The sequence below is a fragment of the Urocitellus parryii genome, chromosome 1 (assembly GCF_045843805.1).
Source record: "Urocitellus parryii isolate mUroPar1 chromosome 1, mUroPar1.hap1, whole genome shotgun sequence".
Classification (NCBI taxonomy): domain Eukaryota; kingdom Metazoa; phylum Chordata; class Mammalia; order Rodentia; family Sciuridae; genus Urocitellus; species Urocitellus parryii.
In genome coordinates this window covers 279014069-279155888 of record NC_135531.1, presented here as the reverse complement: position 1 = coordinate 279155888, position 141820 = coordinate 279014069, and the positions used below count along the sequence as shown (strand labels likewise).

Genomic DNA, 141820 nt, shown 5'->3' with positions numbered 1-141820 from the left:
GACGGCACCCGATGGTCATTCTGCTGTTGATGTTTGGAGGAGCCCCTGCCAGCTAGTGAAGTGATTCTGAACTACACTGCTTCATGATGGGGCGTCCCTCTGCAATGCTGGACCCTGAGTGCTTGGGCCAGGGCCCACGTCCCCATCTCTTGTGTGGGAAGTGCTGTGGGTATCACCCAACGACAGCTTCCCATTCTGCTAAGAGAAAGGGAGGGGCCTTCAGAGGCTGCGGCTCCTCTGGAAGCTCACGCTGCCCTCCCCTCCAGGACACCCCAAGGACTGAGCCCCTCTATCTCAGCATCTGCAGTGTCTCGCTGGCCTTTCTTACCTTCCCTGTCCCCACGTCAGTCTCCTTCAGAGTCAGCAACAGTAGCCTAACATTTTAATAAACTGGAACATTTGACCCAGTGTTCCTACAAACCTGAGTCAACTTACATAAGGTCAACTATAAAAGAAATCGGTGGCAACAGGTCCCCCTACGCTCCTGGGGCTTGGGGCAAGGGCTCAAAGAGTTCAAGGGTTCATGCGTGATACAGATGTACTATATAGACAGATATTTGAAAGATATGAATCAAGTTCACAGACTAGTAAACATGTTTTATGATTCTATCCTGAAACACCTCAGAGCAACAAAGACTGAGCTATAAATGTAAACCTGTTGTATCAAGGGACGGATAGCTGTGGATACCTAAGTTAATCATCGCTGTGTGTGCCTAAGAGGCCTGTGGACAGGTTAAGCTGTTTGACCAAATCACTAAATAGCAACGAACACAATTCATGGCATACATTACCCAAACAGTTTGTCTTTTCTTTATTTTAACAAAAACACTACTTAAGTTGTTACAATTACTATGTTTATAAAATTTGCATTCTGTTGATAGCCATGACAAGTTGGACCTTCTTGAGTCATTTTTTATTAAAAAGTTGCCTGCTAGAGCCTAGCCATTGGAATCATCAACAAAAGTCTTAGAGGGACACTGAGCTGCAGAAATGCATCAGGAATTTACATAATTCGTTCAAACATTATAATATTGCTGAGATAAAGACATTTTCAGTGTAGCATAAAATAATACAAATGTTTTAATTTTACCATTTAAATTACAAACACTCACATGATTTTCACAATCCCTTAAAGCAGTATCAAGATTCATAGAGAAACATGAAGGACTGGCTTTAGCCTCACATGTGGCCTTTCTAGAGCGTCATATACTCACGGGTAAAAGCAGCACCCAAGATGATTCAACACTGGAAATGTTCTGAGACACCAGGCCAGAGTTCCGAGCCTCTGTTCATTTGTGGATGTTTCCGGAATCACAGGCAGGAAGAGGATGCTGGGCACTTCTGGGCAAAACCACTTGATGTGAGAACCCATCCCATCTGTGCTGCCTGCCAGGAGGAATCGAGGAGGGAATCCTTTTGTCTTCTTGAAGTGCTCACCAGCTCTCTGGTGGTTACAGGTGCCTCAGATGGTTTGGGGATATGCCACCTCAGGTCTGGGGAGCAGAGACCAGGGAGAAGCATTTCTCTGGACTTGTGTTGTTGTGTTTACTGGAGCAGATGTATAGTGCTGGGCAGGCTCAGAGCCCAGTGGGAAAAGCTCATGCGTGCTCAGTACATTTATTGGAGGGGGGTTATGATAATTTCGAGCCTCTGAAGTTGGGGACCCAGGATGGGTTGCTCTTGCCTACATCAAAGACAACCAAGTGGTAGTGCAGCTTGGGACCTAGAGAGGGGTGAAGGTGGCCTTCTGCCTGTGCACAGAAACCCTGCAAAGTATTGGGCCATGGGCCAGCAGGTGGCGCTCACTCTCTGACCAAAGACTGCACCTTCCCACCAAGACCCAGGTAACTTCCATGGGGGCCCCGGACATGGGGTGCCTGGGGCAGCAATCTTGGCGGGGCATGGGGTGGAGAAGCGGGGCTACCATGCACATGATCCAGCTGTGTAAATCCCACAGACCTCACCTCCGAGAGGCTGCATCAGCTCCCCATGTAACTCTGAAGAGCTACCCCAAGAGGGGCGCACCAGACACCCATCAAACTCCAGAGGCCTACGACAAGCTGCTCCAGAGACGGGGATGGGGTGGGAGAGTCCCAGCGTGATCCCAGGGTCTGGGAAGGTCTCCCTCTGCGGTCCTTTGAAAGACAAAATTCACAACTTCCATTGTAATTGGAAGTCAGTGCTGCTTATGGGACTGGGGCTGGGTCTGGAGTTTCAAGTCCAGGTCAGAAAGGCACCTCTTCTGAAAGGACGGTCCTTATAGCTTCTCTCCTTCATGCCCAGTTGCTGGCAAGTAGTGACACCTGTGATGGTTTGGATCTGGAAAGACCCCATAGTCATGTGTGTTAAAGTCTTGATCTCCAACACAGCGGTATACACAGGTGAGATTCTGGGAAGTGACTGGATCATGAGTGCTCTAATCCCATCAGTGGATTAATCCAGTTAAGGGTCCATACCTGAATGGGTTATTGGCTGGACACTAGTTGGAGGCAGTGAGTCTTTGGAGCTGTGCCCTAGGACTATATCCTGTCCCTGGCCCCTTTCTCTTACCTCTCTGCTTTCTGGCTGCCAAAAGGTGAGCAGCTTTGCTCCATCGTAACCTTCCACCATGATGTACTGCCTCTCCACAGTCCAGCAATGGATTCAGCCGACCATGACTAAATCCCAAATCTAAGCCAAAGTTTTCATTTAAGTTGATTTTATCAAGTATTTTATCCAAGTGATGAAAAGCTCACATGTTGTTATTTTTTTAAAAAAAATTATTTTTTGCAAGTGTGCTACCACTGAGCCCCAGCCCCAGCCCTCCCATCACAGGCGCTGTGATGCCTTGTCGGTTGATCTTATAACTGAGACGGCTATTAAGTAACAGGCAGGTAGTGTATACAGAATGGATACACTGCACAAAGGGATGATCCATATCCCTGACAAGATGTGGTGGGTGTAAGATTTCATCACACTGTTCAGAACAGGGGGCAACTTGAAGTTTATGAATTGTTCATTTTTGGAATTTTCTATTTCATATTTTCAGACCTCAACTTTCCAAGGGAAACTAAAACCTCAGAAAGCAAAACTGTGGATGAGGGAAGGGAGAGCTACTGTACTATCACCCCATTCTACATGAGTCACTCAGGCTTAAGGACTTGGTGAAATGGCCGGGGCAGAATTGGAACTCAGACCCAAAGCGCATCCTCTTAACAACCTAGTGATTCTCTTGAACCCGGGTAGGAGAACCAGGGAGAGGGAGTAACAACAGCCGCAAACCCATGTGCATAAAAGGCTGAGGTTGGGAGAACCACACCAGCCCCCCACCCTGCCTCCCCTCCTTAAATAAACTCCAGCCTGAACTAGGGACAGCTAGAAATGACATGTGCTCGGCAGATGTCATTTGTGAAGTCTCCCGCAGCCCTTCCACCCTGCGCCCCCTACTCCAGTCCTCACCCCTCCCCAGAAGCGTTGTAGAAGTTCTGTCGTCTCCCAGATCCCGCGGGTGGGTGACCTGAGTCTAGAGCCACAGGCTGGACGCACACGCAGGCTGCCTCCTGGCAGGGAGTTGCCTATCCAGGGTCCCCTTCTCTGGATGGACGCGGGCTCACTGCACCCCTGCCCTTATTTAGAAGCACTGATCCGTGCAGCACGCCCCGGTGCCGGCTCTGTCTGCCACTGAGGACCAGAGAGGCAGCTGAAGCCAGGCCCCTGAGCGGCTGTTTAGAGAACTCCCTGATGAGATCATCTCTTGTCTATCAGTCCAGGGTGAAAAAGGAAAACAGAAGAACAGGGGGTGGGGGACAGAGAAGACGGGCTCAGGGCAGGTTCTCTGGTTCCGTAACTTTCTGTTCAAGAAAAAGGGCTCCAGGAGTCTCTGGAAGAAGCAACATGTCACAAAGAGGATTCAGCCTTTGGCTCCCCCGGGAATGTGAATGCAGGTGGCAATGTCCCCAAGGACCCCCTCTGACTCCCGCTGCGTGGAGACCAAGGCTCCTGTCAGAGCAGCCTGCCTGTCCCCGGGAAGTTCCAGCACCCTCGAGTTCTGTGGGCCCTTCTTAGAGGACCCTGGGTCTCTGTCCCCAGGGAGGCTGAGAACAGACAGCAGTTCCTCACCTGCAGGTGGCTCCTGCCCGGGTCTCCTGGGAGTGTGGCTCTTCAAAGCAGGTACGTGTTTCTAGAGCTGAGAATGAAGTCCCTCGGTGCAAAAGCAGTGCAGCCTCCGGGGATGGGGAGTGGAGAAGAAAGACACTACCCTGACCCTGGACCATGAGAGCTCCCGGGAGCTGGGGGCCTCGGGACCTCACCAGCTCCGCCAACCCCACGTTTTCTTCACCAAGGGACCCGTGACCATGGCCCTCTGTTAACAAACCTCCACTTACAGCCTGTTCTTATTGAGCAATAATTGCTTCTCCATGTTTAATTGCACAGCTAAGGGTCGGGGCTAACCAGTCTTCGGACAGAGATGATGGATTCCAGCTGACAGCAATGGCGGCCTTCCACTAAGCCATCCCACCCGGGACGCTGCCCAGGTCCCCCTCACCCTCTGTGTGGGTGAGAGCCCTGCACAGGTCCCCACCTGCTCCCCACCACGGTGGCTCTCTGTGGTCCGCTCCCCCCTGTCATGCCCCACCATGGGCCACACTACTCCTGCTGGCTGCCTGGAACTCCAGGATAGCCCCCGAGGGTGACGTGGCTACGTGGCCTGGAGAAGAGCACAGGGCTTCTTGAGCTCTCAGTGAGTGACGTCGTGAAGGCCACACCCCGGTTGCCAGTCCCACTGTAGCACCAGGGACGCTGGCCCTGCCTGTGTGGCAGGCCGAATGTCTGGAGACCACTGTTCAAAATAGAACATCCTTCACCCTGGATGCTAAGAATAACTATTCCCACAAGCCATAAAAAAATCAAAGAAAGAAAGAAAGAAAAAAGAGTTTCTGCATCACGGAGTTGGTTATGGGCTCTCCTTTTCTCCTCCTAAGACGGTCTCTGGGCTGTGCGCTTGCCTAGCGCTTGGGGCCGTGGGTTGTTCCGTCTCCAGCACATAAAAAGGCAGGGATGATAACCAATCTCCTCCTTTAGGAGAGCACCCCCCACAGCAGGGCAGGCCCACCCGCACTGCCATTCCCTGTGTGTGAGCTGTGTACCTACCGCACCCTGGATCTCCCCACTGCAGAACCTCTCCTTGGGCCTCTCTCCGACCCCTCTTGTCTCCTGTGCTCCTTAGCAACCACAAGAACACACACAGATACACACACACATATCTGTACACATACACTGCACATGCACGTACACACATGCTCGGATACCACATGTATGCACACACACGTGCCAACACACAGGTACACACATGTGCCAACACATACAGGCACAGACCTGATGCATGCACACCCATCCACAGATGCAGGCACACACTCACACAAGTACACACATGTGTTTATACACACTCGTGCAGAGATCCACATACATCCACAACACAGCCTCATTCACATTCTCACGTGCACGAGCACACACGCGTGCCTGTCCTCACAACCTCCGTGGAAGGCCAGCACCTCTCAGAGACGGCCCAGGAGTCCTTCTCAGGCTGCATCACGACATGGCATCTCCCCTCTGTGCACTGTGGCCAGTCCATGCCTGCAGATCTGCCAGCCTGAGGTCCATGCCCTGCCCACCTGACCACAGCCCCTTCCCACTCACCGCCCTCAGCTACATTTGTTCTTCGCTGTGTTCTGGTGCCTACCGCGTGGGTAAAACATTAATGAGTGTCTCCAAGCTCATAAGGAAGACAAGGCAGGACCACCCCCTGCATTGAATAGATGGGAAGAGAGCTGGGGAGAGGGGCAAGCAGTCCCAGCCCCTAGCATGAGGACACCAGTGCTCCTCCTTTCAAATGATTCTCTCAGGTTTCTTAAGTTCTAATCCAACAGCAGCGACCTTCTCTGCTACAAAAGATGCATCCAATCTTGTATTGCTCTTAATGAGCTAAATCATAGTGATTTTCCTGATTTCTATGGTTTTTTCCTAAGACTATGTAACAAATCGGCACCAACTCAGTGGCTTAAAGCAACACAGATTTATCGTCTTTCAGTTGCTGTGAGTTGGGGTCCTGGGCAGGTCAGCGGGGACCTCTGCTCCGTCTCACCAGGCTGAATTCAGGGTGTTCCTGTAGGGGCTGCAGTTCTGAGGCTCCAGGTTCTCCCCCAAGTTCATGAGGCCGTAGGCAGAACCCTGCACCCGTAGCTGGGCTGAGCTCCTGTTTCTCCCTCTCAATGGGGCCCACTCAGTTCCTAGAGGACTTTCTCGTCCAGCCACACTGCACCTTAGAACACCGTGGCTCAGTGCACAGCCCTGGGGCTGGTTTTCCAGACAGTGGGCTGCTCTTGGCATCTCGTGTGACGACTCCCTCCTCCTTCCAGGTCCCACGCAGGGGAGTGGGGTGATGCCAGGTGTCTGCCCAGGGCAGATCTCCGGCACCTTGGAATTCTGCCTGAAGCTCTGTTCATTTTCAGGGACATTTCACTGGAATTCCTTTTAGCTCAATCTCTTCTGTGATTTCTGAGAAAAATTTTTGCACACAAACTCATTAAGACCTCCAAGTTGACCTTTAGATACTTCACAGCTACTTAGCAATATTTCATCTGGACATGACGCAGGTTCCTCTTTGAACCTGGCTTTACTCTCCACCGGAGTGGCATGCTCGGAATGTGAACTCAGTTTATAGCATCCACCTCCGCAGCTGCCCAGCACCGGCAGGGATACGGCTCCAGGTTCTCAGAGCTGTTATTTTAAAAACCCTCTTCCAAATACATCGGCCGGCCTGTTCCACTGTCCAGGGAAGCTCTGCGCTCACCGGCTTGCTCCTCGGGGCCCTTCTGCTGGCTCACCTTTGGCCTCTTTCAGTGGTGGATTCCCTGGGGGAGGAGAGGGATGGCTTAGAATCAAAGAGTTACTAGAAGCTTCTTTGTCCACTTTGATGTTTGGAAAATTCCATGATTAAAGAATAGAAAGTTCTTTTGTTTCTATAGCTCTTCTTTCATGACACATCCCCAGGAGGCCAAATGGTGGGACTAAGTCAACAAATTCCAAGTCTAGGAAGCAGATGCTTGGGCCTGCTTGTTTATGCAGCACAAGCACAGGTGGCATGGTGACAGGCTTCTACAAGAGGGGACAGCCTTCTCTAAGAGAGCTGTGCACAGAGGGGAAACAACGTCCCCTTCCCTCACGCTGCTCCCTGGCTTAGATGCTTGATTCTGGCTGTAGGTTCTTTCTGCTGCTCAAGTGTCTCTCATGTGACCCTCAGCAGAGGACCCACTTGTGAGGCGAGCCTCCAGAGAGAGTTCAGGTGACCCGTGACCTCAATCTGCCGTCTGCGTCGACCTTTGTGTCTCTAGGAGGAAGTGGGGCTTCCCCGCTGCAGGAAATGGCTTTTCACACGTTGTTATTCTACCGCAAATGATCTCCAGATATTTTTATCAGCCTAATAAATAAGATTTTAGACAGCTTAAAGGGATTGCAAGGAACCACTGAGAGCAATCCCTAAGAGCATGCTTTTTGTTTGCAGAGATCTGGATTTGTAATAAAATGAAACTCTGATTCTCTGCATGCTTAGGGATTTGATGCTTTGGTTAATTTAATTTTCTGGACACATGAAAGTTAATCCAAGTGTTCATTTCAGCCCCTGTTGTTGAAAATCTCTGTAAAATGTGATGGCTAGAAAACAGAGACTCTGAAAAGGAAAATGTGGTCAATTCTACTGGTTTTTAGACTGAATGTGAGAACCTCAGGATTTGGTGGTACATTTTGGGGTGACTGCCCAGCTCAGGTTGACTCTGTAAGCTGCCTTTTACGTGCAGGGGAGTTCCGGCCTTGCACCTGGCCCCAAGAGAGCTGTGGAAGTGGGGACGGTTCCCTGGGAAAAAAGCAAGAGGCCAGATTCTCTGGTGGCTGGAATTACAACACATGGATTAGAAGCTGGGGGCAGGAGCTTTCTACCTACCATATGGACTAAGGAACTGGCCTTAAGGGTGTGGAGGGAAGAGAAATCAAAATGGAGAGGCACTGGCTCAGAGTCAGGAGGACACCGCTCACCAGATGTCAGACGTGCAGCAGCTGAGCCTTCTAGCTGGGCTGCAGGCATGCCCACTGGACTTGAACTGACCACTGAAACGTTGTTCACCTCATTGATCTGTGCAAGGGACCCCTTCCCCAGAGCCTGGTGGGACACCCAGCCCTTCTTATGCACAGCTCTACTTCCGAGGAATCACCAAAGGCAGCTGCCATTTTGGAAAGTCTCAGAGCACATTTTCAAGATTGTTGGAATCTGCGTTTTCTTGGATCACAGTCCAAATTATCCTCCAAGATAGTTCTCTTTGTTCTCCACGAGGTTGATTGTATTCTAGTGGAATACAAGAGACTGAAGGATGGAGGCTGAGCTGCCCAGGTGCCCAGTGGCCACCAGCCCAGCCCCTCCTGAGGCCTGGGTGCATTTCTGCCATGACATCAGCGGGTCTCCTCTGCCCTCTCCTTGCTGAGTGCCCGGCTCCAGCCTGCTGGCTTCACTACCTGCACAGCCAGAGGAATGCACGCCTCCGGGCTGGGCGTCACCTGAGCAGCAGCCTCCCGGCTCCCACCCTGTGGTGTTCCCAGTCTGCAGGTCTCCTGTCCTGAAACGGGTCCCTCCGCTCTGCAGCCCGTGGATGGCATGAGTCCCTCCTCCCTCCCTCTGGCCCAGCCAGCTTATTCTTCAAAAAGACAAACTTTGGGCTTGAGAACACGGGCACTGACACACACAGCGTCCCCAGGAGGGGGCCTTGGGAAGAAGGCAGAGTTTGGGGCCACCCCAGGCCCTGGCAGCCGGAGCCACGGGAGCTGGGACAGGCCAGAACCTTCTGGGCTGTAAGAGAATCAGCTCCCGCTGCTTCCCGCCATCCGGGTGGTGGCCCCGCGGTTACGGCAGCCCCAGGAAAGGGGGCTCACTTATTCAGACTCTGACTGTCAGCCTCTGTGAAATGACTGTGTGGCGTTTAGTCCTGTGTGATTTTGTCACATGTGCATGCGTGTGACCAGCACAGTGAAGACACGCAGCAACGCGTCACTAGGATCCCGCGGGCACCTCCTCCGCAGCCACAGCCCCTTCTGGTCCTTCACCCCAAGCTCTGCTGACCACTCATCTCCTCCCCGTCTCCATAGCTCTGTCATCCCGGGAAGGCCACCTGAGAGCCACCTCGGCACGTGGCCTTCGAGGTGGGCTCTTTGCGCCATCCCTGGCGATCCAAGCCGCTGTCTGTGTTTGCAGCTCGCCACTTTTGACCCTACAGTGTGGAGGTTCCCAGGTTGTAGCCCCTCCCGGGGGGAATATTTTAGTTGTCCCCAGTTTTTGACCACTATAAATAAACCTACGGGGGAGCGCTGGCTGGGACAGGGCTGAACCCATGTGTGGCTCTGTAGAAAAGCCTGGGGCTTTTCCAAGGTGACTCAGTGCTGCTTCACCAGCCACCAGCCCTGTGTGAGCCCTGCAGGTCCTTGTCCCCTGGGGGCCCTCGGTGTGGTCCTCTTTTCTTACTTGGGACACCCTGATGGCTGTGGCCTCCTATCTGGGCATGTTCTGCCTTCTCATGTCATCTGTGCTATGTTCCACATGACATTCTCCCCTGGAAGATATCTGCTCAGCCTTTCCTGCATTTTCTAGTTGGATTGTTTGTTCTTTGGCTAATAAGTCTTGAGAGTTCTTAGATTCTAGAGGCAGCCCTTTGTCAGACACAAAGTTTGCAAGTATTCTCTCCCAGTCTGTAGCTGGTTTTTTCAATCGCCTAATAGAGTCTTTCAAAGAGAAAACTGTTTGATTTTTTTTTTTTTTTTTGTACTAGGGATTGAACCCAGGGGCACTTAACCCCTGAGCCCTATTCCCAGCCCTTTTTATTTTTTATTTTGAGGCAGAATTTCACTAAGTTGCTTAAGGCCTCACTAAATTGTGGAGGCTGACCTTAAACTTGCCATCCTCTTGCCTCAGCCTCCTGAGTCTCTGGGATAACAGCTGTGTGCCACTGCACCCAGCAAAAGTCTTTGATTTTGATAAGATCCAGTGGATCCATCTTCCCTTTTCTGGATCTTACTTTGAGCATCAAGTCTAAGACCTCTCTGCCTCATCCTAGGCCCCTAAGATTTTCTCCTCTTCTTTATCTAAAAGTTTATAGTTTTACATTTGAGTCCGAGATCTAGGTGAGCTCATCGTCTGCGGTGTGAGGTTTAGGTAAAGGTTAGAGGTTTTGGTCTGTGGATGCCCACAAGTGCCCTGCAGACTTTGAGTAATTGATTCCACAACTCCATGGGCCTGTGCTTTGCCTTGTTTTTGCATTTTACTTCCCCAGGAAGCCTGTGCTTGGGGGTTGGGGTGAGTAGGCAGATGGGGGCCACGGCATTCTGGGTTCAAATAACTCAACTAACTCAGCATTTTAACCTCAGCTGCTGCCGTGAGGACAGAGGGAAGGTGTGATCCAGGAACTGCTCTGTAACCAGAAAGGCCCCAAGCAGGCGCAGATGGCTGTGAATACAACCATCCTGTGCCAGTAGCAATGGAACGGGACCTGCAGGTGTTTATGAGTCCAGTGTATTATAGACCATGTGGCTCCTGGACAGATTTCAGTCCACCTTTACCCATGTAGGAATTCATTCATTTCCGGTTTAAAAAAAAAAATCTGTCTATTCACCATCCATCCATCTATCAAATAAATCAGCATTTATGGATGAAACATTTTATTTATGTTTTTAAAAATATTTTTTCTTTAATCGTAGATGGACACAGTACATTTTACTTTTTATTCATTTTTACGTGGTGCTGAGGAGTGCACCCAGTGTCTCACGCATGCCAATCACGCACTCTACCCCTGAGCCACAAACCCAGCCCCCGTTTTATTGCAAGTATTCTCTCCCAGTTTGCCAAGGTTTTATTTTGTTTATGTGTAAAGTGAAAATAAAAGTGAGAAGAGACACAGGTAGCAAAATAAAAGTATAGCTAGAAACAAAAATAATTGGAAATGAGGTCTGTCTTGATAATTTCTATAACAATAATTCTTCTTCCGGAACCCCAGATCCTAGCTTCAGGGTGAGCTTCCCTGGAGGGCAGCTGAATTGTCACCCTTTAACATGCCCCTGGGGAACCTGACCTGGGTGAATGCTCCCAGCTCAATTCTGGTTTCCAAAAACCTGTTTTTACTGCCCCCACAGTAGTTCTGTCTTTCAAGGACAGCACAGGTCAACTAGATCCACAGTGACAGATGTATAACCTGAGGCTGATTTGTGTGTCGTTAATGGGAGGGTGATTGTGATGGGAGGGGATGGTGTGACGGGGACTGGGGGCGGGGCATTCCCCTCCTGAAGACTGGCTTCCAGAGCACCCGATGCACAAAGAGGCTGAGAGCAGGACGCTCCTCTGGGCTTAGGTAACACAAGTGCAGTCCACCGTGGGGCGTGTGCCCAGGGTGCTGGCTGGAGGAGGTCTCGGAGGCCAGCTTTCTGCACCCGCGGGGCGCCTGAGCTGCACGGCATTTGCACCTGGGTTTCCCCACCTGCCCGCAGTCCCCACCTGGCCTAATGCAGCTGACTTTCTGCTGAGGACTCTGCCCCCTTCTCTCTGCCTCCCCATCCCCCGGCCAGCTGGCATCTGATGTGCCCCAATCTCCTCACCCCCGTCTTGGGGCCCCTGAGTTTGCCGCTTCAGCAGCTGAGTGCAGGGCGTGGGTTCACCGCCTGGTGCCCCAGGCTCTTGGAGACCCGGTGTTTGGCCGCGGACTCTCACGTGGGCTCCCGTCAATGTCGGCATCGGCTTTCTGAAATGAGAAAACACGGCTTGGGAGGGAGAAAGTTGTATTTCTTTTTAATAACAGTATTTTGCTTTTTAATTGAAAAAATAAAAGTGGTTCCTCCAAATACCTCGACCTGAGCTCATCAGCAAAAAGGGGAGCAGGGCTAGGGTTGGGGCTCAGTGATAGAGGCTCACCTAGCTTGCACGAGGCACCGGGTTGGATCCTCAGCACCACATGAATGTAAAATAAAGACACTGTGTCCACCTGAAACAGAATAAACATTAAAAAAAAGCCAGGGGGGTGGGGTGCTGTGAATGGCACTGGGCCCTGACCGAGCCAGCCTCCCGTGACGGCCAGTGTGCCCCCTGCAGGGACTTTTCCCTGCTTAGGTCGGGTCACGCTGGTGTCCAGCAGCTGAAGAATACCTGCCATTACCCCCAGATCCCAGCGGGTCTTGGAGGGCCTCCAGCTGTAAGAGTGCCCGTCGGGTGGCCGACACCCTCTGCCAAGGGCAGCCCCGCTCCAGCCCGGCTGTGATCGCATCTGCAGAGAAGGAGGCAACTTCGACTCTTGTACAAACTTGAACTTCGCTCGGTGCTCATGGTCACCTCAAAGTGTAGGTGACCATGTCCATCCTGGGTGAGACACCAAGGGACCAGGGCTTTAGAAACTGCCACCAGTGTGGCTCTGGAGCGGGCCAGACCTTCTGTCTCTGGGGCCAGCCTCCTTGGGTGGGGCAGCTCCACACAGCCGGTCCCTGACCTTGAGGCAGGGAAGCAACCTTGGCAAACATCATGTGGGCTTGAAGGCCCTGCTGTGGGCCGTGAGTGGGAGCAGGCAGGGCTGGGGACAGGGTGCTCTGCACAGCAGGCATTGTTGACCTTGTGAAACCTGCTTGGCTGGCTGCATCTCCGTGCTCAGCGTTTGCCTCTCTTGTGCCAACTCAGAGTCCCAAGAAAGTGAAAATAAACCGTGTGAGGACTTAAACAGACCCAGGTTTTCTGCCAGTGCTGCAGGAGAGGCCTCTGCCGACCACCTCGTGGAGAATGGGCAGCTGCTCCTGGGCTGGTCCTCGTGGCCCGGCAGACCCTCCAGCTCCTGGTGGACTGCAAGCACTTTCCTGTGTGAGTGGCACAGCTGCACCAGCACTTGTCCCAACAACCTGGTAACTGATGCGCCTGGCTGTCTGGCTTCCATGACAGGAAAGGATTCTGAGAAGTACGCTTTCCACAGTTCTGCAGCTGGGCTTAAAAGCCGGAGGCATTATGTGGCAAGACAAAGTCCAGCTCAGAGACTCTCCGGAAGTCCGAGTGAGTTCTTTCTGGGCAGGGTGAGGTACATACCAGGTCTTGGTCCTCCCTTCTTGGCCACTGTGTTCCTGAGCATGGGCCTTGGGCTCCTAGGGCCGGGCTAGGACCCTGGAACCCCAGGCAGCTCAGGCCAGCCAGGGACTGGCTGTCCTTGACACACCCCAGGGAGGCCCAGCAGGGAGCAGACCCCAGCATGCAGAAGCACCTGGCTCCCACCTGGGGAGACTGAGTCAGGGAAGGAGAGACAAGGTTCCGACCACCCTGAATGTCCACACTGGACTTCTAAAATGTGAAGGAAAGTTGAAACAACAGGGCACCACACCTGCGGTCTCATTAACAAGGTGCTTCTTTTGCTCTCCCTCTACAAGTCATGATATTGGCCTGCACGTGCAGTACCCAGTTAATACATGCCACATTTGTGTTATTAATACCAAGCTGGTCTACCCACATACTATCATAATACACTCGCACATCAGTACATATGCATGAGTGCAGGAATGTTTACATATTTTATAGCCTATATAAACTTTACAATGTACAAATATAACATAATTATATAAAATAAACACATATATTATACTCATGTATATGTATGTATGCATATGTTATATGTCATATATATGCATGTACATTATGTGTGCATATAATTGGCTTTACATACATGTATTTATAGATCATATGTTTTGCCTTATTTACCTGAGTGTACATACACACTCTCCTGAGCAATTGGAATGTTGAAACTATTTGGAAGTTGCAGGTATCCTAATATGGCTTTTAAATGCCATAAATAAGAACATTTTTAATATACTCATCATGTCACTATTCCCCATAAGAAATTCACCTTTTGTATAATACTATTATTTTATATTCAGTCCATGTTCAAGGCCCACTACTTTGTTCATGAGTGGTTTTTTTTTGGGGGGGTACCAGGGATTGAACTCAGGGGCACTCGACTACTGGGCCACCTCCCCAGCCCTATTTTGTATTTTATTGGAGACAGGGCCTCACTGAGGTGCTTAGGGCCTCACTTTTGCTGAGGCTGGCTTTGAACTCACGATCTTCCTGCCTCAGCCCCCCAGCTGCTGGGATTACAAGCGCGCGCCACGGGCCTGGCTCATTCATGGTGTCTGAACTCCAGGACCCAGTCAGGATCATGAACTGGGTCAGCAGCTGGGCTCTCACCCTCTCCAATCCCAGCAGCCCTCCTGCGCTCACTCTGGCTTCCCTCCCTCCCTCCCTTCCTTCTTTCTTCCATTCTCTGTGTGTGTGTGTGAGTGTGTGTGTGTGAGTGTCTATGTGTGTGTATATGAGTGTGTGTGTGTCTATGGGTGTGTGAGTGTGAGTGTCTATGTGTGTGTATATGAGTGTGTGCGTGTCTATGGGTGTGTGAGTGTGAATGTGTGTGTGTATATGGGTGTGTGAGTGTGAGTGTGTGTGTGTGAGTGTGTGTGTGTCTATGTGTGTGTATATGAGTGTGTGTGTGTCTATGGGTGTGTGAGTGTGAGTGTCTATGTGTGTGTATATGAGTGTGTGTGTGTCTATGGGTGTGTGAGTGTGAGTGTGTGTGTGTTTGTCTATGTGTGTGTGTGTGAGTGTGTGTGTGTGAGTGTCTATGGGTGTGTGAGTGTGAGTGTGTGTGTGTGAGTGTCTATGTGTGTGTATATGAGTGTGCGTGTGTCTATGGGTGTGTGAGTGTGAGTGTGTGTGTGAGTGTCTATGTGTGTGTATATGAGTGTGCGTGTGTCTATGGGTGTGTGAGTGTGAGTGTGTGTGTGTGTGAGTGTCTATGTGTGTATATGAGTGTGTGTGTCTATGGGTGTGTGAGTGTGAGTGTGAGTGTGTGTGTGTGAGTGTCTATGGGTGTGTGAGTGTGAGTGTGTGTGTGTCTATGGGTGTGTGAGTGTGTGTGAGTGTGTGTGTGTGTGAGTGTCTATGGGTGTGTGAGTGTGTGAGTGTGTGTGTGTGAGTGTCTATGGGTGTGTGAGTGTGTGAGTGTGTGTGTGTGTGAGTGTCTATGGGTGTGTGAGTGTGTGAGTGTGTGTGTGTGTGAGTGTCTATGGGTGTGTGAGTGTCTATGGGTGTGTGAGTGTGTGAGTGTGTGTGTGTGTGAGTGTCTATGGGTGTGTGAGTGTGTGAGTGTGTGTGTGTGTGTGTCTATGGGTGTGTGAGTGTGTGTGTGTGTGTCTATGGGTGTGTGAGTGTGTGAGTGTGTGTGTGTGTGAGTGTCTATGGGTGTGTGAGTGTGAGTGTGTGTGTGAGTGTCTATGGGTGTGTGAGTGTGTGTGTGTGTGAGTGTCTATGGGTGTGTGAGTGTGTGTGTGTGTGAGTGTCTATGGGTGTGTGAGTGTGTGAGTGTGTGTGTGAATGTCTATGGGTGTGTGAGTGTGAGTGTCTATGGGTGTGTGAGTGTGTGAGTGTGTGTGTGTGTGTGTGAGTGTCTATGGGTGTGTGAGTGTGTGTGTGTGTGTCTATGGGTGTGTGAGTGTGTGAGTGTGAGTGTGTGTGTGTGTCTGTGGGTGTGTGAGTGTGTGAGTGTATGTGTGTGTGTGTGAGTGTCTGTGGGTGTGTGAGTGTGTGAGTGTATGTGTGTGTGTGTGTGTGAGTGTCTGTGGGTGTTTTGGTTCTGGGGATTGGACCCAGTTAAGGTTAAGGGGTGCTTATCCACAGAGCTAACTTGTTTAGTGCCTCCCTAAGTTGCAGAGGCCGGCTTGAACTCGCCATCCGCCTGCCTCAGGCTCCCGAGCTGCTGGGATCCCAGGCGTGCCCACTGCGCCCAGCTAGCTTGCTCTTTCACAGGTAATGTTCACCAAGGGCCCAGGCTGGGCTCCCGTTTTCCCCGCGTGTCCCGTGATTGGCGGGGCTGTCGCACTGTTTCCTGGGGCTAGACTTAGGGGTAAGCAGTTCCAGCAGGGGCTCCTGTGGGAGATGCTGTGTGTGGATCAGCCCATCCCAGCCAGAGGCGCCCAAGAGCCTGCCCATTATTGATGGTCTTGTGCCACCTCTTATAAATGCACACTGCCCCCCCGGGAACCCCCCTGTAGGGTCGTTCTGAAGATCCCCATCACTGTTTAGTAGTTTGGGGGTCTATGAATACACTCACATCACCCCCGATTTGGCCCATGGAGGCTCTTCAAGGCAGCCTTTCCCACGTGCCCCTGTCCTTGGGCTCGGCTTCTTTCTGAGGTTGTGAGGAGCCTCAGGCGGATCCTGCAGCCCCCTGCTCTGGGCCTGGGGTCCTCTCCCTCTGGTGGAGATTGGTGTTTAGAAACCAACTCTGGGCACCAGGTGTGCTCACTGCTGTGGGGCCTCAGTGCTTCCTTCCCTTTCCAATGGGAGGAGATCGGAAGCAGATTTAGCAAACAAAGGTCCTGAGTTCAGCTGGTGCTGAGGATGCAGCTCAGTGGGGAGCAGGCCCAGTGTGCTCAAGCCCCTGGGTTCAATCCCACACCGAAAAAACAACCATGAGTCTATGCCATGATGTCCTTACCTGCATTCCAGCTCAGCAGGTTCCTCTCACACCCCAACCAACAGCAGGTCACTCTCTCCCGTGGCCAGAGCTGGCGTTCCTACGTCCACCTGGTTCTCATCGCCTGGCCCTACTATAGATGCGAAGTGGTTTTATGACGACTACGCTGCTGAACACAAAGCTATTAAGTACCTGGCAACACCACTGAGTCCTGAAACATCACAGTAGGGTGGACTTCTCACAAGGTACTTGCATCGCTCTGCTGCAGTGTGGAGATGCTGTCAATCTGACGTACAGTTAGGTCATCCATCCGTTTCTGCTCACAGTCAAAATAAAGCAAATAAATATCCCTCAAAAGGTGTAAAAAAAAATAGAAGGGTTACTCTGTAGGGAATATGTGCCAAACTCCATGACAACAGGAAATATGACTTACTTAGAGAATTAAAATGTAAATTTTATTTCAATTAAGGAGATGTCATTGCTCCAAGACGTAGGTGACACAAAATTGGCTGGACTCAGAGGATATTAACATTTTGATTTTCTGACACTGCTGTTTTGAGCAGTCTTCAGGAAGCTAGAGAGATTTCTTCAACGTTCACACAATAAAGGCAATGAGGAGCCCCAAATAGGATTATGGATCCACTAAGGAAAGGAAAATATTTCCCACGAACACAAAAGCACCTGGTGATTTCAATAGATCAAAATAAAATAAATCCCTGTCTTAGTCCAATTTGTGTTGCTTTAACAAAATTCCCAGGGCTCGGAACTTTATACCAAAAAGAGATTTATTTGGCTTATGGTTCAGGAGACTCAAGAGCATGGTGCTGGCCTCTCATGGGCTCTGGCGAGGGCCTGGTGGCAATGGCAGGAGTGCCTTTGGAAAGGGACCAGGGAAGATGCACAGCTTCGTTATAACAACCCTTCTCTCAGAACTAATCCACTCCCGGGAGACCTGACCCATCCCAGGAGACAGAGCTAATCCAGTCACGAGACCCGGTGACCAGGAGACGCAGCTGGCAGTACAGGAGCCTTCCAGGGGATCCACCATGTCCAAATCATGACCACCCGGTATCCCCACTAGGACTTGCAGGGCAGTTTTCGGCAGGTGGGAAGGGCAGGGGTGACTGGGGAGAGCCGCAGCAAGACAGCCTGCAGGTGTCAGGGTCCGGCCAACGTCGGAGGAAGAGACCACCAAGAGACCGACTCATGCAACAGCAAAAGGGGGTTTATTGAGGATCCAATCCAGCGCGCTGGGGCTCCAGGCTCACTCAAGACGGGAGAGCGGCCAAGAGCCCCGAGCAGGGGTTGAGCAGTGCTTAAGTACACTTTTTTAGGGAGGGCAGGGGCTTTACATAGTCATGGTCCCCCTTAACAAATCATCATACACCTCGGGAAAATCAAACAACGATTCCCAAACATGATTAGTCCATTCATTGGCGGGAACAGGTCAGGCGGGAGTGATAGGTCAGTCCTAAGGAGGGGGGTACATTCAAACTGATTGGTTTGGGCCCTGAATGCCTACGTGCCAAACTGCACAGGGTCCAGGTTATTTAACAACTCAATGGTCAGTACCGGGCGTTGTCTTAACGGCCTCAGGAATTTCAGGTTCTGTGTGCAGTTCAGAAACTTTACAATACCTAGTCCTTACATTTTAACTCAGGCTTGGCAGCTTAGAAACTTTACCCTTTCACAGGGGGCGTGGGGTCGGTCACTCCTGTGGCCTAGCTGGCCCCGCACGGTCTCTCCTGACGGAGAACATGGTGGGCTTTGACTTAGAATGGCTCTGACCCCGAGTTTGACGGCTCGGCTGCTGCTGTAAATCCCTATTTTCCCCAACACAAGATGCTAATTAGCATTTTGATTCTTCTGTGACTCACAAATCCCAGAGTTTTAAAACATTGTGTGATTTCTTTGACTGTGATTCAAATAACGGTGGTGACCTCCCCCGGAGTGACTGCCGTTCAGTTTTATCTGAATGAAACTGAAACATCAGATGTGAGCGGAAGACACTCGTGCACCTGCAGGGACAGCCCAGCCCTGGTGTCCGGGAGCCGCCCAGGTTCCCTGAGCGGCTGTTTAACTTCACCTAGCCAGAGCCCGTTCACCATCCCGTTCCCCTGGAGACCATTGATGAGATTTCAAAACACTTCAAAACAATGGGACCTAGGCTCCGGGGAGGTTTCCCGGTTGCTGAGGAAACCATCTCTTTTGGCTGCCGAGTGGAGGCAATGGAGACTCCTACGCCTGGCGCAAGGCGGATGGTGAGGACCAGCCCAGCCCAGAGCAGGATCCAGGTGCTCCTGTTCCTCGCCCCTGGATTTTGTGCACCACCCAAGTGTGACTCCCTGCCAGGACCAGAGGGCTGGCACCCGGCACCTCGACCTCCAGGCCGCGCCTGGCTCTCGGCTCTCCCTCTCTCTGTTTCTTGCTGTTATCCAGGTCATCGATGGCAGCCCAGCCTGCAGCTCAGGGTCCCACCCTCCCCTTTTGTCCCTGCCCACTGCCCTGACTGAGGGGGAAGGCGTGAGACGGGAGGCCGGGAGGGAGTGAAAACCTGCCCTGGAGCCCTGCAGATCCACCTCACTGAAGGGCCAGGTGCTCCTGGGGCCTGCTCCTCCCGCCTCCTCAGGGTGGAAGCAGGTGCAGCTCTGGAGGAGGGTGTCTCCTAGGTGACAGCCGCAGGCGGTGGGGGCAGGACTGAAGAGCTGTCCCAGGGGCCAGGGCGGGGACTGGTGTGGGGTGTGCAGAGAGGACCGTGTGTGGGGCCCTGGCCCTGAATGCAGGAATGAGCCCGGGCGGAGCTCTGAGTCAGAGAAGTGCAGCCCCCGGCAGAGGCCCCGCAGGGAGAAGGGGTGTCCAGGAGGGTCCTCCAGGGAAGGGCCTTAGTGTAGCCCAGGGCGGGTGGCCTCTGCACAGACTCCACCCCTTAAGGAATGGACGCAGACTCCAGAGAGTGAACTGCACGTCCAACTCAGCTTCACGAGCTGCTTCAGGGTTGGACGACTCCTGCTTCCTCTCTAAGTGGCAGAGAGGGTGGAGGGAGCACAAGGATCCTCATTGCCTCTGGGAGGCTGGACCACTGGGCACAGGAGGAGGACAGGAGCCACCAGCCCCTGGAGGAGCAGGGGCAGCAGGGGGCATTCCCTCAGGAAGAGCAGGAGTTGGGGTGCCAAGAGGGCGGGGCAGTCGCTGGGGACAGGGATGGCGGGGGACGTGGGGGTGGAGGTTCTGAACAAAGCCTCAGATAATATTTCTGGCTTCTTAAAATGAGGAGGAAAGACGCCCCTCCCCAGGAGCTGTGTGCGGGAGTCAGCTGCCCTGGGCCCTGAGCTGCCGGGGTCCAGGCAGGCTCTGCCTGTCCCTCTGCTGAAGGCCGTGGCTGCTCAATGTGCCTTCTTGGAAGAAGCCAGGCCCTTCCTTCTCCCAGGAGCCAGGGGATAAAGCTGGAGTCTGAAGAAATGCAGAGTGGGGCTGGGCTGGGCTGGGTGTGGAAGATGGGCTGGTGGGGGGGGTCTCAGGCCACCACCTGGCACTCCCGTTCCTCTACTTGAGGGGACGCTGTGCGAGGCCAAGCAGCTGGGATGAGCCTCCACAGTGGACAGCTGTGCTCCTTGGCACAGGAGGAAGATTTGCTCCCAAGAGGGCAGCTTGTGGGACATGAGGTCGGGTTCCTTCCAGCCTCCTCCCAGTGCCAGTCCGAGGTCCCCTCTCCGCCGAGTCAATTTTTTTCTAGCTGTTAGATCATTTCCATCAGCCATTCACTCAGGAAAAACAGTACAGAACCCCTTGGGACCCCGGTCACTCTCTGGCCGCTGCTGTCCCTCCCTCTGTCCTTCCCAGCTCAGCTCTTGGAAAAGCAGATCCCGCCTGCTCTCTCCGCCTCCCTCCTCCTGGGCTCCAAGCAGCAGAGCTAGCAACTGTGTTCCAGCTACTTACGGCTCCAGCACAGAATCCCCCAAAACCTAGGGGAGGAACCCAACCACCGTCTTATCATGGTCATGGATCATGTGGGCCAGGAGTTTGGGCAGGGGACATCCGGGGCGGCTGGTCTGTTCCACTGCGCCAAAGGATTGAATGATGGAAGTTTCTAGAAGCTTCTTCTCTTGTATCTAGTGCCTGGGCTGGGCTGCCTCAAGTCTGAGCTCAGCTGGACTGCTGACCAGGGTACCCCACATGGCCTCCTCGTGCAGCTTGGGCTTCTTGGGAGCACGGTGGCTTCAGAGGAAGGGGACACTCAGGTGCAGTCAGGCCTTCGGGGGCAGATGGTGCCATGAGTGAGGCAGAACCACGTGGTTGCTTTCGTCCTGGCTTCAAAGTCACATGGTGTGGCTTTGGCTGGACTCCACGGTGGGAGCTGTCAGTCCATCCAGATTCAAGGAGAATGTGTGTCAAATGCGCAGCTGGGGGGGGGTGGAGGCTGATTTTCAAATACCAGGGATTTGTAAAGGTCCACATTGCGAGTCCCGGGGGAGCCCGGGGAAGGCAGGTGGGACTAGTGAGGGTCCAACCTGCAGAGCTCTGAGGACTTGGTGCCCATAGTCAGTTCCACAGGACACAACAGCTGGACCCAGCACTTAGTGCTCTGGCTCGTGTCCTGGAAGCTTGGTCCCCCGTGTGGCTGTGCACAGAGCTCCGGAATGCCATGTCCCTTCCTGCTCCTGCACCTTGTTGTGACACAGTCAAAGGGGCCCTTATCAGAGGCAAAACAGATCCTCATCTAGGACTTCCAGCTTTCAATCTTATGAACTAAGTAAGCCCCTTTTCTTTATAAAGTACTTAGCCTCAGGTATTTTGTTATAGCAATAGAAAATGAGCTAATATGCGCATATTATTCAGATGCAAACTTGTGAAGTGACTCCTGGCTCATTTTCCTCAAAGGTCCTCACTAATTTTGCCCCTGGGCATGGAAACCCCTTCCTGGAATGGTACAAACCCATTCTAGTAAGAAAGAAGAGTACCTTTGCCAATGATGGTAAAACAGTGTTTGGGTGCTGGGGTGCACTGACTGTTCAGTGGGAGAGAAGAACACGGCCTGGGGAGTTGGCAGGGGTGTGCTGAGTGAGGCAGGAGGTGGCTGGGGCGAGGAGCAGGCCAGGAGCTGGCAGTCTCATAATTGTGAACATAGGCACAAATATCTCTCAAAATGTTTAAAATAAATTAAAACATCCTATGAAATGAGTACCTTCTTCACTGTGCTGGCTTTTAAGGGGCACAGTTTTCCCTTGGGGGCCTTTCTGGGACCCAGGGCTGGAGTCGGGGACAGAATTTCTTCTTCTCAGCCCCTGGTCTTGCATCATTTCCGGTGCTCCTGCCGTGAAAGTTCACATGTGACTGCTTCTGTGGTCACGGACCAAGCGAGGCTCCCTCCCAAGGCCACTCACCACCGGACAGTGAGAAAAGCCTCTTCAAGTTGGCTGCTGATAAAACCTGTGAAAAACATGCCCGGCTCCAGCCTTGCCCTCCATCTCCACCTCCCGGAGGGAAGCGGAGCACCTGCCTGTCAAGTCCTCTCAGTCCCTGGGACCAGGAGCCACAGGGCAGCAGTAGCCTGGAGCTGCTCATCTGTCCTTCCTGCAGGATGCCCAGGACCAGCCTTCTTCAGGAGAGAGGGCCCCAGCTTCTGGAACAGGCTTTTAGAGTTTTCTTTTTCCTCCCTCCCTCCCTCTCTCCCTTCCTCCCCTCTCTCTCTCCCTTCCTCCCCTCTCTCTCTCCCTTCCTCCCCTCTCTCTCTCCCTTCCTCCCCTCTCTCTCTCCCTCCCTCCCTCCCTCCCTCTCTCTCTCCCTTCCTCCCCTCTCTCTCTCCCTCCCTCCCTCCCTTCCTTCCTCCCTTCCTCCTCCTCCTCTCTCTCTCTCCCTCCCTCCCTCTCTCCCTTCCTCCCTTCCTCCTCTCTCTCTCTCTCCCTCCCTCCCTCCCTCCCTCTCTCCCTTCCTTCCTCCCTCTCTCCCTCCCTCCCTCCCTCCCTTCCTTCCTCCTCCCTCCTCCCCTCCCCCTCTCTCCCTCCCTCTCTCTCTCTCCCTCCCTTCCTCCCTCACTCCCTCCCTCCTCCCCTCCCCCCTCTCCTCCCTCCCTCTCCCTCCCTTCCTTCTTCCTTTCTTCCCCTGGCAGTGCTGGGGATTGAACACAGGCCTATTGTCTCCTTTTCTCTATGCCATTTATTTATTTATTTATTTATTCTGGTACTGGGGATTGAACCAGAGGGGCTTAACCACGGAGCCACACCCCAGCCCTTTTTATATTTTATTTTAAGACAGGGGCTTGCTAAGTTGCTTAGGGCCTTGCTAAGTTGCTGAGGCTGGCTTTGAACTTGGGATGTTAAAAGGGTAAAGTTTCTAAGCTGCAAAGCCTGAGTTAAAAAGTAAAGGACTAGGTATTGTAAAGTTTCTGAACTGCACACAGAACCTGAAATTCCTGAGGCAGTTAAGACAATGCCCGGTACTGACCATTTAGTTGTTTAATAACCTAGGACCCTGTGTAGCTTGGCACGTAGGCATTCAGGGCCCAAACCAATCAGTTTGAATGTGTACCCCGCTTAGGAGTGACCAATCACCCCGCCCGCCCTGTTCCCGCCAATGAATGTGCTAATCATGTATGAGAGTTGTTGTTCAATTTTCCCGCGCCTCATGACTGTTCTGATGTATGCAAAGCCCCCGCCCTCCCCAAAAAGTGTACTTAAGCACTGCTTGACCTCTGCTCTGGGCTGCTCTCCCTTCTTGAGTGAGCACGGAGCCCCAGCATGCTGGATTGGATCCTCAATAAATCCCCTTTTGCTGATTGCATGAGCCAGTCTTTTGGTGGTCTCTTCCTCCGACGTTCGCGGGACCCTTACACTGTCTGAGCCTCCCCCAGGGTGCTGGGGTCATAGGTGTGGGCCACCACACCTGGCCAATCTTTTCTTTTTTCTTTTAAAGTCTGTTGGAAAAACTGTCCGTCTGGTGGCGTGCCATCTTAGCTCTCTGAAAGTACCTCATTGCTCTACGCTGATCTTTTGGCAGGGCCAGGGCATAGCTGGCTGGACTTCCCTGAGCCCATCCTAGTTCAGAGAGATGGGACATGTCTCTGTGGCTGTCTGAACGGCCACCCCATGACCCCACCATGGGTACATTTGCTGCAAGACCTTGGGGCTCCCTGGGAGATGACCCACCCCAAGAGCAGGAGGAGCAGAGGACCCCTGGCGAGTGAGGCCGCTTGGAGGGGAGGCCACCCGAGTCAGTCTGTCCACAGACTGCCCTTGAAGACCCACCTGTGTCCCAGGAAGAGGGCAGAACTGCGGAGGTGGGTCAGAACACGCTTCCTGTCCTCCCTCCCTCCCCTGACCACAGTGGGGGTGGGTGCGCAGTCCGGGGCCCTGCAGCAGGTCCCTCGTGGGGACTGAAGTGACTCTCCCGCAGCCCTGGTGGCTTTCCGATGTTGACCTTGGTGGCAGATTCCTCAGCAGGAGCCAGAACAGGGCCAGGCGTCTCATGCCTCCATGCAGCCCGGCCTGTGGGCCAATCCTGGAGCCGTGCCTGGGTTTCTGCACCAAACAGTCAGACCTGGATGGGCAGAGGAGCCAAGGAGCAGGCGGAGACCAGGTGCCGCAGGGAGCCAGCCGCAGGCCAGAGGAGCCCGCGCAGGCAACAGCTGCCCGGAACATTCACCAAGTAAAAACCCAAACCAAAGCCTCTGGCCCGGGCTGGCCAGGATGTTTGGAGTCCTAACTCTAAGGAGAGCTACACCCGCAGGTGAGGGCTCCTGCAAAGCCACCCGTGGAAGGGCCAGGCCGGCGGCCACTCGCCCCCATCCTCTCTCAACATCAAGCCGAGGTTTGAATGTGGTGTGTCCGAGGGTCCATTGCAGTGGAAGGTGTGGTCCCAGGTGGCCTGATCCCAGGATGGCATGGTTGGGAGGTGCCCGAGCCTTCTGGGTGGGCTGGGGCACGAGGGGTTTATAGTGACCCCTAGGGTGGTCCTCACGCCCCTGCTCATCTTCCCTTCCTCCGCACCTGCTGGGGTGGGACCACGGCTTCTCTGCCCACTCCTGCCATGAAGCGCTGCCATCTGGTGCCCACACAGGGGACAAGTACAGGGACTTCCAATCGTGGATTCTGAACCTCCAAATCTGTGAGCTAGACAGGCCCCTCGAGGTGACTAACGCAGTCAGCAGAGGGGAGGGACCCTGTGTCTCCACCACCCCCCTGGGACGTCACAGCACCCCCTGTGGAGCAGCACTGTCCATAGACTCCAGATCTGTCTGCCCACCAGGGGACACAGGGGACAGAACCACCACAGGACCCCTGACCTTTCAACCCGCCAAATCCCAAAGTGAGCCCACAACTGGGAATGTCTCCAACAGGCAGTCGGCATGGGAAACGCAGAGCGGGCCAGACTGCTGAGACCACAGGAGGATGGAGACTAGGGAGCTGACAGCAGGGGACAGGCAAAGGAACCAGAGCCACACTGTAGGGACAATCAGGGAAAAACAGAGAGAGCTGTCATCAGATAAAACTAAGGAGTCATCGCTGGCCTCCTGGTGACATAGGGTGTTGTGAGTGCTTAAACTTTAATCCCTGACTTGTTAGAAATACAGACTGGAATGTGAGCAAAATGACATGTTTTAAACACACACAGACACACACACACACACACACACACACACGTGCATGCACACAGAGTTTAAGAAAGACAACTCAAAGAACAAAATGTGGGTAATGGGGTAGCTGATGGCACTTGCGGTTCATTCTATCATTCCTGTACTTTCATGTATGACTGGGGAGCACATGGAGAGAAGTGGCTTTCGAGAGCAAAAAGATGGTTCCATTTGAGCACATCTGATTCTAAATGCCTTTGAGTCTTCCAAACAGCAAGGAAACCCACTGCACACTCACTCTGATGGCTACAATCAAGAAGTCAGATCATAACAAGTGCTGGCGAAGATGTGGAAAAGTCGTGACCCTGTGCACAGGGCGGTGTGCAGACAGGTGGGGAAGCAAGTGGTGCAGGGTGGTGGAGGCAGCATGGGGCGTCCTCGGAACCCAAGAACAGAATCGCCGTGGAGCCAGCCACCCTGCCAGGGAAAGAAAATGCAAAAGAAACCAGGTCTCCAGGTACACTCTCACACCCACGCTCATCCCAGCCCTCTCCACAGTATCCACAAGGTAGAAGCCACTGATGGTGGTGGATAAATAAAACTCGGGGTATCCCATCAACGAAGATCATCAACCTTGGGAAGGAGTGAGAGGTGGGTCTTGAACACACCACGCAGCGTGAAAAAAGTCAGTCACAAAAGACCACGTGTGCTGGGATCCCTGGACTTTGCTCTGGAGACGGAAAGGACACTGGTGGTTGGCTAGGGGTGGGCAGAGAGTGGGAGGGTGGAGTGTGGTAGATAAAACTGTTCTCAGGTTGATGGTACAGAGGCTCGCACGTATTCCAGAATGTTTTCCACTGCGTCTGTACTTTGATGGGTGGATTGTACCATAAGTGAACTAAAAACAAACAAACAGAAAACTTTTAAAATACATAATATTAACGTACCAAAAACATCCATGGAAATCCAGGATTGGACTGAGCGTGACCCCGATGTTGGTGGAGCTCACGAGGACTTTCTTCATCCCATCTACCTCTTTGGAGACACGAGACTCTCTTAATGTGCACACGCTTTCTGATGCATTTTAGTGAAATTAAATGTAAATTGCTCACTGTTTCCATAATTCATTATGTGCAGCCTCAATTACATAATGAATGACTCAGGTTGCTGTTCGGGCTGCTGGTGGCAGTGCTAACAAACAGCAGCTGCCAGACATTGGACAGGCAACAGCCTTCAACAGAAGTGTCCATCGCCCACATTCTGCCCAGCACATGCTTTAGAGAAACCTCGCTCTTCACAGCCCATGTGGACAAGCCAATGTGCCACAGGTGTCTGCCCTTTCCGGACACATGTGCAGGCATGTCACACACATATGAGGGGACTGAACCAAGGGATGGGAGCTGGGGGAAGCTGCCACCATCAGATCTTCTTCCCCAAGATTTGTGGCCACAAAGTCTGAATCATCAGCTGCCTGGGGTGAGGTAGGAATGTCCTACTGACTTGGAGGCTGGGCCCACTGGAAGGTGAACGAGTGGACGGGCAGTGTGGGTTCTGCAGGGAGGAAGGAGAGTGAGGGGGCAGTGGGCCACAGTGGACTCACGCTGCCTTGGTTCCTGGTGGCTTTCCAGTTCTGGGAGAGTCCTTCCAGAGTCGTGGCAGTGTCCTTGCACTTAGCCAGCATAAGATGCCGTGTGTCCATGAACATTGTAAACCCCTTTCTGGTTTTTTTTTTTTTTTTTTTTTTTATAATGTTTATTTATTTATTTATATTTTTTGGTACTAGAGCTTTAACCCGGGGGTGTTTTACTACTGACTACATCCCCAGCCCTTTTTACTTAATCTAAATTTGAGACAGGGTCCCACTAAGTTGCTAGCTTGCTGGGGCTGGCCTCAAGCTTGATCTTCCAGCCTCCACCTCCTGAGTTGCTGAGATTCCAGGCATGGCCCTGTGCCTGCTGGTAAACCTCTCTTGACAAAGCACTTGAATGGGCTTCTCTCTCAAACCCAGTGGATTCTGTAATGATGTGTTTCGTCTTTGTCCTCAGTTCCTGGTGAAGCTCCTAAGACCCTTGGGAATCTCTGGAGCAATGGGAGTGCCTCCTGCATGCTCATGGGATGTCTCCTGGCTGGCAGCCCCTCCATAGCTTCCGGATGGGAACTGACCACAAGAAAGATCAAGGCAGGATTAGAGTTGGGACTTCCAGCCCCACCCCAAATCTCCTGGGAGGGAGAAAGACTGAAGATGGAGGTGATCAGCAATGGTCAGTGATTTAATAAAAATGCCTGTAACACGAAGCTTCCACTAGAGGAAAGTTCAGGTGGCTGGTGCCTGGAGGCTCCCGAGGGGGCTGCACCCTGAGAAAGCAGGGGGTCTCTGAGCCCCTTCCAACATCCTTGTCCTATGCATCTCTCCACAGCGTCCTTTGTAATGTCCTCTGTGATAAACAAGTGAACTGCACTCTGCAAGTGCCCTAAAAATTTAATTTAGCCTGAGGAGAGGGTTGTGAGAGCCCCAATTTATAGGCAGTAAGTCAGAAGCACAGACCACAAACCACACTTGCCATTGGTGGAGACTGACCCTCACCTTCTGGGGTCTGACACTATCTCCATGTAGATAGCAGGGGAACTGAGTTGAGTTTGAGGATGCGGGGTGGTGCTCTTACAGAGCTCGTTACTGGTGGGGAGAAATCCCTACCCATTTTAGTGCCCAGAGGTCACAAAAATATTCTGTGTTGGTGTGTTAGTGGGGAGATGGTGGGACGAACTGTCTTTCCCCCCGTGACTCGTGGTTGATAAGGATGTGCTGATGGTGTAGCTAACACATTTCAAGCTGACTGTGTTTGGTGTATAAGCCACATACAGGACACATACAGGACACCGTAGGGAATAGGGTGAGAATGAAAGAAGGCACAGAACAGCAGCCTCACTACCCAGCACCCCATTCCTAGGTGTTCCCTCGCACAGAGATGTAGGTGTTCGTCCACACAAAGTCTTACCCGTGAGCCACCCTCGCATGGTGACCTCCCAAATATCAATCATCAGGTCAGCAGACAAACTGTAGCACACCCCAGAAGAAGGATGCTACTCGTTAATGGAAAGAGGGAGAAGTACCAATTCGTACAGCAACACAGGTGACCCAGAAACTGTGCTGTGTTGAGGAGAAGTTGATGAGTGGTTGCCTGGGTTTGGAGCAGGGGAATGAGATCAATTATAAATAGCCAAATGGACCCTTTTGGGAGCAATGAAATTATTTGGCTTCTTGAATATGTGGCAGTGTACATGGCAGATAGTGTTGAAAGAGGTTGTACTCTTCAAAGGACCCATGAAATTATCCTTCGATGAAGTTAATTTAGTAAGAAAGAAGGAAATGACAAAATTATCATACATGGTATAAAAATTCTTAGGATGTATTTTTGGGTTCTTCATAGTCTTTGGAGCTGTGATATTATTTCTTATGTGAAAATACCTAGATTTATTTATTATTTTTAGATTTATCCCTGGATATTTTATGTTCTTTGTGTACTATAAATAGGATTAGTTTTTAATTTTTCAATTGTTTGCTGCTATATATGAGGCTAGTGTCTTTTTTGCAAGTTAAACTAATATCTTATGACCTTATTAACCCACTTATTAGTTCTAATAATTGCTTTATAGGTTCCCTGAGATTTTCTGTGTAAAGAACTATATCCTTTGCAAATAGGAGCAGTTTTATTTTTTTCTTTCTGACTTTTATACATTTTGTTTATTTTTCTTGCCTTATTGCAATGACTAGAATTTCCAGCTTGATGTTAAATATAAGAGGTGGAAGCAAGCCTCTTTGCCTCATTCTCCATTCCAGGGGAACAATTCAGTCCTTTATTACTAAGTGTATTTGTCGTGAGCTTTCACATATGCTTTTATGGACTTGAGGAACTTCCCCACTATTCTTACTTCTCTGAGACTTTTTTAACATGAATGAACATAAATTTATCAAATGCTTTTTTGTATTTATTTAAATCATCCCTCATTTTGTAAATAAGGCAAATTGTACTGATAGATTTCCCAATGTTCAAGCAATCTTGTATTCTTGACATCACTTTCACTGGCTGGCGGACTTCTTATTTTTGTTCCATGGCAACTACTTTCTCAGACAGCGTTTAAGAATTTCTTATCACCAGTGTTCAGGAATTTTGTAGCGGTAGATAGATGGATAGATACAGATGCAGATGTCGATGTAGACACGTGGAAGTAGGTGTGATTTTCATATTTCTTGCGATTGGGACTCACCTGAGTTTCTCGGATCTGAGAGCTTTGGCAAATCTGAGGATATTTCAGCCTAATTTCCCCACTTTCCTACCCCTTCTCTCCCACCCTTCTGCTAGGACTCTGCACGTACAACCCCAGTTGGTATTGTCCTATAGATCACTAAAATTGTCCCCCTCCCTGTCCCCCAGTCATTTTTTCTGTCTGGTCTCAATTAGGAAGTTGCTACAGCAGTCTCTTTAGGTGTACTATCTTTTCTTTCCTCATTTCTACCTGCTTGGAAACCCATCTCGTGGATTTTTTAATTTCATAAACTGATTTTCCAGCTCTAGTGCTTCTGTTCAGTTCTGCTCCATTTCCCTCTTCCTCGTGTTCCTCTTTCCCTTGGAAACCTTAAGCATGGTCACAGCTTTCTTGGCTGCTGTAACAGACCCAGTGGTGGCTTCAAACAGCAGACATGGGCTTCAGCAGCTCTGGGGGCTGAGGGCTCCGAGGTCAAGGCCCCGGCAGATGGAGTCTGGGGTCTGGGGCCTGGGTCTCAGACAGACGTCCTCTTGCAGTAAGCTCACATGGCAGAGGGTGCTGGGTGCCCTCCGCCTCTTCTTAACCAACTCTGCTCATGGGAGTTCTGCCCTCAGAACCCACCCACCTCACCAAGGCCTCAGCATACAAATGCCAACACATTTGGGGTCAGGGTTCAATATATTATTTGGAGGGGGACATCAACATTTAGTCTATGATGAGCACATTCTAATAACTATTTTAAAGCCCTTCTCTGATAAATCCATCATTTCTGCATCTCCACGTCTGCCTTTCTGGTTTTCCTATGACTGACTTTTCTCCTGGGTTATGTGTCACAGTTTCTCACGTCCTCACGGGTCAGGTTGATTTTGATTGGCTGTGGGACGTACTGATTATGATTACATTGCTGAGTGGCTCGAGTCTGTCTTCCTCTAGGTAGTGATTCAGCTTTCTGTGGCAGGCAGTTAAAGTTATTTTTGAATGAGATTGATCTTGTTGAGGCTTGTTCCATTTTTCAGGGCAGGGGTAGAGCCGACGTTGCTGTTGGCCTGGTTTTGTCCAGTGACTGAGGCGTGACTTTCCTGAGTTCTTTTCTGAACGCCCCCTGTACTCGGCACGGTCTTTACACTTGACTGGTTGGAACTGTGTGAGCTCTAGAAATTGTCCCGCTGACAGGTCCCCACTTCTTTGCCTGCCCTTGGCAGGTTGATCCTGTGCTGAGTAGCACAGAGTGACCCCCGTCTTGAAGAAATTCAAGGACACCTCTCTCCCCCACCCCCAGTACAGGCACTGCACGTGCTAGGCAAGTGTTCTACCACTGAGCTACTTCCCCAGCCCATTGAAAATTTATTTTGAGGGCTGGGGATGTGGCTCAAGTGGTAGCGCGCTCGCCCGGGTTCGATCCTCAGCACCACATACCAAAAAAGATGTTGTGTCCGCCGAGAACTAAAAAATAAATATTAAAAATTCTCTCTAAAAAAAAAAAAGAAAGAAAATTTATTTTGAGACAGGGTCTTGCTAAGTTACCTGGGCTGGCCTCAAACTTGTCATCCTCCTGCCTCAGCCTCCCAACCAGGTGGAATTACAGGGGTGTGCCATCAAGTCTGGCTCCTCGGACACCTTGTGAGGAGCAATTTTCCTTTGAGCTCAGCCCACTTGTAAACTGCGCTGTGACCTCAGTTCACTCATCTCCTGGAATCCCAGTCTCTGCTCTCACTAACTGGCTCTCTGTGGTCGCCTGACTCCGTCTCTTGGGGAAAAGACGGCAGCCTCCATTTCTCCACATGTCCCCTTCGCTCGGTGACTTCGATGACAGCCCCAATGTCTGAAAGCTGTTTCATGGTTTTTTCCCAGTTTTCCACCTGCTTCGTCGGGCAGGCAAGTTCAGTAGGACCACAGCTGGCGTCCAGAAGCAAGAGTCCAACTTTCCCCCAAAGACACGGGGGAAAGAAATGTTCCACCCGTTTAAAAGTCTCTACTAAATGAACCAAAAGAGAAGCAAAGTCCTGATGCAAACTGAATCGGTGTTTTTCATCCAGCAGGAGGGACACCTAAGGAATATGTGACTGTCACTCGTCCTACTGTGCTGGTTCTCTCTGCAGGAAGGAAAAACAGAGAAAAGCAAAGCTACAAGAGGCCTGAGGACTTCGGGAGGAACGTGGTCCTAGGGTGGGCCTGAGCAGGGAGCAGTCAGAAGTGGGGTCCTTGGGGTAGCAAAGCCACCAGGGCAGAAAGCGTGACCTTCTGCCCACGCGGGATGTGTCTGTCCACAGCCACAGGCACCGTCTTCCCCGGGGAGTGCAGAGAGTTTCAGATACTGAATGGGTACTTGGCTGGACAGGAGCTGGTCTGAAACCACTGATATCAAGAGTGTTCATTCAAAACCAATGAGGGCAGGAGACAAGGATGTCGGGCGGCGGGGAGTTAGGTCCCCAGACATGGCCCTGTAGGAAACTCCCTCAGCCATGGGACCAGCACAGGGCAGCTCCCCTGGGTCCTGGGGTAGTGGCTGGTGCAGCTGGGACAGGTCCATCTTCCAGGGGGGAATAGGGTGCGTCCTGGTGGAGGCTGTGCCCCGCTCCTCACTGACTTCCAGGGTGACTCAGAAAATCAGCCTCCTTATGTGATGCTCAGGCTCCGTCCTCTGGTGAGGTGTTGGCTCTTCCCCCTTCATTCAACTCTGCATCGGTATCTATGTAACTCGGGAAGAAAAGAGGCAATGGGCATGGTCTGTTGAGAGCCAATACAGGAAACGCAGTTAGTTCTCCCGTGGACTGGGCTCCTGTCTCCACGGCAGCCTTTTGCTTTGACAAGGTTGGGCTGTGAAGCCACAGGTAATGAAATCAGCGCTGGCACCTGCAGGAGAGTCTCAGGGCCTCACCGTGAGTCGGGTCTTGGGTAGGAGATGGTTTTATTAAATATGGCACAGTTTTGTCCCTTTAAGCAACTCTAAGCACAGTTGGGGACACTGCTCAGAAGGGACATTAAGAAAAGTGAAGGGCATTTGCAGGTAAATGGATGGAGTTGGAGAAGGTGATGCTAAGTGAAGTTAGCCAATCCCCAAAACCCAAATGCTGAATGATTTCTCTGATGTAAGGAGGCTGATTCATAGTGGGGTTGGTGGGGGGAGCATGGGAGGAGGAGATAACTCTAGACAGGGCCGAGGGGAGGGAGGGGAAGGGAGGGGGCAGGGGGTAGGAAAGGTGGTGGAATGAGACGGACATCATTACCCTAAGGGCATGTATGAAGACACGAATGGTGTGAATATACTTTGTATACAACCAGAGAGATGAAAATCTGTGCTCTCTGTGTGTCCTATGAATTGAAATGCACTCTGCAGTCATATGTAACTAATTAGAATTAAAAATTTAAAAAAAAGAAAGGCGAATGGGCAGCGAGGAGCCAGCTGAATCATCCAAAGCACCAGCACTGGCCACGGCCAGCTGTTTGCATTTGGATACAATCAGAAAAACACCCAGTTCCCAGCCCAGGCAGGGCAGGGAGAACCCGGATGGGCCAGCCCAGATCCTCCCGGCCCCGCCTGCTCCCGCACACTTAGCAGTCTCCCCTGACCCTGGGGCTGGCCACCAGGGACACCATGGTGAGCAGAGCCAGACTGGGCCCCACCCAGAGCCCCAGGGAAGCTGGCAGCAGGGAAGCAGCTGTGGCAAAGGTGGGGACGTCAGGTGAGGTAAATTCTCTGGAAAAAAAGAGCCAGTGGCCTGCGGGGGCTTCCCAGTGGAGCTGACCCCGGCCAGGGATGGGCATCACCCTAGGGAAGCTGGAGGAGGAGGATGCCCGGGGGGGGGGGCATTTCCTGGGAGAACCCCACCCTGCACCTCTGGGAGGGCTCAGGGAGTGAGGGCAGCTCCTGGGGTGCCTTCCCAGCTCTCAGAGGCGACCCGTCATTCCTCGCAGAGGCCCTGCTGAGAGCCAGGCTGACCGACTGTCCTGGGGCCTCCTGGGTCCATTCTGGTAACACGCAAGCTGCTGCTTCTCAGGCCAGGGCCGGCCAGACCTCCAGGATGTGCCCGTGGCTGACGGCAGGACAGCACCAGGCCCCTGACATTTCTTATTGGACATCTCTTTAATATTTATGCAGCTCCCCCAGGGACCTTTGGAAGATTCACAAGCTGCTTCGATGTCGTCTAAAGGATGGAGCTGCGGGAAACAGACCACTTTTCAGATCTTTCAGAGCGGTGATAACAAAGGATATTCATTTTAAGGAAACCTGGATTTCAATTTATCCTCAGAACTTTAAAGAAAGGACCCACAATTCCCAGAATCAGAGCTTCCGAAACACTTCCTGGTTTTTCCTTTGCGTGGATACAAAATAAAAATCAAAGCTACTTTGGATGATGTAAAAAATGCCATCTGTGTGACCATGAGAGAGCAGCGTGATCCAGAGCCATCCTGGAGACTTTTAACCCAAGCTGAGCGCGGGCTCGCGTGGTCAGAGCTTTCTCTTTTTGGAGACTAAGGAAATTCTCCTCTTCTTGGACTGTGGGTAATAACTTCTCTCTCCGTGCGCTAAACGCAGTCTAGACGGTGTCCACCATGCTTGGGACGGCCATTCTGTTGTGAGAAGAAGAGGGCGACAAGGGAAGGCTGTCCTCGACAGTAGTGTCTCTTTAAAATATGAGGTTTTCAAATCAATGCTTCTGGAGTCCATGTAGAGATGGCAGAGGATGTTCAAGGGGGAGAGAGCTTTTACTTTTATATTTTATATATATATTATATACTTTTATGTTGGAGCTTTGCTATGCACTCGTGAGTTCTTGGCCTCTGGAGAAACATCATGCTGTACAAACACAAGGCAGCCTGCAGGTTCCCAGGGGCCTGGGGCTGTTTGCAGGGGGTGACCGGAGCGGGTGATCCCAGGAGGCTGGCTGTGTCACAGCGGGAGGCGCCGTCCCTTAGAGTTCCCAGACAGCTGGGCAGGAATGAGAAGTGGGTTTCGCCTTCTCAGACTTGACTTCTATGCTCAGGGAGACCTGCTACTGTGACGTGGGCACTCCTCCTACCTTGCAGGCCTGTGGACCCCGGCCCCAGACTCTCCCCGACTCTGCCCACTGCTCCTTGGAACGGCCCAGCTGGCGAGCATGCTCCTACCCTGCCCGCCACCAGGCCTCAGTGTCCGCCGCAGCTGGGAAGTGCATCCCTGGGGTCCTGGTGGCTTCCAGCAGAAGGGCTCAGAGAAAAGACACCTGTTTTCTTCATAGTGAGGAAGGGCATCAGAGGCCTGCCTCGGGCCGGGCTGGGGACTTGTCGACAGCAGAGGTGGGCCGTGACAGTCCGCGCCCAGAGTGGAAGTGACTCAGGCCCGCTTGGTTACTTCATTTCTTCTTTTCTTGCACTCAGTTTTATTAAAGTGCATTTTGCTTCCATCAGGATCCTTCACGAAGTCCCGGCTGTCCTGTGCCTGTGTCAGCCTGAGACCTGAAGAAGGAAGCATCAAGTCACGGCTCTCATTCTGGATTCCAGGAGCCTGGGTGCAGCCAGGGGTGGTAACTCGGGCTGCACTCTCACAAGGCAGGTATTGGGCCAGTTTTAGGCCCAATTGATCCTCTGATCCACGCTCCAGCTCTGGAGAAGGCAGACTCAGGCGGGGCCCACAGTCTCTGCTGGCCCCTGTCCTTCCACACTAAAGGAGTCCCTGCCGTTTAGGGTGACTTTCAGTCAACCAGAGGCCCTCCCCACCAGCCCAGGCTTTCTGTAACCGGGGGTGGGGGGGGGTGGGGGGGTGGGGGGGGGTGGCACGTGCTGCATTCCCGCCCGACCACGTGCAGGGGACTCTGGGCAGTGCTACGGAGGCAGAGTCCCTGCTGCCTTTGTAAAGAGAGACTCGGTTGGCAGTTCCACGACATTTACTCTTCTCCTCCTCCTCCTTCTTTCCCCTCCTTCCTCCTTCCTCCTTATTTTTTGGTATCAGGGATTGAACCCAAGTGCACTCAGCCACTGAACCACACCCCCAGCCCTTTTTATATTTATTTAGAGACAGGGTCTTGTTAAGTTGCTTAGGGCCTCACTTTTGCTAAGGCTGGCTTTGAACTTGTGATCCTCCTGCTTCAGCCTCCTGAGCTGCTGGGATCACAAGCGTGCACCACCTTTGCCTTTCTTCCTACCTGTAAAGTGGACCCAATGCCCAGAGGTGCTGTAGCCACCTCAAGTGTGGATCAAAGCCAGACTCTATGGACAACCTGTTAGGTGTGAAGAATAAGCCCCTTCCACCACAGAGGGCTGGGTGAGGTTCCTGGTGCACCCCACCAACGCAGTCCTGCAGCCTGGTGCGACCATGTGTCACAGATAAGAACTGCATAAGAGTCATGGGCCGCCTGTCAATGCAGCCAGTTTTGACCTGGGGACCAGTGGCCTCCCACCTGACTGGGCGTGGCTGCTGGCTCACCCAAGAACTAAGCTTGGAATGCTAGTTTTTTCTATCCAGGTCATTTCCCCAGCACCTTGGCTGGTGGTTAGCTTTTATGCATCATGAACCTGTGTAAGAATTAACTAAAAGCCTTGGATACCCTCCTTATAAGCTAATCAGGCCAAAATTAACAAAATATCTGTGCACCATTCTGAGGGTTTCAAAGACTCCTAACCTCCCCGTGGGCCCTGGCTGGAAAAAAAATCTTGCTCTAAACACACACAATCAATTTTGATTATCTGACTACATATGCCCACTTTGTTGATTAACAGCATGTAAATTAGGTACTTGTTTGATTTTTAATTTTGCAAATTGGGGTATTCGTTCTGTTCCTTGGGTGCTTACAGCCAGTTCCAAATTGCTCCCATTTCATAAATTATGATCTATAGCAAAAAATATGGAATGATGAAAATGATGTTGGCTCAGAGTAAGAGACTAAACAGCACGACAGAAACTGGGCCCTTGAAATCCTGATCTCTGGGCCCCTGGACCGAGCTTCTCATTCTGGAAGTGCTGCATGGGCCAGAGAGCTGACGGGTGCCACACGCCTGTACTCAGTGTGCTCTCTGCCCTGCTGACTTGGAGACCCCTGCACATGGTGACGGGATCTGCTTCTCCTCTTAGTAGCAGCATTCCATTGTGTAAATGTGCCCACGTATATATGTGCTGCAGCTGCTTATTAGACCGTCCTGAGATTGACAGAGGTTTATGTTGTCGCAAATTTTAAAACTCCTGTTGCTCCCTAGGACTCTGTCCCAACTCCATGCAGCTCCTGGGGTGTCAGAGAGAATACAAACCAACTGCCTCTGCTTGGTGAAAGAGAATTAAAACCACTAGACTTTGGCAAACCCTGCTCTACCTACCTTCACTAAAACATCCAAAGTCCAATATCATGATTTTTTTATATTTGCCATTTTTAATTATGCAAGTAGCCATTTCCTTGTCATGCTGGGGTTTCTGACTCACAGAAAGCATCACCTGGGTAGGGTAGGAAAGGGGCACAGCAAGGACCTGGGAGCCAGGCTGCCCGAGGGTGGATGTCAACTCACACTTGCTAGCTGTGTGAGCTTGGGAAAGTTCTTAGCCTCTCTGTGCTTCCCTTCCTGATCTGTAAAATGAGGATAGTAAATGTGCCTACTTCATACCACATTGTCAAGATCAAATGAGGAAAAATCTCTGAAGTGTCAGGACTCTGTGGGCCAAGGATGTGTCTAGGCGTCTTTTTAGTCTGGGTGCCTAGGAATAAATTTGGGTGGGGAGCTGCCCCTGCAGGAGTGCTGCTGCCCCAGGCAAGGAGCCAGGCCTGCCTCAGAGCTCACCTGGATCCAGGGGGCAGAGGCAGGCACACACCCCTCCTGGAGCCCACAGAGACTGTGCGGGTGCCCAGGAGGCCCTCTGCACAGCCTGGGGAGGACCAGCACAAACCACAGGGAACCAGGCCTCTGCCCACACGGTGCCTCCACGGAGATAGCAGCCCATTCCCCAATTCACAGCTGCGGAAGAGCGGCAGATGTCCCCCTGGTGGGCACAGGCTGTCCTGCTGGGACTTCCTGCTAAAGGACTGCAAAGCACAGCCTGAGGCAGCGGAGGTGGCTCTGTTGCTAGGTGCAGAGGGCGGGACTGTTGCTAGGTGCAGAGGGCGGGACTGTTGCTAGGTGCAGAGGGCGGGACTGTTGCTAGGTGCAGAGGGCGGGACTGTTGCTAGGTGCAGAGGGCGGGTCTGTTGCTAGGCACTGGAGGCGGGACTGTTGCTAGGCGCTGGAGGCCTGCTAATCCCTCTCACTGGGCAGCCCAGGAGTCCAGCCACCTGTTTGTGTGGGAGAAGACTCCCTGAAAACAATGGCTGGGTTTGAATGAAAGTTCAGCAGGAAGCGACTGCAAACAGGGACAGGGATGGAAGGCAGGAGGCTCAGAGCCCGAGAGCTGTCTGCAGGGCTGCAGGTGAAACAGGAGCCACACTCCAGGACCCACAGCCCGCCCCTGTGCAGGAGAGGAAGTCTACAACCTGAGCTTGTCCTCCCACGCTGGGGCTCCTAGGAGTCCAAGAAGGCTTGCCGACAGGCTGATTCCCGAGCCCACAGCACCCAAGTCAGCAGGCTGGAGAGCCTGGGCCATCGGACGCTCCTCCTGGTGGCTCTTATTCAGGTGGCCCAGGGACTGCACGTGAAGAAAGAAGCAAGCCGACGGTCGGATTCCTAGGCTGGTGTCCAGGGCGGCTCCTCCCAGAGCCGAGGGCAAAATTATATGGGAGCCCAAGATAAAAATCATATTCCATTCACCAGAGCTCTGTTTAGACCTGATTGGTCTGCAAAATGCCCAAGTAAGACAGAACAGCGCCCACTTACATGGTGAAGAAACCACATGGACAAGCTGCTTTCTTTGGAGAGAAATGTGAGTTCAATGCAGAGCAGAGCCTTATCTTTGAGGGAGAGAGATCTGCTGACTACACCAAGGGACTCCAGTGACATTCAGGGCAGAATTGGAATGTCACAAACATGGGTATGGATCTCAAGCACGAGACACAGGCGCTCTTGTTTGGACAGTGTGAGGCCCCTGTGCATGGCACAGTGCTGCCAGTTGCCAGAACCTCTGTGTGTTTTACACAAACCTAATATTTGAAAGGTGAGGGCCAGCTCTGGGTCCTGAGGCGTGCACCCACCTCCAGGGCCTGGGGGACTCTCTAACTAGGTCATGGGCCAGAGCCTCTCCACACACAGGCATTACCTTTCCTGTCTAATTTCCTAACTCATCATCATGTGGAAAAGTGATAATTAAGAATAAAGGTGGTGTTCAAAATGCCCTGCAGAACCGCAATCTGATTTTCCTAAGAGGTTTTTAATGCCCAGTTCTATCCTGAGGAATTCACTGGCAGCACAAAGAATCCCCCACCCCCAGCAGCCTCTACATACATGCACAGGGCTGCGTCAGTGTGGTTCAGGCTGCTAGGCCGACGTCAGTGTGGAGTCTACTATCAACTCCTTTTTGTGCTCAGAGGTTCCAACCAGGCTCAGAGTCACAAATGAAAGTGAGGCGATTCTCTAGGTCTTTCCTCTCTCAGGAAGGCAGGAGCTCTGCAGTTGCCAGGCAACCACCCGCCCCGACTCCTACCTCTTGCTGGGCTCGGGTGTCAGGGCCACTGTCCAGGGAGGACCTGGACGCCAGCTCACTGGAGGCTGCAGGTGATGGCGAGGCACCCAGGACTGCTGATCACACCTCAGGGGGGTGATCTACACCTTGGGTGTGAGCTGATTTGCACTTGGAGTGCAGAAAAAAAGTGTGGGTGTGTGAAAAACAGAACAAGAACTTGTCATCCCAAAGTGTGAGTTCCAGCTGAGCCAAACACGTAATATCATGGTGGCAAGAGCAGCAGACACAGAACTTTCTAGAAACTTCCTACTCTTCAACACAAAACTTGCACTTGTTGAAGAAAATAAAGAGTAGTGCCAGTGAAGCCAGGATTAGACAGGCAGTCGGTAGGTGGGTAAACCGAGTCGGGTCAGATCAAGGAGGCCAATCTGAGCGAGTCTGGGAAGTTGGAGAGGGAGTCCTTCCTCCACCCTCCCTACAGGGAGTTATAAAGTTATTGATTAATGTGTCCTGGGCTGCTCTATCCGGTCCTTACCTGTTCCATCTGCTTCTCACCTTTTGGCCATCCCACCCAGCAACTCCTGGTCAGGAACGCAGGAAGGAGAAGAGAGGGAAGAGGGCAGGAGAACAAGGGATGCCTAGGACACTAAAGACAGAACACCTCGCCTCCGGGGACACCAGGACACCAGCTATGACCCCTCCTCCCTCCGGAGAAGTCTGTCTGCCTTTTTAAATAAACCTTGCTCTACATGCCTGCCTCCGCGTGCTTCTCTAAGGTCACACTTCAACACGGGGGAGCAGCACTTGTCCCTGGTAGCCCGCGGTGTCACAGGTGCACAGAAAGCCATCCAGGCACTAACACCCTGAGTGGTTCTGTCATCCATCCCGGGACTGACTGGCGGTTTGCGTCCACTCGTTGAGGTCCCCCTTGCCTGGGTCTCACAAGCAAGCACTCTGCTGTGAGACAGACCTGGATTCTGTCCATGGTGAGGGCTGAGGTTATGGGGAGTCAAAGGACGGGGTCTTCATGGGGAGGGGGGAGACCCCCAGAGGAGCCTGGCTTTCAGAGCTGAACCCTGAAGAGGTCAGCATGATCAAGGTCAAGGTCAAGGTGCTGACTACATGCAGCGGCAGTTGGCCAAGGCTGGTTCTCCACAAAAGGGGTTTAGGATAGGTTCATGGGGTAGTTTGCCAAAGCCCCTTGCCCAGTGCTATGCCTCTAGGAAGTGTCCAGAATTGTCCTGATGAGAAAGGTTCTGTGGCCCAGGGACAAACTGCCACAGCCATGTGTCCCAGTGATGCCTTAGCAGGGCCAGGAGCTTGCACCCACGACCTTGTGGCCCTACAAGGTGAATGCTTCTGGCAACTTCCCCACGTCCTTCTGCAGGCTGCGACCTCCCTGGGGAGAGCTGGTCACACCTCTGCCAGGGAAGCTCCCAGTTTGCGCTTCAAGGGCTCCAGACATGGGAAGCAGGTTTCAAGACGCAGAGCAGCCTGAGGACAGAGGAAGACCCTCACAGGGAGGAGGGGTGCAGTGGAAATGCAGAGCCCTGGGAACAGGCGGGCATACCTTGAATCCCTCCCATGACTCACAACCCTTGAAAGTGGCATGGGTGTGTGCCTGCAGCCAGCCTTCTACTGTGCCACGGAGGGCGTTAGAACAACGGGCAGCGCGGTATGATCAGTCACCCAAACGAAGACCAAGTGGAGGCTGTCTCCGATCAGGAAGGAGATCTGCCTACGCCTGGCTCAGGGGGAGCCTCGGGGGTGTCCTTGTGCAGATGAGTCAGGCTGCAGGTGGGCAATGGGCACTCTTTGGTCTGCTCCCGCCAGGGGGCCGCCAAAGGCAAGGGGACACACAGGGTGTGAGCTGATATTTGAGGAGGATGCTGTGGTGGCTGTGGGGATGGGCTGGAAGAACACTATGGGGAGGGGCGGTGGCTGGGCTGGCACAGCCACCGTGAGGGAGAGGAGCACAGGAGGCTGGAGCAGAAGTCAAAGCGCAATGTGGCGCACGGAGGTGAGCAGCCTGGTGATGCGGTCCAGTTCCCAGCATCTCCTGCCTCTCTCTGCATCTCTGCGGCGCTGACCTCAGGTCTGACGTCTCGGCTCCACCTGCAGTAGTCCTTTACCGAGCCAACCCTAGACCCCCACCCTCCACCCTCCTCTGTAGCCTCATCTTACATGGCTCTTCTAACCACGGCCGCTAACCCTGCTCTCCCCACCGCCAGGCAAAGCTGTCCATCCACCAAGTCTCCATGTTCTCAGGTGACCAGCCACCTGCCCAGCTGGCCACTGCTCTCCTGCCCAATTCAATGTTGATTCGCCTCCCATCTCCCATATCCTGCCCTTCTCTTTCTGTTCCTGGACCTCTTCAGACCAACTCAGGGCTGCCTCTGGGACCCCCAAAGCCTCCCCACCTCACCTTGAGCAGACTCAAGGATCCTGAGTCGGACACTGAAGGCTATTTACCCCTGGCCCAGCTTCTCATCTGTTTAGTCTGTTTGGGTTGCTATGACAAAATGCCTGAGACAGGGAAATTTATAAAGAACAAAACCTCTCAAGTTCTGGAGGCTGGGAAGTTTAAGTCGAGGCAGCAGCAGGTTCAGGGTCTGGTCAGGGCCACTCTCTGCTCTCAAGATGGCGCCTTGTTGCTGCTTACACCAGAGGGCTGAATGTCATGTGAAGCCATCGCTCTGTGAAGCCTCCTTGGAGGCCCTTGGTCTCCCTCCGCACTCACAGGGGAGGGCCCCTTAAGACCTGGCGTCTCTTAACACCATCACATCAGCCCTGAAGCTCCACGTTCAAGCTGTAGCTCCTCCCACCTTAGCCCCCCACCCCACCCCCGCCTTGCTCCAACTTCCCTGAGCTACGGCTGCCCTGAGGGGCTGGTTCTAGGACCCCTCGCCTCAGTAACGAACGCACTTAGAGCACCTCACACCCAGCAGCTGGAGCACCCTGTCCGCAGCACCCTGCGCGTCTGGCACCTGGCTTTCCTTCCCATTCAGGCATTTTCTAACTTCCCTCACGACTCTTTGGACTCATGATTTAAAGTGTGTGATTTCCAAGTATTGGGGGATTTTCCAGAAATCCTTTAGTACAGGATCTGAGGGGTATGCATGGGGATTGATCCAGGACCCCCCAGATTCCAAGATCCCAGGGGCTTAATCCCATCTATAGAGTGGCGTGTCTGCACATAACCTTGGCATATCTCCTGGGGTGCGTTAGACCATCTCCAGATCCCGCTCCAAAGGACGTGGATGCTCTGTGAACGAGCAGTCCTGACGGCGTATGGACAGGAACAATGACAAGGAGTAACCGCGCACCTTCTCGGGGCAGATGGGACTTTTCCTCCATGTACCAACCCCCCACCCTGTGCTGGGGATTGAACCCTGGGCCTCAAGCATGACGGTCAGGCGCTCCAGCACTGACCACATCCCCAGCCCTTCCAGATACTTCCTTTATATGGTGAGTTGAACCGTGGACTGGGACCTGCGGGTCAGAGGCCCTCCAGGGTCACCCTGCTCCTCTGGCCCTGGGGTCCTTGTAAGCCACCTCTTTCCCCACAGCACGTACCTTTACCTGACCTCACACCTACTATGAATCTGATTTTTAACGCTGTTCCCTGGCATGTGGCCCCGTGGGCTCCCATGGGCCACGGCAGGCGCCCTCCCCTTGCCTGGCCGCTCGGCGGACATTGGTGGACCTTGCTTGTGCTCCCGTGTTTGCTCTGGGCCTGACGGTCGCAAATGCATAAACGCTGGCAGCCGGGAACTGGCCCTTTCTTCCCTGGATGCCCCTTGGACGCTCCACCTGCCCAGGAGGGCCATCGGTTAACACAGGCCGAGGAGCAGTGTCTGCCCCCTCCCCCAGCTTCGTCTGGTGGCGTGGCGTGGGCAGACTTTCCCTGCTCCCCAAAGTGAAGAATTCGTCCCCGTCCGCAGTCAGTACACGACTGTGAGCCACACAGGTATTCTTAAAGGAAGTAAACAAATTAAAATGGAAAATTAAGCAACATGACTTAAGATGCTTAAAAACCCATCCACAGCCCATGAGGTCCTTCTGTCTCCTCCATTAGGAAGAAAATTAAATCAGAAAACCAAATCTTTAAGAAACCCCCGTTGCCAGTGAGGAGCACAGAACACTGACCCAGCGACTCTGAAACGATGTGCCAGCAGGCCGGGGTGGCTCGTGTCCCTCGGAGGAGACCTTTCTTTTTCACAGCAACAAGGGTGAAAGGACTTCTTTACTCTCATCGACCTCTAGCCGAACATGAGCATTTCCTGGGAGATGCAGGAGCCTCCAGAGAACTTGACCCTGCAGACCTGTGTTCTCGGGGAGGCGGGGCCCACGGCTAGCCTGCTCACGTTGCACCAGGAAGCCCCGTTACTGCAGCACAATTAGAAAAAGAATCTTTGGTAACTGTGTAAATAAGACGGCTCTCCTTTGTTCACCCGGGTTTTATTTTATGCATTTACATAATTCTGAGGCGCTGTTGCCTTTCTCAAATGTCCCAAGGGCTCCACAGCAGGGTTAGGTAGCTTCATTTCAATCTATTTTGCATAAAACTGGACTAAACTGAAAACATTCCCCTTGTGCCAAAAAATGACGTATTAAGAAACGTCGTGTCTGGTGTGTACTTCACGGAGCTCCCTCCCTGCGACGGCCCTCAGACCTCCCAGAATCCAGGCTGTTCCGATTCATTGGTGGAAACCTCTGCACTTATTTTCCATGTTGGTGGTAAACACAGCATGAAGCCCACAGCCCGAGCCATTTCACTCTCGAAACTCATTTCTGTCACAGTGAGGACCAATTCTCTCCTGCGGCATGTGCTCCTGGGACTCAGAGATGAGCCGTCATCAAAGGGCTCATGTGTGGTGACGTTGGCAGGGACAGGAGAGGGCCACAGGCTGGGCACAGGAGGTGGGTGTTGGGACACTGCGGCAGGGAGGGCAAAGGGAGAAAGAAGAGGTCTTAGGAATGGCTGCGGGACCTGGTGGCCGCTGGAGGAGAGGGGACTTGGGTACAGGCCCACATCTGATTGCTACTGCAGCTGTCGATACTCAGCAGGTGCTGGCCGCTGCAAAATAAATGACTTGGCACGTGCTCTGACTTCACCGGGAAAGATCAAGGTGAGAATCTATCAGGGACACAATCTTCCCTCCACAAACCAGAGAACAAATCTTTTCAACCAAGTCTTTCCCCTGAATATTTGGTCCTAAAGAGCCCCTACAAATTCCATCACTTGTATTTATGATTATCGGCGTCAAGATCAGCATCAACAGACTGCAGAGTCTGACGGAGTTCCTTGGGCCAAGAGAGAGAGAGGGTGCGACCCAGATGTGTTGGAAGCCTGAACCCCGAGACCTGCAGCTGTTCCCACCCTCAGGACCCAGGTCTCTGCAGATGCAGTCAAGTGAAGACAGTCTGGGTTTGGACTTCTGGCCTCCAGAACCAAGAAAGAATGCATTTCTGGTTCCCCTAAGCTCCCTTTCTTACCAGCTTCATGCAAGTTATGAGACCACACGGAAGTGTGTCCTTAACTGTAAAATGTGTGTGAGGACACGTAGGAGCTGGTACCTCTGGCGATAGCTTCCTGCTACTATAACAAAAATCCAGAAATGATGATAATTTACAGAGAAAAGGTTTTTATTTATTTATTGCCCCAGTTTTTGGTGGTTTTAGTCCTTAATTGATGGGCTCTGCTGCTTTTGGGCAGCACAGCACAACATAGCAGGGGGCACATGGCAAAGGAGGCCCATCTACCTCGTGGCCCAGAGATGTCCAATAGGGGAGGAAACCAGTGTGTCCCACAATCCCCTCCAGGGTATGCCCCAACAGCCTCACCTCCTCTCCCTGGGCCCCACCTCTCAAAGGCTCCTCCTCCTCCCAATTCTGCCACTCTGGGGACCCAGTCCTTACCACGTGGGCCTTTGGGATGCTGCAGATCCAACTTCAGCAGCTGGAATCAGGCTATGTACAGGAGAGCGCCGAGCTCCAGGGCTTCTGCTCCTGTGCCGAGCCCTCCGTGGGGGCGCTCCGGCCCGCTCCCTGCCCCAGGCATCCTGTGTCAACGCCGCTTCTTGTGCCGTACCCTGACCTGCTCTCCCCACGTCTGTCTTGGTCCAGCTGGTGCCCACCCCAGCTTGGACCCTGGGTTGAAGTCATTCTCAAAGGCTTTCCATACAGCACCCGCCCTCCCCTGACCTCCAGGAGAGGCCCTGTGCCTGTTCTTCTCCCCAGCAGCGCAGCACTTCTGGGGTGGGGGCTCTGAGCCCGCTGCAGTGAACACCCCCAGGACTGAGCACCCCCAGGCGATGCCTGGCACACACAGGGACAGCCAGCCAGCCCTGCGGTTCACCTAAGGAGCTGGGGGCTGCCACCTCCAGGGACATGGGCCAAGAACAAGGCACGACTCCAACTTGTCTCCTGGTGACACAGACTCCCTGTCAGTGTGGGGCAGTGACCTGTTTCGAGAGCAGTACAATTAACAGTGGGAAAACAGGGCTCCCCCTCCAGCCGTCACTGCCATGGGGGCTCAGGGGAGGGGCCGTCAGTCTGCACAGGTGCACAAGTAGACTGTGCTTTTGTTTTACTTAAAGTTCCACTGGATGGGGACAGAACACACACACACACACACTTAACAGGTTAAAATATCCAAATAAAATTTACTGCAACTTTTGTAGAATTTGATTTGTGCTACAAGACACGTTGCATAGGAAACTATTTAAAGCCCCTGAGGAAAAATACCCATGGTTTAAGGTGCAACTGGTTTGTCGTCTTTGGGGAAAAGGTGAGAGATGATCTCTGGGCAGATGAGGGTGAGGAGCACGGAGGAAGGACGTAAGGTCATCTGTGCGATGATGGGGGACTCATGTGGCTTTATTCTTGCAGCATGAAGTATGGAGTGCTTGTATTTCTGTCGGTTGGTCTTGAGTGCCGCCATCAGTGGTGCGTGACAGTGTTCCAGCCGAACAGGGGATTACACGTCCATTAACTAAGTAACATGTGTCAGGAAAGTGCGAGGCTCGGCGTCCCCCAGGTGGACGCCCTGACTGGGGCCATAACTCTGGGACCCACCAGCATTAGTCCTGCCTCTCGCTCCTTCCTAGGGGCTGCAGCTACCAGGTGGCGGCGGGATTCCACCCAGCACAACCCAAGCTCCTGACTGTGTGTGGGAAAATGTTCAACCCGCCTGGACGGTCTGGACCTTGTGCCCAAACTGTTTTTATCGACATGATGCATTTCAGAGGAGACGCGGGTGCACCGGGAGGGGAGAAGTGTTCGACGTAGACAAAATGAAATGTGGAGTCTGGCAGCTGTCACCTCTGCACCCGGTGCACAGCACCACCTGGGAGGTGACCTGGGTCTCTGGGAGCATGGAGCCTCCTGGCTCTGGTCGGGTGGTGAGTCTTTCTGTCTACCCCGGGGCTGCAGAGCACCTGTGCCCCCAAGGGACACACCACATGATGGTCAAGAGCTGCAGGACCTCCTCACGTCCAGTGGCACGTTCTTTTGAATGACTCATTGCACACAGGCAGGGGCCACAGGAATGTCACCTTCCAGCTGCTCTCTAAGCTATTGGTGGACACATCTCAAGGGCATACTGTGGGGAGTAACTGCCCACCCACCGAAGCCCACAGAGACTGCCATGCTCTGTGGATGGTCACTGACTATAGCAAGAGGCAAAGGCAGAGGGCCACAGAAATGTTGGTGGAGTGGCCGCAGGTGGGGAGCACGGGTGGGCTGTCCACTCACTGAAGACCCACCCTGCCGCCCGACTGGCCTGCGTGTGTGGGGGCAGGAAGTGAGAAGGAGCCCACAGAGCCGTCCCTCCCTGTTGGGGTGGAGACGCGGGCTGGGAAGCAGAAGCACCCACGGCCTTTAAATACCTATATACATCTGTAACATAATTTAAAAAGTGTTTCGACAACATAAAAACCTCAACAGCATCTGCCCCTACTAGGATTTTTTTAATCTTTATAGTCCATTAAAAAATTAGATCCCACCTTTCTCAGGTTCCTTCCCTGGTCTTTTTTAAAAAAGTGATTTGAATTTAATTCACACTTACACAAATAGAAAGCTATTTGATTGGCAACAACCTGCAGTAGAAAGCCCCCTGGCTGTCCCTGGACGCAGAGAAGGGCAGAGTGTCCCTGTCCCCAGCCTGGGGCTGGGTGGCGACCCCCTCCGTGGGAGCAGCCTTCCCGCTCCCCACCGCCCCTGGTGACAGCACAGGGCCCTGCGCTCGCAGCCTTGTGCCCAGGGCGCCTGTTCAGATGACCAGGTCATCGTGGTCAGCGGGGCTGAAGGCGGCTGCGCGCAGGATGTCCAGCGAGTTCACCAGGATCAGCGTCCCCGTGAGGTGCTTCCAGCGCTTGGTGATGGGGTTTTTCATCTTGTCCAGGCCTAGGTGCAGTTCCTGGATGACATCGCGGTAGCTGTCCCCGATCTGGTGGCTCCAGGTAAGCAAGAAGTCATAGGCAGGTTTCCACATGGCCTGGGAGATGGAGTCCCAGAGAGCAAAAGCAGGGAAAGGAGAGACAGGTTAGGGGGGGTGTGGGGGTCAGTGCAGCTGCCTCAGTCCCTAGACACCCAGCAGGGGTGAGAGGAGTCCGCGGAGAAACGCGCAGAGGAGGGCGGCATCTGCCCGGCCCGTTTCTGCGGGAGGCCTCCCCCAGACGACCCCAGGACACCCCGACTGCTTCTGCTCTGCGGGCCAGGCTCGGGCGTGGCTCACCTGGTGCCACGGCCACACCTGCCACTACCGCACCCAGGGTCCTGGGAGCCCAGTCACCGGGGAGCCGGGCCTCGCTCACCTCACTGTCCACCACCCCATTCCTGTCGCGGTGGGGAGACTCGTAAGCGTCCATCTGTTGCTTGGAGACCTTGGCCAGCTTCTCAGCCAGCTCCCGCCAGCGCTGCGCCACCTCCACGGCTGTGGTCAGGAGCACAAAGTCCTGGATGAGCCTGACCACCAGGCCCTGGCAGTCCATCTTCAGTAAGGCCTGGGGAGCGAGAGGCACAGCGTGAGGGGGACAGAGTCGGGCCTGGCTTCACGGTGAATGCCCAGGTGGAGGGGTGCTGTCACCCGCAGCTCTGAGGTTGTGGAAATCCCCTGGCCCCATGAGCACTGCGGGCTCCCAGCAGGGACGGGACAGTGTGCAGGGTGGTCAGGGCTGGACACCATTTCCCTCCAAGGTTCAGGTCCCAGAGCCTCAGAAAGGGATCTTACTGGGAAACGGGCTTTGCAGCTAAGATGAGGTCCGTGTGGACTGGGGGCCACCATGACCAAGTCCTTAGGATAAGAGGCCGCCCTTTGAAGTAGGTGCCAACTCTGCCCCATGGGGCAGCTCACACGGGGGACAGTGAATGGGCTTCCAGAGCCCGGAAGGTGAGAGTCACACTGGCCTCCAGCTGCTGGGGTGTGGCCCAGACACCAGGGTCTTGTTTTACAGACAAGCCACAGACACGCCTGCCCCCTCCTGTGTCCTGTCCAGGCCCCACAGCTGGGGGCGCAGAGTGGAGGCAGGTCCAGGCCTCCTGGGGCTCAGGCCACTGGCCCTTCCAGCTCTGGGGCACCAGGTGACATCAGGAATTGAGCCAATAAAACCCTGGTCCGCACGGGTTACGGTTCATTTCAACTACCGACGATTTCAGAAAGTGGTCGATATCCATTTGAACTTTGATACATTAGAACTAAATTGTTTTAAGAAAATAAAATGTTTACTAGGCGTAGAAAGAGGAAAAGATCGTCTAAGCGTCTGTGCTCGTGTGAGTGGGGGTGGGTGTGTGCAGGGCTGCTGGGCGCCAGGGGACCACGAGGCCGACGCGTGGCTACCAGGTGTTCCCATTCAGCTGCTCGCACCACACCAGATGCGGGTGCCTCACGTTCCAGGTAGCGAGACAAGTCAAAGTCACCTGCTTAGGAGTCGAGCTACTCCTGGCCCAGGCAAGCGGAGCCAGTCTACTCTCTGGCCAGCTCTGGAAAGGAGATGCCACCAGCCCAGCGTTAGCTCGGTTGGTTACCAGGCTGCCCACAGGGTCGGGGGCCACGTCTGAGCAAGGGACACGGTTCACAGCAGGAAGCTCCACTCTGGGACCCCAGCCCTGAGACTTCCTCTTCATTTTTCCCACACACAGGTGAGCCAGAAAACACCCAGTGAGACCACACAATGCCGACGTCACGGGAATGGTGTTAGTTTGTGGGAACTATGATTTAAGTCGGGGTAAGCAAACTCCACCTCGCTTTGTGGGCCACAGGCTGTTGTGACTTCTCTGCAGACAGGGCCCGAGGCTGCTCTAGATGCAGGCAGACAAAGGGCCCAGTGGGAAGACACTCCCAGGAGCAGGCGGCCGAGGCCTCCGCACCAGCCTGGTCAGAGGCTTTAGGAAGCACAGGGAGGGGCCCTTTGGGTTTGCTGTCCGGCTGCTCCACCGGCCTCTGTCCCCAAGATGCCCGAGCTCTGGGAGAGAGGCCCTCCTCACCCACCATGGTGGCTGACGGCCCGCTGGCCCTCCCTCCTGGACTAACAGCGCAGTCAGCAGTGTGGCCGCCCCAGGCCTCCTGGAGGGGACCCTCATGTGCCTGGCTAAGGCACAGTCTCTGGGGACTGCTCCTCTGCAGGATAAGGTGGGCTTCCCGACTCACAGGCACCCCCAGCCCTCTACGGCCCCTCCCCTCTAGCTTTCCAGTGTCTGGGGGACACCTCAGTCCCTGCTCCGCTCTGCATCCCTCCTGAGTGTGCGTCCTGCAGTAACGCCTTCCCCTTCTCTCTCACAGGAGAGTCGTCTCCAGGGCACCCACGACGCCCCGTTCATCTCCCACAGCTGGACGAGGCAGCCACCAGCTACGGCCTAGGGCACCAAGACAGAGCTTCCCGTCATGGCTGGTCGGGGGCCAAGAAAGGCCAGGGCGGCAGGGCCCTCACCCCCGACCACCAGGAGTGAAGTGAGAGGGGAAAAGCCGCCTCAGGCGCCGGCAGGAGCCTGCCAGGGTCAAGGGGCAGGGATGCTCCTGGACTCAAAAGCTGCGGGGGACCAGGAGCAGATCTCGTCACGTCCCCACCGTCTCCCCTTCGACACGGACCCCTCCCAGGGCCCACAGGTGACAGGGAGAACACTCACCACCCAAGGGGCTCCACCCTGGCCCCCGGCCCCTGATTCCATGACCTCAGCCCCTCCTTGCCAAGCCGCAGGACCGCAGCCCCGCTCCACGGCTCTCGGCCTGCCTGGCCCTGCCCAGGCTGTGACGGCAAGCTGACCGCCTTCCCGTGGCCACCCCAGCCTCAGGCCCCACTGGCCTCTCATCTCCTCGCCTTCACCTGTCCTGGGCTCCCACAGAAGTTCAGGCCAAGATTGTCTCACAGGAAAGCCCAGGGTCCTGGAGAGCCCAGCAGCAGGCGGTGACGTCCAGTGGGGCCCGAGCCCACACCCATTCCTGGCTCTGCACGAAGCTGTGGCCAAGACCCCTCACCACCCCTGGGTGGCCCCAGCCCACCTCAACGACACTCTGACTTCTCAGATCTTCAAACACACGGTGCCCACGTCAGGGCCTGCCCAGCCAGAGACCCTCCCAGGCCTTCTCCACCCCAGGGCTCCAGGGCTGTCCACCCTGGTGCCACTCCCCCAGCATCATCCCCCTTCCATCAACAAGGCCTGGGTTGTCATCAGGGTTGGGTCTCATCCTCTGCCATTTTGGCAGCTGGGTGGCCAGGATGGTGGTGGGGGAGGACAGGCCTTGCAGGCCTAGGGGCAGGAAGAGTTGGTAGCCATGAAGAGGTGGACAACCCTGGCTGGTGGCACCTTCTTCTTCCCTGTGTGGCAACCTCTTTTCCTAGGTCACTGAGACACCACTTACTAAGCCAGGGATCCCAGTGACCACACAGAAGGCATCTTGAAGACGGGAAGCAGGTGGGGGTCGACTGGAACTCCTGGGAGCAGGACTATGGCTGGAGGAGCCCGACTCGCCAGGGATCAGAAGCCTGGGCAATGCCGCCCGCTGCCAGTGCCCGGAGAAGCCAGCCGTGGCTCTGGGACCGCGGCCAACATTTCTGGCTCCAGGGTGGTGGCTGTGCCAGGCAATGGTGGGAGGGCACTGCAAGGTCAGTTTCACTCGATTGGAGAGACTCACCTTGCCTCAGCAAAAGTAAGACAAGGTCAAGATGGCCTCCCGTCCTTGGGCAGAGGAGGGTGGAGGGGGCTCAGAGGCACACAAAACCCCCAACCCTCCCGACCAACTCAAGGAGACAGAAATCCTCTCCAAAGTCACCAATGGAATATAACAAGTTTGGTCATTTAAGTAACTGGAACTGAGCATAAAAGCCACCCTGTCACTGTCCTCAGTGGGAACTGTGTGCCATCTGTCTCTCACCTCTGCCCACTCACGTTCCTCAGCAAAGAACAATCAATATCGTTTATGTTCTATGAAGGCACCTAATTCCACAATCAGCAGGAACACAGCCTCAGGGATCTCCTGGGGAGCACAGCAGAGCCAGGTGCAGCCACAGAGACCTGGACCTCAAAGTCTGCATGTTTTCCAACATGACCAACTATGAGGTCAAGGCCAGCAGGCAGGCCCGAGTGGTGAGAGGGTTCCAGTGAAGCTGGGCAAGGTGAGCCACCTCCTTCCCCATCACCTGCCAGAGCCCCGGTGAGCTCTTGGACTTCATGCTGTGCCTGGTGCCCACAAGCTCCGGGTCTGCTTTACAGGTGGACGGGGGTGTGCTGCAGGGCAGAGGGGCAGCAGCTGGAGAGAGCACTGCGCTACCCCTGGGGGTGAGCCACCCAAGTCCCACAGAGGTTCCCTGCTGCCTCCACTCACTAACCAGCCTCGGCTTCCTTCCAATGAAGCCACTGCCACCACTGCCCAGGACCTCCTGGCTGTCCAGGCTGCCCTTCTAACTGCCCGTCTCCCTCCCGGCAACCTCCGAGGTTGGCCCCATGCTCTGCACCCTGCAGTACTGTGGGCCTCTGTCCAGGGTCTCCTCCCATGCCGCTGCCTACCAGGCTGCCACACATGCTCTCTGCAGACAGAGGCCCGTGGCTCCAAGGGGGCAGCTAGATGTGGGGGGGCGTGACCCTTGGGTGCTCAGGTAGGTCAGTTCAGGTGCACCTGCCGTGTGTGGAGATGCACTGCAGAGGGCAGGTGTGGGGCGAAGGCAGAGAGTGGGAGAGTGGCAGCGAGGCTGGCACCGGGAGCGGCTCCTACTAGGACAGGGGGTGGGAGGGCTGCTGGATCAGCAGGAACTGGGAGAGGACCCGCAAGGTCACGACTGCTTCCCACAGAGGGACAGGTCCCCCCCTACAGGATGCAGCTGAATCCACTTCTGTCACATAGAGAGCTCAGGGGACAATGTCCATCCCAGGGACAACCAGGGAGCCAAGGGTGACTACCAGAGTCAGGGGTGGGGTCCTGTAGGGAGCGGAATTGGGAAGCCCGGGCCACTGGAGGACTTGCAAACAGCTCTGGAAGCGCCTCCAGGTGGTCTGTGGTCAGCGCCCATCCACAATGTGACCTGTCCCCCGTTCATTCCTTAGAACTTGGGATTGATGGAGGGGTGAGGTTTCAGGTGATCAATCGGAGGTGATCCCTGAAACTTAAAAACTCAGGACTCTCCCCGTGGTCTGCTGTGTGTGCTGGCCAAGCAAAGGCTGAACCCACCCCCAATCTAAGGCACCCAGGAAAGGGAGGAGGGAGAGCAGTGGAGGGGGAGCAGGAGGAGACAGGGTGAGAATCACCCGGACAAACCGGGCGGTGGAGAGGGGTCCTGGCCACTGCTGAGCCACACCCCCCACAGGGACCTGTTCCCAAGTGGCCCAGGGGTGCCGAGCACAGGCCCTGCGCCCGCACCCCACCGGCTCCATTCCAAGACCCCCAAGGAGCCACGAAGGCAGTGGGGACACAGACCCAGGTGGTCTCCTCCTGGGCAGCTCTGGACCCAGCCCAGCCACAGATCTGCCCCAGGGACGCCATCCCAGAGTGGCCGTGGGGTGGAGAGGGGCCCGCTCCCGCCACATACTCACCATCACGAGCTCCTTCTGGAAGGACTTGCGGTCTTTGTTCTCGGGGTTGTTACAGTCTTCCTTCAGCTTCTCCAGGACACAGGCCACACGCTCGGGCTCACTGTCCAGCTCCGCCCGGCAGAAGAAGGTGAGCGGCAGGCTCCCGTAGCCCAGGGCGTCTGCGAAGGAGCGCCAGCTGCTGATGTTCTCCATGAGCAGGGTCCGCACCGAGGCGTAGATGTAGGTGAGGAACTTGCAGGGCCGGAGGATCTGCTCCAGCAGCACCGAGGTGCTCAGCTCGGGGCCCGAGAGCAGGCTGGGCCTGGCCCTCCCGACCACCAGCACGTTCTTGGCGTGCACCAGGCCCACCTTGCCCTGGTAGTAGCCGATGTACCACTCCTTGGTCCATAGCTGCCCCTTCAGCCGGATGCGCTCCTCGCTCAGCAGCGCCACCGTGTCCCCCTTCTTGTACTCCAGCAGGTAGTGGTTCTTGCTCTGCCTCACCACCGTCTTGAGCAGCTTGCCGAACTTGAGGCTGGACACGGGCCGGTCCTGAAACGTCGGGTACTTGGTGGTGGCTGCAAACGGGGACAGGATGATCTTCCCCACCTCGTTCTTCTTGAGAAACCGCCTCTGCCCGGACGGCTTGATGGCACTCTTGGGTGGAGGCTGTGGCGTCTGGATGCAGAACTGGGTCAGGAGGGCCTCCTGGTCATCCTTCACCTGCACCCGCAGCGTGAAGTCCGAGAGCTCGCCAGGGCTCTGGCAGGTGATGGGGAAGACGAGGCGGCTCACCTTGCCCAGCTTCACCTGGAAGCCTCTCACCACTCGGGCCTGCTCGCTGGCCTTGACCTCGTAGTTGGTCATGTTGGAAAACATGCAGACTTTGAGGTCCTGGGGCCTGGACAGGAGGAACTGGTGCTTTCCCCATAGATGCAGAGCCACGGGGGCAGGGCTGGGGGCCTGCCGGGTGACCTCGCTCACCAGGAGCATCTTGGGGGCGCAGTCGTGCCCGAAAATGGTCACTACCGTCTTGAAGGAGGGGTGGATGTGTTTGGGACCGTAGAGACCCACGGTGACCTTCTTATGGATGAAGTCCCACACGGTGGAAGGGTAGAGAATGTTTGGGCCGTGGGCCACAATGGCCAGGTACATGCAGGGCTCCAGGTTGTCCAGCTGCACCTGGACGGTGTCCCCATGGCTGTAGGTGAGTGGGATGGGCAGGTACGGCCCTTCCTTCAAGTCGCTCCTCAGACACTGGAGACCTACTGTGCTTTTGCTAAAGATGTCGTTTTTCACCTCAGCAGAGACCTTCATCTCTAAGATGAGGAAGGTGTTCACCTCCAGGTTGCTGAGCTTGACCTCCAGCACGGGGCTGATGCTGCTGGACTTGTCGCTGTTGAGCTCCAGCGGGGGGTCCAGCAGGGCTCTCATGGAGATCTGCTGCGTCTCCCCAGGGGCGACGTGGCCCTCGGGCACGTGGATGCTGATGCTGGTGTCTGGGAGCTGCACGGCACCCCCAGAACTATCCAGCTTGTATACAATGTTCGTCTCCACGGCTTGTGTCTGGCCCCAGCCTGGGCTCTGGCCGAGCAGATCCAAGTCGTGGCAAGACCGGGCCAGCTTCCGGTGGTTCAGCCACGCAGTCCTAAAGTCCTCCCGGCTCTGAAATTGCTCGGGAGCAGGGGATTTCAAACCTGTGAAAAAACTCGACGTGGTGGGCGCATCTGACTTGGCTTGCAGGACGGAGAGCTCGGACAGGCTGTAGGATCGCTTGCTTCTAAAGAAGGGGTTGTCCCGTTTGACCGGCTGCTCAGCGTGGAGTCCATGGGTGGCCGGGAGCTCGTCGAAGATGTTGCCGGTGCTGTTGGTGGTGGCAGAGCTGGATTCAGTGAAGGAGGATGTTCCGGTATCAAACAGCAGCAGGTCCACGGTGCTTCTGGGAGTCAGCTCGTCCAAGCCGGGCATCACCGGCACGTTCCCGTTCAGGAAAGGGTTTGTTTGGACCCCACTCCAAAAAGGGTTATTACTGTGCGCTTTGCCGGACCCCTTCTGGTCGTCTGTCCACCCCCCGAGCAGATCCAGCTCCGTGGCTGCCTCATCCGGGCTGTCTGGAAGATTGTCTATCATGCCGCTGTCGCTCAAGGTGGAGTTCCGGTAGTTCAAGGGCTGCACGTAGGAGGAGGGGATGTAGCCCATCTCGGTGGTGTTGTGTGCGTACCACCACTCCCCGCCCGACGTGTCCAGGACGTAGAGGTGGTCGCCCTTGGAGAACTTCAAGGTGGTGAAGTTGGTGGGGCAGTAGTCCTTGATGGCGATCACTTCCTTGGCGTTTCCAAAAGGGGTGGGGGTATCGGCCAGCAAGGCACTGGGAGAAGGCACTGCACAGACACGAGAGAGACGTGAGGCAGGAGAAAACACGTGGAAAAAGGCCGATGTGCGAAGGGGGAAGGCCTACAGGGGAGACCACGGCCCGGAGCACACAGAACCCACTCTATACAGCAGGGCAGGGGGTGCAGGCGAGTTTGGGGGACACGCAAATGGTTTTTAGGGAACGCCAACGAGGCGGGAGAACGTCCAGTGGCCTGGGCCAGTGCTGGGTCCTGTGGAATGCCATCGGCTGTCCGTGTTCTCTGTGGGACCGAGACAGAGGACAGCACTGTGTGACAGAGGCCCAATGGGTGTGTGGACAGGGGAAGGCACGGGGCGGGGCGTGGGGAGCCGTGGGGTGTCGAGGGCGGGCCTGCGGCTTTACAGCTTCCCCAGCTACAGCTGTGGGGCGCAGTCCCCGCCTCTTTCATTGCTGCCAACCACAGCGTATGGAACCCCTGGGGTTCAGCCCACGGCTCCCCAACCCCAGCTCCTGGGAACATCTTGTGGGGCCTTCCCACTCCCGTCCCCAAGGGCATCCTCATCTCCAGGCCCAGGGACGGCTCCCACAGGCCCGGCCGCCCGTCCACCCGGAGCCCACACCTTGTCCCACCGCGTCCCTCCACACTCCGTGGCGCCCTCACAGACAGACACCTCTGGGTCCGAGCTTTCACGTGGGTCTTCTCCCCAGGAAGGTTCCGTGTGCTCTGCACCTGTCACAGGCCTCAGCAGGGAAGGGAGAGGAGAGGCCCTCTCTGACACTTGGACATTCTGTTTGGGGATGTCCCCGGCCCTAGCAGGGCCAGACCCTGGCTCCTGGATCAAGGTGTGGGCCCAAGGCCAAGTCAGAATTGTCCCTGGCTGGGCCCTTCTGCTGCGGGGTCACAGCAGCAGATCTGCACCAAGTGGGGGCTGGAGCGAGAGGAAGACGGCAGGGAAGGGGGCAGGAAGCCCGCTTTCCCGGGGAGGCCTGAAGCAGACCAACAGGACAGAGGCACCACTAACTCCGAGGTAGCGCGGTTCTGCGGGACCTGGGAGTCTTCAGATTAGACCCAAAGACCCGCAGTTACAAGTGGGTGAGCAGACACCGCCGCAGCCGCGCAGAGGCAGGCGCACCAGAGCCGCGGAGCCCAGAGAGCCAGCGGCCTGTCCGCAGACCCTTCCTGGCCCCTCGGCTGTACTCCTTTCCCCTTGTGGAGGGAGCACCCTAAATCCTTCCACCCAGCAAGGTCAGGGTGGTACCTTCCCAGCTGGCAGGGGGCTCTGGCTCCTCTGACCCCCGCCAGGGAAGAGGAATTCTAGTTTCTCCCCGCTCCTTGAAAGAGGAAGAGCACGAGAGATGGGAGGGCAGGAGGTCAGACAGTCTGTGCTTCCTGTTGAGGTATCATTTTCTAAGCCCCAAGAATGGCTTTGAGGGAACAGGGAGTTGGGTCAGGCTGAGGTCAGTGGACTTCTGTGACCAGCAGCCTCTCTCCTGTTCCTGTGGCTGGTCATGGTCTCCGGCCACACAGACCATACTATTTCCTCGACACATCCACTGGAAATAAAAATGAAAATCAAATGAGACTTGCATAAAGCTCGCCAGCCTTTAAAATCCTGTTACAGTCCCTCCAAAGTTATAGCCTCATTATTGTTCCTCTGGAGTAATTAATTCCCCTACAGTAATATCTCCAGTATTAAAAAAAAAAAACCAAAGCAATTACGCATGCGTTGTGCATAGCCTAACGCGTATCAACGCGAATTATCATGTTAGTTTTGCCAGACTGAAGAATGAGATGGCTTTACTTAAAATCCCAAGCACTCTCCTCGGAAGAGAAGCACAACACACTTGGCCCAAGGATCAGACGTAGCCGAGGGGAAGGACCCTCCTCCCGTGGAGACCCCACGGAGGTGGGCTGTGGTGGGACTCTCTGTATGTGGCCTCCATCAGTCACTGCCAAGGGGCACCCGAGGACCCATCCCATCCAGTGCCAGAAATCCCTGTCGAATCCCATTTAATGAAGTCTGGGGAGCGTACCCATATGCACAGTTACCTCGATTTTAATACCCAAACTTCCCTGAGCGTTACAGTTTGGTGCACCCAGTGATACATTTACTATCCTCTGCCCAGAGGGGAGAAGACTTCCCGGCAGGGATCCTGGCTGCAGGGTGCACTCCCCTGGAAGTCTGCACCTGGATGGTGCGTGGGCAGCTGCCGGCCAGCCCTGGCCGTCAGACTCCAGAGGGTCTCACGTGGGTGGAGGTCTGAGGTCCTATCTGACCTAATTCTCGGCTGCCTTCTCCACCACTGAACTGGCCCTGCTCCTGCTCAGGATTATCATCATTATTTTAAAACACTGGGCTCTGTACGCTGGTTACTTTAAGGCCCATAGCCCCCAAGTTAGGCTCCACTCTCCAGCTTTAAACCTGCCTGTTTGGCTATAAAATAAGAAAACAATGCCCGTGATCAGGCTGAGAAGTGAATGGCTTGGTTGTTTATGGTGACCCGCTTGAACCCTGCTGCCGACCACCCTGGCGGTTCCAGGTGCTGCTCTTATTCAAAGTGATGCTCGGGGCAGCAAGTGTAAAGCAGGGACAGGACGAGGGAGGCGCTAGGGATGTGGTGGAGGGCAGCTGCCAATCAACGGGCAAGCAGCCAGGCTGCTGCGGACGCAGGGTGGGGGCACACATGCATCTGGAGGACTGTGGGAAAGTCCCTCCTGCCCAGCCGTGCTCCGGGAGGACCTGGGTGATCAACTGCGTCAACTACTCAGAAGGTCAAAGCCTGTGACAATACAGCCACAGCTGCAGCTGCCAGGGCACCAGGGAGCACGCGACCCTGGACGTGGCCTAGGGTGGTTGCCGAGGAAGCCGGAAGTCTCCAAAGTGTCTCAAGATCGGGGTCCTCCTCAACCCAACCCGATGAGGCCATCCGCCAGCGAGCCCGGTGACCGGACCCTGTGGCCACCTTCTCGACACGGGGTCACATGATCCAACGTGGCTGGCCGGCTGGCTCTGTAAAGCTGAACCAGCACCCAGGCATGTCCACCTGGTCACCCTGTCTATGTCTGCTTTCACTGATTGGCTGTGGCAGAGAGCTGGAGGCCAGGGTGGGACTAAAATAAAGGACAGACCCTGCGAGGACAGGTCTCCTCCCTGCCCCAGGCCACCTCCTTCTCTTCTGGTGGTTCCCAATATTTCACCTACTTACAACACCCTCCTTTCCCTAGATGTCAGAACCACCAAGCTTCTTACTGTCACCAATACTGTCACCAAGAGAAGAGACATGTGGACAAAGGAGGGGTCCCATCAAAACCGCCTCCCCACACCAAACACCCAGACCAGGGGCCGCCGTTGCAGGGAGGAATTTGTAACAGGATGCAGAGCTGCAGTTCAGCTGAGCGTGAAGCCGGTGCCTGTTGGGTAGAGGGGCCCTTGGGTCTGAGGCATCGGCAGCCCCAGTCCTCTCCTCCGTGGCTGACCAGGGCTCACCTTTGACATCATTAAAGCTGGTCTCTGAAAACCCCTCACTCAGGTCGATCAGGGTCCCCTCCGACTTGCACCGAGGGAGGCCACTGGAGTTGGCTGCTCGGATCCGCTGGGCCGCCATCTGGAAACCCTGGGCCAGGGGTCCACTATGGGCACATGTCTCTTCCTCTGCTTCCTGGAGCAGCCACGGTGCTTCTGTCTCAAGCAACCCAGCTGCGCAGCGGCAACTCGGCAGCGTGCTTCTTCCTGAAAGAACAGGAGGAAGAAAGTTCCCTTGAGCAAGAGCAGCATGGCTTCGAGGGTCCTCTCAGGGGAGGGGGGAACACCCCAGGCCCTTCCATGAGAGGCCGTTTCTCTTCTCCTGGCCCGGGAGCCCAGCGGCCTGCACTGTGCCCACTTTGTGCCATCTCCTCAGCCCGCTGGGCATGCGGCCACTCCTCCCGGGGCACAATGGCGCTTGTGAGATGTGCCCCAGCACCTGGTCCGCCCATTCAGCAGTCAAAAGACGACACAGGACCGTGCAGGCCACGCTGCCAGATCCAGGGCTCTGGAAAGCACAGATGGCCTCGTCTGTCCTGAGGGCAGCTGGTCCCCTGGGAGGAGCAGTGTGGGTGACCTGGCACCTGGGCAGCACTGAGCGGGCAGCGCAGCTGCTCTCAGGGCCTGGAGGGGTGCTCCCTGCCACATCCCCAGCCCCGGGCCCCAAATGAACGTGGGAAGCACAGTGGCCACGGGGATCTGCAGCGTGGCACGTGCACGTGAAACCAGGGGCGTTTACTGACCCTTGTGCTGCTACCAGGCAGGGACGGGGCTCTGTGGGAGGTGTCTGCCCTCGTGAGACAGGGACACAACCGGGAGAGGGTCTGGACACAAAGAAGGTGGCTGGTGGCTTGTGACACCGGCAGCTGACAGAGGGCAACTTTCACCCCACGTGGCCCCAGGTTCCCTCTGCCAAGGTGGCCACTCAGGAGCACCCGAACAACGCGGGTGTGCCTCGGGGACACGCAGGCCCCGGCGCACCTCTGCAAGAGAAGAGCGGCTTGCATGGCAGCCTGTGGCTCTGGTATGCTGTGTACCCTGCTGAGCTTCCGCCCCATCTGTGACCTGGGGCACAACAGCACCGACAGAGCAGGTCTGTGTGAAGATCGAACAGGGTGATCCACGTGAGCCAGGTGCAGGGACAGGGAGCAGCGTCTCCGCGATCGTCACCTCTGTCACCACCGCTAGCCCCAGTGGCTGAGAGACCAGCCCTCAGCAGCTCCGGTGAGGCTTCCCGGTAATTGCAAGACCCCAGAAGGACGAACTCCGGCACCAAAAGCTCTCCAGGAGGGAGAGGGTCGTGCGGAGAACTGCAGGCAGCCCCCGAGCTCTGGGGCTGGAGCTCCGTGCTCTCTGTACGAGAGGACTCCAACCTGGTGCTGGCACAGGGACAGGTCCCGGAGCAGGGGCAGCCTCCTGGTGGGGGCCAGAGGCTGCCCAGGAGGTGCAAGCTGGCATCTGGTGGGCCAGCAGGGAGGGATGGAGCTGGGTGAGCTGGGCTGGCTCCTCCCCGCGGTGGAGAAGCCACTGGCGCTGCTTAGAAAGGCGACTTGGCGCTAAGTTAGAACCGCGCTGACTTCTTTCAAAGGGCCACGGTGAGGGAGGGGCCAGGAGAGCTACTGGATGACCCCCTTCCCTCCGAGTCCCGGACGGGGACGGCGTCACCCCGGAGTGGGGCACCTCTGGGTGGGCCAGCCTTGTCCAGGCAGGTGAGCCAAGGGAGAGCGGGTCCTGCTGGGCCCAGGGGCAGGCACTGTCCCATAAGCACTGGGGACGCACGTGGAGGTCAGCAGAGCCACCTAGGATCAACCCGAGGAGGGACCAGAATTTTGGATTCCCTCTCACCACCACGAATGTGGCCTGGGGCAAAGGCCAGGCCTCAGGGGTGGGCAGGCACAGAGACCACCACTGTGCTCCCTGGAGGGGAATCAGGACTCTGTCACGGGCAGGGGCTGGATCTGTTGCCCCGAGTCAGTGCTGAGACAGAAGAGCAGTGCTGGCAGGTAGGCAGGGCCCTGCAGTCCTCCAAGGGATCGGCGGCACCCACAGAAGCTGGTGCCTGGGGCCTTAAGCCATCCTCTCCTGCCCTTGGCTGGAGAAGAGCCAGGTGCTGAGGCTGCATTCACAGCACCGACGCTGGCCTCAATGCACCCGTTCACACACAGCCCTCCTCCCACCCGTGGCCATGTGTCCTGCGGGCCTCAGGGCTGTGTCCCCGGAATGACAGCTTTTTCTCCAGGGCGGGTAGCAGACTGCCCTGGGACAGGGTCCTGACACTACCTCCAAGCAAGGGCAGGACACTCAACTCCTAAACAGCAAAGAAAGAGGCAGCCAGCCGCAGTGTGGAAGAGGCCTTGTGTCCTCAGAGACCTTCCCTGACCATAGGAGCAAGGCGGGGGTCAAAGGTGAAGCTGGGCACATCCTCAAACCCCAGCCAGGTGCAGGTGGAGAAGCCCACCCAGCAGCCCCCGGCCTCCCTGGTGGTGGAGTCCTCCAGCCTCTCCTGCTCCTCAGGCTCCTGGTGCCCGCCTGCTGACCTTCTCCCAGCTCGGGGCTCACCTCTCCTTCCCGCCAACCATCCCTTTCCGCCTCTGGTTGCTCAAAGCTGTCCTCTGAGGTCATGCCACTCCCCTGCACAAAACCCTCCAGAGGCTGCCCACATCTTTACAAAGCCAGGCTCTGCGGGGCCTGTGTGCTCCTGCCTGCCCTCCTGCCTGCCCTCCTGCCTGCCCTCCTGCCTGCCCTCCGGTGCGTCTGAGGCTTCCCTCCGCCACACACCCCACCCAAGCTCCGCCCTGCCCTGCCATTGCCAAGGTTGGCCACATGGGCCCTGGACCAGCCCAACCCCCATGGGCTTCCAGGAAACCCAGGGCCTCTCCCCCTCCTCCCAGCTCTGCGAGTCCCGTGACTCACGATGCTGCCCCTGTGAGCAGAGGCTCCGGGCCACTAAGCGCCACACCCAGCTTCAGTAGGAGCACCGGAAGGCTTGCTAACCTGTCTGCCCTATATGGAGACGTGTGTGTGTGTGTGTGTGTGTGTGTGTGAAAATGTCTGCAACACAGCACTTTCTAACATCAGGAAGGCAACATGAAGAGGCACTTAGCACCTGCCCTCCGGAACTCGTGCCAGGAGTGAGCAGGCGTGTGACCAGAACAACCCCAGGAGCCGCGAGCTGACGCCAGGGCAGTCTGGGCCCCTCGAGGCACAGGCAGACCCGGCTGGGCTCCAACAGGCTGGGCTCCAACAGGCTGAACCACAGCCAAAAGGGTGGCTTGAGTTTCCAGGGCGCAAACCAGATCCTGGGGCTGGTCCCAAAGCTCCTCCCCCAGCCCGCCTCCTGTCACTGGCACCTCCTGCAACCAGCCCAGAAGCCAGAGTTCTCGCCTGGTCACACACACCCTGACTGCCCGACCGTCAGCATGACCTCCACCTGTCCCCTCTGAGCACCTGCACCCCGGCTTTGGCCTCGATCAGTCATCTGCTCCTTCCTGCGCCCAGCTCTGTGCTCTCCTCAATCAGTGGTCTCCGCCAGGCCCCGCCCCCACCAGGACTCCTGAGCTCTCCAGGCCCCATGTGGCTGCTCCTGCAGTCTCTGCCCCGCTCCGCCTGGCTCTGTGCTGTCCCTGCAGGCCCCAGCCCCCAAGCCCGTCCACTCCAGGTCCTCTGCACAGGCTCTTCCTGCAGCTGGGAAGGCCCTGCCCAGACATTCTCCAAACCCCATCGCTCATCACACAGGGCCCTGCTGAAATGTGCGGGCCCCAGAGCACCCTCACCCCACCTTTTTCCTGGCTTACCACCTCTAGGGTGCTGTCTCTGGCCCATTTCCCCAGGAACCCAAGCCTATGAGACCCAGGACTGTGCGCCTCGGTTCCTGCCCTGTGTGCAGCTGGGGCTTAGACACAGGGAATGAGTCTAAGCACAGAGAGCAGCGGTGCAGAGGCTCTTCGGTGGCTACCCTGGGGTGATGTGCAGGCACCCGACGGCTGATGCGGGTTGCCACACCGCAGGCTGAACCCAGGAACCCTCCTGTTCTTGAAATCTAGGCTGCGTTTCTAAAACACCAACAGGGTTCACGTCCCTGGGTGGCCTGGCTCTACAGGCCTGGTGCTTACTTCTCCTGGAACCTGCGGCCACACGGCCTACTCTTGGTCAGCGCGGCCATCGTGGGTCTCAAGGCCCCGAGGATAGCAGGCAGCCGCTCCGTGGGCCTCTGAGGGATGGAGGAGCAGGAAGGGGCACAGCCCCATCAAAGTCCCAGTCCCACTTAACATTAGTGAGTTTTTCTTCCTTGTGTCCAGGTCAACACATTCAGAGAAAAGACAGACCCCAAGAACGAGGCCCCTGAGCAGCGGCACCACGTGCAAAGACAGAACCACTCAGGCTCTAGTGAAAAGCCCAGGTGGCCCTTCTGCCCTCGCTCTGCCCGAGACACAGTCGACCAAGCCGACCCAGAAGAGGCACAGGACGTGGGCAGGCAGTGAAGAAGCCTCGTGGGCCTCTGTGTGCCCGGGGTGGGTCCCGTGTCCCACAGCCGTGAGCGAGGGTGCGCAGAGGGCAGTACTGTGCTGGGAGCACGGGAACGCTGCCCTGGGTGCCGGTTCCATTCATGCCCTGAGGCCACCGGTCCCCACGTCTGCTTGTGACATGGGAGTACCATGCCATTCCTCAGGCTTCCTCCAGGTTAGCAGCGCACCAGGCACCAGCCTCTGCCCACACAACCCCTCACTCCCCAAACAAGGTGCTCCAAGGAACGCCTGTTCCAGGAAGTCACTCTACAGGACCACAGGCCACCGACCACCACAGGGCAACACCCCAGCTACCTCCCGCAGAACGACAGCAGAGCCATGGGTGGGCCTCCAAGTCTACAACCGGGCAAGGACCCAAGTGCAGAGCCCCCTGCTGCAGAGGGGCCCCACCCCAGGATGCTGGATGCCGCCTCCTTCTGAGAGGAGCAAGGCTGGGGACAGACTTGGGTACCACTACCCATCTGGTGAGTGTTCGACCCATGCCCTGCCCTCTGGGTGAAAGAGTGAGCCTCATAGGCAGAACCGGGCTCTCCAGCCCCTGGTGCCACATCCACCCGGGCCCTGGTACAAGGCCACGTCAAGGTCACTGGGCACCAACTTCTAGGAACCGGGCTCTGTGGTCGCCACTAGGTCCAGGGAATTAGGCACAGCTGGTTCTGAGGAGCCCACATCTAAGACAGACAGCCACAAAACCGTGGGCTCAGACAGGAAGACAGCTGAGGCTGGCTGGTGACTCGCTGTCCCTGCAGAGCGGGCAACAAGGATGACCTGCTGCAGGCTCTCGGGAGGCAGAGGCCAGTAAGCCTGGCCAGGCACTGCCCCCACTGGCTCTCCCCACCTTGGAAGGTGAGGAGGCTGGGGGGCTGGGACACCAGGAAATCCGAGTGGGGGTGGGGCCACAGGGTCGTGGTGGGGGTCCCAGAGAGGAGGGTGATATCCCTCCACAGTGCAGCCTCCTTTGCCCACGTGGTGCCGAGCTGCGGGGCTGCTACCACCAGCACACTGGGCTCCCAGCGCCTGAAGGACAGGAAGACCTCGGGGACTCCTGGCAGTCTGCAGGCCGCAACCCCGACTCCCGCCTGGACACGCCCGGCTCCCCCTCCCGTCCCTGCTCTGCAACCCTCTCATTTGCCAACAACCCCCATCAGTGCCCCTTGCAGAGAGAAGGCCTCCTGGGGCCTGCGCACACCTGGCTTCACCTGGGTCTTCCCTGCATAGGAGCTGCCCTCGCCCCGAGCACCACAGCGGCTTCGTTCCCAACTCCCGGGTGTCCTCTCCCCACACCCAGCATGTGCTGCTGGGGGCCCTCGGTGGGTGGGTGGACGGAGGTCTCCTTCCTGTTCATGCTTTAGGGACCATGGAGGCCCCTCCCTTCCCTCACTGCCATCAGCTGGGGAGACCACACTCCAAATGACACCCACAGAAGAGCAAGGGGCTCCCGCTGGACAGGACAGCAAGGGCAGGGCTCCCCGGCATCTTCTGGACCTTCAGGAGACTGAAGCCCAGTGCCATGGCGGTTGCTGATGGCGTCATGTGTCCCATGGAGGGCGCTCTGCACTGACACCCAGACTGTCCCCAATGCCCTGCTGCTCAGTGAAAACCAGAGCCTAGGGACTAAGCCACGTGTGGCCCAGAGAGGGCCGTCAAGTGTGAGATTCGGAGGCCACTCGCTGCGATTGGTGGCTCGCGGTCTGCCCAGTCCAGCCATGTGAAGGCCCACCCCCCTGTGATGCGGCCCACGGCCCACAGGCCAGCAGGAGGGTCGTGTGATCAGCCCAGACTAGACCTCCCCAGCTCCGGTCCCCAGCCAGAGACCAGGAAGAAAAAGCACAATTATCTCTGAGTCACAGAGGTGGCGAGAGGGGCTGCTCACATCCTGGGCTGGCTGGCGCTGTCCAGGGGCTCCTGGCTCTAAGACACACTGCTCAAGGCTGCACCAGGGCACAGGAGGACTTGTTTCCGGCCCCAGTCGCCGATGTGCCAAGTTCCCTAAAAATTACTACCGTGCTCCAAGTTCACGCGTGTTTGACAACTGTTTTCTACCTCCACCTCAGACAGACGGACCACTGTCCTAGGACTTGAGTGGTATTGACAGCTGCTCCCCTCTGGAAGTGCACAGCAGCCCCGCCCCACCCAGGTGCAGAAACTGAGCTGCACTGAAAGGGGCGTCCTGGGCGTGGCTGGGGCTCAGGGGCAGAGCGCTTGCCCTGCACGAGTGCGGCACTGGGTTCCGTCCTCAGAACCGCGTAAAAATAAAATAAAGGCTGGGGGGGGGGGCATCTCCAAGGGTCTTTCCTGGGCAGAGCCCACCCAGGAAAACAGCTGAAGGGGAACAGACCTGCACCCCAGCATGCCGACACCTTAATCGCATGCAGTCTGTGGGGCACTGCCTGGTAGAGGGGACAGTGTGGGGACAAGGGTCCCACGGCCTCATTCCTTGGTTGGTGGGCTGACCAGCCTACTGAGGATCCAGCCTCCAGCACAGTAAGCAACGGACCAGATCCTGCCATGAAGGACGGAATTTCACTCCTGAAGGGGCCCTAACCAGGATCCCAGCCAAGATCCCCACAGCAGTGAACATCAGCAGGCCACACCTCACCAGGAGTCACTCAGGGATGAAGGACGGCAGGTTCCTCTTCCTCCTCCCACCCCACTGCCCTCAAGGACAACTGTCCCTAGGGAGCGGAGGACACAGAGTGTTCACAGTGACGTACGTACGAGTGGAAGCAGCCAATCACCCGAGGCGCACTGACGTGCCAGCTGGGGCCACCTCTCATGGAGATGCCACTCATTTTAGAACACTCCGTAGAGTGGGAGAACCCTACAACGCCATGCGGAGAAAAATCCAAATTCTACCACGAAACCTATTCTAAGAAGTGTCCGTCTGCTAGAAACAGCAAACTCCGCACTGGATGCGGACATTACTAGGTGACAAATGGGGTTAACCTCCTTCTCCTCAAGTTTTCTTCCTTTTTATAATTAGAAAGTGCTTCTTATGGCATAAGCGCCCATTCGTGTTCCCACACAGCAAGCCTTGTCCCCGGCAGGCTGTGACCCCACAAGGCCATCTCTGCGCAGGCACAGAGGTCGCAGAGGTCGGCTGGAGCAGTGATCCTGAACGCTCTCAAACACCCTCTGAGGGCGCGGATGGAAACTGGCCTCCCAGTCCAGCTCTGTGGCCTGGGACGAGTAGGTCTGTCCTTCTGCTCACGCCTGTTTCTCTGGGCATTATGATTCCACCACCAGTGGTCACAGGCCACCAGAGAGAGAGCAGATCTGGGAGGGACAAAGCGAAGTCAACAGAGGAAGTCTCCCAAGCCAGCTGGCCCGCGTCGGCAGCTCTGCCGCCTGCTTCCCCGGCAGCTCCACGAGGCTCGCGGCCACAACGGCCATCAGTGGCCTTCGTCATGCCTCAATGCACTCGGCACTCTGGGCCACTTCTGTGGACACTTTTCTGTGGAGTGTGAAGCCGTGCCAAATGCTGCCTGGAAGGTCGTGGTCACCCACCCTCAACAGCGGTTCCAGAAAACCTTGCCAATCTCCCGAGGGGGAGGAGAACAGCAAAGGGAGACTCACCTTCCTGTGACCGTGGGTCAGGAATGGTTCACGCGGTCCTGTGCCACGTGCTGTCCCTCCACGGACACACACACACACACACCAACGGTGGCCCGTGACAGCCTATGGCTGGTGAGGCTGCCACCCTGGGGTGTGTGAGCACTTGCTGGGCTGCCCAAAGGACGCCAAGGTCATTCAAGGACATACTTCTCAGAACTTGTCCCCTGGAGCAGTGGGTGGCTGTCTGCCACTAGTTTCCTGCCCGTCCACTGCCACTGTGTGTCCTCTGCTCTGTTGTTTTAAACTCCTCTCCTCGGCTGCCACAACCTCCCCCGCGCCCTGCCCACACTCCTCTGTCTGCTGATCTCACAAAGTGCCCACGGTGCCCCCACCCTGGCAGGTGAGGGGCTCCCTCAGGGAAGCACCTCGGACCCTCACGGCTGTTTATTTCCCTTCCCCTAAAGACGGGTCTGTGTGCCGACTTCACAAAATTAATGAGTGAAGACCAAAGCAGTCACTCCTGCACAGAGCCCCTGGTCACACATCCCTTCTGACCAACGTGATGTCACCTCCATGCACGCGGGGCACAGAGACACAGGGCTACGCTGGGCTGCCGACGTTCACTGTCTGCAGTATCCACTCTGGTGGGACCACGACAGCCACCCAACGTGGAAGAACTAGTTCCCGTGGGCCATTCTCCTGCAAAGCCCTGTTGGTTGTTTTTGCCTGTTTTGTTCTTCCAAATGAATTTTAGGATAATGTCATTAAATGTTTCCCCACCACCACAAAAAAGTAACCCGTGGTAACCCGTGGTCACTCGAGGGTGAATGATCACGACCTTCCAGGAAGCATCTGGCAAGTGGATTTTTTTTTTTAATTCCACTGGTAAAAACTAACATCTTTATGCTATTTCATCTTTTCTTCAAGAAATATGGTGGTCTCCGTTTTATTTTATTTTCTGTGAAGGGACATGGAGTAAGTTAAACGGTGGGGGTCAAACAACCTCTATTGCAAAGACTCAGTTCTGCTGTTGTGGTCCAAAAAGATCAAATGTCTGCGGCCATGTACCAATAAAACTTTATTTATAAGCTTAAGTGGTGGGCCCTGATGTCAAGGCTAAGAGCGTGTGTGACTGATGGACTCAGCACTTGGCTCCCCCAGCTCCTGGCTGGGAGGCTCAGGGCAAAAATAAAACATCTCCAGAGCATTTGAACTAGATGTGGGTTTTGCTGCTGTTGCCACTGGGTGCCATCATTTTCATATTTTATTTTTAGGGGATCACTGCTGCAAAAGAGAAGTCGATGACTTCTACATCTAGGCATCTTCAATGCAGCACCTAAATCCTGCCTTAAAGAAACTCCTGTGGAGCATCAGCATCCACATGGAGGGCCTCTGCCCTCTGCCTCTTGGCCCTCGGCCTGCCCTTCCGTGGGTCTCTGCACGGCCGCCCTTCACCATCTCTGACTCCCTCCACCTTCCTGGACCTGTGGCTTCTTCCTCCAAGGACCATGGATCGCATCTTTGGTTTCTTTCCTGTAGTCTGGTCAGTTATCAATTAAAAATATCACATAACATTTCCAACTTGAAAATTTAATTTCCTGTTCTTTGAAACAGGCCTCTATCCAGCGGCCATGTCTGCCATGGCATGCTGCTCTGGGCCCAGAGGACATTCCCTCCTCTTCCTCCTGCCCTCAGGTCCAGGCCCCCGGCCCTGGCACTACTGCAGCCAGGACTGATAAGCCAGCAACTGGAGGGAAACCTGGGGCCATGACACTTCTGGGCTGCGGCAGCTGTCCCGTGTGCCACAGCAAAGCAGTCGTAGCCCCTCTGGCCAGCCCCGCCCACCCCCTGGCCACGTGTGAACTACCCACAGAGTAGGAGCTTCATCCCAGGCAACCGTGTGTCCCCATCCTGCACCCTCTGCACCCATCCTGCAGCTCTGCGTCACTCGGACACAGGATTCCAGAGCACGGCACCCTGGGGTGCGTCTCTATGTGGTGGCACCATCCTGGAGAGCTACCTTGATGGGCAACGCGCTACAGACAGGCTACCCCCGAGTTCTGGTGTGGCCAGAGCTTCACTCCACCCTTCAAACCACTGGCCTCCGCTAAGGCACACATTTGTGTTTCAGCCCCCACCCCAACCGTCCCCTTGGGTCCCACCAGAACACCCCAAGAAGCTGCCATCAGCTCCTCTGTCACCCACCCTTCGCCTGCCAGAGTGGCCTGGTGGCTTCCACAGGCTCACAGTAAGTTCTTCGGGCTGAGACTGGGCTCAAACCATCCTTGCATTCCCACTAGCTCTGAGGAGACACCCAGGGCAGCAGCGAGCACTGGCCCACGCTCTCTGCAGCCAGGCCAAGGTTGGCAGCTCTCAGCCATTGCCACCCGGGGAAGCCTGGCCTATGTGCCTCATGGTTCCCATCTACCAGATGGAGGGACAGACCAGTATCCACAGACAGGGCACTGTGCTAGTAAGCAGGACTGGCTCACGCCTGGGCCCCGTGCTTTCCCTCCACAGGTGCTCCAGGTCTGTGCAGGTGGTGACAACTGTGCTTTGTGCAGCCCTCCTGCTCTCCCGCGGCACCGGCAAGGTCTGCAACACAAAGGATTCATCCAGGCTGGGCTCCTAGGGGCCTCAGAAACGGGGCCATCTAATTTCTCTAGGGCCACTGTGAGAAAGCCCAGTGGAGCATTTTCAGAATACAGAATGCAGCCTTAAATGTTAACGTGGGATAAGGGGGCAGCTGGAGGGGAGAGCAGGATGGACAGCTACAGGCAGTTAACACTGGAGTGGAAATTCACAGCCCCTTGACAGGCAGGAGGGGAGAGGAAAGGGCCACCTGGCCATGACCAGCAGCCATAACCTGAGCACCTGCCACCACTTAGCCCTCAAAGGCCTCTCCACCACAAGAGAACAAAGAGGGGGCGACAGCTAGAGGTGTCGTTCTTTAAATAGCCCAACAGGAGACAGTAAAACCTGGGTGAGGGACAAGAGGACTGTGCACCCCACAGTACTCAGCAAAGAGGACCCAGGGAGGGACCTCGCGCACTAGGGGATAAAATGCCCAGGTGCCCCGCCACCCAGCACCCATCTTGGAGATGGTCAGTAGAGCTCGCTTTCTGCTCCACCCTTCCGTGCCTCAGTGCATTCTTTGGGTTTCAACAGGTGAGCGTGTTTCTCGGTCACAAATCCTAAGTGCCACCTCCTTTTGTAGCTCCAGCATGGCGGGCTGAGTGCCGGGAAGGTTTCAGGACAGCCACTGCACTCAACCCCAACCAGGGGCTCAGGGTAAGGACAACAAGAGGCCATGCTATGACAGCACTGTGGCCAGCCTAACTGCCACCAGGCAGGGAGACCCGCAGTGAGGAGCCAGAGTGTCCCACTGTCCCAGTGCCCTCTGCAGGAGCTGTGTCCCCTGGAAGACACGGATTCCCAAGGCTTAAACACAATCTCACTTGGAAATAGGGTCTCTGTTGATGACCATGTTAAGATGAGATCACTAGGGGCCACTAGTCCAGCGCCACCACCATTCTCACGTAGGAGGAGAAAAATGTGGGCGTAACATGCACAGAGGATGGTGTGAAGCCACAGAGAAAAGGTGGCTGAATGCCTGCCACGGGGTGCCAGCACCAGGCTCCTGCCTCCAGCCTCTACCTCCAGAGGCCAGCTCGGTCAACGTGGATTGGAACTTCAGGCCTTGGGCAGTGAGACAGAGCGGCCCTGCTAGTTGAGCCACCCTGCTCTGCTCATGGGCCCCCAGCCCGACATCACCCAGGGACCTCTCAGCTCTCACCACTAAGTGGCCGCAGGGGAGGCCAGCTCGCACTGCCAAACGCTGGGTTTGGACACAGCCCCCCTCCTGACTGGGTGGCCCCTGCTCCCAGCATGCCTCTCCCTGTCCCTCCTTGTCACCTCTAATAGGACTGAGACTCCAAGATGTGCACAAAGTCAGACTAGACACAGGACGAACTTCACCCTCCCCATCCTTTCTAGACACACTCTCCTCAGACCCCAAACCACGGCCGTCGCCCAGTCCCGCTCCCCCACATTCCTGAGGGATGAGTCCTGGCAGCTGACCACACTTCGGGCCCAGAGAGCGCGAGTTAACGCTTGCTAAGCCGCCTCAAGAGCCACGCAGAGCCGTGTCCCAATGGTAGCTGACAACAAGGGACTCCAGGACAACGGCACCCGGGTCACTCACACCATGAGACACCCGCAGGCAGGCGCAGGGCAGACCAAGACCACGGAGCCCCTCGGGCACCACGGCACAGCGGGAGGCTCTTCTTCCAGGATGACCGGGGCTGTTGGGGTGGGCGGCCAGCACAGCAGCACTCGTGCCAACCGAGACCCTCACTAGCAGCGAACACGCTGCCCCGCCCGTCCCTGCACTGCAACCTGCACAGCGGAGGAGGCAGAGCCACGGGACAGTGGGCAGGGACCCCACCTCTGCCCACAGCGGCAGGCACGCCCTGTCGACGGCGGTCAGGGTCTAACCGCGGGGCTGGCACGAACCGAATCTCACCTTTACTGAATCAGGGGCGGCCTTCTGGACAGAGCCAAGGAAGGGGAGAGCTGCCTGGACACCTCTCGTGAGCAGATCCGTCCCCAGCAGGCCGACCCCTGCAGCCCGAGATAGGCCAGACGGAGGCCTGCCACGTGCTTCTGCCCCCAGCCCCACGGCCCGGCACAGGCCCAGCTGCTCCCCCGAGCCTCGGTGAGGTTAAAATGCCCTCCTGTCCTCCTCGTCCTCAGGTGTAGTGGGGCCCAGGCTGGCAGACGGCAAGGCACAAAGTTGTCAGATGGGCGAACAGAGGTGCCAGGGAAGCAGGGCAGGAACAGGAGGTGCAAAGAGTCAGGGACACACCATGTGGCCAGCAGGTGCGGTCAGCAGGGATCTGGGGTGTGCCTGGGCTCAGGAGGGGTCTGGGGGCTCCCTGGGCGCAGGCCGAGGAAGAGCCCCCCTCACAACGCAGCAGGAAAGGGGGCCCTGGGACGCTCAGCTCAGGCCTTCCTCAGGCCGCCACGCGGGAACAAGAGGACAAGGAGGGAGACCGTGGGGGCCCAGGTGCCTCCTCTGGCCCCGCTCAAGAATCTCAGGGAACAAGTTCCCAACCACCTCCGCTGTCACCAGCGCACACAGAGCCTCGTCAGCACACTCAGGCTGTCTGGGAAGACTCGGGTCCCTCTGGTCGTCAACCCCTGACCTGGGCTGAGTTCACCCTGGGGACCTGTCTACTCAGGTCCGGGCCCCTCCGGTCTCTGCTCAGTCGGCTGTCCACAGGGAGCTCTGAGCAGCGGCCAGCGCCCTGTGACGACACCCACGCTGCAGAAGGAAGTTCCAGGTTCCCAGACGTTTGAGACCCACCAGCCGCTCCGCGGAGGTGACTGAGTCTGGGTCACAGCCCTGATGTCCGTGCTCCCCTGGTAACAGGGTCTGATCACGTCCACGTAACTGCTGACTTACTGGCCTGTCTCTCCGCCACATCACAAGTTCTGGGTCGGCAAGGACTGAGTTGGCCCTCAACTCCCACCTCCAGGCCTGCCACATGGTGCCACCACTCCACATGAGTGGCTGCCACAGAGGGCTGTGGGCCACACGGGAATGCAGGCTGCCGGCCTCCACGGCCTCACTTCTGCCTAGGGCAGGCTCAGTCCTCAACCCGTGGTACCCAGCATTCACCAGGGACAGAGGGAAGCAGGGTCAGGGCTGCTCTGATAGCCTACAGACCCGCTGAAGGCACAGGCTGAGCAGAGAGACCAGAACATGGGGGGGGGGCCCTGGGCGGTATCCCCCAAAGCCACCTCCTGAGATGAGGAGGGCTCACCCAAGGCAGGCGCAAAGACAAAGCTCTCAGCCGTGGAGGAACCTCGTCAAATCCTTCCACCTGCCCTTGGGCTAGGGTCTGTGGGGCCCGGAGCTGTGGTCCGTCAGGCCACAGGCCCGTGTCCTCATCTCAGGATCCAGCATCGCTAGCAAACCAGGTGTGAATCACAGGCCTTTCAGCGGGGCCTCTTGACACGTCTCGACACAGCAGAGATGGACAGATGGACACCATCTGGGTTTCCCACAGGGAGAAGGGCTGGGGCCTGTGCTGGGTGCTACCTCAGGCTGGTTTTCCTCACGGTTCTCACAGAAGGGAAAGGGCCCCTGTGACGGGAGCCAGCCGAGGGCAGCCTGGAGAAGCCCGTGGTCCCCACTCGAGCTCCTAGGGAACATTATTCTTGGTTCACGCCACACTTCTTGTTCTTTCTGGAACATTCTCTCAGGCCTCTTGGCAGAGTCCAGTGCCTGCAGCCGACAGCCCGTGCAGCGCCTGGGGGCCAGGCCGGCTGGGCAGGGAGCCGCCTTCCTTCCAGGGTGTAAACATCCTGCAGTGGCCAGCGGCTGTCCTCCCTCCCCACCTGCCCTGGGAGAGCCCAGCTCAGGACTCACGGAGGCTGAGAGGAGGGCCACAGAGCGCCTGCCCCGAGGGTGCTGTCCCGGGTGAGCCTCCCGGGGCCTCCCAGCCTCCCGCTCCTGCAGGTGTCCTCTCCCCTTCTCTGCAGATGGCTTTTGAGGGCACCTCTTGCAGGTGTGTGCTCCCAGCACCAGGGCGTGTCCTCCCACCTCCCTCGGGAAGCTCCTCTCTTCTGCCTGCCCGGGGATGTGCAGAGGCCCAAGCACCCGCTTGTGCCCAGCCTGTGACCTGGCAGGCATTCTCCTGGGGGCCTGTTCCCAGCCTCGCCACCCCAGAATGGCCTCCCGCAGCAAGCAGCCCTCTGAGACTTTCAGAACACAGCCATCCCCCCGCAAAGGGAAAGTGACAAGCGGCTAGGCCGTGCACACCTGTCCATGGTGCGCCTCTCTGTCTGGCACCATGGACAGGAGGCTGGCGGCCGGCACGGGCGCCGCGTGCTCGGTGGCTCGGCTCTCGGGTGTCCTGCGTCCTGACTCACCCACTCCGGGGCCAGGACAGGTGGCTGCAGCCCAGGATTAGTGGTGGAGCCAGAGGGCTGGGACAACAGCTGCAGGGGACATGCCTGTCCTGGCCCTCCCAGGGGTCCCGCCGCCACCCAGGCGCCGTCACACTAGGAACAGACAGCGACAGGACAGTAGGGTTCCAACCAGGGGAGCTAGAAGCAGCCCCCGCCTGGACGTGAGGGACCCGCACAGGCCAGTCTTTGATGACTCACCCTCTGCGAAGCCAATTCCCCTGTCTCCCGGCCTCACTGTCTCCCAGCCTCACTGCACTTGTCCCCAGCCCCGCCATCCCCCGGCCTCATCGCACTCAGTAAGACGTGTGTCAACCTCTGAAGCCTGAATCCCAGCAAGGCAGAGGCAGCACTGAGGCCACCGGGGCCGTGCCCGTGTCAGGCTGGTGGCTCCAAGAGCTGGCAGGGGTTCCTGGGCACCACGGTGGGTGTCCACTCCAGGGGCGAAGACAACATGTCCCTCAGGATCCTAAAGGGAAGGGGACAACTCACAAGGGGTAGGTGCAGGACACCCTGGGAGAAGTGACGGCAGGGGAGAGAGAAGGGTAGGCAGCATCTGGAACCCAACAGGGACCCTCAGTCCAGGGAAGGGCGGCCTCAGGCCCTGCTTCAGGATGTCGCCGGCTCCCTCCTCCCTCCCTCAGCAGCCAGGAGCCCCCTGAGGCTGCTTTCCACAGAAGCCACCCCGCCCGGCCATCCTGGCGCAGGTGGTCCAGGGGCGCAGGTGGTCGGGGGGCAGGCAGCCGCCTCAGTCTGGCCTCTCACGTTAACACCCAGTGAGTCTGCAGGGGGCACACCAAGCACCGGGCCCTGTGTGGCATGCAGGGTGACGAGCCCTGGCTCTTGGGAGGGCTGAGATACTTGGGACCGATTGGGGCTCTTTCAGGGAACTTGGAAACCGGGCAGCTCTTAGGATGAGATCAGAACACCCACACACCATCAATCCCAGAAACGCTACTGAGGTTAGCCAAGGGGACAGCAGCCCGGGTGCAGCAGCAGGCAGCAGGTCACCAGAAGGCAGGCCACCTGGCAGAGGCAGAGCCCGGGCCCATGAGAAGGGATGCAGTCCTGACGTGAGCCACACAGTGAATGGGCAATGTCATGCCAAGAACCAGGAGGTCCTGATGACAGGCCAGACTGGGCCCTGGGACTTGCAGGTGTCCCTTGAGGTCCTGCCACATCCACTGTGAGCCAGGAGCAGCAGAAGTCAAACCACCCGAAGTGCAGATGGTCCACATCTCATGATGGTGCCGCGTCCTGATAAACCCACCAGGAAGTAGGGATGCCACAGGGCAAGCCACCCTACCCAGGGACCATGGCGTCAGGAGCATGCAGTGGGCAAACCCAGCGGCAGGAAGGTGGGAAGGAGATCAGCCCTGCCAGGAGGAGGGTGGGGGAGGGAGTGGCTGCCTGGGGCCCCCCGCAGGTGGGCGAGATAGACAGGAGTGGCAGTACACACGGTGGATGTCCTAGATACCACTGAGTGGGGACACTTTGAAATGGCTCATTACCATGGCAACTTCACCTCAACAAAAATTTTAAAAAATAACAAACTCTGTAAAGAAACAGTCACTTCCAGGGTGGGGAGGCGGCTCAGAAGCTTGCTCAGCACGTGCAAGGCCTGCGCCGTCCCCAGCATCACGAAAGAAAGAATAAAAGAAGCGGCATCTATGTGGTCCAGAGGCACAGTGCCACCCAGGCTGTGACACGCTGTGACTTGCCTAACTTCAGAACGTGCCCTTCAGGAGCAGCTGGGGCTAAGACATGACGTATGCACAGGGAGGGCCGTCAGAAAGACGTCTGTATTTAAAAGATGCTCATTAGAGCCTGCTCGGTGACCGGGAACACACCACCTAATGACAGAAAACCTGTACGGGTAGGAGCCGGCTGGTCCTGCAAAGGGACAAGCCACAGCCAGAGTGCAGCCAACTTCACCCACGTCAGCACCGAGGAGCCGTCATGGCTCAGAGACCGAGCCCAGAGCCCCACGGCAGCAGCACCCAGTGGGGCAGCGGCTGGGCCTTCATGGGCCCTTCTCAAGACGCCAAACCAGCTCAACCCACTATCCAGACTGGGGCCCTGGCCCTAGAGGCACCTCAGTGCAGACAGGTGGCACCTGGAGCCTGCAGCTTGCCACCGTCCCTGTGGTTCAGTGCCCCAGGGGTCCTCACGAACCTACGTGGAGGCGGCAGTCACACAGATGTTTTGTCAGGTAGGAGCTCAGGGACGCCAAGATGGTGACCACAGGGTACAAGGAAAATGCCGCCGGAGGACGGGAGACAGGGAGAGGAGTCCTCACGTCCCCAGTTACGCCAAGTCCCATTACCATGACAACCCCGCCACTGAGGACTTTGCCCACGATGACCCCGACTGCAGGTTCTGCATTTTAAAATGACCAATGGGGGGAGCTGGACGGGACCCCAATCAGGGATCATAAGGAACCAAGGGGAGTAAATGGGTCAGGTCTTCAACCTGGTCCGTGTGGGAAAGAGACCTCTTCACCTACCTTACAGAGCACGGCCTCCAAACTCCCCTTCAACGCACCTGTGACTTCAGCTCCATTCTTTGTTTGGGACACAAAGAACCTGGACCCCAAGTGGACACCCCAACAACAACATCCCTCGTTCCGATTTTACAGATGAGCAAACTGAGGCAGAGCAAGGCCTAGCAACTGCCAGTCACCAAGATTTGAACCCAGACCCACCCCGTGTAGCTCCAGAGTCCAGGCTTCACCCCAAGAACCACACAGGGAAAGAGGGGAGAAGACGCCCAAGAAAGGGACTTGTGCTCAGTAAGGACACGCAGCAGCTCATCCTGCTAGAGACCTTTCTGCCATGTTGCCCAACCATCTGCCCAGAGAATGCCGTTGAATTAAAAAAAAAAACAACCAGTCCCTGGCCTCCAGGGTGTCCTTGACCAACTTCAGGAAGTCGGAAGGCAGGGCAACGGCCCTTCAGTGGGAGCCCAGGCCCACTCACCGCCCAAACTGTTTGAGAGCACCTTGCATGCAGACGCCCTGTGGGCAAATATCTAGGCCGGGCTCAAGTTACACAGAGTCTTTTGAACCCCAGAGATCAAAGCCAGCTGGGAATCTGGAGTCCTTCCACGGAGGCTCCAGAGGCCCTCCTGGTTCTGCTGCTATCAGGCAACTCCTTCCTCGCTGGCCAGTGCCAGAACCTCTCCTGGCCTTCTACCAGGCGAGCCCATGGTTAGCCTGGGGACCTTGGTGCCGACATCGGAGGACTCCACCTGGGCGGTTCCCTGCCAGCAGGCCACCTTGGATGCCTGGCTGTTCAGCCCCTCAGAGGCACACTGACCTATAAAATAAGGCCTCTAATGAAAACTCAGCTCCACCCGCCCGCCCTGGAGAAGATCAAGCAGATAATCCAGGAGAGCTTTGTAAGCTGCCATCACTGCGCAAATTTAAATACAAAATTCGCCTGCAGAAGAGTTCTTCACACACTGGACGGTACCAAGTGCTCTCTCAAGCTTAGATGTCACCACATCTGGCCACGGCCCCCAATCACATCATGTAAAACCCTCCTATTTTGGGAGTTTGTACATAATTCCTTTTCAAATCTGCCAGAGCACCCAGGATCCCAAATAACTCAGGAAGGCACCTCTCTCCAGCCACCCGTACACGGACCACCTTGTAGCAACCTGGACCTGCCCTGGTTTGCATTAAGGATCTGCAAAGCCCCTTCACCTTCCAGGTGTTGTTCAGAGTAAGCCCAAGTCCAAGGAGTCTCCACAGGTAATCAGTCAGTCCGCCCCATTCTGTAACCAGACAGATACAAAGGCCAGAGAAGGAGTCACATGGGGGTCTGCCTCTCGGGAGCACTGACGCTGGGGGAGACACTGCTGCTCCCAGAGGCCGCCCCAGCATATCTCATCTCAAGTTGGACGGGCTTGTCTTGGGCCTCTTCCCAGGCAGCGGCTATTAACTTGCAGGGTACAAACCCTAGAAGGATCCGACAGGGCCCTGGCCAGCTGTGTAGGAAATGCAGCACCTGTGAAGGTGGGTGCTTAACTTCAGGGGCTTCACGGACCCTCCTGAAGGACTGTGCTGGGGATCAAGAGCTCAAGACACCCACGTGGCTGGGTGTTACTGATAAAAATGGCCAAAGCCTGGCCCACTGACCAGCAAGGCCTCCGTCAACCCGGAGCCTCTGCTAGTGCTTTGTATTCTTCATTGAAGGCTGAAGCCCGGGAGAGGCTCACACACACACACACACACACACACACACACACACACACACACAGAGCAGTGTCGAGGGGACCGGGGGCCAGGACACAGGAAAAGGGAAAGGGCCAAGCTGTGTTTACTAAGAGCAAGGTCCAGGGCTGCCTGAGGATTCTGACAGGGAGCCAAAAGGGACAAAAGCGAGGTGACCTCTGCCCACAAGTAGTCAGGGGGCTGGACGTAAACCCAAGGGCAGAACCAGGCAACCCCATGCTGGGTGACAGCAGCAGTGACTCTGGCCTGGTGGGCAGTACCAGAAGGCACAGCGAGACCTCAGCTGGGCCACTGGCCTTGAGTCTTGGCTTCCTCCTCTGCCCAGTGCAGAGCTTGGCCTGGTGGCCTCTGGACTGCTTTCTGGCACACCAACTGTGGGGCTCTGGAACCAGCCTCTACCCTGGGGGACGTGCCAATGGCTCAGCCAAACCCCCTGGACATGACCCCAAGACCCAGTGTTGCCCCTTCCTGCAACCAGCCCTTCCCCAGGCCTCTTGGAAAGAGAGGCCCCGAGGGACCGACTCTGGCCAATGAATCATGTTATCTGTCCTCTGACCCTGGTGACAGTTGGGACCAAAAGGGCAGCCGGATGGACGGTCAGGGCCTGGACCACCCACACCCTCAGTCTGTCAACACCATGCTCACAGGGAAGGCAAGCATGGCTGCTTGGGACCCTCGATAAACAGAGGAGGCCCGGAGAGGATAAAGAACTTGCTCAAAGTGATGGGGAAGGGGCAACCTCTGAAGGACAGCGGGAATGTGGAAAGGGGACAGGAAGCGCGGGCATAAGCACAGATGAGGACGATTGCATGCCACCTCCTCGATTCCCTGGGGGCACTAAATGGGGCACCTGGCCAGATACACCTCCCAGGGACACTGCCAGTCTGGAGGCCCCTGAGGACCTGTCCCCCCATGGAGCAGCAGGAGGTGCTGCACACAGGGGAACGAATCCACAGCTGAGCCAGCACCGAGGACTGGCTCAGAATGGTGAGCGGGTCCAACCAGCTTCTTCTGAGAACCAAGAAACTCCAAAGCAGCCTGCGGGCAAGTCCTGCAAGGCCTGCTCTTCATGGCTGGTGGCCATCGCTGCCTGTGGCAGCACGGCTCTCACGGGGAGCAGACAGTAAGGGCTGGGCCCCCGTACCCGCTTCCAGGGACCTATTTGCTTACCACCGGGCCCCACCACCTCAACAGCTCCAGGGCTGGGACCAAGCCTTCAGCACTCGGGCCTGCAGGAGGCACTCGAGATCCAAACCGTAAGAAAACCAATCGGTCAATGACTCCCCACAAGGTCCAGGCAGGAGGCGTGGAGGGAGGGAAACAGATGAGCCCAGCTGCCATGGCTCCTTTAAGACCATCCACCTCACTTCTCAACGGCACTCTCCACTTTCACAGACACCCACCCTCCCGTTAAAGGCAAACAAAACAACTCCACCTGTTCTTTCTCACTTCTGTGTGGTCCATGTTGTGGCTATTTGCACTGGCCGGCATGGGAGTCTGGGGCACACAACTGCCCACCAGCTGGTGTGCCCTCCCAGGTGCCAGTTAAGGAGGCGGCAGGGGCAGCCTGGGGTGACCTGGTGGGCACGGGTGCCATGAGGTCCTGAGGCTCCTTTCCCCACCTCTCACGTGGGCAGGGCAGGCAGCGAGGCTCAGCGCCTGAGCAGTGGGCCGTCACTGCGGTGGCCACAGCTGGAGCTTGGTCCCAGCGCGACAGGGAGGTCAGGCCTTGCAGAATCTCAGCTGCCCGCCTGCTGCCCCTGGTCGGTGGCTGGTGCCCCTGCCAGCTGTGCCCTTCGCCGCCTCAGGGTCCGAGCTCCCCCCAGGGACAGCACTCCACTCCCTCCTGGGCCCCACCTCAGGTGTCGCAGGGACCTATGGTGGGCACAGCGCCATCAGCACAGGGACCTATGGTGGGCACAGCGCCATCAGCACAGGGACCTATGGTGGGCACAGTGAGATCAGCACAGGGACCTATGGTGGGCACAGCGCCATCAGCATCAGGCAGAGCCCTGGCCCTCGCTGCAGGGATGATGCACAAACCTCAGCAAGGCGCCCGCAGAAGAGAGCACAGAGGAGACCCTGGAGACCTGGAGACCTCGGGCGCAGCAGGGTGTGAATTCTAACGAGCACCAAGAACACACTGAATTTATGTGGGGGCGGGGCACAAAAACTGGCCCCAAGCGCCAGAGACAGTGGATGATCTTTTAAGTCACTGTGATGACCAGCTTTCTCCCCTGACCTTCACCCAGGGACGCATCCTCACGGCGGATCTCTAGTCCCCCTGCTGTCTCGGGACAGCAAAGGCTACCTCCCCAGAGGGCCCCAGGAAGCCCCCTGCCCACGATGGAGGCCTGTGGCACCACCCTGGCCCAATTCTGCCCTCCAGCTTCCTCTTCCCAGACGTCTTGCTGGCAGAATGCCAGAGAAAGCAACCACAGAAATGCCACCCAGGGGACTGCTGGAGCCAGAGAGGGGCCTCCCTCCATGAGCCTCTCCTGCAGCATTCGGGACGGGTCGCGGGGCCAAGCTGCACCCCCATGCAAAGTGCAGGGAGGAGAGGCGCGTGGGGGCGGGCGGAGTCCTGCTGCAGAGCCTGCTGCTATCTCCAGGGAGAGGCCAGCTCAGCACCCATATGAGAAACCTGCGCTCTGGCCAGTACCGCCAGGCCGGAGGAATGCTAGGAACTAGGTCCTCCCGAGAGGCTCCACCACAACCCCAGCAGCCCGCGCATGCAGGGCCAAGGCCTGGGGCCAGCCAGGGCCTCGGAGCCCCTGAATTCCCTCCTCTCCCCACTAAAAGCCTCTCATGGAACCGGCGGCCACCCCCACACCTTCTCTGCACCAGAGAACAAGTGGACGCTGGAAAACACAACATGGAAGACAGGAGAGAAGCCAAAACTTCCCCCAGGCCCCTCAGTGCAGCCCACCCGGGGCCGCCCCCAGCCATCCACTCTATCTGGAAGGGCTGTAGGCCCACACATGCCCGGCGAGGAAGCCCAGCACCCCAGCGTGGCCTCTCAGCTCCCCCGCCCCAGCCTCGGAGCTGCTCAGCGCCTCTGATGCAGCCCAACCTCCTGCACCTGGTGAGCGGCCTCCCTTGTCGCTTTTGAACACAGAAAGGTGGCCCCATCACCAGGACAACCTTGCCCAGGGGGGATCCTGGAGGCGGGATCCTGCAGCCAGCCAAGAGCAAAGGCCAAGAACAGCTAGGAAAACAGCCGACCTGAAACCCAGCCCTCCCCTCAAGCGGCAGCACTCCCTCCCAACAGTCCTGCTACTACTGCATTCAAGGACAAACAAATGCTCTCCTGAGTGATCCCTCCCAGCGCCCAGGACAGGGACAGTGAAGGTGACCTTGTAACAGTGGGGCCAGGTGGAGCTTGCTCATCACTGGGTGCCACTGTCGGGAAACTCACAACCTCTTACATTAAGAGAATAACAACCCTTTTGTGCAACCACAGAAGGACGGCCAACCTGTCCCTCGAGACAACAAGCTGGTTCTCGGCAGCGGAGAGCAGGAATCCACGGGCAGTAAACAGGAACAAAGGGCCATTCTGGGGATGCACAGGTGCCAGCTTTGGTGCCGCTGCACGGCTGACAACTGCCCTTCCCATGCTGGGGACATTGTGGGCTGCTAAGGATGTGGAGAGAGCCATGAGGGAGTGGCCTTGGTGGCTGCAAGGCAGGAGTTTTAACAGAAGCTTCTGGAAGCCACTTCTCCCTTGGGATCTACACACAAAAGGGGTCTGTCACCCTACAGATCTGCTCACCTCGGGGACAACACAGATGCTACCAGGAGGCAGGCCAGGCACCAACTCACCTGGTCACAACAGCATTACCACCTCAGGGGACGGTGGCTATCCATGGCAGAGGAAGAGTACCAGAAGGGACAAGAGAGGGGAGCCACTGTGATCATGTTCCAAAGCCATCCACAGGTGAGGGCGAGGACCAGGCAGACCTGTGACATGACACCCAGATGCCCTCTTGGGCCCAAATGTGGAGTGTTGCCAGCAGCAGGAACTTGGCCACCAGCCTCGTGGGACAGGGGCTGCAAACCAGGTCACAGAGGCCCCTTCTCAGTCATCCTGCATCCAGTGACCAAGGCAGTGGCCACAAGGCCAGCCCCACCCCATGCCCCGCTCAGGACAACTCCCAAGAACCACCCAGGCCAGAGCCGCTGTGGGGTCACCATACTGTGGGGCCTTCACGGAGACAGCAGCGTCACAGGCCCTGCCCCTTTGCCCCCTGCTCCAGCCCAGTGGACCCTTCAGCCCCCACCCTCCCCAGGGAGCAGGGAGCCTGGTCTGTGAGGGCAGCTTCCTCTGCCTGCTCCCCACACTGTCCCGCTGACCTCCTGGCACCTGCCACTGACAATCTGCAGACAATGCTGCAGACTCCTCGGACGGGCAAGGTGGAGCCAGAGCGCACTTGACCCCCAGCCGCAAGACACAGTGGAGCTGAAAGAGGCCCATGAGCCACCCAGGGCCACCTGCACACAGGCCGACTTTCCAGATGGGCCTTTAGAAGAAGCTGGGAGCTCACCTGTTGGGAAAGAGAGGGGAAGGTCCATCCCAGACACTTCCCATCTCTGGGCCACTCTCGCACCACGCGGACGTCCACTGTGCAACTGAGAGAGCATCGCAGGCCTTGGGAAGGCAGGGATCCCTCCCAGGGGCCAGGGTGGCGGCTCAGTTCGCAGGACACAGACCCCTTTAGGGCTTCAACTCACGGGCCTCCCTCGGGAAAGTCCATTCCAGGTGTGCACAGGTGTGCCAAGTGCAGAGGGAGTCACCCATCAGGACACAGGAAAGGGTCCACTAGGGACCTTTATCTAGGTGACCACGGGCCTTCTCAACATGACAGCATGCGGAATCTCAAGGAGCAGGAAATGAGACCCTCCAGTAGATGAACACGCCCAAAAGGCCACCCTGTGAAAGACACATCCCCAGCACAACGGAGGTTCCCACCCAACGGCGGGCAGGAGGGGCTGCACCCACAGAGGCCTGTCCGCCCAGCAGGGGGGCCGAGAGCCGGCACTGGGCACTGTGGGGAAGGAAGGGCTGCAAGGGGCTGAGGAGGAGAAAATGTTCACAGCCAGCAAGCCTTCTGTCTGCCCCGCCCCCCGCCCCTATCAACCAGACCTGGCGCCCCCCTTTCCTTTACCACCCTTGGCCCAGGAGGTGAGACTCTCCCACTCTCCTGGCACCAGGCAGCTGCTTTCAGGTGTCCCACGGAACCCAGTCAACTCAGGTGTAGACAAGATCCATCAACCCCTGGGGCCTAGGAACATTCTGACCAGGTGCCACGTAGGGACTCTTCCTCTGCACCCACCTGTCTGTGGGTCCTACGCAAGGGACAGGAAGCCAGTATAAGGGCAGGGCCTGAAGTGCCACCGTCACTACTACACCAGCAAGGGCATCAGGGACAGCGTGTCCATGAAGAGGGATGGACCACCCCACAGGGACCAAGTATCACCCATGACAGGGACCTCAAGAAACCACCTGCCGGGCAGCACCAGCCTCCTTCCTCCACCCACGGCAGCTCACACACAAGCACAGAGTGGCCGTCCCAGGCTGTGCATGGCAGGGCCCAGGACAGAGCCTGCGTGACTCCAGGTCCATCCCAGAGCCCACCGCACACTCTCGACGCTCCACAGGGCAAGAGGCCATGGGTCACGGGGCTGAAGAGCCCGGAGGTCCCCAGAAAGAAATCCAGCAGAACAACCCCACACAGCCGTCCTGCCTGGGCCCCCACGTCTGTGCTGGGCTCACCCCACCCCTGCTGCCACCCAGCTCCCATCTTAGTGCAAAATAATGGCTGGCCGGACAGCTCCACATGCCACCCAGCGTCTGCTCCAAGGAGTCGCCAGGCTCCTTCCCATGCAGGGAGAAGCGCTCACCTTCAGGCTGTGCTCACCCCCTCTGCACTGCTGCTCCGAGGGCTGGTGGTTCAGCGTTTCCAGATCAGGGCCTGGCAGGCCCCCCGGCATTTCTCAGAGGTTCCCACTGGCGGGTATTCTGATGTGTATGAACTCTCTTTAGGCATCGGGCCTTTATTTAAGCCCCCGTGGTCCTGAGGCTGAGCTGTATGTCCTTCCCATGGGTCCCAAGAAGCTCCCTGACCAGGCCAGCGTAACTACATAAAGGTCATCTAGATAAAGGTCCCTAGTGGACCCTTTTCTGTGTCCCTGTGGGTGATCCCTCTGCACCTTCCACACCTGTGCACACCTGGGTGATCCCTCTGCACCTTCTACACCTGTGCACACCTGGGTGATCCCTCTGCACCTTCCACACCTGTGCACACCTGGGTGATCCCTCTGCACCTTCCACACCTGTTCACACCTGAAATCCATTTTTCTGTGGGAGGCACGTGAGTTGAAGCCCCAAAGAGGAACTCTGTCCCACCAATTAAGCAGCAGCCGGGCCCATGCTGTTGAGCCAGGCTTACCTACCGCTGGGCTCAGGTGCACACCAGAACCAAGGGGCTGGGAAGGGAGGAGGGGGCTGAGTGCTGTGCAGGTCTGCCGCAGTCTGGCTGGGCACAATTCAGGAGCCACTTGTCAAAAGAAACTAACTTTATTTTTAGAACTACAAACGCCAAGCAAAACAGCTCCTCAGGAAAAACCCTCAGAGCCCAAGCAATTTGTAAATATACACAGCCAAAGGGGCCCCAACACAGGTCCAGGGTGGGCCAGCTGGCTCACTGGACTGGCTTCCCCTGCCCAACCCCTCACCTACTCCTGCTCCACCTGAAGCACAGGCCTCTGGACACGGGCTATTTTTCCTGGAGCATGATACAGCCACCACATAGGAGTGGGCCCCTACGTCCCTGTGGCCTCAAAAGACAGAAAACCACAGGATGAGGGTGGATGGAATCGGCACCAAAAGCCTAGCGCATGCCAATTTCTGTCTGCTTGTTTGTTCCAAGAAATGTCCACGTTACCATGGGCTAGAATTGGGGGATCCGTCACTCCACTGCCAGGAAGGGCACTCTGGTGCCATCTCAGGAGTCTGAAAACACCAGCGTCTTCTCCTAAGGGCAGTGAGAGCGGCCTCTGTCGACCTCTGCCACTGTCAACCTCTGTCAGTCTCCTACTACTCGCTCATCTGCAACAGCTTATGGTCCTGGCAGACGCAAAGCCACCGTGTACCCAGCCCAGGGGGCCTGGAGATCAGAGAGATGAATGACAGGAGGCTCAGGTCCTCACCCTGCCTGACTCAGACAACACTGCATTCACACGGAGATGGCGACTGTCCCAAATCCTGGGTCCAGGACAGTCAATGAGGCCTGGACAGTCCCTCCACTTCCCATGCTGGTGTCCAAACCCCCTGGACCTCAGAATGTGACCTTATTCATAGATAGAATCTTTAAGGAATGATGAAGCTCAGAGTGGGTCAGGACCCCAACCAAGCCAACGTGCCCCAGTGACTTGAAAGTGGGAGGCAGGCCTTCTTGCAGGCTGAGGCCTGGTGAACGTCCAGACAGAGGGTGGGTGAGCTTCCACAAGCCGGGGAACACCAGCGATCGCCAGGCAGAGGGGGCCTGATGCCCCTCGCAGCTCGGGAGCCAGTCCTGCTCACACCTTGGCCCTGCCCTTACCCGCTGCCGCGCCCTGTGCAGGACACTCCTGCCACTCCAGCCCCAGCTGCTGTGCTCTTGGCTAGGACCTCCCTAGGGCATGGCACCTTCTGCTCTCTGTCTGCCAACGGGGAGAGGGATTCTCAAGGCCCACCCACACCAGAGGCTGCTCCGGGAACCCTGGGTCACCTCAACCAGCAGACGGCTGGTACCCACCCACCACACGGGGCCTGTCCCTGGTGCAGGCCAAGTCCCACATCGTTTCCCAGCCTCCGCGACACCCAGATCTTCATATTTGTCCCGTGACCTCAGTCTCACCATGAGCCACACCCTGCACCCAGACATAGGAGGGGAGGGGGAGGGAGGAGCAAGATGACAGTGGCTTTGGGGAAGTGGCTTTGGGGAAACCGGAGAACCCCAAATCCTCTTCCTTGGGTTCTGAAGCCACCGCCTGCATCTGCTGATACCTGGACTGGAGTCTCTCCAGGCAGGAAGAGGATCTCCCTCATCCCTGCCCCTCCCACACCCAGGTGCCAACGGAGCAGCGCCCAGCACAAGGCAGAACAAAAAGAGATCTCATCCCGCACCAGAGACAAACTGGCTCCCGGGTCAGACCCAACCTGGCCACCTGCCTGTGGGCCCAGAACAAAGAAGGTTTGTGTAGGTTAAATCGTTGGGGGTGGGGTGGGCAGGGATCAAAAGGACACTTCAAGACATGAGAATCACATCAAGCTCCAGCCGCAGTCAGTGCCCGTCACGCAGTTCCAGGGGTCAGCCGGGCCTGCTCTCCACCTAGGGCATTTTGGTACCATGGACACAGCAGTTTCAGAGACCCAGTGGCCCCCAAAGCTGAAATATTTGCTCTCTGGCCTTTGACAGAGAAATCTACAGGCCCCTATGTCAGCTCTACTTAGGTGACAGGCAGAAGGCCAGGTGGGTACAGACTCCAGTCAGAGGTCACACAGCTGAGGGTCAGGGGTGAGGAACTGAGAGCAGGATGGCCACAGGGAGGACAGCGGAGAGGAAGAGCAGAAGTGGGGGCGGGCACGGGGTGGGAACGGGCCTCACAGCAGCCTCAGTGCCCATCCAGAGCTGGTTCATCCCCAAGAGAGCAGGAGCTCCGGTCTCTTCTGCAGCACGGGGACAGGTACCTCCAAGCACAGGTCAGTGCGACTGTTCCTCACGCAAGCGACACCCAAGACCCAGGTTCTTCATTGTTCCTGGGAGATCATGCCACAGCATCTACATTAACCGCCACCAGCACCAACACTGTTAAAACTGTCAACAGACATGACAGAGGACTTCTGCAAGTGACGGGTGACGCGGCTCAGGGAATGTGGAGGAAGCTGGGGCCGGGAGCCGGAACTCTTGCCTGGCACATGCAGGGCCCGGGTGCCATCCTCTGCAGGCAGGTGAATGGAATCCCCAGCGGCACAGCTGATCGAACCTTATGCAGAAACAGCACCGCGTCTTCCTTACCCTGTGTGATTTCAAATCCTAGAGAAAGCCTGACGAGGGACAGATTCGCCTTCCTCTGCCCTGCATTAAACATCGAGTATTTAGCACAGAACCAGATCAGGTGTGGAGAAACCGCCACCAAGCAGCCACCACGCCATCCATGTCCACTCACTTGCTCCACGATGAGCAAGTCCTACCTGGAACTGCCCAGGGTCACCTTCTCTAAAGGCCCTTCTCTCCTGGCAGTTTGGCCGTGTGTCTGCACCCCTGTCCAGCCCTCATGGTGCCCACTGGGCCTGCCCCCTATAGCTGGAAGGCAGCCTCCTCCTTCCTCTGGGGCTTCTGCTGTCCCTGGCTGGGTCTGGGGACCGTTGTTGTGGAGGTGTATGAATTTAATTGTGACATGCATTAATGGTGGGGAGAGGAGTAACTGCCACAACAACTCAGGTGGAAAATTCCAGAAAGGTTGGGTAAAGGCTAATCACTAGCAACAGCAAATGCTTGCAGAAAAGACAGAAAAACTCCACAACGGCTCTGGACTGGACTGTGTCACCACAGTCCGTGTGTCCTGGAAGTCAAAGGAGCTGCATCCTGCCTGTGGCTCCTGGACACTGCCACCAAACCCCACTTGGGAGAGACCCGCACCCCAGGACTGGAAAGGCCAGACACCTGGATGCGGCCCGTGACCCCTTTTCTAGACATTGCTCTAGGCGACGAGCTTTCACGAGTCACCGCCCTGCAGTTGACCAGCCCACGGCTCCAGTCTTCACGATAACCACCTGACAGCTGATGGCCAGCAACTGGGGGGCAAGGAGGGGCCCGCGCTCTGGCGCTGCCCACACAGGCTTCTCCCACCCAGGACCCCTGCACACAAGCTGAGCACCTGCTGGGACAGTGCAAGCCGAGGGCTCCAGACTGCCAAGAACCTGAAGTGCAGTTCTGACTGGTGACGACCTCACTTCAGGGCCTCGGGTTCCTCCACTGTCAAACAGCTCTCCGCGCCTCGTGGAAACGCACCCCAGTGGGTCTTCCTCCTTTCCCTTTTCTCCAGCCCAGAGGCCATGAGGGAAGGGACTTGGCCCTCTTCTTGCGGGAAATATGAACACCAGACACCTTGCCCAGGTGCACAGCAGGAACCTCCCCAAACACAGAGACAGAGGCTGGGCGCTGGGGCTCCTTGTGTGGCCGAGGCAGCGGCTGTCACAGGGCATGTGTGCCGGACGCTGGGGCCAATGGAGGGACGACGCTCTTGGCCAGTGGGCTTTTCCACCTGGCCACTTGGTTACTTTTCTCATCAAGCCTGAAGCGGGTGTCCCCAGGCTCGTCTTGCAGATGAGGAACCAAGTTCAGCCAGGGCTTCAGGGACTTGCCTGGGATCAAGTGAAAAGCCAGGACCATGACCCACAGTGCTGCCACCCCAGCACCTGTGACCTTGATAGACAGCAGTGGCCAACACACAGGCAACAAGCCAGACAGCGGGCTGTAGGGCCCAACTCCAGGCCGGGTTCCAGGGACTCCCTCCCTCTCCTCCTTCGAACAGACCACGAAAGGACTGCCCAGCAGAGAAGCCGAGAGAAGTTAAAGGTCCTGCCTGAGTGGACGTACAGAGTGTTGCTGAGTCCTGACCAGCGTGTGCCTGACTTTAGTCATGTGGAATGAGCACAGAGCAGGACCTGGGCAGCACGTGGTCCAGGCAGTGACCAGGAGCCCAGCAGGAGGGCGCTGTCTGTCCCTCACCCAGCAGAGCTCAGGAACCTGGTGGTTGACTGCTCTAGGTGGCTCTTCACTCCGACCGACCTCTGCCACAGCGGCCATAAGTTAGGCATGAAAGGTTAGCACAACCCGGCTCGGCCCTCGCAGTGGGCTCCCAGGGCATGAGGGTCAAGAGTGTCCACCCATCGCTGCGCAAACTCACATCCTCTCAGCTTCCCACGGCTGCGTGGCGGGCTCTGAGAGGCCTGCATCCTGCAGGCCACGAGCTGGAAGTCACCAAAAGACAGGACAGAAAACGAAACAGCAGCCCCCCACCCCCGGGGCGAAGGCCCGCCTGGGACCTGGACGCCAGTCAAAGGGAGGGTGCTGCAGGGGCCAGGAACCCCGCGCTCCCGCCCTCTCTGCCCGCCTGGCCTTCTTCCTCCTTCTCCACGGCCTCACTCACCCTGAGGCTCTGGGCCGCGAGGGCAGACCCCAGCGCTGGTCGGAGGCTGGGGAAACACTGGCCTCTCCCTTAACCCACAGGGGACCATCACCAAGCAAGGCCACCCCGTGATGGAGGGACCCTGTCGAGATAATCTCCAACCACAGACAGGGGCAGCCGCTGCCCAGGCTCCGCGCTGCCTTCCGACTTCCAGGAGGCGCACTCTGCTGCTTCCAGCAGCGGGTCCCACACGGCGCACCCCACGGTGGCCCTCCGCTCAACAGCCACCCTTCACGGCGGTTCCTCCTTCCTGTCACCCTCTCGGTACTCACTCCTGCTTGCTGGGGCCAGTTTCCCCAAACATTTGCACCCAAGTCCTCACTGCAGGCTCTGCCTTCGGGGGTCACAAACCAGAACAGATGACAAGGGCAGAGCTGGCACTAGAGCACTGGGTTTCGGGCCAAGCCTGAGTGACAGAATGGCCACTCTCGGTCAGTCCCGGTCAAAGCCAGTGGGCTATTGTGCATTGTTAGAAAGCCCCAATTTAGAAAGCCAAGCAAATATTTGGTTCCATTAATAGATACATTTATACTCAGCTAAATCTGGGGAAAAAGCAAAAGCAAAGGGTATTCATGTCCCAGTGGACACTGTTACATCAGGAACCTAAAACCACTGCCAATCACTTCCAGGCTGAGGCCCGGCAGAGCCCAGGGCTCAGGGTGCCATGGTGCCAGCCCACGTGGCAGTGAGAAGCCCATCCTAGGGATGAGTGCCAGTGGCTCTGCGCCCCACGCTGCAGACCCCCGGCCCCTGCTACTTTCTATGTCTGCTATAACATGTCACCACAAACCACGGCTAAGAAGGCAAGTTTACTCCTTACAGCTCTGGAGGCCAGAGATCTGAAGCTGGTCCCACGGGGCTACAGTCAAGGTGTGGGCAGAGCTGGCCCTTTGGCAGCTTGGGTCGGGGGACTGGAAACGGACTCCTGCCCGCAGCTTCTGGTGCAGTATGGCCTGCTCCTGGCCTTCCCCTGCACCAGGGCACGAAGCTCTCTTTCCACCCCTCCACCATGGTTGGGGGTCCCTTTGCTCTCCCCCTCAGAGATGCTCTTGTGAGTAGGAAGCTTAGTCTCCAGCGAGGTGGGGAATGGGCTCCCAGGGCGTTAGGGTCTCGAGGGGGATGGGGCCTCTGGGGGCGCGAGTGGGAGGTGACCAGGCTGTGGGGTGCTGCCCTCAGAAGTAATGTGGTTCTCCCAGGAATGAATCATGGACAGATCAAGCTGCCCTGAGACCCCTGGTTCCTGTGTCACTGTGGGATTTCCCCCTGCACACAGCCCTCCCTCGGGGCCACCCATATCGTGAAGCAGCCACATGAGAGTACCTGTTACCTGGACAGAGAAGAAAGCTGCCCAGACACCCGGGACCCCAGTTCTGTCTCGCCCTAACCAAGGGTCCCGCATCTCCCCTTCAGGGTGATGTTCCCTGGCTCTGCAGTGCCGGGCTCCTCACTGCCCCACTCAGAGCGTCTCCCCAGTGTGGCCTGACCCTTACCCCAATCCCTCCACTCCAGCCAGGTCTTGCCTCTCACCAGTGCAAACACCAGCTCTCCATCAAGGCCCAACCTGGAGGGCTCCCAACGCCACCTGCCACCCACACAGCCACAGCGCTTCCTCCCTGGGAGAGTTCCAGGGAAGCCATGGTTCACTTCCCCTGCACCCTCCAGCTCCTGGGATTTGGCTCTCACAGACCCTGCCATTTACCTGCTGCTGACCCTCCATGCCTGCCCTTCCATTCCACATGCACCCAAGGGGCAGTGCCACCCACAGCTGTGGCATGCTGCAGGGGCTGAGCCCAGCATGAGGAGTGCCAATCTGAGAGTGGATTACCCAGCCAGCCAGCAGCAGGAGAGGCCGGCCACCCAAGACCACGACCCAGGACAGCAATCTGCAGCCCAGGTACTAGGGAATCCAGCAAAACCCAGGGCTCCCAGCTGGATCTGAACCAAGGGTACACAGCAATTCTTAGCCTAAGTACAGCCCAAACATCCAAATGCACTAGGGCATCCTACACTTTAATTTGCTAAACCAGGCACCCAGGAAGTCCGCAACACATGCGTGAAGAGCTAGTCCCCAGAGAGTTGGCAGAAAGGGCTGGAGGTGGGGGGGAAGGTCAGCAACCAAACTTACAAGGGACACTCCCAAAGAGAGGGAGTCTTGCATACCATTAAAGAACCGCCTTCTAAAAAATAAAATGGAAATCATCTCGCTAACTATCGAAAAGGGTCATTCAACAGCACGTTCCACTCCAGTATCACTCTGCAGGACTCCGAAGCACAGCAACGCCCACAACAAAGATCGCCATGGAAACCGCTCACCTCCATCCTGAAAATCATGACTTCACTCCACGTTCTGCCAGAAACCCAAAGAACCCTTGTGCAAACAAACACCAGGGCTGTGACTGAATGGCAGGAAGCAGAGCCGCTTGTTCTAATTTTAACTTCCTCCAGGAACGCAGCACGTGAGCTGAGCTTGCTGGGCAAATGCTCCCCAGACCCACCCACGCCCACATTCCTTCACAGGGGAGCCCCACCTCAGGAGAGCCAAATGCAGGCCCCCCACACCAGCAGCGAGGGGTCCCACCCGGGTCCCAGGCTGACTCCTGCGTGATGCTCTCCAGGGTGACCAGGACTAGGACAAGCCACCGGGAGGGGACAGCCTCCCAGACAAGAGTGGCCACATTCAGGACACGGCTGCACAGAGTCAGAGGGACAGCCCAGCTGTGCCCAGGAAGGGCCTGGGACAGGACTTAGAGAGTGCCTGGTGGGTTTTCTATGGAAAGGACAGAGAGGTAGGGACAGACAGGCAGCATTTGCAACTCTCAAGACTAAGAAGAGCCGCTTTCCAGGAAGCTCAAAGAACTCCCGCAAAGCAATAAAGAAAATGGGCACAAACCATGGACAGGCTCTCCTCCTGCGGGAAGAGACCAGGGGAGCCCACAAACACTGGCTCATCCACAGGAGAATCTGAAATAAAACAGACACCATCTTGCTGGCCTCAGGACCCATCTACATCTACATCGGCCCTGCCTGTGGGAAGAACCAGCAGCCGGTGGTGTGTGCGCGACAGTGTGCGCGCTGACCTGCAGGCTGGGTCCCTTGCAGGTAGGTGGCAAGGGCACTGCCGAGATGGGAACCAGGCAGGAAACCAGCCAGGAGGCTGAGCTGCCACACGTCAGCAGAGAAGAACCCAGAACAAGGCGTGGCCTCTAGCCAAAAGGAGCTCCTGCAGGGCAAGGCCTCAGGAACCCAGAGCTGCACAGAGGACCAGGGGACAGGTGCTGAGACCTCACTCCCAGCTCAGGAATCAGGGTGTGGCTGCGCTGGGGCAGAGCTGGGGGCAGAGCAGACGCCTTCTTCTCAGGTCCCTCTCAAGGCTGGCGGGAAGGGGTCTGCTCCTGGCTCAGCCAGGGCAGTGCATGTGGGTGTGGGGCCTCAGCCTGGCCTCCTGGCTGTTGGTCCAAGCCACCCTCAGCCCTGGCCACCTGAGCCCCTGTGTCCCCACAGCCACAAAGTCACCATGCAAGAAGCTATCATCTCATGTAACCTCATCAAGGAAGGGACGTCACCTCTGTGAGGAATGCTGTCTGAAGCAGGTTGCTAGGACAGCCCAGATCCAAAGGAGGGGAAGACAGTCACAAACAGACTGAAAGGACAGGAGACATGGCTTGGGACAGAACGGTAGGGGGTGAAAACAAAAGCAAGCAGGGGAATGACCTCAGAAAATTCAGGACAGGAGCTGCCCTTAGACAAAACACGTGGGGGAGGGGCGAAAGGGGCGGGGACCACAAAGCAAGGCTGAGCTTCCACTTCTGGCCTGGACAGTGGCCACAAGTTGCTGCAAGGTTCCTGTTCCCATGAAGGTTAACCACCCCAAGTGTTCCAAACTGTGTCTCTCCAACAGTTAGGCACCACGTGGCTGGGTCCCTTGCATCCGGGTAAGGACAGGGGCCCTGCACCCAGTGGGTCTCAGAAAACCTGCCCAACTCCTGGGCAGCACCTTGTCCTATTCACCAACCCCAAAGCACAGCTCCCCCAGGAATCTCCTCTTCCTCCAACTCCAGAGCACAGCTCCCCCAGGAATCCTCCTCTTCCTCCTAGTCAAGACACACCCACTGCCTAGGGCTCTGCAAGGCTCTCGGGATGGGGTGAACTCCAGTGGTCAGCTTGCCCAGCCTCTTGCTCTCCAGCCCCACACTCAGGACATGAAGGCCGCAGAACCCCCCCACTTCACTGGGTCCTGTCTCCCTCCAGGACCCCGCAGCTCCCCATTGTTGAGGGGTGGGCCTGTGCCTCTCAAGGCAACTGGAACAATGGAGCCGGGAGTGGCCCAAAGCCACATCCTGTTTGGCCTTGCCTGGGTCCACCAAGCCAATGTCCCACAGGAAGAAAAGGACTTTGGGATCAGGATTTCGGCAGGGATCCTGTGAGGGCTGAAGAAGGAAATGGCCCGCTGGGAGGTGAGCCACCCCGCCAGGGAGTACAATGTGGACAGACGGCCAGCTCCGGGCCAACGTGGGCGCAGGACGGAGGAGGCTGGCCCTGCAGGGAGAGCGGGTGCCTGGGCCTGCACCCTCGCCTGCCCCCATGTCCAGCAGCAGACCCGCTGGGCCAAGGAGAAGCCCTCCTCCAGACAAGGCGAGAAATAAAGGTACGAACGGATCCCGGCTGAGGGGAACTGCCCAGCGACACCAAGACCATGGCTAACAGGCCCTGGTCCAGGAAGGAGGGTCACAGGGGGCAGCGATGCCCCAGAGTCCAGCACCCTACACCTGCAGGTCTCCTCCAGAGAGGCCCCCACACCCACACCTGTCCTTGCAAGTGCTGAGGAGCGGGAAAGGGAGGTCCCTCCAGCACAGCTCTTCAGTGTGTTCCTGAGGGCCTCTCTGGCACTGGTCTGCAGCCCTCCCAGCAGACCAGGGTCCCAGTTGTATGGCTTCCCTTTTCACAGCTCCCGTGGTTCTGAGCTCACCAGGAATGTGCACCTATGGCCCCGAAGGCCTCCAAAACGCCTGCATGCTGACCACTGCCCCATGTCCTCTGGAGAGCAGGCCAGGTGGCCAACCACCCTGCACGGTCTAAATGGGCCACCCCACTCACCCAGAGCAGGAAAGGTCTGTGTGAACAGCAGCTGGAACTACACCTGTCCCACCAGAGCCGCCAGGGGAGCAGTGGGCAGAGCAGGCTCTGGGCTGGGGTTTCAGAGCTCAGCAGCATCTCCCTGGCCCTGGGACGTGGCCAGGTAGAGGTTCATGAGGGCGACACATCTTCTTGCACCAGGCGTGGAGGGCATAGAGGGATGACCTGGAGCGCTGGGCCCCTGTGGAAGCCCAGGAGGGCTGTGGCAGGTTCTGCCCTCAGGCTCTGCCTTCAGGATGGGCTGGCTGGCGTGGCCCTTCTGGCTCTGTTTTCAGGGACAGCTCAGTACTGCCCCCGCCCAGGGCATTGACATGCTTTCGTAGCACAGAGAAAGCGGGGGCTGCCTTGCTGGCCCAGCCCCTCCCCCCGGCTGTTCCCTGGGGGGCTCTGGGAGGAGGGAAGGAATCTGAGCTGGTCCCAGTGTTTGGACTTTCACCACAGCTGGCCCTGCCCGTCGCTGACTCGTGGCGATTCGTAACGGGGATCATAATAAAACACCCCAATTAGAGGCCCTGTGAGTGCCCCTGGTACACGCCTCAGCCTGGCTGTGGAGCCAGCCCACACGGCCCTGCAAGCAGCTGCCCTTCGTGGGGTTCCAGGGCCAGGAAGGGAGGCTGTTGGAGAGAGACGGGGTTCCGTGCAGCCGCGTGTGTGGGAACGGAGCCTGCCCGGCGGGGCAGCTGGCTGGGAGCCCCTGGAAGCAGGTGTTTAGTTGCAGGTGACTTTCCTGTCCCTGAGACACAGTGGTGACCTCAGCAGCACGTGGATCAGGTGCTCTGCCTGGCGCGGCTGCCCTGCTCCCTCTGCAGGTGGGTGGCCAGTCCCAGGAGGTCCAAGGCCTTGCGCTGAGGTCACAGCAGTGGGACTCAAGCCCAGAAGTCTGGCCACACCAGAGTGCGCTGTCCCTTACCTCCCAGTGCTGTGGCGCCACTGCCCTGCCTGGGACCCACGTAGTCCGGAGGCAGGAAGTCAGTCACTGGAGCTGTGAGGGACAAACACTGACGTTCCATCTTGGCTCAAACCCTTCCCAGAGCTGCCTTTGCCGAGGGGTCGGGTTTCCAGGACCCAACAGAAACTGATCCCTGCAGCAGCTGTGGCTCCAGCCCTGAGGTCCATGCCTGGGGCGCAGTGGGTGGCTGTCCCTTCTAGGGCCGGGGGCCTGCCTTTCATTCAGCTGCCCATGTGCAGAACACTTGCAGACTCCAGGAACCTCTCCCAAGGACCCTGTTAAGGGACTGCTGCAGAGGACCAAAGTCACCCTGGTGCCACCCACCTGGCCAGGACTGTGTACAGGGCCAACTGGGCAGGGCAAGTGGTGTCTGAGGTGCTGGTTAAATGCAGACTGAATCATTGCCTTCATCCTGCCACTCAGATGCCAGGTTCTGCGTAGCCAACCTAAACGCGGGGGCAGGGGGGGCAGGAGCACAGGAGGTGCAGGGTCTCGCCCAGGAGCTCTCTGCTCAGAGAGGGAGCAAGGGGCCTGGAGAAGCTGGTAGCAGAGGCTGCACAGGTGACCAAGGTCGACACCTTGATAAGCCACACTGACAGGGTGATGCAGTGAGAGCAGCAACGCCTTCCTCCCAAGAACGTGACCCCTGCCCCCAGCAGGGAGAACCTCAGAGGCTCCAGGATGAGGGGGCACCTAAGGCACATCAAGTGTCAGCCCGTCTCCGTGGGCAGTGCAGCCTCGCAGCCCCAACCCAGGCTTCAGAGAAGAGCAGGGCTTGAGCTGGGCCCAGGACCAGTCCTGTCTGCCCAGGAGGGCGAGAGCCCTGTCCATCTCTCCAGAAGCTGAGTCTGCAGGTCTGGAACTGCCGCCCTGCAGGGTGGTCAATCCCTCCTCTGCACTTGACTTCAAGGCAGAGCGCTGCAGCCATTTCTGCAAAGTGAGGCCGGGAGTCACTGAGATGGCGCCAGCTCTAATCTGAAGAAGACAGGAAAGAAAACGAGGCTACAGCAGGGTGCACACCCCAGGAGGCCTCTCCCGCTAGGCCACCAAAGGGTCCCCAAGGGGCACTGAACAGAGTTCCCCCAATGGCATCCACCTCCTGCTCAGGATGGCAGCACGGCCAGATGGCCTGCAGGTGACTTCAGCATTGCCTACAAATGCTGTTCTGTGTCCAGTCAGTGGCCAAAGCAGGTTGCAAAACTGAGCACAGAGGACTCCAGTTTAAAGGACAGTGTCTACATGGTTCATCTCACAGTAAGGGAATTACAAGGAATCCCTTTCACTGCTGTTCCTCCTGAACACCTTCAGTGTCACCAGAAGGCTTGTGTTCCCAGAGTTCAGGCTGCACAGGAAGGCTTTCCGTGAGCTCTTCACGTCACCATGTGTCATGTCGACCCTTCAGGTGCTATGCAAGGGTGCAGGGGGCTTTGGGAGCAGTGCAGGAAGAGGCCCCTGCAGAAGTACCCCCGCTTCATGTGCTGACACAGAAATCCACTCCCTACACAGATGTGCGCTGGGAGAAAACACACACTGGGAGAAAGTCTGAAACAGTGCACCCGGGTTTTAATTTTTTCCACCAGGTATTTTTGTACCCGTAAAGAAAGAGACCTGCTACCCAAAAACCTTCACCGAAAATGTTTGAAAGAAGGCCAAAGAGCATGCTAAACCTCGTCATTTCGCGATCACAATGGGGCGGCTCACACCCATGAGCAGGCTGCTATAAAAAATAAAAACATAATAAATAACAAATGCTGGCAAGGATGCGAGAAAAGGCCCCGTGCACCAAGGGGATGTGAAGTGACGGGCTGTTCCAAAATGGTTTGGAAGCTCCTATTTAAAAAAAAAAAAAAAAACACCACCGGGAACAGATTTGGCATGTGATCCGCGATCCTGCCCCTGGGCAAATGCCCAGGGCATCGAGAGCAGGGCATCCTGGGTATTTGGGCACACCCAAGTTCACAGGGGCAGTACTCAGCCAAGACAGAACCAAGTGTCCCCAGGATGGATGGGTAAACAAACACACAGCCAGCCAGAGAAGGCATAGATGCCACCACACAGGAGACCCTGGAGGACAGAAGGCTCAGGGAGGAAGCCAGACGATCCATCTCAAGGTGGACCCTGCAGAACGGGGCTGGGAAAGGGGCTGGGCGCAGTTCCAGTGTCGAGGCCGCACGGCAGTGAACACACTGAACACTAAAGGTGGCTACGAGGGGAGCACGCCGTCTTTTGCCTGCAATAGAATGAAAGGCTGATGATAAAGCAGAGGCCAGGGAGGAGCCCATCTTGTTTCCTCCCATGGCTTCCCAGCAAGGCCTTGTGCAGCCATTCAAAGTAGCCACAAGCTGTCACTCCAGGGGGCAAAAGTGAGCTGGGTCTCCAGAGTCAGTAAAACAGAAATGGATCCCACAGGCAGGGAGCCTGAGCACAGACCGTGCGGGCTGGGGGACGAGCTGGCAGAGGAGGCGGCTCATTTCTCACTGCCTACCCGCCGGCCAGGAATGACAGGCTCAAGACACAGGACGCAGGGGGGCGGGAAGGCCCAAGCCATCTCCAAAGATGCTCTCAAAATGCAAAAGGCAGGCCCCACCCCCAATCCTAGGACGGGGCCTGAGTGACATCTTCAACCTCCCGGTGATCCTGAGGCACACCCTGGGCTCAGCCAAGGTTTAGAGATGGGCCCGGCCTTCCTTAAAGTCAAGGGCAAAGGAAAGGTGCCTCCAGGCCTGACCCTGTCAGCGGGACCTAAACAGGACCCTGGGAGACAAGGGGAGCTGCCGTGGGGACCAGGGTAGTGACAGTAAGGCAGAAAGCTGAGGGCAGGAAGGCCCAGGGTCACACACAGCTTTGCAGAAGGGACTCAGATGGCACCTGAGACCAGGCGCGAGGCTGTGGGAGTGTGCAGGCCAGGTGGCCAGAAGCCATGCGGCTGGCTGGCAAACTTGTGACACCAGAAAGTCCCTGGAAGACTGCAGGCTAGAGTGGTGGGCAAAGGTCAAAGGCCAAGGCAGCTGTGCGGGCACACTCAGGCACTCTGCACACGAGCCACGTGAATCAAGGAACCCAAGGGTGAAGAGAAGGGGGCCTCAGAGCCGCAGGACACAGGTGCTGCCGCACACACGGTCACAGCACCCGTGGTCACAGCAACACTCCAAGCTTAGAGAAGCTGGGCTCTCAGGGGGGCTCTGGGCGTCAAGGTGGAGGCTGGTTCTCACCCCAGGGCCACTCACAGACCAGGGCTTACTGCAGGAGACTGAAACCATCCACGAAATACTGCAAATCAGACATCCTAAGTGACACACACAGAGAAAAGCCTCAAGACAGCACATCCAACAATAAAAATGGAAACTTTTCAAGGACGGCTCCCCCAAGGTCATGGGGAGAGAGGCTGAATGTCTGAATGTCCTCCTAATTAAAGCCAACGACTAGCCAGGCACCATGGTGCACACCTGTGCTCCCAGAGACTCAGGAGGCTGAGGCAGGAGGGTTGCAAATTTGAGTCCAGTCTCAGCAATTCAGCGAGACCCTGTCACAAAATAAAAAAGGGCTGGGGGCAGGGGTGTGGCTCAGAGGTACAGCACCCTGGGTTTCATCCCCAGCACCACAAATAAATACACAAACATAAACAAAGCCAACGACTGAGGGTCAGAGCCTCTTCTCCAGGCTGGACATATTTGGTGGACCCTGTCCACATGAAATGAAACTAAACAAAATGATCCAGGACGGGGACAACCAAAGGAACACTGAAAAAAGTCAAATTCAGGGCTGAAAACATTAAACGTGCACAGGAGAACTTTCACACTGACAAAACTGTGAGATGTCAAAAAGATGCAGTCATCACACTGAAAGAACCCCCAAAATGAGGAAAATAGTGCCTGCTCACAGAAGCCAAGCTGGACAGCCCGACAGGACGCAGGGCAGGCAGGATGCAGGGCAGGCAGGACGCAGGGCAGGCAGGACGCAGGGCAGGCAGGATGCAGGGCAGGCAGGACACAGGGCAGGCAGGACACAGGGCAGGCAGGACACAGGGCAGGCAGGACACAGGGCAGGCAAGATGAAACAGCCCCATCAAGGAGTTAACCCCGTCCATGGGACCTCTCCCCATCCCAGAGAACACAGGAACAATCTGACACAGAGTCCAAACAAAATCCCAATGGACCCCCCAAAGCAGGACAGGACCCCACTCAGCCCCAGTGCAAGGTCCTAGAGGTCAACCAGGTGAGGAGGGACAGTGTCCAGTTGAGGAGGACACAGGAACAAACACCAGAAGCTCCCAGGGAGCAGGTGCCTCCGGAACACCTCTGCGCTCTATCAACCCCTGACCCCCTTCCTCCTGGTTCTAAAGTCCTTCCAACTATTCCCTCTGAGCAGAGCTCCAAGGTCTAGAGAGGAAACACCGAGAACATTCCATCAGTCGTCACTGTTCATCACAGGGCTGACTCGACAGCCTGCAGGATCACAGCCTGGGCAGTTTCAGCCCTTTGCTCCATCAGCTGTGGACCCATGGGGGCCAAGTGGCCCAGAGGATGGCCACCCTCACCTGAGCAAGGGAAGCGGCCCACAGGTGCCCTGGCCCAGGGTGGGAAGCTCTGGACACGGCTAATCGGAGGAGCACCAAGGAGATGGCCCAGGCAGGTGCCTAGGCTGCAGTGATCTCTAAAACACCCACCACGCAGGATGGGGAGGGTCCGCCACGATCATGCTGACCAGTGCCAGGCTGTGCGTCAGGTACTGAGGTGCACAAGGAATCACACCCTGCTCAGAAGCAGGTGGGCAAGGCATGCTGCTGATCCCGGGATCAAGGGCACCGGGGTGGGCAGTCCCCTGCTTTCATCCACCCCATGACATTCCTTGGAAGGCCACTCATTCACCATGGAATTTGGAGATGTGGCGCCCAGTGTGGGGCTGAACCTGGCCCCTCCGCCTCCCAGCTCAGACACCCCTCAATGCTTTGTGCCCCAGCCCATCTGTTAAACAAGATGGCAGCAGCACCCCCCCGCCCCATGTGTTGTAAACGCCAGGCCCTTCTAGACCAAAAGCTGAGGATGCCAGGTGGCTCCTCACAAGGCCACTGAGGGCCCACCGCTCTGACCACCAGGAGCCTAAGAAGTGTGTGCTGCGCGGGGACCAGGGACGGCCCAGAAGCCATCTACCACAAGTCCAGTGTGGGCTGAACTGAGCAGAGCGTTAACCCCCTCTCCCTGGCAGGCTGCGGACATGTTAGCCTGGCCCCAGGGACATGAGGACTCCTGTAATTCAAGAGTGCTAAGGGGGTCAGAACGGCATCGAGGGTTCAGGCATCCCAGAGCCAAAGAGTCACAAGAAACGGAACACGAGATGCCAGTGCCTCTGGCCCTTGGCCCCCTCGGTCACCATCTGGGCCTACGTGCCACACACGGCAACCCCACTGTCAGACACTTGCTGGGCCCCTGGGCACACCCGCTGTCCTCTGGGCTCCAACTCTGCCTTCAGCAAAAGTGAACACCACCACGTTTTGGAGACTCTGCGTGCAATACCTTGGCACAGGGACAGGCTGCGGGGCCCTCCCAGCTACTGTGCCCCCCACTGAACACCTTAAATGTATGGTTTGCTCTGTTTCCTGAAAGACAAAGGGGGGGGTGGGAGTGTGCAGATGACCAAGGGGGCCCTCTACATGCCCAAGCTCACGCGCCAACAGCAACCGCTGGTCTGTCCCCTCTCGCCCTGACTTCGAGCTGCGGGAGGTGCCTGTGCCCAGCTCCCACAGCACAAGCTGAAGGCAGAGGAGGACCTGAAGGAGCCTGCATTCTCTGACCCCGCATTCTCTGTCATGGCGCCCAAGGTTCCCAGGAAGCCTGACTTTCCAGCCTTGGTTCCCAGGAAGCCTGACTATGCGGGCAGCAGGTGGGCACTTTGTTCCCAGGGAGCCACTGGCCTGCTACTCAGCCCCCCGGTGGAGCGCTCACCCGGGGGTCACGGCTGCTCCCCCCACTGTCCTGCTCGGCAAAGCAACCCCTCCTCTTCCCGGGGTAACAACCAAACTCCCCATTTAGCAAGCAGCCAATTTCTAGAAAATTTCACTAATGACAAAAAACAACAACTGGTGTTTATGACATCACTTTCCAGCTTTTGTCACCTCCTCTGAGCCCTGACAATGGGTGGCTCTGCTCTGGGCATGCTCCGGACAGCTGCTTTGGGGGGGGGGGGGGCTGTGAAGTTCCCCGACAAGAAGCGGGATTAGCCGGTGGACAGGAATCTCCTGGGTGGCCAGTGAGCCCCGGCTCCTCCGCCCTTCACACAGGCAGAGAAGGTGGCAGTCAGGGAATCTGACAAGGGCCACCACGGGGGCAGCCAGGCTGTGGTGGGGAGGGAGGCGCGCTGACGCCAGCCCTGCTGGACCCCTCGGGCGGGTTTCGGCTAGACAGTGGGCCTTCCACTCTTCAAAGCCTTCCTCTGTCTGGGGTACAGAACGCTGTGGCTCCCGTGGGCCTGGGACTGAGAGCTTAGTTTCCCAGGTGTTGTTTTTGGTAACAAATGTAACTTTGAAGAACTGTGCAGAGTGGACATTTAATCGGGATGATCTGATGAAATCTCAATGACAGGCCCAGAGGGGTAAGTGCATGTGTGGGTCACTTACCCCAGGAGCCCTGGGAGGGGCCGGCTCCACTGCAGGGGGAGCCAGGCTGTGAGGAAGGGACCCAGGGTGACAAGTGTTCTGCTGGGTCGCCTCCTGGCCAGGTCACCCCCTGGGCAGCTCCCTGGTCAGGACACCCCCGGCTCGGTGACCTCCCTGGTAAGATCACACCCAGCCTCTCAGGTCACGCTCACACATCTGATCAAGTATTCCCAGGGGCCTGAGACGAAAGTTCAAAGCTGATCAAAGCCCAGAAGGGCCCGTCTGACCGGCCACCTGCCTCTGGCGCCCATCCCAGGGCTCTCAGAAAGCCATGGCCGCTGTTTGTTTTGGTTCCTGGAACTCACCAAGCCACCCTCCCCAAACCCCTCCACACTCCCCAGCACACCCACCCACCTCCTGGCCTCCCGTCCTTCACTGAGGGGGGTCTTCAGGGAAGCCGGCCCTGACCCCAGGACCACCCCGTGGTCCTCTCCTCCTCTCCTGAGCTGTGGCCAATGCCCTGGAGGCAGAGGCTGTCTGGTGGTCCCCCACCCACTCCGCTCAGAGCCAAGCCATGAAAGAGCTCGAGTTAAACATGAGCTGACGAAGGGCAAGGAGCCAGCGCTGCACCCCAGCTCTTACAGAGGGGTCAGCGCCCAGCCTGCCGAGGAGCAGCTGCACTCGAGCCCAAGTACTAATGAGCTGCAAGGGTGTGGGAAACGCAGACAGCCCCTCGCCCTTGCTGGGGTTTATGAGGCCCTCAAAGTACTGCCTCATGTTACCGATAGGTGCATGACTCACGGACACAGTGGGTGCCAAAACCACGCTCAGGAGATGGACCGGCCAAAAAATATTCGAACCATAAATTAGTTTTCCTCCCTTGCCAGAAAGAGGCCTGCGACACCAGACCACAGGCAGAATTCAGAATCACGGCCGCCGCCAGTAGGAAGTAGCAAGAACCTGCCCCTCTCAGCGAACCCCAAGTCCGAAAATCAAGCCAGGGCCACCCCCAGGGCCAAGGGGACTGCAGCCCACCGTGTGAGAGCTGATCAAGCCACACAGCCCGCGAGGCTCTCCTGACACCCAGCCAGACCCTGGAGAAGCTCCGGCCCCAGCTGTCCAAGATGAACGCGCTGGAATCATCACCCTCCCCGCACTGAGGGGAGTGGGCCTGCAGACCCCACAGAACCTGCGCACCCTGGGATCCAGAGACACAATCCCCCAGATGGTCCTGAAGCCCCCAGGTTTACAACCGACCAGGAACCGCCCTGCCCCCTGCCCTCGGGGCTCCTCTGCTCAGCGAGGGCACATTCACCACCCACCCAGGACTGCGCACTGGGAAGTTCTGCACAGGCCGAACAAGGAAAGGGACACTCCAGGGGACCCCAGCCACAGACCTCTCAAGGCCTGGGCACCTTTGTTGCGAGGACTTGCTCAACAGAGGGACACCCACACACTCTGACACTGGAAGTGCGGGTGCAAATCTGTGTGTGTTCCTCCAAAAGTGTCACCATTGTGGATGAAAGCTCAGCGCTCGTTCAACACGCGGACCACGCTTGCTTGAAATCACCGTGTGCCAGGAACACGGAGGCCCCTTTTGCACCAGCCCACCTGGTCTGCAAGGCCTGGGCTCCCGTGTGAAAACTTCCAAGGGCAGAATACCTAGAGGACCCACCCTGTGAACTTCTCCCAAAGAGCTTCCAATGTTTCCAAAGTGAACATGTATGTAGTTGAGGGGGAAAAAAAAACACTAAAGTTAAAAGGGTTTTTGAGAAAAAATAAAAGAAACTATTCCCCAAACCATTTGTTTTTACCGGTAAAGTCCTCACACTAGACACAGGTGCTTTCCCACGAGAAGGGGGAACCCCAGGTGCTCAGGCAGGCGGGCACTCTTCATGGGGGGCTCAGAAGCCCCCAGCAGCCTTCTGGTCCTTCCACACTGCCTCCGGAGCACACTCACCCCAGGTCTGGGGGCTGCAGAGCCACCTGCCAGCTCTGTCACTCACAGGTCTGCCCCAGGAGCTTGAGTAACAAAGTAACCATTAAAGGTCAGACTGGACACCTAATGTCAAACCCAACACTGCTCAGGTCTCATGCTGAGACCTCCCTGGCCAGGTTGCCCACTGACCAGGGCACCTGTCTGCCCACAAAACCTGTTCACTCGACAATTAGGAATGAAACTGGGGGGCACACACAAGGTTCACTCCACAGGTCACCAAGAGCTGTCAGCCGATAAGTAGAGGCCCAAAGGGGCATAAGGACACAGCCAAATTCATGGGGGACAATGTGGGGATATTATGTAATCCCACCCACATCTCCCACCTGCAGGTCAGTACCACGGTCACCACTGTGCAGGCCAAGGCCAAGCCTCGGTCAAAACCAGAGGCCAAAGATTCACACAGGGTGGAAAAGCCCTGGCTCTTTTTCTGTCACAGCGGAACCCCCAAATTAAACAGGCCCCCAAAAGGGCCACTGGAGAGACCACCCGGAAGAGGAGCTTGTCTAGCCATTGGGACAGGCAATGCAGCCACTGTCCCACGGGGTGGCATAGCAGGATGACAGCCAGGCTCCTAACTCTCAGGAAGGCTTCCCTGGGGACTGTCCCCTCATCTCTGAGGGACCACAAAGAGCCACCGGCAGAGGCTGTCAAAGCCTGACAGATGCAGGGAGAATCTGAAGTCACAGAAAAACTCTTGTACTATAAAGGGCCATCTCCTGTCCCCAAACCCTCGGATCCTGATGGAACCCTTCTGAGATCAGGAGGCTTGGTAGAACACAACGCAAGTGTGTCCTAGGAGAGCTGCAGAGACCCCCCAGGGCTAGTAACTGGCCACCCGCAGCCACACCCCCACTGTGGGCCTCAAGGGGGTCCAGGTCCCTCAGCAGCTGCCCAGCACCTGACAGGAACAGAGTGGTCCTCTCATAAACCCCTTGATCACAGACTTCTGAAAATGCAAGAGAATAAAAGAAAAACGCGGCTTTGGGAAGGGCGAGGGGAGAGCAGATGTGGTGGGCAAAGCCTGGGAGCATGTTCACCAGGGCCCCCACCTGCAAACCGCGCACGCAGGGGCACAGGCCCTGAACCCAGCGCTGCACACAGACTGTTTCTGTGTACTACAGCGGCTCCAACTTCAGGGAGAAGTGGAGTTTCCATTTATGCCCAGGACAAAGAAACGCTCCAAGCCACTGCCTATCAAACCTATGATTCTCAGGTGACTTTAAAGTGCTTAATGCACACGTATTTTTCGACTACTCCATTTGCCTCTTTGTATCCTAAAGCTATTAGAAATTCAAATCCTTTTACAAAGGGCATTAAGTGGAAAATGGGTAAACAAAGGCAGGATAAGCCTGCCTGAATTAAAAATTAGACTGCAAGCAACTCTGGTGATGGCCCCTTGGCAGCATTCACCAGTAAGCAGATTACTACTCCTAAGCCCAAGTCGCGACGCCAGAAATCACTCTGGTCACATACTGTAAGTTTTAAAATGTCAAGAGGCCTATGAAGAGAATATTGGAGTTGTCACTGCATGGTCTGATGAAGTCACCACCCTGTTTTCTCTTGGCAGGCCTCCCTCTCTCGGCCGGTTCCTCCAGCCCACCCGGGCGCACCGCCTCTGAGGGCCCACTGCGCACAGAGGACCTCAGAGGTGAAGGGCAGCCCTCGCCCAAAAGGCACCAGGAAGCGCGGCTCTGCCTGCGGGAGTCAGGGAGCTCTGCCTGCCTGGGGAGGCTCAGCTGGGCACTTGATCTCCACGCTCTCTTCTTTCTTCTAGAAGCTTCCCCACTACCACGATTACACGGTTCTGACAAGCCAAACCTAGGGACCCTAGGAACCTCCAGTCCCCCATTACCCAGAACTGCCCGGCTGGCACAGGGGTCCCACTGTTCTAGTGGGCTTTAGGGACAAAGCACTGTTGTCCCAGCTGCCTCTGCCCTGACACCCCCCAAGCCTTCCTGCCCCCCTCATGGCAAGGCACTGGCTCTTGCTTTTCCCGCTAAGACTCCCACATGGAGCCCCTCCTCCCTCAAGGCTCCAGTCCTCTCTCCAAGGGTCCTTCCCTGCCCTGCACACAACCACCTGAGACCTGGTGCCTGCCTAAAATCTGCACCCAGAGCCCTTGCTTACCCCTTCCCAGCCCAGACCTGAAGACCTGGCCCTGAGGTCAAAGGGCACTCCCCTGGCCATGCTGACCATCTCCCAAGAAAGCACTCACATTTTAAGATGATTTTGCTGCTAATTATGACAGAGAAAAAGTAATCCACTTACGTGTGAAACTAAGCTCAAGGACTTATGAAGTTCTCAGCTATGGCCCATGAAGCGTGAAGTCGGTCCTTTCTCCAGCTGGATGGCCCCAGGAAGCCTCTCCCGAGATCAGCTCCTCACACCCACCCAAGGACTAAGGGCGTCTTCTGGGTTCCATCCACCCCTTCCTCTTCTGCACCATCGAAAGCAAACAAAGCCATGCCAGGCCCCTGCAGTGAGGCAGGCAGCGGGCAGCTGGGGTGGGGGGCTGCCTGCCTCTCCCCACAGGGAGTCTCTGCTCCAGGCAGGCCTCCAACACTGGCCAAGCCAGCCCTGAACACAACTTCTCCCCTTCCTCAGTGGTCCTCACGCTGAATTCACAGAGCATGGCCTGGGGGACTTGCCAGAGGAGTTCTCAGCGACGCCCATGTCCTGGTCAGCAGACATGGCCCCAGCACAAGGCGGGCCATTATGCCATGGCCACAGGAGGGGGCTGGTCCCCACGGCCATTCACTATTTAGACATGCCCCGGCCCACACCTGGCTTGCCACCAGCTGTGGCGGGAGTGTTTACACCACAGAAACCAGCAGGTGCGCCACCCGGGCTCTGGGGCTCATCTTCCAAAGCAGGTTCCTGGCACACACCTGGCTCCGACCCTTCACGGGAAGCTAGAAAAGCTGGATTCAGGCCTGCGGGCTTCAGTCGGCTCCCACGTTCCCAAGAATGGGGCGATGGGGAAGATTTAGTAAGAAGTTGGAATCATAAATCCCTTTTAAAGAAAGGATTCTTTTCAATCTGTTCAGAAGAGTTGGCTAACAGGCCTCAGCAGGGCTCCCCCGAGATAAGCCTCTATTGAGCAGATAAGAATAATCTCATTAGTATGTCATTCATTTGATTGCGAAGAGGTGGAACCCTTATCTTACATCTTCCTATAATCTCCTCCTAGTGACCGGTCTGCCCAGGTCACTTCCTCAAGGTACAAGAGGACTGCAGACCAGATCTGAGTTACCCCAACTTCAAAGCAGGCTCTTCTGTGTAGACCCACTTGCTGCTGCAGACGGCGGAGGCGGCCCTCCCCTCCGCGGGCTGAGGAGTTGTGCAGACATCACAGATTGCATCACCTCCAAGCAGAAGCTTGTCTCTAACTGTGTAGGGGAAGAGCCACTCTGCCATTTCCACACCTGTCCTAATGCTCCCAAATGTATAACTGAGGACATCTGTTTCTTTATTTCAGCACCAGAAGATGTGGCTGAGCGCTCCGGGACCTGGGCAGATCCGGTTCTGAACTGCCAAGTTAGAGGGGTCACCCAAATACTCACAACCCTCCCGTATCTGTGAGAACTAGAAAGAGTGCACACCTGGCTTGGAGGAGGGGGAGTCCCCAGTGAGTGACACTGACCTCTACCCTTAAAACACCCCAATGTTGAGTCAGATGAACTGGGCACCACTCCGCTCCTGGAAGCCCATCTGCTTACTGACAGCTTAAGAAGGTGTCGCCCATCTGGCAGACAGAACAGGAGGCGGCCGGAATGCCCCAAAGAGACCTCAGCCCTTCCTTTCTGAAAAGTCCCGACCTCCAAGGCTAACCACTGACCACCCTTTCCCCAGAGCTGGTCCCTCTACCTCGGGTGTGGGTTACACAACAGGCGGATGCCCTCAGGCCTCTGAGTAGTGGCTTCCTGCAGGACACTGAATCAGGAGCTGGATTGTTCTCGGATGCCTTGGGGCTTGGTAAATTATTTTTTGTCACCCCTCTAAAGGGTAGTGGCTAAATGTGAGGCTCCCATAGTGCCAGGAGCTGAGGAGCCAAGGTTGCACGTCTGGCTATCTGTTCGGTGACCTTTTCTCAATTCCTGGTTTCAGGCTGCAACCTCAGGACAAAGAAGTCCTGGTGCCTGTCTCCAGGGCCTTGGGAAATGTCGGGGAGGTGGGGGGCTGACTGTGATTCTCTGAAGAAAAATCACAACACAGCCCAACTCAGGTGGCAGATGAACTTGAAAATCACTGTGACAGGAAACCCAAAGAGCTAGCTGCACTAGCTTCCACTGGGTGCCTCAAAAACAAGGCTCCACGGAGGGTGCCAAGCCAGGGTGAGGTCAGCAAGCAGAGCTCCGGTGGCTCCTAACCTAGTCTGAATCAAGGGTTTGCTGAGGGAAGAACGGCCTGTGCCCCAGGAGGAAGACTGCGCGTCTGGGATTGGAGGATTCAAATCCAGGGACCTCCCAGAACCCAAGGAAGTAAACCCAACTCCCCTCCGCCCATCTCATCATCGGACTAGAGCCCAACATTAGAATAAGAAGTAAATCTATTCAAACATCCCAGAGGGAAGCAATTCCAGGCTGCCGATTTAGCAAAGAGAAATTCCAGGAAGACAGCCCCTTCCTCCCTCACGGCAGAAAATCAGCAGCACAATGAGAAAATTCACACAATGGGCCCTACCAGGACACCTACAAAGCAACTCACCCAGCCCACCTTCTGGGTCCTTCCAAATCCCAGTGTGAGCGTGGACTACACCCAGGCCAGATCTGAGTGCTGAGTGACAATGAAAAATGAAACTATCCGAGGAGGACCCAGGAGGAGGATCTTCCCGCTGCTTCCTGGGGGGAGAGGGAGAGGACAAAAGGCAGGCTCCGCGCCTCCTCCCCAGCTCGGCTGCAGGCACCTGGAACTCACAAACAACATGGTGCCACTGACTGTTTTTAAAGACATTAAAGCGTGGTGCCTGAACCTCGGACTACAAGGGGGAAAGGCAAGCTCACAGAAGCCTCTCAGGCTTCCCCGCAGCTGGCCTCCGAGCTCCTCATTGTTCATTCAGTAAACAAGTGAGCAGTAAGACAAACCCCTGGGAAGCCAGGAGGTGCACCCTCCCAGGGCTGGCCTTTCCCTCTCCCCCGCAACCTCGAAGGCATTCCACAGGCCAAAGCCCATCAGGAACGTGCTGCGTGGGCCTCTTAATATCAGTGTCCCCTGACTTTAGGACATCCACCCAGGGGCAGAGGCAGTGGTGGGGGAGGGGGTCTGAGAGCCCCAGCTTCCTCCAAACTCCCCACTTTTGAGGGATTTAGCCAGTGCTGAACAGGGAATCAGGAATGTGCTCCAGGTCCAGCGGACATGCCTGGGGTCTGTTTCCTGGGCAGAATATGCAGGTGGGGGAGGCAGCCTGTTTTATTGGATGACAATGTAGAACAGCAAAATGCTCCCCAGCACCTTGAAGTACAGCCGCTGTCCACCCAAGTATGTCAAAACGCTCTGCAAACCACCCATTAATTTTTATGGTGGCCTGAGAAGCAGATTGAGAATCATTACCATCATTTTTACAAGACAAGGAACCAAAACCACAGGGCGGGCTGAGAGGCACCAGGTCTACCCTTCTTTCCATCTGGGCTCAAGATTTCACACAGAACCCCTGCCCACTAGAAGGAGCCTCTCCGCTTGCGTGAAGTGCTAATGCCAAAAACCCAAACTTTGGAGCTCTGAGACAATTACATTTAGAAGGGAGGGGAGGGCTGCATCAACAAATTTCTTTAGACAAGAAAGGCCTCTGTTGTAATCTGATTAAATCTGCAAGGCTGTGACCCCAAGAATGTGCATATTAAAGGCTGGCAGGAGCTGTTGGATCAGGATGGTTCTTTTTAATTCCATATTTTCTGCTCTGGAATACACTGCTTTTGTTATCAGGACAAAAGTTCCCAGAACTTTATTATGATTGACATACCAATCAATGTACTTGCACTTGGAAAGAATAAACACGAATAAAATCCGGCACAATACTCCTTTTCAAATATCAATGATTCGTGGGGCTCCCCAACCAGCGCTACTACTCCCGGGCAGCACCTCAGGGCGCAGCACACTCGAGAAGAGCCAACGCCGACCAGCCCCGGATCTGCACGGTTCGTGCCTCGATCTGCACGGTAGCGCCCCGGGAGGCACGGCCTGCCCTGGGCCAGGAGGCCGGGCACTTCAGGCTGAAACCCTAACAGACACCAGCGGCAGCCGAGCGGGCTTCGCGGTAGACACCACTTGGAGAACAACGCGCCTCTATCCACGCCGGTCCCGCCCGCCGGCTGCAAGCGCTGTCACCTCGCTGGCTGCTGGGTCACCGCCCGCCAAGCCAGAAACCGGAGTCTCCGAAGAAGTTGAAATGTGCATCGTCACCAAGTTTAAGCGGAACCGCGCGCCCTTCCCTCCTCCTCGGAGTCGCGCCAGGGGTCGCCCAGACCCTTCCACGCCCTCCCGGTGCCCCTCGGCCCCCGCGAGCCGCGCGTGCCCCGGACTCGCGCCCAGAGCACGCGTCCGGTCGCCGCGGGGACGCCCCAGGGCCGCGAGTCTTGCAGACGCCAGCGCCCGGGAGGGGGTCGCCGCCGCTCTGGGGGCTCGAGCGCGCCTGGGGTCCAGGGCCTCGCCCGCCTGCCCCGGAGCGGGGGACGCGCGAGGCCGCCCCGAAACAGCCCCGCGCCGACACCCAGGAGCCCAAACTCAGGCACCGGGGAGCGGTAGGCGCCCGCAGGGCAGGGCGATCTCGCCGAGACGCCCAGCGCGGCGGAGCGAGGCCCGAGGCGACCCGGCGCGCCGCCCCCAGGGCCCCAGTCCCCGGCGCCCCGCCGCCGCGCGCCTACCTGGCTCGCATGGCGTCCCCGCGGGCTCCTGCGGCGCTCTGGTCGTCCAGCGGCTCGCCCGGCCGGGGGCGCGCGCGGCTCCGGGAAGCACCGCGGCGGTGGCGAGGCGGAGAGGGGCCGGGACCGCCGCGAGTGCCCGGAGCGCTCGGCCCCCGCCCCGCGGGCGGAGGGGTGGCCCTGGGGGGGCGGGGCTGCGGGAGGGGCGGAGCGCGCGCGGACGCGGGCGAGGGGTGGTCCCGGGGGCGGGGCGAGTGCGGGGTGTGGCCGAGGAGGGGGCGGGGCGAGCGAGGAGTGGGCGGGGCCGCAGCCTCCCTGGCGGGCTTGCCCGGGCTGGCCGCACCTCCTGCCGGCGACTGGGTTCCCGCCTCCGCGTTCGACCTCCCGCGGAAGGAGCTGGGTCGCGGCTGACCTGCATCTCGGTCCCTGGATGCGGCTCCGAGCGCAGCCTCCTGGCCGAGCTCCTGTGCCCCCAGCATAGGGTGACCCCAGGTAGGATGTCAGGTTGTGGGAACAAATGCAGAAGTTAAAAAGTAGAAACAAGAAAAAAAGTCACAGCCTAGACAGTCACCGAGGGAGAAAAGCTTCCCGCTAAGCGGAATGCAAACCGAAAACGTCTCGTCCGAATTCTTTACACTTGCTCAGACCTGTGCACAGACCACCGGACCCCCGGCACGTAGATCAGTAAATGTTCCGTGAAAGAACGCATCACGTATCTGTGTGGCGAAATCCTCACGCTTGGCTACCCACTTTGGTTCATTTCTCATTTCGGAAGCTTGGAAGGTTGGTCGGCGACAGGTAAAGATACAGAAGCTGAATTCCACCCAACTCCGGAGCCTCGGCTTTAACTGTGCGTTTACTGCCAGGCGCCGCGCTGCAGGGGGGGGGGCCCTCTGCAATTCAGAGCCCCCTTTCTTTAGAGGAGAAAGAAACTTAAGATTTGCACAGGTTCAAAGACGCTGTTTGAGTCAGTTCTCAACATTCCCTCAGGCGGCAGATAGGATTCTTCTCGTTTTATAGGTGACTTTAGGCTCTCCTGCGCTAGCAGTACTTAACATACTGTTAAGTACGAAGGTCTACTACAGGATTACACTGGAGTGTCTCCGAGTCTGAATTCAAACCTGGGATTTTTTCCGTCCCCCAAGCCCTTGCCCCACCTTCTATCTTGGAGACCTCTCTTTATCCAAGGAACCCATTTTCTAAACCCTAGGTGTGAAGCCCTTGTTGAATTTTCAGAGTTAGAGACAGAGACATCTAGGGCTTAGAGGGATGGAGGTCCGTCCTGATCTTGGTGTCTTCTGCATGTAGACTGAATTCCTGAAAATGGGTACAATTTCTCATAAGATATATGCTGCAGTTTTTATTTTTTTTTAAGAGAGAGAGAGAATTTTTTAATATTTATTTTTTAGTTATCGGCGGACACAACATCTTTGTTTGTATGTGGTGCTGAGGATCAAACCCGGGCTGCACACATGCCAGGCTAGCTTGCTACCGCTTGAGCCACATCCCCAGCCCCTATACTGCAGTTTTTAGAAGGAGACAGTGGCCAACCTCCTCAGTGGAGGAGAGATTCCAGCCTGTGGAGGGTGAAAGAGTCCAGATAGCGTGAGTCTCTGCATAGCTCGCCTGTTATGCTTGAATCTCTGGCAAGTTATTTTGCCTCTCTGTGACTCAGTTTCCTAAATGAGTATGAAAGTTAAACAGTATGTTAAGTACTCAGAAGATGCTTGGCACATGGTAGGACTCACTACCATCATTACTGCTACCCCAAATGACCAACAGCTATATACTATGTTTTTAAAAAAGCTTAAAGCATTGAAAAAAAAAGTAGGTAGAAAATGATCAAAAGCTTTTAAAAAGACAATCCCTGAAAGACCACAAATGGCCCAACACATGAAAAGCTCCTCAGACACGCTAATGAGGGAGCTCAGGCAAAACACAAAGAAGCAGTCAAACGAGAAAGCCAGAGCCCAGCCCAGGCAAAGCTCCGTCCACTGAGCAGTGAAGCAGAAAGATGCACTAAAAATCACAAAGAACAAAGGACCAAGGAAATGCAGGATGCACAGAACGAAGGAGGCATCTGCACCTTGCATCTGGGGGAGCAAAGCTCATGGCTCTGGCACCAGCAGAGACAGGCATAGCCACACCACGTCATCTCCCAGGAGAGGAATTTAGAGGTCAGAATCCTTAAAGAAAGCTGCAGAAACATCAACACATCGCCTTACACTTCCCCACAGTAACTGGAATCGCCCTTCTGGATGAACTGGGATGGAAGGTCATGTTAAGGTTGACTCATCTGCAAATTGCTCTGTCTAGGATTCTGGAAGGCAGGGAGGTCTCTATACCTCTTCCTGTTCAATGGATGCTGTCTTTTTGTACCAGTTTTTGGTGACTTGTTCTTCTAAAAGTCTGTAGGGCAAAAGAAGAGGAAAAAATATGAACTATTCCTAACATCCATAACATTCAGTTTTTCAGGAAGCATTTCCAGTGGGAAAACATAATAGCCAAATCAGTAACTTGATTTTCTAAGTACAAGAAAAAAATGCATGTTTGTTTCAGGGATTAAACTGATTAGAGAAATGTGTGGAATGAATGTAAGCATCCATCTAATTTCATATCCTCTTCCAAGATCCCCCGGCTAAGGTGAATGACACATCTCTCCAGAAGGTTTTCTCTAAGTTTTGCAGATGCATTAATGAGTATGTACATGCATACATAATATATATGTATGTGATGTGCATGTGTGTGTATATACACTCATATATATGGTGAAAAGCAGAGTGTAGTGTGTTCTAAAATCAGGCTGCCTGGGTTGAAACAGCAGCTCCACCACCTAAGGACTCAGTAACAAGGCAAGGCTACACTGTATCTGCTGTTTCTATTTAAAATATGTGCAATGCTTGCAAGAATTAATCAAGGTAACACATGGAGATTGCTCAGTTTACTGCTGGGCACACAGCATATCACAAATACAAACGTAGTTATCATTATCACACACACACACACACACAGATTGATAAGTTTTTCTTTTGTTCACATAAAACCCAAATGAATGAGCCTAACTTTTAAATGAACTCCAAATAGAAATGTCTTTGTCAACAGGGTGTCCATATTGCTTTCAGGAAAAGGATTGGAGAGTCAGTCCGAGACAGTGAATTTCAGACTTCAGAATAGGATCCTACCTGAGCATCTTTCCATGGGCACCAGCTCCAGGTGGGTGTGTGCTCAGTGTACCGTGAAGGTACCATTCCAGAAGTCTCTCGTGTCTAGGAGAGTCTGACTCATGGAGAAGACAGAGAGAAGGAAGGGGCTGGGTTTGGACTGTCAACGTGGCACATCTGTTCTTAAACCCAACAAGGGTGCTGTTTGCTCCAACTACTGCCATCAGAGGGTCATCTGAGGGGCTTCTCAAATAGATAGAACACTGCCAGACACAGCGGATCAGACGGGAACAGCACCCAGGTGGCATGCCACACACAGCCCTGGGCTCCTTAGACCTTCTCCAGTGTATCATGCTGACCACCAGGAAAGAGCTGCTCAGAGATCACACCGAGCTTTCTCAGCCACGAAATAAAAAGAATAATGTCCTTTGGTGAAAAGAAATCAACAAGGACCAAAATACCCATGTTGGGGGAAATAGGATAAAAGCATATAAAACACAGCTAATGGGCAAAGAAAAGCTTAAGGCACACAGCGTTTGATCTCCTAACGAAATCTGTAACAGAAATGGAATCCTATGCGTGGGCAACTGGAATTTCAAATCTGTTTTTTCCCACTCAGAGTGTGGAGCAGCCACCTGTGGTCAGAAGCCTGGTCTTCCTGCTCCAGACTCGCCGCTGTGCTACATAAAACATGTCTGTTCCTCAGCACAAGGAAGACAGAGTGGAGAGGGAGTTTACAACAGAGACACCTCAGGCTTTCTACCTGCAGCCAAGGTGCTCCAGCCTAAGCCACTCAGTGGAGAGGTTTCCCACTGAGGGCAGGGACTGAAAACCCACCTATTTTGTTTGTGTTTTAATCTGAAAAGATATTCACATGATTCATACAATGTTTTGGATATAAAGTTGTATTTGTAGAGCCTATCTGAAGTCATCTCTTATCATTTGTTAATTGCTATTGAAGAATTAACTGTGATTCTTAAAAAACAAAAACAACAACAACAACAAAAAAAACACAAAATCCTAGCAGTTTCAGTTAATGATGTAAGTCAAATTCAAGTGATATTTGGATTCCAGGAGCTGGGAAATGAGATCGTACCACCCCACGCACTTTAATCTTTCTTGATGTGGAAAACAATTCCAAAAATATTTTAAGCAAGAATTTAATTCAAAATTCAACCTAAAATCTTATGTATTTTATTGTCACAGGATATAACACATGTTGTTTGTGGTAAAGACTAATTTTTATCTTTAAAAAACTATAACTGTATACATCTTTTTAACTATTTCTGTGTACATGTGCTGAGAACCAAATTCAGGACCCCCATGCACTGGGCAAGTACTTTACCACCGAGCTACAATGCCAGCACAGAAATCTTTCTTTTTAAATGCATCTATAAGCTTAAATATGGAGATACTAGTGCACAGGATTTGCACATTGCTTTCTTATTAAATAATGAATCATGATATCTCATCTTTTTCCTTGGATTCCAGGTGTGGAGAAATAATTTTTGCATACTGAGGTATGAAGAAAATGTGCTCCGCCCCTCAAAAAAAAAAAACAAACAACACCCACCTAACCTAGGTAAATACACTCTATGGGTTTTAAGTCAAAGAAGGAGGTGTCCTTCCATAATTCACAAGCCTAAAGAAGAGCAAGAGCACAACATCTAACCCTTGCCAGCCCCTGGGCGGCCCTGCAGGTGTGAGCTCTGGTGACACATGTAGACCTGCCGCTGAGCTGCTGAGATTCTGGTGGGGAGGCAGGCAGGAGCCACAAAGTCTGCAGATGGTGGTGGGTACGTTAAAGAAACCACAAGGAGCTGGGAAGTGAAGAGAGACCTGCTCCAGGCAGGAGGGAAAGCAGTGGCAGAGGGAACCCAAGTATGAAGAGCCTGAGGCTCAAAAGGGCTTTGCACTCTTGGGGACTTGAAGTAATATCGATGATGTTGCAGAGAAAAGGGCGAGATGGGGAGCAGGTGAGCTGGAGATGGGGGGGGACTCCATGGAGATGGGCAAGACGGGATCAGGTGAGCTGAAGGTGGGGAGATTCCACGGGGTGGGCAGGACAGGGAGCAGGTGAGCTGGAGATGGGGGGGGACTCCATGGAGATGGGCAAGACGGGATCAGGTGAGCTGAAGGTGGGGAGATTCCACGGGGTGGGCAGGACAGGGAGCAGGTGAGCTGGAGATGGAGAGACCCTGAAGACTGTAGAGAACTGAGAGTCACGAGGTTTCCATACCCTGTCACATCCTCTGTCACTTCCCTAGCAGCTAGAGTGTTGCTTTGCCAAGAATTTTAGCTGTATGAGAATCTCCATTTTAGCCAGAAAATGTTAAGTGATCCGTTTGCTACACAGGAAGCCTCTGTTCTCTGCTATGTCCCTCCATCCTGCTGGCTGTCCTTCATGAACTCACAGGTGTAACTAGGCATCACAGCAGCACTGTGCGCTCTGTGCACAGTCCAGAGGGCTATGCAGAATCCAGAAGGGGTACAGAGACAAAATGGCTGACTTTAAAGAAATTTTGGAAATAGCTTTCTGTTGGTCCATTTTACACTGCTGTGACTAAAATACCTGACAAGAAAGAACTTAGAGGAGGACAGTTTTATTTTGGTTCATGGTGTCAGAAGTTCAGTCCCTGGTTGGCTAAGTTCATTGTTCTGGGCCCAAGGTAAGGGAGCAGAACATCATGGCAGAAGGGTGTGGCAGACAAGGGGGAAGGAAGGAAGGAAGGAGAGAGAGAGAGAGAGAGAAAGAGGAAGGCAGTACAGGGAAAATGAACTTTTCCAGTCAGGCTCCCACTGACCCACCCCCCTCCAGCCACGTTCTAACTGCATTTCACCTTTGAACATTTCTGCATTGACACAGGAGTTTTAGAGGGGGCACCTTTATCCAAACTATAACAATCTCTAAATAAATATTCATTACTCTGCTTTTTTATTCACTTACACATTCAGCAAATGCACCTGAAGTGCTTACTTATTGTGTACCAGGCAGTGTACTAGTCCTGAGGAAAGGGAGATGCAAGTGCCCTTGATCTCTCTAAGGAGTATCTACCTGTGGGAGTCAATGATTATTTTAAAGAATAACAAGTAATTGGGTAGGTGACAGGGGCTTCACTGTTGAATTCTATCAAGTGTTTAAAGAAGAGCTAGTACTATTATTCACAAATTCTTCAAAAACAATTGAAATGACAGAATAACTCCAAACTTAGTTTTTCGAGAATATCTTTACCCATATACTAAAGCAAGAAATGGATGTCCCAAGAAAAGAAAACTATGGACAAATATTCTTGATGAACAGATGCAAAAATCCTCAACAAAATACTAGAAAACCGAATTCATTTAAAAGGATCATTCACCATGATCAAGTGGGATTTATTCCTGGAATGCAAGGATGGTTCGATCTACATGATCCATTCAACACGATGCATCACATTAACAGAATGAAGGACCAAAACCACATGATCATTTCATTAAATATAGAAAAGCATTTGACAAAAGTCAGCATCATGTTTGATAAAAAGGCATACATTTGATTAAAACTAGGTATAACTTTTTGAGGGCTGCAACCAAGTCAAGATGGCGCCTGGCAGTTTGCCAAGAGGAGTGGTTTGTGAGGCAACGCCACAGAGCCATTAAGGTGGAGGGATTCCTTATTGGCTGACTGCTGTATCTAGATGATGCTAATTAAGTCAAGCTGTATATAATCAGTTAGGTATATCTACCTCTGCTGTCCCGCTATAAAGCGGCTCCTGCTACCTTGGGTGCCCGCTACCTTGAGTTCCCTCTCAGTTCCCGTTGAGTTTTCCCTCAATAAAGCAGTTCCCTCTTCAACCTTCAAGTTGCTTGTCACCTCCCAGTTATTTTGCCCAGCCGGACTGCGGCAATAACTTTTTACTGCAACCTGAATTTCTAATATATGATAAGCCTACAATATTCCATGGTGAAAAATTGAAAGCCTTTACCCTAAGATTGAGAACCAGAAAATGATGCCCATTCTTACTGCAGCACTGGCAGTTCTTGCCAGAGCAATTAAGCAAGAGAAAAATGAAAGTCATCTATATAGGAATGAACAAAGTGAAATTGTCACGTTTGCTGACAACACAGACTATGTACAGAAACCCCTAAAATTCCATCCAAAAACTGTTGGAAGGAATAAAAGAATACAATAAAATTTCAGGGTTCAAAGTCAACACACAAACATCAATAGTGTTTCCCCACTTGAAAACAAACTTTTTGAAAATGAAGCCGAAAGAACAATCTGATTTATAATCGCTTCACTAAATACTTAATAAATCTATCCAAGGAAGCCACAGACCTATATGCTGAAAACTAAAAAAGTTTGAAAGAAGTTGAGGAGAACACAAATGTATGAAAAGACATCCTGTATTCATGGATTGGAAGAATTAATATTGTTTAAATGTCCAAACTACCCAAAGTCATCTACAGATTCTACACAATCTCGATCAAAATGCCAATGTCATTTTAATAGAAATAGATAAGAACAATCTTAAACTTTATATAAAACTACAAAAAAAATCCCTAATAGAAGAGGCAATCATGAGCAAAAGTGGAAAGCTAGAGGCATCCCACTATCTGAGTTGAAACTACGCTACAAAGCATAGAACAATATGGTGCTCACCTAGTAACAGACACACAGTGACCAATGGAACAGAACAGAGAGCCCAGAAATGAACTCATGCATCTACAGGCAATTGACTCCTGACAGTGGTGTCAAGAATACACAATGAGAAAGGACAGTGTCTTCAATAAACACTTCTGGGACAACTGATGTCCTCACGCAGAAGAATGAAATTGGACCCTTACCTCACACCTTATAAAGAATCCACTCAAAATGGATTCAAAATTTAAAATAAGCCCTATAAAGGGATTGAGGAAAACTCCCGGGTGAGCATTTTTAAGATTTGATTCAAAAGCACAGATAATAAAATCAAAACTAGGCAGAGGGGTTATGTCAGACTAAAAAGCTCCTGCAAAGCAAAGGAGACAGCTAGGAATCGGGAGAACACTTGTAGGCCATACAGGTGATCAGGGATTAATATCCAGAATACACAAGGAACTCAAACAACTCTATAGGAGAAAAGCAAATGATCCAATTAAAGAATGTGCCAGGGACCTGAATAGACACAGCTTAAAGTAGGACATACAATCAACATATGTATGAAAAAAATGCTCAACGTCGCTTGGCATTAGGGAAATGCAAACCACAAATGAGATACTAACTCAAGCCCATCATAATGACTGTTATCTAAAAAAAATGATGACGATTTTCAGGAATGACAATTTATACACTGCTGGTAGAAATGGAATGACGTGCAGCCATTGGGAAAACAGCATGGACATTCCTCAGAAAACTAAAACTGGAACTGCTATAGGATTCAGCAGTCCCACCCCTGGTACTTCCCTGAAAGATCTGAAATGAGTACGTCCAGGGGCGCCTCCACTCTGGAGCTCGCTGTAGCGCTAAGGACAGCCGCAGAGGGATAGGTCAGGAAACTGTGGGGCAGATCCACAGTGGGATGCTAGTCAGAAGGACATTCTGCCATTTTGAACAACATGGGATTGGAGACAGTTATGCCAAGTGAAGTAAACTGGGCTTAGAAAGACAAATAGCACATGTTCCTACTTGTCCGTGGAATATGGAACAATGGAACTCAGAACCGAGAGGAGAGGGTGGCTACACAGGCTGGGGTGGAGGGACGGCGAGATGATGGGCAGAGAATCCAAAGCCTCAGACAAGAGGCATGAGGCTGGATTTTTTTGTTTGTTTATTTGTTTGTTTCAGATCCAGGGTACAGCATGGTAAATATTGTAAACAATGTGTGCTATACATTTTGAAATCACTTAGAGTAGATTTCAAGTGTTCTCCCCACAAAAAGGGCAAGTATTGGAGGTGGACATGCTAATTAGCTTGATTCAATTATTCCACATTATATTCATAAATCACTTTGTATCCCATAAGTATATGTAATTATAGTTTTCAATTTATAATAAAATTATAATTAGATATGGTGGAAAAAAAATAGATTCTTGCTTCAAGTGTGTCAGTGGGGTGTGTGTCAGTGGGGTGTAGACACAGTTTCCTTAGAAAATCTGTAAGTTTTTCTTCTGCTTTGTGGCTGCTTCTGCTGAGATGTCGGGAGGGCCTGGTTTCTCTCTCCTCCCCCTTCTTCCCCTTCTCCTCCTGTGTGATAAGAAGCTTGCTCCACCTCTCACCCCGCTTCTCCATGCTTCTGTGTTCATCACCCATTTGGGGTCAGACAGGACAGACCTCGGTTAGTATTGGATAGCCTGCTTCTCCCTGGGGAAGCTCCCTCTGGTCAGCATGTGGTTTTCAGCAGCAAAGAATCTCACCAGGCAGGACCCCTGGCATCCCTGGCTCTGGGATGTCCCCACCCCCCATCAGCTCCCCTGGGCTCCATTAGAGAATTACAGTCTGCAGGGCTGAGGGCACCTAACTGCAGGCCCAGCCAGCCAGAGCCTCCAGACCTGCAGGACAGCCCGGAGACCCAAGTCCAGACAAGTGGACAGAGTGTGAGTGTGTTTCTGAAGGGTCCGGGGAGAGGTGCTTGGTGACCTTTTGCCATTCGGGTTGGGAGTGGGAGTGCCTGAGCCCACAGAAGGGCAGGAGGAGGCTGGGCAGGAAAGAGGTGAGTCCTGGAAGCCCCCTGTGGAACTCTGAACATGGGGGTGCCGCGGGTACCATGAGCCCTGCAGGGACCTAGCCTCAGGTACCTCAGGAGGAAGACGAGTCTCATCCCCTTTCGGTGGTCCTGGCCCATCACCCCCACTTTGAACATAAGGCACCTGAGGCTCCGAGAGGTTGCAGGACTGGGCTGCAGTCATGACTGGAGCTCCGTGGAGACAGGTGCCTCCCGGGCCGCCCACTCCCACCCCCAGCCTCCGCTGCGGCTCAGAGGCCGCCTGCAGAGCCCAGGCATGAGAGTGTGTCAGTGAGGTGTGTCAGTGGGGTGTAGACACAAGTTTCCACCTCAAATACTTGTCTTTTTTTGTGTGGGGAGAACCTTTGAAATCTACTGTAAGTGATTTCAAAATGTACAGCACACCATTATTTACAATATTTACCATGCTGTGCCCTGGATCTGAAACAAACAAACAAACAAACCCAACCTCTGTTTTCTTCCTACGGTCTGGTTATAAAAGGCAGGGGTACACACATCTGAGAAGGAGCACAACTCGCTCACCCATGTCCACCTGTGCATCAGGTGTGGTTGCAAAGAAAGTTGTGGATGGTAATGGAAAGGGCTGGGGTGCAGCTCAGAGGGAGGGCACGTGCTCGGCGTGCTGGACGCCTGGGTTCAATCCTCGGCACCAGTAAACAAACAAACAAATACATTAAATAAAAAGAAAAAGCAGCAGGTACTCAGGTGGCTGCTTGTTTTGCCCAGAAACCCATCTCTCCGGCCCACACCTGCTTGTTGGGACTCCCAGATGGCCTCAGGCTTGACCTCATCATTCACTCTCCCTCAGCTGGCAATAGACCTCCCTGTGGTCTGGAGGCAGAGAGCCCAGTCCTGTCTGGCAGCCCCTGTCCTCTGGCCTGCTGGAACCAGGGGAGGCAGGGCCAGGAGGTGGCCTGCTGGGGCTTGGCTTTGGAGCGGTCTCTTCATGATCCTGATGAGTTGATTAATTTCTGTATCAGCTCCAGAGACACCAGCCACTGTCCCCGGAGGCCCTGAGAGGGCAGAGGGCAGCTGGCAGTGGGCCTGAGGAGAGAGCCTGCTCCCTCTCCAGGTAAGTGGGCATGTCAGAGAGGGCACCATGGTGGAAAGCAGGCAGGCTTTGAAAGAGAGGGACGGCGCTTCCTTGGTTTGCCTTCTGAACATCAGCATCTGAACTCTAACAGGCAGGGGAGTGTGACACGTGAGTGTAACACGTTAGACAGCCACAGAGCACCCCTTCTCAAAGTAGAGACCCAAGACTGTGACGTATTAGTGTAAAACTGTCTATTGCATATTAAAAGGTGAATGTTTCTGGTATCAATGGCCCCCAGGTGTCTGATTCCAATTTGCGGTTCCTCCTGGTGGAGGCTGTGGGAAACGGGTTTCTGTCTTCTCTGTCCTTGCTGCACCTGATTTATTTCATCTGCACAAAGACCCCATGATCCATGTCTCCAGTGAGGACTCCCCAGGCCTGGTGATTGGCAGCCTGTTTATGAGTCGTTACCAGTTGTTCTCATGGGAGGCTCTTCCCTTGGTTTATTCTGTTCTGCGCCTTGCAGGTGGACCACCCAGCCTGAGTGTGGAGACTCTCTGGCCCCAAGCTTTGGGTGTAGCCTCCTGGGCATGGCACCACCTGAGACTCACCTGTGCTTCCCGGCACCCACCTTCCCAGGAGAGCAGAGAGTCGGCTGAACTCAGTCCCGTCATGCTCTCCAGCCAGGTCCTGGCACGAGGCACGTGGCGCATGTTGTTTTCATTCCAGAAATCATTCTCAGTGGTGACACACAGCTAGGAGGTGGCATCTCGGAGATGCCAACCTGGGTGTCCCCAACGTCAGATGTTCTTCAGGCACCTTCTGCTGCCTCCTGGGAGGGAGCTGTACGTCCACGGCCTGTGGTTCCCTGGGTGACACACACAGCACCGACTGGACATGTCAGGGAAGGAGTGACAGAATCGAGGGAGACGCCCTTCTGCTGATTCTCAGGCATGTGTCATGGGGTCTGACAGTGTATGATAGACAACACCAAGACCGTAAAGCCACTGAAAGGAAAATAAATGTTGAAGAGACTACAATGTGAATTAAGATCTTCATCCCAGCGGAATCTGCTGAGACCACTGGCAATCGAACAAGGATTTTAATACTAAGCTTCTAGGCAACCAAGAAAAGGGGCAAGGCTGTAAATTCTGAATCATTTCATTATCTACTCTTCTCATCCAGAGCGAGAGACCAACTTTGGTCACACCCACTGTGCAGAATCCACCTTGTGGAGATACACTCTCTCTCTCAGTGTTCTTAGGTATTTGTTAGATATCCTAGGTATCTTTGTTCCCAGGGTGGTGGAATTTCCTTGTGCTGTTTTCCACCTATTATGATCTGTGATGGTCAGCTTAATAGTCCTTCAGTCTCCAAACACGTGTCTTCAAATTATGGTACATTTTCCTTTAATAAATTGAATGCCTCCAATTTTTTTCATTTTCTCTTGTCAGACCTCCTGGTTTTTAGATATTTAATCTCCTGGGCCAAGGTCCTATTTTCCTTAATTTTTTTTCTTACTTATTTTCTATTTCTTTGCCCATTTATTCATATTCTCTCTCTCTCTCTCTCTCTCTCTCTCTCTCTCTCTCTCTCTCTCTCTCTCTCTCTTCTCTCTCTCTCTCTTTTGCAGGGGAGGTACTGGGAACTAAACCCAGAGTGCTTTACCACTGAGCTACATCTCCAACATTTTTTATTTTGAGACAGGGTCTTGCTAAATTGCTGAAGCTGGCTTTGAACTTATGATCCTTCTGCCTCAGCCTCCCTAGTAACTGGGATTATAGGCATGGGCCACTGTGCCTGGCTGCTCTGCCTCTTTGAGGTATTGCTTCCATTTTACCTTCAACTGAATGTTTAAGCTTCTGTGAGTTTGTGTCTATTATTCGGCTTCTGTGCCTGGCGACAGTATTATTCGGCTTCTGTGCCTGGCGACGGCATCCATACACCCTGCTCTGCACCTTGCTTTTCCAGTAAACAGACATCCTGGAGAAGGTTCAGAGTGGTTCACAGAATGCAACCTCCGTTTCTCAAACAGAATCAGTCTGCATCGCAGGGAGGTGTGGGTTCATGTAGCCTGGGCAGGGTTGGTGGCTCTGAAGCCGGACAGGTGTGAACCGATGGAGGTTCACTGCCAGCAGAGGTGGGAAGACATGGGGTGTGGAAAAGTGCCGCAACCCGGCTGGGCACAGAAACACAAGCCACTCAAGCAGGAACAAAGCTTTATTTTTAAAAAGGCCGCCAGTGCCCCGTATGCGCCCTGCTAGCAAGCTGGTCCACACACGTGTGTGTGTGTGTCCACCGGAACCGGCCCCCCCCACCTCCCCCGGAAATTCCCTCCTACTATCCTTCCCCAACCAATGGGAACTCTCCAGGAGTCCTGTAACATGAGTTCCGTAGCAGGCCCAGGTGAACAGCAGGAGTCCAATTTCCATATGAATGTAAATCTTAACATAATCATATCATCTCAATGGCTAGCTGGCAGTCACCTAAACCAAAGGTGCCATGTATCATAATACTTTTGCTGTGGCTCCTAGCAGAAAAGCAAGGGCATTGCCAGGCTAAGCACAGGCAGCTCACCAGGATGGAGGGTGTCTGTGTGCATGGGGAAGAACGTGCTTGACCTCAGAGTCAAATGAAAGACTGATCGCTTTTCCAAGGGCTTTTACCAAAATAAGGTAGAGGAGGAACATGGTGACGTCTGTCCTTCAGAAGTGTCCAGGATGCAGGATAGCACAGAAGGGGAGAAGGCTCAGGTCGGGGAGACAGTTAAGTGCTTGTTTCACACTTCAGGGCAAGCAGTGATGAGAGTTGGGATGAGGAAAACCCCACACAACCCTCTGGCCTCACCTGCTCAGTTGACTTAAAACCCCCTGGTTTTGGAGGTCACGCAGCTGGGCACGGCTGGTCTCCCCCAGCTCTGCTGTAGATGGCACCTCTGACTCGTGGCTTCTGTGATAGCGTTGCCCAGGTCACTCTTCAGGGACCTGAGGCAGCTTTTGCTGAAAACACTGATCCTCCTCTTGGGTCCCTGGATGCCTCGTGGGGGACTGGACCTGGATGAAAGGCTGGGCCTCTGTCCTCATCTGTGTCTGTCCCCTTGGCGGCCCTCACCTTGGGTCAGATTCTATTCAGCCCCGCATCAGGTCTGTGGGACATCGGAGAAGTGTTTTATCAAATCTACACTATAGGGTCAGCTTGACCTGGACTTGCCTAGACTCTGTCTTCTGCACCTTCAAGGCAAAAGACATCCACCAGCCACCACGACCAGAAACCTGACCACGAGAGGAGTGAAAAGCGGTGACTTTTGAGCTCCAGGAAGATCTCTGCCTGTCCCCAGGAAAAACAAAGAGTACTCATCTTCTTAGTGGCCTGTTATCTTCCTCCTTATCCAACCCTCCGTCTCACCCTCAACCCCAGAGCCCAGGAGCTGCTTTGTGAGCCGAGCGCCCTCTTCTCCGTTCTTTGGCACCGAGGACGGTCTTTCCTTCCCCCACACCCATCTCTCTGACGCTGGATTTTTCCATGGGATGAGCCTCTGAACCTGGAACTGTTTACACCCTGACTGTGGGAGTCGAGCAGAGGACAGAGGTGGTGATTTGGGTACCACGGAGGTGGGAGCTGTCCAGTGCAGGGGCTGTGTGGAGGAACAGGTGACAAGGAGAGGCCCACAATGATGCATCAGGTCCTACCTGGTCCTCACAGGATGGAGGATCCCACAGGAGGAGGAATCCTGGGGAAATGGTGGCGTCAGGCTGGGCGCGTGGAGTCGAAGTACTTACAGATCATCCACGTGGAAGTGCTTGGCCTGGAGAGCGCTGAGTCTTAACGGGGAGGCGTGGGCTCAAGTGATAGATTTGGATTCATGGGGACACAGGTGGACATGGTCATTGATCTATGAATGCCTTGGCTCTCCCTCTCCCACCTGGCTCCTGCCACCCCCCATCTCCTCAAGCACATCTGTTAAGCAACCCTCTCCCAGGTATCTGTGGACTTGCTGTTCTGTGTGACAGGTGGCTCCCGGGGTCTTGGGACAGCCACCTTGCCACCTCCTTCCATCTCTGGAAACATCTCTCTGGGGTCACTTGTCTCTCGCTGGAGTCTCCCCGACTGTGACTCTGTCAGCTTTGCCTGCTTTAGCGAAGCTGCCGTTAACATTGCATGACCTTGTGTCGTCACTCACTCACTAATTTGTCTGCTGCTTGGTCCTCGTCCTCTCTCCCCTGCATCAGGACGTAACTTCCATAAGAGGGAAGACTGCTGTACTGTCCTACCCACAGGCCCCGCCACACTCCCTGCAAGTACAATGCTCCAGAGACATTGTACAGCAAGTGGAAGAGCAACCAAAGAGGAACTGAGACGTGGCTGAGGAGGTGCCGTCAGAGAAATAGAAGAAAGTAAGAGTGGACGGGGCCCTGGAGGCCAGAGGAGGAAGGATTCGAGGAGAAGAGAAGGGTGGGCTGCGTCAGGCGGCAGTGAATAGCAGCAGAGTAGCACCTAGTGGACAGGCAACAGGAAGGCCCTGGGTCACCTTAGCAGGGCCATGTCAGAGGGGCAGTGGACAGGGCAAGGAGTCGGGGGTGATGTCTTGTGGATGGACAAGAGCTGGCTCTAGGTGGATAAAGACAGGATGGTAGCTAGAGGGTGACCGAGCTTTTTGATTTTGTTTTCCAAATTGTTGATTGGCTTATGGTGCAAGGGACAAATGAATGACAGGAGGTGGACAGAACAGAATTATGGATGTTGTCCTTTCAAAGGTGGACGCCCCTGGGAGGGCGGCAAGAGCGGAGGTGTGGCCGTGCAGGTAGGACGGAGGGTCTGTCTCCCTGTCTTCACATTCAGCCCTGGCTCAGTCTGAAGTCGGATCTGGGTTGGATTCTCCCCCTGCCCCTGCCCTTCTGCGGCTCCAGGTTGCTCTTAAGTGTGTTCTGACAAAACTGGCCTCCGTAGCTGTCCATCTCCATGCATTTTTAAGTTGCCTTTGCAAGTTTAACCAGGTTTGAGGTGGCGTGAGGGGAGCCTCCCACCATGACTTGTCAGGTCTGAGTCCTCACATTGGCCACTTAACTGAGCTGCGCCTTTCCTCCCTTGTGAGTCTGGCCATCTGTCACAGCTGCAGACCACTGGTGTCCCTTCCTCTCCCTGCCCCACAGAACCCAGTCAGCCAGTTAGAGAATCAGTTGGAGAGACAAAGATGAGAGGTCCAATCTCCTTCCATTTGTAAACTTCCCCAAAAGATGGCGGAATGTGCACAGGAGCCGCTGTCCCAGGTTCCCATCTGTCCCCAAGTCATCTGCAGAACACAGAGAAGGAGTCCACGTCAGCCCAGGGAGATGAAGGAGGGAGGCTGTGAGGTGAACAGGCCTCCTCTGCTGCTGTGCGTGGCTGCCATGAGGCTCTGTGCGGCCACAGGCCAAAGCCACAGGCCAAGCGGCCGGGGACGGAACGCTTCCCTCCCTTCAGTGTTCAGCTTAGCGTTTTGTCACCCTGATGGAAAACCAGCTAATGCACGGGCTGACAAATGTGATGGTGATCATGGGTCCAGATTAATGCATCACAGGTTTGTGTGGCAGGGGGAGGCAGAGGAAGAAATCTCCTGACAGATCCACTGTTTTCCTTGTAGAAGGAAAAATAAAGCTCATTTTCTTATTGACTTTGATGATTAGTTTCCATCAACTTTAAGGATGTCTTTTTAAATCTTTCATGCAGCCATGATTAGAATTAAAAGAATGTTTGCTTTACAGACCTCTACTGAAGTCCATTCAAGGAAAGAAAATGGCGGGGGCGGAGCACCCCTCTCAAGTACAATAAAATGGAATGGAAAGGGAGGGCCAGGAAGCAGACCACGGAGCAAGACAGCTACAAATGGCCATGATGTGCAGGGATGGGTTAGCTCTCCTTAAGAAAGGGGGGAAGACTGAACTAATAAATTGCAGAGATCAGCTGCTTCCAAGTCCAACCTACACCATGGTGAGAAAAGGCGCGATCCTTAAAGGCAGGCATACATCAGGCAGTGGGAACCCAGGAGGCCAGGGAGGATGTGTTAGTGTCACTCAGAGTTCAAAGTGAAAGCCCGCCTGGGAAGGTGGCGGTGGCTTGCTCTGATTGATAAGAGGCAATCAACGCTCTCTCCAGGGGATCTCATCTTACTCCAGGTCAATTATCCTCTCTATGCTAATGAACCCCAGTTTACATCTCAGGCTGATCCAGTCTGTCACCTCCACACCCCAATTTCAGTTGTCTGTTAACCACCTCTACCAAGCCAGGACTTTCCTCCCTGGTGCAAGTTCCAGACGGAACCGAGGGCTCTCCAGGGTCATGGGGGTTTTAGCGCAGACTGTGACAATCCTAGGAAAGCCAAGACAGTTGGTCATTCCAAGTCCCTCTGTCCAGGGACACCTGTGGTTGTGCTCTGTGATGCCCAGCACGGACGGGAATCCGAGGCTCGCTCCTGTCTCCTTTATCTGGAATCCAGGAGAGCGAAGGCTGTGCCAGGGGCCGCTTTCCTCCGTGTGCTCTCTCACAGGGTCTGCGGCTCAGTCGACATGGAGCACCAGCATGAGAGTCAAGGCCCGTGCTGGCTGCCTGAGCATCCTCAGAACATGCAGGGCAACTTCCAAACAACTTATTCGTTGAAGTATTTTTTAAAGAATTATAAAACAACAAAATGCAAATCCATTTTTTGTGTGTGCACACACGTGCACGCCCATGTGCAGCCTTCTACTAGGCCGTTCTCTACAGAAATCCTGAACCCTCTGCTCCTAACAACCCTGCTAAAGCCTCCCATTTACTTTGCTCACAAGGGTTTAACTCTTACAGAACATTTTCATTTCCTAGGATACTAGCCTCTGTTCAACTTTGTTGAATATCTTTGGATTCCTAAATAATAAATTAAAATAGATTCGTCACTATTACTAACCAATTTGCTTTTCTCTTTCTTTTTTCTTTCTTTCTCAGAGCACTGGGATGGAGCCCAGGGCCTCGTGTGTGCCGGGCAAGTGACCTACCACCAAGCCACGCTCCAGCCCTGGTTTTCCCTCTTGATCTAGGCATCACGGCTCATGGGACCATTTATAGAAACACTTTCTCTTCCCTAAATATTTATTAATGAAATATTTTTATTGCCAAACATGCCTTCTAAATATTTACTCCCAAGGGGTCCTCTTGCAAAGTTCTGTTTATAAAACCGCTAGGAGAGAGTGTGAGCAACTTTGACTGGAATCACTCAGCGCTGGAGTGATTTTAACAGCAGCAGCGAGAGGCTGTTTGGTTATTGGCTGTGTTGCAAGATGATGGATCTGGTTCTGTTAGGTTCTCTGTGGCTCTCAAGTTTGCAACGCTCAGCCAAGAATAATAGATGCATATGAATAATCTTCAAGAAGGGATCGTGCTGTAACCGTCGAGTGAAACCCAGAGAAGCAGAATGGGATCCCTAGTTTGGTTCTCACTGAGTGAAGGCTGAGGGACACAACCCACACAACCAGCCGCTATGGGGTTCTTCTGCTCTGTTAGGGATAGGAAGACTGCAAAGGCACCTCTCGAAGTCATTGCCCTTTTGGGAGCTACCAGTTCCTGGTGTTACGGGCCCCAGCTCCTGTGTTAACAGCTCACCCAAGGTAGAAATCGTGACGAGGCAAAGCAGCAGCCTTTCAATGAGGCTTTCCTGGGGCTCATGCTGGGGCACAGTGGAGGCAGTGCCTGGATTGGAGCCCCTGGACGGCTGGGGGAGGGTTGTTGAGGACGACAGGGCATAGGTCCTGCGGGTGCATGGTCAGCGGCTGCACACAGTTCAGGATCTCTGCACCACTGGATCTTTGTTCTTGCCACCCGGGTTTGCACTTGGTGTGTAGATCTGCACACTTGGGCGGGTCCATCTAGTCTGCTTGCAGAAGGCCTTGGAGGTGCTCACTCCTGCCTCCCCAGGAAGTCTTGTGTGGGTCAAGTTCAGTATATGGCACAGGCTGAGGTTGCAGGGAAGCTTGGGGAGGAAATTTCAGACTTTTGAAAGCAGCTTTCGTTAGGCAGGACACTTGGTGAAGGCATCAGGGCTCTCCCTGCTGTCCCAATGCCAGCCTCACGGGCTCTGGGGCACAGGTCAGCACACACACATGCATACATCACTCACATGTTAGGCCAGCCCTGGGGTTCCTTGCTGCCTTCCAGTGATTTTTTTTCTATTTCTAGTTGTCCACTTGGGTCCCCATTTTGTTCACAGCCTCTGAGCATAAGGACGGTCACCTTGGATTTAAATATTTAGGCAGCTTTCCGACTGCATGTGGCTGGTCGGGATGAGTCTGGCTGGGGATCCAACAAAACTGGGTCAGCACTTCACTTGTGAGAGGGAATGGGTTTGCTCAGGGGAGGTGACACACACATCTCCCAGGAGAGTCTAGACTTGAGTTTTGAGTATGCAGTTAGTGTACACAATCAATGCCACCTTTCTTTGGAGGGGATGAGTGTGTCACTTGGAGATGTGGATTATTTTATGATACACTTTAGTCAGCTCTTCTCAGTTGGGTGTTGTCATGGACGGTGGCTCTGACGGGGCTGGTGTTTTACTCGGGAAACTTGTCATTGGCAATATGAAAAGTGCCATGGTGCATGATTTACTTTGAATCAAATCAGAGGTGTCACCTCTTCAGTGCCATCCCACTCTCCTGCCTTGTTTGGCTCTTCTGCGTGGGGAGAAGATTGGAGGGACACCCAGCAGGCAGGGGCTTGCTCCTGTGCCCAGGCAAACCCCCAGGACTGCCACACTTTGAATTTCATCTGGTCACGTGCAACTGACTCTGGGAGTCGTGCTGCATTGTGTCACTTGATTTCCAAAAAGGCTTCCAGCTCTCATTTCTCTGTGAGGTGACGGAGGCAGTTCTGGGAAAGGCGCTCGATATCTGGGTTGGGCCTGGGGACCTGTGAGCAGAGCTACCGGATTGGTTGATCATAAGAGTCATATTTAGTAATGGATTCAGTGTACTTTATAAAACTAAATCATTTGTGCTGATGGACGAGGTAATGAGAAGATAATGCAGAATGGACACAAAGCCTAATGGTCTTTATTTTTAGCTTTCAAGTCTCTCCGTGTCTCCAGCCGTTGGCCTGCCCAGCTCCATTTTCCTGGGCCGTGCTACACAGAGCATGCGTGCCTATCTGTGCTGAGCAAGCGCTGGCTCATCCCAGGAGCTGCCTCCCAGATGCCTAAAAAGAAAACCTGGAACTTGGTATTCCATGTCAAAGTTCACCAAGCGGCTAACCCATATTCCCTTGGTTTGGGTATCACCAAGAGTTTATGGAGGCACTCACAGGGAGAAGTCACAGATTCTGTGAAACAGACCACCCAATGGACTGGCCCATTACTTGTCCTGATGGAAAATGTTTCAAGATGTCTGTGGGAGTTTGCTAAAATCAAGTATTCTTGGAACAACAATGTTTACCATTAAAATCCCCAGCAATCACTCTTCACTTGCCGCCTGGTGCCCACCAGTTGTTATCTTAACTGTTACTGAGAAATTTAATGGTTCAAATTTTGGCTCACTTTTTCTCAATCTTTTCAGTTACCTGTTTCAGTCAGGTTTGTTGTTGTTGTTGTTGTTGTTGCTGCTGCTGCTGTGACCAAAAGACCTGATAAGAACATAGAGGAGGGAAAGTTTATTTGGGCTCATGGTTTCAGAGGTTCATTCCATGCTGGGCCAGCTGCACAGCTCTGGGCTCGAGGTGAGGGAAGAGCGTGAAGGAGGAAAGCAGCTCAGCGCATGGCAGCCAGGCAGTGGAGAGAGACGGTCTCCCTCACAGGCACAGAATATGAGCCCCAGAGGCACAAGCCAGTGACCTGCCTCCGTCAGCCACACCCTGACTGCCTACAGTCACCACCCAGTTAATCCATTCGGGTAGAGCAAGCCCCCGGCTAGGTTACGATTCTCCTAATCTCATCATTTCATCTCTCCCACAGGAGCTTCTGTGGGACACCACACCTCCAAACTAAAACAGGGACCACGTCTGTTACTACCGGAACGCTCTGGTGTGCCGAGAACAGCGTCAACACAGGGTAGAGTCCGATTTGCTGCTCTCCTCTCAGAAAGAACCACAGAAGAGCTCTTAAGATCACATGTTCATGAAACTCTCAAGGGCCAGTGCCATCCAGTGCTGAGTCTCCTTTCCTACCTCCCAGACCAGCCTGTGTCTGCACTACAGCTGCATGAGCTCTGCATTGCTGGTGGCCTCTGTACGTGTGTTTGGAAATCCACCTGTCTGAGGCTTCCAGTACCAGTGCTGTGCCTGGCCCCTGGGCATACACAAGATGGCCACCTTCCTCTTCTGAAAAAAGCCCTTTCTTGCGTTCAAGGAGAGCCTCTGTTCCTCCCCCAGGTCCTCTCTGACCTGGGCTGCCCAAAGACCATGATTTCTTCCCACCCGATTTGAAATCACTCCATCTCAGTTTCCTCTCTGTCTCCTGCTGGAGGTTTTCCAAGGCTGGTTTCCTCGTGGTTGCCCTGCACTGGGGTCTCCTCTGAATATTTCACAAATACCCATCTTTTGAGCATGATAAGGAGGACCCACCTCGCACTGCCCCAGCTCGACCCAGGAGAACAGAGCGGCTCCCAGCCATCCAATGCCATTCCTGCTTTCCTGCTGCCTAGTCGGCAATGGAGGCTCCTCCCACCACATGGACCAGCCTGGGTTTTGAGTTGAGAGCCACAGAAGGGCCAGCAGGGTGCTGTTCCCAGGCAGTGAGGGGGGCCTGGGCTCCATGGTGGTGGCAGGGCTGTCCTAGCCTGCTTCTTGGGCCACCAGTCCCTGCAAACACCCTGCTTCTCAGCTCCTCCAGTCGCTGTGCTTGACACTCACCATTATTCTGTAAGTGATTTTGCTGCCTAACGCAGCCAGTCAGTTCCTATCCCAGGATCTTGACCCATTGTGCACAGCACAGTGCAGGGCCTGACAGTCCTGGTGTGAAGCCTGAGTTTTTAGTTCCCCATCCCCTGGTGCCCCACCTATGTGACCTCAGATATCAACTACTTCCTATGGAGAATGGAATAATGATAGTCATGCCGGCTTCAAGAATTTGCCACTAAATCATTAATAAATCCATTATATAATTACATATTGCATTGGTTTGTACTGCTATAACACAGGACCACAGGCAGGTTGGATTAAATATCAGACGTGTGTTTCGTCTCAGTCCTGGAGGCTGGGAGGGTGCGGTAAGGTGGGGAGGGTTGTTCCTCTAGGACGCTCCCCTTGCCTCACAGATGACTTCTTGTTCTGGTGTCTCCATCTGGTCTTCTCTCAGTCCCTTTTTCTTAATTCCCTCTTGTTATGGAGACACTAGGTGTCAATGACCTCATTTTAACATAGTGATCCCCAAATTGCTGTCTCCAAACAGAGTGCTCTTCAGAGAGACAGGGATGGGGTAGGAAGTTTGAGGAGACAAAAAATCCTTCCCATGGTAAATGTCATTGTAAGTGCAGAGAATGCCCTGCATCTGACCCGTTGGGTCAGATCCTCATTAATACCACCATTTCCCCTGGTGTAGGTGGGCCCCTGGGTTTTGGAAACTTCCTCTCACGGTAGAGAATCTCTGCAAGATGGTGCTTGCAGGTGGGAAAGTGCTGTGCTGTCATTGTCCTTACCTCCCCCCACTCTGCGGGCATTGCCGAGGGGCCTGGAGGCGAGGGCAGCTCTCACAACACGGGGAGGTGGACACTGTCACACTGCCGCCTTCCTTGGTCCTGGAGCGTGGATCTTCCTCAGGCCTCCTGAGGATGAGAGCAGCCGCACAGCCCTTCTGTGTCGGGTTGGCTCTGAACTTGGGCAGCCGCGGCATTCCACTGCCAAACGCAGTGTTGGAAGGAGGCACTGTTCACTGCGCTGTGTATCCAGGACTTGGGAGGCACAGGCCGGGCACATGGGGCAGCTGTCCACCGCACGTGCCATTGGAGAAGCTGGTTTCTCCTGAGTTGGGCCCCATGGGGCTCCCTCTGGGGTTCTGAGAACAGCAGATAACATTGGGCCGTTTTCTGTGCCAAAGTGATCTCCCAAATCTGGCAGGGGCTCTCGACCACATTCCCAGTGGGCCCAGCTCAGCCCTGGAGCACTAGCCAGAGAACTGGGAGGTTGCGGGCTGAGCCTGAGACCTGTGTGGCTTTGCCAGTTCCCTTTCTTCTTTTTAATCGCCCAGTGACAAAAGTCATGCAGATGAGCAAATTTTTTAGAAAAATGGAAGGTGAATCAGGAGCCAATCACAAAATGCTCATGATTTCTCATTCTCTACTTCTTAAAATAGGCTGAATAGACAACTCTGCATATTGCAGTCTTGCTGTTCTGGCTACAGGCTTAGAATTCGAGATTATGTTTGGAAGCAAATTTTAAAGGTGGGCCCTCTGACACTCCCAGGAATCTTCCCTCCAAGTGGACTGTGGGTGGCTGCTGCCCATCCCCGCCCCCACTCTGCTGTGGCCAGCTCTGGGTGAGCTCTGCAGAGTGCCAGCACTGCCTTCCCACTCTCTGAACACGTAAAACCCTCACATGTGATTGATGTGCAACCTGAATGCACAGCCTTTCACGTTCCACAGTAAACTACATTGTCAAAATGATGGGCTACTCACTCGGCTGGGTATTGGGGGTTTGAAATCAAATGTCACAGCCCAATTAGGACGATCTCAGAACAAGTTAGGGATGGCTTGGGGGCGTTTACATCACCACAGAAACTGGAAGACTCACGGAAAGTAAAAGAATTGGGATCCTATTCTCCTAGAATCCTGAAAATTCAATGTTCTTAAGGAACATCTGTATCTATCTATCTATCTATCTAATTTACCTATCCTCTACATAAATGGGATTATAAATTTAAGAATAATACTGTAATAAGCTATCTGATGAAATATTTAAAACATGAAGGCTATTGGCTGGGAAGTATAAAAAGACAAAAAGAGAGCTAATCTGCTTGTTTTAGCATGGGAGGAATAGACGGACTCTAGATAGGGCAGAGGGTGGGAGGGGAGGGAGGGGCAGGGGGTTAGCAATGATGGTGGACTGTGAGGATCATTATTATCCAAAGTATAGGTATGAAGACATGAATTAGTGTGAATATACTCTGTATACAACCAGAGATATGAAAACTTGTGCTCTATATGTGTAATAAGAATTTTAATGCATTCCACTGTCATATATGAAAGAAAGAAAGAAAGAAAGAAAGAAAGAAAGAAAGAAAGAAAGAAAGAAAGAAAGAAAGAAAGAAAGAAAGAAAGAAAGAGAAAGAAAGGTACAGGAGAGTAGGAGAGAGCAAGAGAGGTCAAGGGGTGTGGAGCAATGTGAGTCTGCGGTGCAGAGACAGAGGACGTGCTTCTAGGAGCTGGAATGTTGTGTCCTATTTCAAGAACTATTTTCAAATGTTGGAAGATAACATGCATTCAGAAAACAGCACAGAACACGAATGCATGTTGTAATAAATGACTATGAAATCAACTGTCCTGCCCAGGTGGACAGTGAGAACATTCCAGGACCCCGAGCCATGGCTGCTTAGAGAAATGTCTAGGAGCAGAGCTTCGGCACAAGGGGAGGTCTTGTTGGACTCCACCAGACACTGCTAAGCGGTTCACCAACCAGGTGGAGTCGTTCTACGTTCCACGGGTGCCCCCTCCTTCCCAAGATGGGCACTGTCGGTCATTTTAATTTTAGACATTTCAGTGGGTGTGGAATGGTTTTCATGATGCCTTTAATTCACATTTTCCTGGTGAATAAAGATAATGAGCAACTTTTCATACACTTTTTGTCCATTCATATGTCCTTTTTTGGGGGAGAGTACAGGAGATTGAACTCAGAGGCCCTCAACCACCGAGCCCCATCCCCAGCCCTATTTTGTATTTTATTTAGAGACAGTGTCTCACTGAGTTGCTTAGCACTTCACAGTTTCTGAGGCTGGCTTTGAACTCGAGATCCTCCTGCCTCAGCCTCCGAACCCCCTGGGATTAAAGGTGTCCACCACTGTGCCTCACTCAGATTTTAATTTTGATGAAGTCTAGTTTATTGATCTTTTATTTTCGACCCTGAGTCTCATGGAGACTGAGTTGAAGTTCTGTTTTTTACAAGAGGATAGTCTAGCTGATGAGGCACCATTTGCTGAAAAGAATTTCTTTAGTGAGTTCCTCAGGGCTTTTGTTGAAAGTTAGTCTACCTTACCTCTGGATCTGGGCCTCGTTCCATTCCATCTCCCTCGGTGTCTCACCCTGTGCCAATGCCACACTCTTGATGAACACACCTCATCATCTTGGAGTTAGATGAGGTTAGCCTCCAGCTGCTTCTCTTTTCAATATTGTTTTAGCCATGGTATGCTCTCTTTGAATACCCAAAGAAATCATAGAATCAGCTTGAGAAATTTTATAGAAATGCTTGTTGGAATTTTGATTGCGGTTGCAATTGAGCTTGTAGGTCAATTTGGGAAAATTGACACTTTAAGATTGAGTTATTTAATCCATTAACTTTTTAAAATATATTTACTTTTTAGTTGTGGTTGGACACAACACCTTTATTTTATTGATTTATTTTTATGTAGTGCTGAAGATCAAACCAAAGGCTTCACATGTGCTAGGCAAGCACTCTACTGCTGAGCCACAACCCCAGCCCCCAATCCATCAACTTTCTATGTCTATTTATTTAAGTTTCCTTTAGTTACTCTCATTTCAGATTTTTTCCAATTTCGTGGATTTTACAACATTTTGTAGTTTTTTAATACAGGTATCTTGCACACAGTTTGTTAAACTTATCTCCCAGTATTTCATGGGTTTTGATGCTGTAAGTGGTGTTTCAGTTTAACATTTTATTTTCTAATCATTAACTGCTGCTATATAGAAACATAACCCGCTTTTCATATATTTTCTTTTATCCCATAATCTTGCGTCACTGCTATTGGAATTATTGGAATTTCCCTGTGAATGGCACTCTAAGCCGCCATGACCTGATTTGCACTGGAGAACGCTGCACTCAGCATCAGCCAGCACACATTCATGCAGTGAAGAAATGTGAGCCCAAACCCAAAGGCCTGAGGATGAGCGGAGGTGACGGCGAAAGCCCAGCCCAAGTGGGAAAGCCTGAGGACAGGTGCACTGTCTCTGAGAGAGGAGAAGGTTTTGGGGAGTCTCAGCTCAAGAACAGAGAGCAGCAAATGCGCCCTTCCCCTGCCTTTTGATCCTAGTCAGGCCCTGGGTGTGTTGGGTGAGGTACCCCCACACTGGTGAAGGCAGGTCTTCACCTGACCTGCTGATTCCAATGCTGATCTCTTCTAGAAACAACCTCACAGACGTACCCAGAAGCAGGGTTTAACCTGTCATCTGGGCAGCCCTTAGCCTGGGCCAGTTGACACATCAAACCAGCCAAGCAGTCACTGTCTAAGACAGAGTAGAGTTCAGTGGAGAAGTACTAAGTAACTAAATAGACATCGAATGTACAGGTAGTAACCCAGGTATGGGGACGGAGATGCAGAGCACAGTGGAGAGTAGCGGGGTGAACCTCCAGACAGTGTCACCATACTCCCAAGGGAAGGCACTTTGCAGAGCTCTGAATGAAGTGCAGAATGTAAACTATCCTAAAACAATGTAACAATGTAAACAATGTAAAACATTGCAAATAATTGAAGGGGGAGAAACCACTTCTAGTGTTTCTACTGAACTGTTGGTGACAGGGCTGGGGTGGGAGCTTGTTTGGTCAAGCGCAGTAGGCCGATGTGTCTGAATTTTAGTGTCTTCTGATGCTTGGACAAGAGCTGCCTTCCCCGTTGGCCTCCATGTTGGAGTCCCTCTGGGGACAGGCATCACCTCGGCTGAAGCCCACAAGGCCTCAGACCATGGAAGTTATGGTTTGCTTATGGGGCAGTGTTGACCCTGCCAGAACGTCCCGTCAGTGTGAGAGAGGTGGCGATGGAGTCCTCATGGACATCCATGCTCACTTTTCTCTTTTTGGGGACTGGGGACCCAACCCAGGCCTAACACATGCTCAGCTCCTCTCTGCCACTCGGCTACTCCTGGAGCCTCCTACAGACTTTGAAGGGCGGGATGAGGCGGCTCCGGAAGGAAACGATTCACCCTGGAGTCCTCTGATGTCTTTGGGTGAAAGTGATCAAGGTCTCTGCCTCAGCCCAGCCTCCCTCTGAGGCAGGAGAGGAAGGACACACAGCATGGTCTTGGCTGCCTTGTGTCTAAGTTGCTTCTTGGACACTTCTCAGACAGATAAGGACAGGTTGGTCACTCTCAGCGCAGGCCCAGGCTAGGCAGGCCGTCCTCATTCTCCGGAGGCTCAGTGCCCTCCTGGGAGGCTCAGACCTGTTGACCACTGTGGTCTGCCACACACTACTCCAAGCTTGAGTCCCTCACGACAGGGTGGAGCTGAGCCCTGGGGTAAAGATCCAGCCCTCTGTGTGGGCCATGCCTATGTCAGGGGCCTCAGAGTTTCCTGACATGTCTCAAAGGAGTCCCCCATTCACCCCAACCGTGTTCCGGAGTCAGTGCCCCAGGCAGAGCAACTGAGAATCCATTGTAGAGATTGTCAGCTCTCATTCCTTCCATGCAGAAAAGGACTGTGGGTAGGGAAAGAAATATTTGTCAGGACTACCAAATTTTACTTGGGCGGGGGGACCTGGAGGCTGAGCTGGAATCCGACAGGTGGTGGTCAAAGGAAAACAAAGAGTTCTGTGCAAGAACATCACCATGCTCATAATTTGACTTCTGGGGTGGTATTACCTGAACCATTCACCTTGTAGAGCTCTTTAAAATTAACAAAATACTTTTCTTTTTACTATTTTTTTCTTCTGAGGTGTAAATACAAGGGTACAACATGATGTTTGATATACATAGTGAAAAGGTCACTGTAGCCAAGCAAATCAACATACCCATTGCCTTGCATAATGACCTAGTTTGTGTTGTAGAAACTTCAATGCATGTCCAGAATACAATCCTATCTTGCAACTGTAGTCCTCTAGTTGAACCATAAGTTTCTGGACCAGTTCATTCCATATATCTGCAACTTCGTCCCCTCTACCCTCCACCTCCCACTTCCTCCTGCTCTTCACCTGCCCTCGTGCGTGGTAGGGACCATTTCATTGTCTAAGTATGTTTTTATGCATTACCCCCGCCCCGCTCCCCGGCTCATTTAGGCATACAGTCTACCACTTCATCCATATTGTACACAGGAGCGACTTGTTTCAAGGTCGAACAGTGAGCATTCCATTATATAGACAGGAACGCTCATGGAGCAGACATCTGACAAGCTCTTCTGTCAGCAGACTTCACCCTTGGGACATGGAAGCTCTGGGCCAGATGTGTATTTAGAATCGCCCGAGGACAGCCACACCCGGACACCAGCAGCACCTCCCAAGGGGAAGCAGCATCTCTGGGTGCTTTAACATATCTATAAGTAAAATTCACAAGATTAAAATTATCCACGTGTCTAGGCACAGTAGAGTCTGGCTGTGTGTCCACATACAGGCGTGTTGACGCCTCTGTGGGGACAGTGCCTTTCTTTTGGGTACATGTGCCCAGAGGGATTACTGGTGTCCCCCGGATCTCACCAGGTGGTAACGAGCACAGCCTGAAAGCTCACGTTTGCTCCCTAACATATTTTTGAGTCCAGAAGAGTGCTTTGAAGGGGGACACCTAGAATTAGAGACTGAAGACAGAATCAAAAGAAACAGGGAAATGTTGCCAAAGGAGAGTGGCCAAGCCAAGGCCAGGCTGCTGCTGGGCGCGGCTGCAGACCCCACATGGGAGCTGGGAGCGCAGTGCACACAGGCAGAGCCAGGGCAGCGCGGCCGCCAGATGCTGGGGAATGAGGCCCATCTGCTGGTGAGCATCGCTCTAGTTAATGGTTCTCCTCCACAGAAGATTTAGGGCCTGTGAGCAGGAACCAGGCATGAAATACGGGCAGGTTCTAGGACCAGGAGTTTAATGGCTCTAGGGACAATTTAAACTTCTGCCAGTGAGCTTCCCTAGACAAAATGTGATTTTTCCAGGCTAGTGAATGTGCCGGGAATGTGACTTTCCTTAAGGAGTCATTTCAAACCATATTTCATCTTGATTCATGAAGCAAAGCGAGAGGACGATAAAATCTCGGTGTCTTATTTGAACTGTGACTATGCAAATGACTCGACATTGTTCTCATAGGAAACAAAAATGGAAGACAGAAAATGAAGCCAAGGCGGAATGGTACATAGGTCGGAGGAGCTTCCCAGTGGCTTTGGGACTCTTTGTCCGACTCTCACCTCTGTGCACCTGCCTGGCTCTCTGACCAGTGTGGCTTTTACAGTGCGGAGCTGGGTCACTGCTCCCAGCCGTCCTGTGGACCTCGATGGCTGGCCCCAACAGAGCCTGCCTCACGCTCTCTCCCCACCTTCCACCACACTGAGTGTCTCTTGTCTCTTGCCCTTGTTGTCACTGAGGAGGGACCCTGTGGGCCCTCCAGGCCAGTGCCTCCCTGTCCCCAGAGCTCAGCAAGGCCCTGGGTGCGAGCTTTGACCGACAGGGTGAGACTGGATCATGCATTCTTCTCCCCTCCCTGCTGTGGTTGGGTGGTTTGGAACTGCAGTCACCTCTAAGAGTCTCTCTAAAGCGATGGCACAGCAACCAACTTACCCCAAAGCTGTGGCCAGCCAGGGAAGCTCTTTTGCCCACTCGCCTTTGGGCTCCATTAAATCTAGGCCTGTATGTGCACAGCGAAGACTCGTGAATGAGCAGCTTCTCAAAATTTCATAGTGTTTGGAATGTTTTCACTGTAAGCAGGAAAAAAGAGACTATATGTATGTGTGCGTGTGTATATATATATATGTATATACACACACTCACACATACACACATATATGCATATATATTCTGAATATGTATATACGTATATATTGCATATGCATGAAAATAACAAACTTCAGTTTGTCAATTCAGTTGTCTCTTTTCAAATTGAAATTTTCAAGGGATGTTACACCTGTTGGTTCAATATTTTTTAGTTGTAGTTGACACGATACCTTTATTTTATTTATTTATTTATCATGTGGTGCTGAGGATCGAACCCAGGGCCTTGCACTTGCTAGGCAAGCACTCTACTGCTGAGCCACAACCCCAGCTGCCTGTTGGTTCAATATTCGATTGATTTGTTATAGCTTTGGGGTTGGGATGGTGGCTTCTTCTGTAGGATAAGTTCATGGTAACCTCTCTGGGGACCACATGCCGGCATTTGAAGCCAGGCCTGAGCTTGGCTGCCAGCCACATCCCTTCTGCCCCCATATGCCCCCTGCAGGAGGCAGAGTTCTGTGGGTCTCTGCAGCAGTCACGAGCTGGGTGGCAGCTTTCTCTAGCTGGGCTAAGACTGGAGTCTGGCTGTCAGGAGTCACCCACATCGAGTGCTGGGTCAACAGAGACGCTTCCTTTTATTTAGGAAGCTGTATTTTTTTAATTTTTATTTTTTAGCTTTTTAGGTGGACACAATATTTTATTTTTATGTGGTGCCGAGGATGGAACCCAGTGCCTCCCGCATGCCAGGTGAGCACGCTACTCCTTGAGCCATATCCCCAGCCCCTAGGGGGCTGTATTTTAACTCAGCTTTTGACATTTGACCTTCATAGCTCTGGGGGGAAGCTGAGTCCCAGAGAGGGACGTGGATGTGTGCACGGCGACTGGGACACTGCAGAGCTGGGTGAGGCCAGCCTTCCACGACTGGCTCATGGTTCCTCTGCCACAAACGCTGCCTTTCAACCTCATTTCTTCTTGTTCTAGTCCACAGAAGGACAGCCTTCTGTCTTTCCTGTTGACTATTTTCAGCACTTCTACCAGAATCTTTAAGCCCTGATACAAAAACTTTAAGAGAGGATTTGATCATGATTCCTATGCTGATATAAAATGAACACATCAAAGATTTCGTTTAAGTCATTAAGGAATGAGGGGACCAGTAAGATGTAACAACTTGTGAAAAAGAGTTCAAAATGCCACCAGTGTAGGGGGGGGCGCAGAGATGGTTGTATAAATGGGTGCACCTGCTTCAGCTAATTTACATTTCTATGAGCAGAAATAATTTGTATCGATATCAGTTTTCTACTTGCAGAGTTGTAGCTCAAAATG

General features: G+C 54.8%; 1 protein-coding gene across 2 annotated transcripts; it reads right to left on the bottom strand.

Annotated features, from left to right (window-relative positions):
• Positions 1–46948: 46948 nt before the first annotated feature.
• On the bottom strand, positions 46949–110984 carry Sh3bp4 (SH3 domain binding protein 4). 2 transcript variants are annotated; one of them, XM_026396014.2, is made up of 5 exons: positions 110842–110984; positions 58745–58987; positions 52925–55284; positions 47719–47907; positions 46949–47399 (listed from the first exon to the last, which is right to left on the bottom strand). In XM_026396014.2, the coding sequence occupies exons 2-5, from the start codon at positions 58860–58862 to the stop codon at positions 47175–47177; spliced, it is 2892 nt and encodes a 963-aa protein (XP_026251799.2). In that variant the 5' UTR covers positions 58863–58987; positions 110842–110984; the 3' UTR covers positions 46949–47174. The 2 variants fall into 2 exon arrangements, with proteins under 2 accessions (XP_026251799.2, XP_077655847.1); XM_077799721.1 differs by lacking the exon at positions 110842–110984 and adding an exon at positions 110306–110331.
• Positions 110985–141820: the final 30836 nt, after the last annotated feature.

Excerpts from the sequence above, each read along its gene's own strand:
- Sh3bp4 (XM_026396014.2), bottom strand. The coding sequence starts at position 58,862 with ATGGCGGCCCAGCGGATCCGAGCAGCCAACTCCAGTGGCCTCCCTCGG. Across the intron at positions 55,285-58,744 it reads CAGCTTTAATGATGTCAAAG|TGCCTTCTCCCAGTGCCTTG; the intron begins GTGAGCCCTGGT and ends GTGTCTGTGCAG. Across the intron at positions 47,908-52,924 it reads TCCAGAAGGAGCTCGTGATG|GCCTTACTGAAGATGGACTG; the intron begins GTGAGTATGTGG and ends CTCGCTCCCCAG.